Below are 126,554 nucleotides of genomic sequence, written 5' to 3'. Positions count from 1 at the left end.
GATCAAGTGAAAGTCAATTTGTCACTGGTTGTAAAGGTGAAGAAATACACTGACAATTAGAGAAGAGTCTTAATGAGCTGCACTTCTGATCACAGGAGCCTGCCCTCAGCTATGGCATGCCCAGGAAGATAACAGGAAGAGCGGAGAGAGGTCTAGATGGCTGTAAAGATTAGGTACCTGGGGAGGAACAACATTCAGCATTTGCCACCTCAATCTGCAGCAGATGCCCCTCACATTCCCCCATCTCCCACCTTCAATGCGAAATGAGCCGGGCAGTCTCATCCCAGCTATGAGGCTTAAGAAGCAGCCTGATTTCCGACCCTGCTACTCACGCTGTGACCCTCCTTGCACATCCAGTGGCTTTCCAGTGACAGTCATGCTGGCGAAAACTGTCAGCGGGTGTGAGGTGCAGGGGTGAGATTCTGAGCTGCGTGTGAGGACCATGTGGAGCCGGCACTTAGAGCCTCCACTCTGGGGCTGAGGACCCGGGATAATGGGACAGAGCTCAGATAGCGTGTCCTCAATTTGCGTGCACCCATGACCATCCAGAGCCCCGATGCCATCATTAATGAACAGGTCAGCAAAGGCAGTTGCAGCACATGTCCTATCCCAGCACATACAGAGCAACCGAGTTGTTAGTCCAGTCAAGAGAAGGAAGAGAAGTTAGTTCCTTCTCTTTAATGTGGAGTAAAATCCAGGACTTCTCTACCTGCCACAAGAGCCCTGTGACCCACAATTGGTTTACAGGGGTATATGCCCTAAAAACTCCATATATGCAATATCAAATCTTTGAAGCAATAAATTCTCCTGGATTCCTTCCCATGAACTGCTCTATCAAGGTTGCCCTTTACCTGGTTAATCTTAAATCATTGCAGTCCCTACAAGAGGTTTCTTATTGCTAGATTCAGCTCACTTGGTAAAAAACCCACAACCTGCCCCAGAGACAACCCCGTCCTCGAGTGTCATCCTTAGTCCCGATCATCACCTCTTCCATCACTGGAGCCTGGCATCACCACGAGACACGGGTTTTGCCACTCCTGGGCTGGGTTTTACCCTGCTGGGCTCCCTGGAGCCCACAGGCAATGTCCCACATCACAGGAGATGGCTGACCTGACAGCTTGTATCGGCCTTTAAGAAACAACTTCCTTACGTTGTTTTTGGACACAAGAGGTTTTTACTGTCCTCTTCTGTGCTCGGAAACTAGACTAAGGATGATTTCCTGGAGAGCAGTATCTCCAGCTGCAAGATCTTTTCACAATGTCCAAGCAAAGATCTGTGAAAGTGGTATTTTTAGGTCTCCTGGCCACTATGAAACGCATTCTTTTCATATTCCTTATATAACCTTCATCTGAAATAGCCAACAGGCTTTGGAGCCTTTTCCACAGCTTTCATATCTCAGCCGGGGGGAAAAAAAAAAAAGAATGGCAAATGAGTTTTATGGCCTGCATATCATCTCCGACAAAAGCAGCTATTGCTGCTATTAAACTTCCAAGTGCACACACACAGGCACAGATAGTCGTGAAAAACAAGAGGCAGCAGGGACAGCTCGGCAACGTGGCACTGCTGAGCCAGGCAATTCCCCGTGCCAGGCTGCCCAGCTCCCTCAAGGCTGAGTGCAAATGCCACCAACCAGTTTGGGAATTCAGGCCACGCATTGCACCGTCCCTTTCCAGCTGGAGAGGCCAGAGGAAGAAGTGTAAAGTGTGGGTATGTTTAAAATCCCTCTCCCCATTCCTAATTGAGGTGTGACATTGGTAATCATAAACACACCTAGCACCTGAAAAATTGCCAGCCAGGCCAATAAAAGTGGCAATATACTGTCAGCTTTGTTAGGTGTGGAGTGAGCAGGAGAGCTCAGCACAAACAAGACCACAGTCACGTCCTTCAGTTCAGTGTCCTGTGTCAGACAGAAGAGGCTGCTGGGGTCAACAGAGTGCTCCCAGTTCAAGCCCAGGAGGAGAAGAGCTCTGAGACTAAGCTGGGTCTTGGGAAGGAAGGTGCTTTGAGAACTGTATTTCCAAGGTTTACTCTGGCTTCGGACCTGGAGTGACACATGAACACCAGGGAGCCCTCCTGAGCCCAGGGGATCCCACAGCAGGTGAGTCTGCTCTAAGGGAGTTGTTATGACTCCCTGCATCCTCCTAGAAGCTGCCACAGGGGAAATAAGCAGTGCAAGAGCTGCCTGAGGTACACAGCTGGATAGACACCCACAGCAGAAAGCATCACGAGCCGGACAGGAATTCTTCAGTGCAGCTGCCAACTGAGGTGTTAGCGCTGGCTGGAACATGACCTGTTCCCCTCACTGACCGGGAAAATCATTACAATAAAGTAACTCAATAATACACTTCTCTGTTCCTCTCCAGGGCTCTCCAAAGCCTCACTGTGCCTCGAAAACACCCATTAATTAATCCTGTCCGTGGGTTGGTATTACCATTAACCACTGACATGGACGGAACTGGTTCATGCATATTCTGGGATCCACTCAGAGCTGATTGGTAGAGGGTACAAAGCCTTAAAGGTTCACTTAGAGAGATGCAGAGGTCCCCATGTCATGCAGCAGCTAAGATGGCAAGCAGCTTAGAAAAGAAACTTGAGGGCAGAAACAGCGAAGACAAACCTTAGTGCCAGAACCAGAATCCCTGACTCTGGACTACAGGTGCTTCTGGCACAGGTGAGGACAACCATCGGGATCCTCACTTTTGTGTGTTTTTTTAGCTATCTCTTAAAATTACCTCAGGGTGGGGGATTAGAGCGGCACCTTCTCACCTGGGAGAGCACACTGGAGACCTGCTGTGCTGCACGCCTGTGGAGGAGGCAGTGCAGACAGCTCCAGCATTACATTTCCATTGAAATCCTATTACTTCCTGCATGTGACTCCTCTCTTCTCCTCACAGCCCATCACACAGCTTCATTCCTTCACCCCGAGGCCGTGCAAGTGCCTGAGGGGTTACTCCAACACTCAACTCTGCTTCACACCTTCCCATGGATATAAGAGCTTGTGATGGGTTGAAAGCTCCAGGAGCAAAAGCTCCCAATCCAACCCAGGGAGCAGCAGCAGTTACCTCGTCCTGCCCTTGGAAAGGATCCCACACCACTTACCAACTGGGTTCCTGCAGGAGCAAAACCGAATGCTTCTGCTGCTCAGTTGTGCTGCAGCCGTGGCTGTAAAGGGGCTGGTGAGGAGCACAGGTCCCTGAGCAGCACCTTCACAGCCCCTGTGAGGACTAATCCTGCCAGGGACCCCTCCTGTCGTGAGACAGCTGCTTGCCTCCCAGCATGCAAGGGCACTGCAAAACACTGTGAAAGACTGGGAAACCACTGTTTCAGTTCAGAGTAAATTAAACTACATAAATCCCATCATATTTAAAACATTCAGAGGCCCTGCCAAGCATACTGCTCGCCAAGCTTTTGCAAAAACATTGCCAGTCTTAAAGCTAGTCAAGCCAAGGAGGGGAGGAAGTCTTCTCTCAAAGCCTTGGCTGGGCATGGCTGCGTGTCTTTGTCGCACCTCACACTTGGCTTCCTGGTGGTCTAACTGCACTTTAGCACAACTTTATATGCTCAGGTGAGGGGTGTCTGCCTGTGTACAGCTGCCTCGGTGGCAGATGCTACACATTTGTGTGCATTTGCGTATTAGTGCCTATTTCCATAGCTTTGCATGTGGCTCTGGTCAGGCACACGTGCACGGGGAGAACATATGTGGAGCAGGGGCAGTGCTCTGCCGCATGGCGTCTGCCTCCCCGCACTGAGGGCATCATCTGTGACACCCTCCTCTTCTATCACCACGGGCAGTGTGAGAGCAGGCATGGAAACCTGTCCTGGAGGATGTACACTTCCAGGCCTTGAAACATTAATATTTATGGTAATTTAGGGCATATTTTCTCTGTCGCTTCACCCTTTGAGCGCAGAGGAATAGCTGTTGGATTGTATCACAGCTAAGCATCCCACAGGCCAGGCACCACGTCTGGAGCAGGTTTACATGAGCCCAATGCGGCCCTGCCCGGGGCGATCCATAGGGGCTGCTGTTCCCCCACTGCCCGTTCTGTGCTGCTGCAGCAGAAGCAGCTCAGGCTCGAGATGCCACACGGCCCCACACGCAGCCAGACCTCACCCAGTGCCGTGGGACTCGTGTCTCTCTGTTCTGATGCTGAGCTGCCCAAAAGAATTGTGTAACTTGTGGGGCCCAGAAGTTCCGCCTGCACCCCAAGGACCAGAGCCTCTCTTGGCCTGAACGGTACATAGATTATCTTTATTACAGGACTGTTATGTTTGCACAGTTTAGTGATTTAATATCAGTTTAAAGCCTTCTCTGTGAGCAAAGCTGTTTGAAGTCATGCTCTCTTTTCAGTCTCAGCCTGCCAAGACTGTAAAATGTTTATTGCTAATGGTGGAAAAGCTTAAAAAAGCCAAGATAACTTTCCCAGGCTGGGTATTAAGACTGTTCGGATAAGTAAATGAGTGAAGACTATTACATGGACTTCATTAAATATCAACCAACACCAACAGCCACTCATTTATAACACAACGGCAGTGTGCAGGAGCACCCAGAAGAGCTGAGAAAAGCGTGTATCGCATGTGATATGAGAGATGAATGTGAGAAGGGCTGGATGTCCCATGGGGCTCCACGTGTGGCTCCCAAGGTCAGGCAACACAAGTTCTGACTGAAGCTCCTGAAAAATACTGTAGATTTGGAGCTGATGAGGTGCAGAGTTGGTGAGGTTCACCTCCTCCCGGCCGGGGGGTTGTGTGCGTGTGGTGCAGTGTGTCCTCCCTCCTGCAGCCGTGGGTAAGGACAAAACTCTCCAGCTAGGGAAGAACTGTCAGTGCTTGAATGTTTGTTTTCAGTTTTTAGATTTTACTTCCTTATAGACTCGTTCTGCCTTTACTGGTTTCTAGTCATAGGATGCCAACACCAGTTAAACTACAGAAATTCTTGCTATTGTTCCTGTGATTTCATACGCCAGCACTTTAAAACTCTCCCTACAACTTGGCTTGGTGCTTGAACCCCTCATTTCCATTCACCACCCACCACCCTCTTCAAGTTCAACATCCCCCACATAAGGAAAACTGAGGTAAGGTGGTTACTTCATTTGGAGACCATCCCCAAATTATATTTCACCTCCAGTCCTTCACTATGTAGTATTCTTACATCTGCTTTCCTTCTTTATTCTCTCTTACCTGCCTAAGGCTTTTGCTCTTATTTTAATATCCTTTTCCATATCTCAGTATGCTTGCTACTGATTCTCATTTGTTTCCTGCCTTTCTTCTTCCCCAAAGCAGAGCTTCCTTCACACATCACGCCTTTCAAACATCCCTGCTTACTCCCAACAGCCTGTTACAGCGGGTCCCAGCTTAAGGCACCAGCTTGCCAGGTTGCACCCAGCTCTGAGCTGGCTGGACCCAAAGCAGGGCTGGACTGGAATATCAGCATGGAGTTGAAGCAATGTAATTCCCCTTTGCTGGAATGTCTCTCTATAGGTAAAACACCTGTGGCACACCCAATTTGCTGCCACACTGGCATATCTCTTGTCAGGCACAGTGTCACTGAAATATCTCCCACTTTGGAGGGACAAAACCTTGGAAGAGCTGAATCTCAGGTGCTGCAGGACAGCCTTGTTCCCCACTGCAGGCTCCTGGGGTTCCCGTGCTTTGCGTAACTAACTTTGACTCCCTCTCCTGGCTGAAAACACAGGTTACAGCCAAGAGGAAAGAGCAGAGCCCACCATGGCCACAGGGACTGCCAGCCGGGGGACAGTCCCCAGCAGGATGCTCAGCCCGTTTTGCAATCTCACTCTGCCTCCGTTCATCAGTGGGGTTAAACATGTGTCATTTTCCCCCCTCCCTAGACCTCCCTGTTGAACCCCTTTCAATGCAGCGAGCCTGGGATGAACTCCTGTCCTCTCAAAAAACAAACCAAGCAAATTAAACCAAAACCAGCAAAAAAAAAAAAAAAAGAAAGAAACTTCCTTTATTAGCATTGCCCAGAGAGGTGGTGGATGCCCCATCCCTGGAGACACCCCAGGCCAGGCTGCACAGAGCTCTGAGCAACCTGAGGATGTCCATGCTCATGATCTGGGTTGCCAGAAAGCAGAAGCTGTATCTTGAGGGATATATGCAGCTCAGTTTGACAGCTATCAGCCCATTTTGTTCAGGTCTATTAAACTACATCTCTTCTGGAATTATTTTCTTCTAATTCCTCCCCCACTGGGGGTTAGCCTTGATGACCTTTGAAGGTCCTTTCCAACCCAAACTGTTCAGCGATTTAGTCCCTCTGTTGGCACTAAACCTGAATACAGCCAGCACATCTCCTGGGCCCCACTCCCACCCCATTGCAGGAGCCGCCTGCGCTTGCCTGGACTCTTACTTGGAGGCTCCCCCAGCTCTCACCGGGTAACTCTGCACCTGCTCTGGCTTTCGGCCCCCTGGGGAGCTCTGGCTGGCAGGGAGCAGCTCCGGGCGCGCAGCCGGTGCTGTGGGCCCGCTCCCGGCCGCCTTTCTTCCCCGTTCGAGTCGCTGCTGTGTCAGACACCGGCCTGGCCGCGGATCGGGGGGAAGGCCCAGGCCTGGCGGGGACACGGCAGGTACCGCCCGGGCACTCCTGCTTCCCGGGGCCAGCCCGGGGGAGCTTTATATACATATTACATAATTGTGCCTTTGTGGCTTATGGCTGGAGGTAACGAAACGCCGTTGGGCAAGTGACGAGTGCAATGAAAAGGACAGATGCGCCGCCCAAGACGCGGCACCGGGGCTCCCTCACGCCGCAATGCGCAGATACCGGGGGAAATCCCCCCAGGCCGAGGGCTCAGAAGCGTTTCGCCCAGCAGGGGAGTCACTGACCGGGGAGGGACCCGGCTAGACGGACCCTCAAAGACACCTCGGAGCTCCGGGCGGTCCGGCCGCCATTGCGCATGCGCGGAGGTGCGTCATTTCCGGGCGGTGCCGTAGTTCCGGGGCGCCGCTGCCTGGAGACGGCGCTGCTGCGCGGGAGCGTCCGGTGCGGCGGGGCCGGGCCCGGCGGGAGGTGCGGGCCGGGGGTCGAGGGGTGGCGGGGCTGGAGCTGTGGGGGTGTGTGAGGAGAGGAGGGGGACGGGCGGGCGGGCTGAGAGAGTGTGGGGATAACGTTGAAGCTGAGGGGTTGCGGGGGCGCGTGAGCGATGATGCTGCAGCTGAGGGGCTGTGGAGGCCGCCTCGCCCCCGTGCCTACCCCAGCCATGGCAGCAGGACGTAGGGGCTGCCCACAGGCAGACACGTCCGCCATCACGGCTGGGGCCAAGGATTTTCAGGCCCCAGCCCTGGGGAAGCCGGGGAGGGAGCTGGTGTTGGTGCCAGTTCCTCTGCAGGAGCCTGCCTGTACGTGTCCTGCACAGCCCACGCTGGGAGGAGGTGGTGGAGCGTGTCCCCGTGAGTGATCCTGGCGCCCTGGGACCTTCCCTGAGGGGCCTGGGGAAGGTGTGGTAGAAGTGAGCGGTTGAGCTGCAAGAGGGAAGCTGCGTTGCTGGGACAGGTATTATTCTGACAAGCGATTTCTGTGTGACACCCCAGAGTGACACAGTGTGCTGAGTGACCCTGAATAGGAGTAGCTCAGGAAAAAAAAGGTGCATTTTTCTCTTCCCCGTCCAAGTCAAGCTGCAGGAAGTATGCCAGACCTGTAATTTTATAATTTTTCAGTCGTCTCAGTCCACTTGCTAGTGGATTTGGAAATTCAGCAATATTGGCAGTACACTATAAACTAGCTCAAGCCTATCGTAATACCCATGCAGTGCTGGCATAAGTGTAACTTTCTTGCTTGCTCATCCAGTCTGTGAACTGCAGCCATTCCTTATATTCCAGAATGCAGCTTCTCCTGAATTGCTCAAAATGTTCATGTGGGCAGACATGCTGATCAATGCATGAATTTGGCAGAGAAGTTAATGAAAACTCCTGGCTGTCTGTGTTGAGCTAGGAAAATTTCTCAAAAGAGGGTGTAACTCAACCAAATGTGAGAATCCTGCCTAACTGGCATGTGTTTATCTTGCTTTAGTTTCCAATTGGACGTAGGAAATGAATGTTAAGCAAACTAAATTCTGTATTTTGTGATGAAGCTGTGTAATTCTGTTTTTTTTTAAAGTTGGTTATGTTTCATCCAAGGTTGGCAAGTTCTACCTGCTATATAGGATAAAGAGATCAGAGGAGCCTGCACTTTCTAATGTTAGGAAGAGAATTAAATTGTTTGAACTGTGCTCCTGGCTGTAGTGCCAGTTCTTGCAAGGGCTGTCTCGTCAGCAGGGAAGTGGAGGAATATGGGACATAATAAATATGTAAATAATAAATATGCTTGTTACTTTGTGAGGTTGTTTGTCACATGTAGCGCTTGGTTTTTGACAGATTCCTGCTACATTATGTCAGGAGACAGCGACTGCACCAGGACAAGTCCATCAGTGGGGTCTCCATCAGACAATGAGTTCGTGCCAGATCGACCAAAGTACGTTTGCTCGCTCTCTCCTGATCTCATTACCAAAGCCCGGGAAGAGCTCCAAGAGAAACCTGAATGGAGGCTCCGTGATGTGCAGGCACTCCGAGATATGGTGTGCAAAGACTATCCCTCCCTGGGCACCTGCCTGGACGATGCTTTTTTGCTAAGATTCCTCAGAGCCAGGAAATTCGATTACGATCGAGCGCTTCAGCTTCTGGTGAACTACCACACTTGCAGGAGGAGCTGGCCTGAGGTCTTTGATAACTTGAAGCCATCTGCAATAAAGCCCGTCCTAGAGTCTGGTTTTGTCACCGTGCTGCCTTGTCTGGACCCAGAGGGACGCCACATCGTCTGCATCCGTCCAGGTACTGATGTGCTTGAATGTCTTTGTTCTCCATCCTTGAGGTGTGCGTGGGCCAAAAATCTGTTTCCTGCTCTCCTGTCAACAGTGGTTACTTACACAGAGTTAACGTGGGTTCTCTTTGAAATTTGAAAAGCTAACTTGTGAAGGGACAGGCTTATCATTAGTCAACATTATACCAGTTCCTTTTCCTGTGTCAGCAATAACTGCAGTTATGTCCAAACGAAAATGCGGCAAGGTAGGTTGATGAAATATTAGGTGACTCAAGAAAAATTAATGTGTAATAACTCAAATTGTGAGAGGGCTGCTGGCCCTCGGTTAGAAGCTTGTAGTTTGCTTGGGCAATAAGTGGAGAGAGGAGCCTGTGGCTTTGACTCCCATGTAAACAATCAGCCTTCCCTGTGCTTTTGGTGCTGCCAGGCTTGCTGTAAGTTTATCTTCATTCATCCTCCTCTTTTCCATTTACCTGCTTTCTTTCTGAGCTGAAACTGCTTCTAATAAGCTGTGCTGGGTAGAGAACGGGGTTCTTAAAACCATTGGCTTTGCTCCTTGAAGTAAACATGAGTTGTCATTTATCTGTTGCTTAAGAAAGGCTGCTCTGAACTAGGATAGTAGCTATTAAAGACTAACTTTTGAGTAGCAAAAAACAGAAAATCAGTTTTTGGAATGTGTATTGTTAGCTTATATTTACTCTCCAACTTACCATCCATGTCTTGTAACCTCAGACAGATGGACACCCAGTAATTATCCGATTACTGAGAACATTCGTGCCATATACTTAACGTTAGAAAAACTCATTCAGTCCGAAGAGACCCAGGTGAATGGAATTGTAATCCTGGCAGACTACAAAGGAGTCAGCTTATCTAAGGCGTCTCATTTTGGTCCTTTTGTAGCCAAAAAAGTGATTGGAATTCTTCAGGTAAGACCTGAACTGGTGGGAAAATAAGCTTGTGCATTGTAAATGACTGCTTCTGTGTCTAGAGTTCTTGACTATGTCAGCAGAAACTTGAGCATTTTGGCTTTTACATGCAGAGTTAAAATGTGTCTCTGCCCATCCAGTTTCTCAGACCCTTGCCAACTTAACCTCGCTTGCCCTGTTTTAACTTTTGCATCCCTAACACTAATTTTGCATTAGAAATGCAAACTTTGAGTTGAAACAGAAAAGACTAGTTCTGCTAGCTAGTGACAAGGAAGAGAAGTAACAGTCAATTACAGTTTGATGGAAGACACTGTTTTGCCTGAATGCTGAGGAATAGCTCATTATTTAAATGGTTCCGGTCAGCCAAGATGGAGCCAACCACTGGGCAAGTGCAAGTTCAAGTACTGCTGCAAAAATTTCCCAGAGAGGACTTTTGAATGGGTGTGATTTGAGGAGGATTTCCATCCCCTCCTTGAAAGAAGAGAGGCTTCTTCAGCATAGGGGGCAGCAAAAGAGAGAGTAATAAAAAGGATCTCCAACCGGTTGTTTGGAAGTAAAATGATGGAGAGCAAGTTGGAGCAAGGGTGTCAGCACAAGTGGAATTGTACAAAATAGAATGGTGAAAGGAGTGAGGAGTAACCTGGCCGAAGTGGCGGGAAGGTCTGATGATTTTAGGTGATGTTCTACCATTCTCTCTGGAGGAGTGAGATAAGGAAGGCTGCTCTTGGCTGGGTTCATTCCCTTGTCACGTACATTCTGGCCTGAGCTGGTTACGTTGTTTGTTGTATCTGTATGGGGATAAGGAAGTATGGGGGAATCAGGGGTGTTTATGGAGGTGAGACTAGTGAGTTTATTAATGCCCTTATAAGAACTCACTCCTTTAAATTATGGTCTAAATATGTGTCACTTAACTGTCTAGACCTGTATTTAATTTGTACAAATAAAGTGATGGGTGCTTTCCTGCTATTAGTGGAAGCAATTCACGAAACAAAAGCTGAACTTGGTGAAGTACATAAAGGTATGAGTGGTATATAAATGTGTTGCATCAAACATGCTGCGCTGCATCTCCTCTACAGGTGAACAAATTCACTGACCCTCGTAAGGAGAGAAATACTCCCGCGGGGCACGTTGTCTGCTTTGCACTCCAAGCATTGACTGCTTTACATGTGTAGAGCTGGTCGTAAGGGAAAGAAACTTCACTGTGGCACATGAGACCTTAATTACTGATAATGAGCTTTTGCCTTGGAAAAATGTTTCTGCAAATAAATTTATCAAGCAGAAACCCCATAACCGTTGTTTTAAACCGTCTTGTACAGGAGACACTGAGTGTTCTATTGGTAGCAGAGCCTGTTTGTCTTTTACAGTTAGCATGACAGAGTAGTTGGAATGGCTGAAAAAAGTTATATTTTTCCCATGTATAAAATCACATTTTAGACTATCTCAGGCACCAAGTCTTGGAGTTGGAAACACCATTAGAACCAGCCTGCCCTGGCCCTGAGCATGGTGCACTCCTCAGAAGTAGAATCATTGTTTTGTGACTGTGTCCTTGTCAGGGTTGGGAATACCTGACAGACAGTGATTACCTAAGTGTCTTTTGTCAGGAGGGATGAAGAACAACATAAGAAATGAAGGTTTACTGACAGCAATGTGTTCCTCTATATTTTTATGCCCATGGATCTCATCCTAAGACTATTCCCTATCACAAAGTATGTTTCTGTTGCCATATTGATTTATATTGGTACCTCAGACGGAAGCTGGGAGCCAGTGGGTTGTACTGGAAGTCAGTCTCAGGAGATTTTAAAAAGAGGAAGATGTTTTTTAAACTGCATTATAAAAATCTTCTTTACCCTTCAGGATGGATTCCCCATTCGAATAAAAGCCGTTAACATAATAAATGAGCCTCGTATATTCAAAGGCATTTTTGCAATCATCAAGCCTTTTCTGAAGGAAAAGATAGCAAATCGGGTAAGAATTTGTGTTCTTTTAACATTCATGCTAATGTTCGTAAGTTCCTTACTTGGCCACTGCAAGTGAAAACTGTTGAAAAACCTCACAGTTAAAAAATGTTGGTGCCCGTTACTTGATCTAACTGGTCTTTTCTGCTTTAATTTTTAAAAACATGCATGTTCAGAAAACTCTTAATGAGAGAGAAGCTTTGAGGAACTGAATATTGGCATAACATTATGGATCTTTAGTATATATGATATATATTCAGGACATTAATTCCATTCCTGGGGTGAGATTATTTTGGCAAGGAACACTTTGTTTATGAGGTGGTGTCACCGGAGATCTGTGCTGCCCCTTTCTTGCTCTTCTCCCTTATGCATGTGTCCTGCAGGCTGTGAGTATTCTCGCCATCGGACTGCATGTAGTTGCAAGGGACGATGCTTTTTTCCACAAGGATAAGTACTTCTAGTCCCATAAATGAACTGGGGGACGAGCTGAATTTGGAACCTCAGCACAGACTAATGAATGTCAGGTGTCTTTTGCTGGGGATTTAAGCTTGGATTGTCTGAAAACCTCTCAGTAAAGGTTCGAACTCTACCTGCTCAATGTTGTACGCTGCCACTTGCCTGTACAGACATCACTTCTAAAATCTGCTCTTAAGCTTAGTAGCTATTTCAGTAACTTGCTGTAAAGTGTTTGATATGCACTATTAGAGCTACCTTTTGCTTTCTTCTTTAGGTTTTTCTTCATGGCTCTGATCTGAATTCCCTTCATCAAAACATTCCTCCAGTGATCCTTCCCGAAGAGTATGGTGGTACTTCGGGGAAGCTGGACATCTCTGCATGGAACGAGCGGCTGCTGGCTTCCGAAGAGGACTTTCTGCACGATTTCTCCCAACTGGTTTTCCCGTGTGACAGCTCTCCCCATGACATGCTAGTGAGTGGGGATGCTGAGGAAAAGCAATGTGATGATTCTCTGCGAGGCATGAAACCGCAGCTCTATTACTGTTATTAACAAAGCGGTAAAGGGAAGTTTCCCAGCACATTTACGTTCTGTTCTGATGGGTGATGTTGTGAACTCTGCCTTACTCCTAAACCTGCAGTTTAGGAACAGACCGCTGAGGCACTTTACACTGTAGAACCAAAGGAAGCTGAAGGGGCACAATGGGGGCAGGGCAGAGTTCGGAGGGGCTAAAGAGCACAAGTTGTGTACAATACTTGAGGCTCATCAACCTCAGAATGAGTGATGTAAACTGGCCTTTCTAATGATAAAGAAAAATATATTGCAGGATAGTAAGTTGACAGTTTCTTATCCTCTCCCTGCCCAGGTGAAAAGTGGCAGTGATGTTTTGCTAGATTTGTGACCATCCATTCCATTCCCCTTCTGAAAACACCAGTAACCAAGAAAAGAAAATTGCTCTTGAACCCTGAAAAATGTAGTTCTGTCAGTGAAGGTTGCTTAAAAATGTTAAAGTCTAACTTGGCAGTTGGTTCAGATTGTGAGTTGGCATTCCTGGAATATCTCAACAAATACTCATTTCAAATTAATACAGAGTAAAAGTTTCTTGTCCATGAATACCAGTGTGGAGATAATCTCTGAAACTTGCTCACAGTAGGAAGAACTGCTGGATTAACTACTACAACATCTGTGCCAATGCTTATTATAAACAGATGCAATCTTCATTTTCAGAAAACAGGAAGTTTTTCAGATCAAGTACTACAGCTGTTAATAAAACAGCTTCAAATAATGAGGTTCATGACCAAATAAGAAAAAGCTATGTCAACCACCTTCCCACATTGTCAGCTGTTCTTTTCTTCAGCTGGTTGTGATGAGGAATTGGGTAAGTAACTCATGCATAGAATTCGTAAGGAGGCTTTGTAGCAGTTGGCGTATGATGTATAGAAGGCAATACTTTATGTAAGACAGCAAGGTGCTGCTTCAGCTTGTTACTTTGGGCAGAATTTGCGTTTAAGTCTGTGAAGCCAAATGCAGACAGGCTATTTGAAAGCACATTCTTAAATTTCCTGGTATTGTAGCATTTTGTTCACTGTGCTTGTTGGCTCTTTTGTGAAATGTTACAATTTTAGTTTCAACTTTGTTGACCTCTTTTGTCTTTGGTTGTCATGTTCCTGTATGAAGTTAGTCTTTAACCATCTCTGTAATATTTACCCATAGCTTGTATGCCTGTGCTTCTAGGTCTTTGTCTAGAGACAGAACTAAGACTCCGATGTCGAATCAGGGTAAGATCCCTATGTCTAAATAAGCTGTTCCCACTCCCCAGGTTCCATCTGTTTAGTGGTCTTGAATTAGAACTTATCTCTCAGCACACTCTTTGCACATGTATTTCTGCACTGTAATACTGTGGAGATGGGAAACCTCACTTGGACCAGGAAAGCACACCCATTTCAAGGTGAAATATTTCACTCTGGTGAAAAGGGACATCCCTCTAATTGGAGACTTTTCTCTCAAGCACTTTCTCTGGATTAAATCTTTATTTAGTGCCAAGTACCAGTTACGTTTCCACGAATATAAAACTAAAGCGTCTTGAGGATTTCAGACATTCACTTTTCAAAGTGCCAAACTCTGTTTTGAATGTCTGTCTCCCTCTCAGTTCCCCCACAGCATGACTGCACTGCCAAAAAGAGACTCCTCTTCCACTGCGGTGGCTTCCTGAGCTGGCACAGACCTCACCCTGGAACAGGGGCTAGCAAATGCCGTACCCATCATCCAAGCATTATAAAAGGAGATTGGGTTTTGAAAAGGGGTAAACCACAAAGCTGCTTGTTTCTGGGTGGTAGTTCAGAATTTGTGGGAGCAAGGAACTCATCACTTGATCTGTTTTAAAGGTGGGAAGACATGAATTTTCGTCATTGAAGGCATCTGATTTTTCCTACCTTTATAAGTCAATTCTTACTCCTCTTTGACAGCTATGACCTTTAGTGCAGGAAAAAAAATAAAAACAACTGTTGTTTTCATTTACTTAAAATAAGGTAAAAGAGTGTTGCTTGCCACTTCTTCTTATTTCTGACCAGAATGTGCTGCATGTTTTGCAGAGATTAATTCAGTTCTTTGTGCCACCTGGCAAGACAGTAGCACACAGCACCAGGACTTAGAAAGGTAAGTGGCTGCTCACACTGTGTAACTGCCAGAACAGAGCAGGTGGCATTTATGTTGTTTTAGTGCCTCTTAATTCCAGCCACAATAGACAAATTAAAAAAAACACAGGATGGACCATTTTTCCTAGAGGTGAAGGAAAAACTGGTATTTGATACTCTTTCCTTAATTGTGCTGTGGGGTTTGAAGTGGTGGTACTTTGACAATTAACTTCTAAGAGCAGCTACTTTGATCCCCTTATATAAGTACTTACTAGAGAGGGAGGTCAAACATTCAAAATTCAGTTTAGTGTCCTTCAAAAAAACCCCCAAACTGAGTGGTGTTCAGCAGAAGGCTGAAGAATCTCTACAGAAACCAAACCCTTTTACAGGCTTTTATATTCTCTTGCATGCCTTAAATAGTATGCAGACTAGATCAGTTTTTTCCCCCCTTTTTTCTCCTCTGCTCACAGAGAACCTAAGAATAAACCATATGATTTAAACATAATAGATAAGGCTACATTATCAGTGCTGAAAATATACTGCCTTATGCCTCCAGAGCTTCTTTTTCTTAAAGCTGGCTGCTGGGCAGTTGATAGCAGGATACTTGGACTAAACCAGGTTTACCTTTGTCAAGCATCTGTTACCTCTAATTTGCTCTTTCTTGGCTTTAGCACTTGGACAGAGTTGCGACTTTATGGAGCTGTATCTCTAACTCTTTTTAGGTTTGTAACCAGTGCTTGGCTTGTCCTATAGAAAGCACAGTTCTTACCTGGGCCTGACTACTGAGCTGAGAATGCTCTTTGAGTTTTTAGCACTTACTAGCAAAGAAATCAGTTTGTTCCCAGTATTTCTCATGTCAGCATTTAGAAAATAAACATTTAAGTACAGAGTCTCCATATCTGCAAGTTAAGAGACAGAAAAAACTTACAGGGTTTGGTTTTTTCACAGCACTAAAACTGATCTGTGCTTTTCTCCACGTGATGTTAATTGTGTTTGCAGAGGTTCCATGCCTTGCCATCCCTGCCAAATCCAGCGCTTAATAAGGAAAGATATTTTTAACTGCATTGGGCTGCTATAGCTTTTGGCATTAAGTGGGACTAAAGGGTAGCCATGTACTGTACAAAAAAAGTACTTGAATTTATACTCTTGCAAATGGGTGTTACAAACCCTGAGGTATTTTCAGGAATTGGGTGATGTATTTTTCTTTCTGTTAAATCTCATTTTTGGCATGAGTTAATCATAGTGTTATTCAAACCAATCATTTTGCCTTCTGTTGTATGTGGGCCTAGAGGTGTTGGGTTGTTAAGTGTACATCTTATTTTGACAAAATTTATTTTTATATTGCATTTTATAAAATGGAGTGGTCAAAATGTGTAATTTTATGATGCATGACTGGGTGATTAAACACATTGTAACAGCTGCTAATTTGATATTTAAAATGTTTGTTTTGTGTCATCTTGGGGTGTTTTATTCTGAAAGGCAATAGTGACGTTCCTAATTCCACTCTAAGCACACAATAGCAACTGTGTAATCACCGCCATGTTAACATTAGAAAAAGGTGTTGAACAACTGTACCTGAGCAAATTCAAGGAATAAGATTTGACATCCAGAGAATCACAGGGAAGATGCTGTTTGTTTGAAAAGAAATACATTATGACTTACTATTTGCTGCGTGGAGGAAACATCCAATCACATCCAATGGGACACTGCAGCAGCTTATCAGCATTTTAATCATTGCATTTTGCACTGGAGAATAACTGCTGCTTAACACTTCTCAACAGAGCTCGGACAGTTTCAGTAGTTAATCTGCTTTATTCAAACAACTTTACAGTGCAAATGCCTTAGTGCCAATAGTAATCACTTCATGTACATTATTTTTGTAAGCATACTAGACAAGTGAAATCAATTAACTCTATTTTTCCACCATAATCATAGAGTTGTTTAAGCTAGTCATACACTTACCGCTCAATATTTGGCAAACACACTAAAAAAGAAGTTACCATAGAAGTTGCCTCTTAGAAGAGGCAAGAATGTTCTTAAAAGGAGTTAAGAGTTTATCACTTTTTATCACCTCAAAGTTCTGTTCTTTTGGTGAGGAATAACAGGGTTTTTGCCACAACATAGGAAGGTAAGTATAAATTTAAGTAAACTTTTGCTTTAATTAAACTTTTGCAGTGGAATGTAGAAATCAAGCAGCATGGCTTACACTCCCAGGAACTGAAGCATTAGCATACTAGTGCATTATGCTAAATATCATTGTTCTTTAAAATATATTACTTAATATTTAGCTAAATGTTACTTCTATTCAATAGAAAGGTTGTGGCTATTGGACAGAACAGATTTTTTCTCTTGTGCTTTGACAGCATGGCTGTAGTGAATTTTTGAAACACAGTAATAAGGTAACCATCACTGAAGGTTAAAATAGAAAGATAACTGATAACTTTGATCCTGCATCAAGCATTATGCAATACATAACTTTCTATCTCCCTGCATGTTAATATTAACATAAGAAACAGTAATGTAGAGTGTAACTACAGCAATACATGAACATTTTGGCTTTTAGCAAAAAGTTCCCCACTTTGTAAGCTCTGAGGGGCAGCACTTTAAGTGAAGTCCCTATTGGTAAGGACAAGAGGAGCCACTAAGGTCCAGAGATAGAGGAGGAGACAAACCCAGCTGGAGGTTATCTTCACCCACACGGCTGGCCACTTACTGGTCATGGTTTTAAAATCCGCATCAGGGCTAAAAAGTAAAGAAGTCAATTAATAGATGTAGAAGGCACCTTCTGCTATTCCTTGCTATCTCTCATATCAGTCTGAAGGCAAGACAATCATTTGGGACACTCCAACGACTTTGCAGGAGCACACTGAGACAATCAACCAGCAAATTCCTGGCTGGGTATGGTGATGTGCTACTGTTAAAGGAAACCTTCCGAAGAACTGTGCAATACTCTCCTCACAGTTGCTGCTCTGTATTTGCCCATTTATGCAATCTGGCAGCCCTGGGGAAAGCAGTTCAAAGCTGCAGCACCAGAAGATATGTCTCTGTTTAAGTGGTACATACAGCTGTCCCTGCACATCTTTCTCAGGGTGATGAGCCAGTAATGTTAGTCTGGCCTCTGACAAATGTCCCAAGAGGCCACCTTCAGCCAGTGTCATGTGTGTCCTTCCTGCTGATTGCCCATCTGAAGGGCAGTAAACACACTTTCTGCCCTTCCAGCTGTGAAGCAGCTCCCTAGGACTACAGCTGCCGATGTTCCCTTTTTACATCTTAATTCAGCCACACAAAATTGAGAAGGCACAACTCTAATGCAACTGGCAGGAGCAGCCCATAGGGCAGGAGCCTTTTGCCCACCTAGAAACACTGTCTGGTACATACAACTCATCGCTTTGTGTCTTGCTCTTACCTGTACCAGTTGGTCAGTGTCATCATGATGTAAAGAGAGGCAAGAAAGAGCATGAAGTGAAAGAAGGTGTAGCTGTACTGAACACCATCCTTCTCGTTATCCGTGACCCGGCGCACTTCTCCTTCCTCCGCAGCCCCGCTGCCCGTCCCCACAGTCTCCTCCAGAATGGCACTGTCACTCCCAGACAGCGTCAGCTTGTTCACCTGGCTGTTACTTGAAGAGCGGATGCTGCAGGGTAACCCAAAGATAGATGGGGTTAAAAACTCCCTTGTCAGTGAGTTATGTTTGCTAATAAAGCAAGTGACAGACCACAATAGATGTCTGGGACTAGCAAATAATGTTTTTTAAATCCATCTGGAAACACAAGGAAGCTTGTCAAAACAATCTGTTTTCATCTGAGCTTTTCTTAACCTAGTTAAACAGTGCCCCTTGCCCAGGTATTGTAACACATTTTGTTGTTTTATCTAATTGGGCTAATAAAGCCTGTCCTCATCCACACAACAATGCAGTTTTAGCACCGGTATTTGGCTTGGGCCTGAGGCTGCAGCTGGCTATGAATAAATGCAGATACATTTTACACTAGGCCCAGATTCAAACAAAAAAAAAGGCAGACAAATCCCGACTGATAGAAGTGCAGATCCTACCTGGAATACAAGAGGCAAAGGACGAAGATAACCAGTCCGACAATGCTCTGGGCATCCCACCATTGTAGGGACTTGGGCGGAGCTGGAGTGGCAGGTACAACAGTGGTATTTGCTGGAGCAAGCGTGGGTGTAGCTATCTGGGTAATGATATTCAGCAAACTTGGGTTACAGCTTCGTTCTGAAAGGGATTTCGAGGCAGACGAGAAATGAGCTTTGACAGAATTTAGCTAAGAAAAGATGACAGAAAAGCCTGCAGTTCATTCCCTTCAACTGCTGATCTTCCGATTCCCCAGAAACAGCAATGGCATGGAATATTTTTCCTTCCCATGAGCTAGGCAAGGGTATAATACATAAATAAGTAAAATCAGAATGCCTTGATACTGTTTTCTTTCCCCTCACAAATACCCCACTTTATTTCTGGAACGGGGAAATGTGATGGTTTCAGTAAAGTCGGCTTTCTTGCCTCACTGAATTTAATCTACACAGCTCAGAGACCTGTAATAACCAAGAGTCCCATCAGCCGCTTCTGCTTTCGCACCAAAAGATGTTACTCCAGACAGGCAGTTGCTTACCAGGCTCGTTGGACATGGCTGACCAGGTGAGGTACATGGTGTAAAGTGTGATCACAGAGGACTGGAGGAGACCGGAGCGACTCTGGTGTTCCTGTTCAAAGACGGAAAAGCAAGCCAACGTCAAAAGGGCAAGTTTTTCCTACAGCTGGGTAGTTTTACCCAACTGCCACACATTGAACAATTCTTAGCATGAAAAACTCTGTTTTTCAGAAATGCACTGGGCTTTGTTCTATGTTTAAAAACAAAACAAAACAGAAGAAACTCCTTAGAGCAATACAACGTATGCAGTGGGCAACTCAAACGTGGAGGGAATAAGCAAACCCAATCCAGTTTTTGTGTGCCCAAGACTAAGTTATGGGGTCTTACTGAGTTAATCCCAACTTGCTTACACAGTCTTGTAGAGATGAATCTAGCATGTGATTTATTTGGGCCTTACCGGTTCAGAATCAAGTAAAATGCAAGCTTTCTCTCATATTAAACACACATACCCATAATTTCAAAGCTCTGGTATTAAGCCAAAAAATTCCCAGCTTATTTTGTTTTGCCTTAATGTGTTTCTATTTCTGTCAGAACCTTCACCACTAAAACCATGCCAGCAGTGGCCTACATAGAAACAAAGTCCAAAACAATGCTAACATTGATTTCAGAGCAAGACTTTTTTGATGTTCCTAGCTAGCATAGCAACAATAGCCAAATCTTAAAGTTCCTATATCTTAGTGAATTGGTACTACATCATTCTTACTTCCCTGCTTTGTATGTCAGAAGACAATAGCAGATGAAAACAATACCTGAACTTTCGGAAGGACAGAAACAACGGAGACAGCAATGCACAGGAGCATATTAATGGTTATGAAGAACTTGTTCTCAGTGCAGCCATCAGGCTTCGTGTAGAAAACATAGAAGAGCACAACGAAAACCAGTGACAAGGAGTAGAACAAGCTTGTGCAGGACAGCAGAGCTGGAGGGAAAAAAAATAACTGTTACAATATGCAGACAGTTTAACAGCACATCTAAGGTGATTTAACGACCAGCTACCACTGTAAAGAGACAGTCTCTCCTCCTCACTTGGGAGTCTGGTTCAGAAAACTAGACTAGCAGAATGCAATTGTATTAGGTCTGGCTAAATTTCTGCTTTGGCTCATCCAGTAGTGTAGCTCAGAGGAAAGCCAACACTGCCACCAGGGGAACACGACCTGCCTTTCAGCGTCTGTTTAATTGCTGTCAGGCCAGAGTGTCAAAATACAATTGCTTTTTCCAAACTTCTCCTGGGCTATTTACAAGCCCCAAGTTCCTACTTCTATGCTAAAGGTCATGCATTTTCATTTCCATTCTGCTATGTTCTTTATAAGAAGCTACAAAATGCTGTTGTGGCATTCATAGCTATGAGCAAACAACCACAACAATTAGCACTCTGTAATTGAGCGGTCAGTGTGGGAGCACGCGCTGAGGAGCACTGTGTTGTCCTGCGGCCACTGTGAGCGACACAGCTGACTTGTGAGGACCTCAGAAGGGGAGGCTGGCAAAGCAGAGTTTGAGCTGAAGAGATCCAGGCTGCCAGCTCTGCACTTGCACTGCAAACTAGCCAAGCGCTGTTTATTATGACTGTCAGATCTGCTAATCACAAACTGAGAGTATTTTGCATTTTATTTAATGGGAAAAAGGCCACTCTGCAGCTATTAATTCCAAATGTTTACAGGAGTGACTCAAGCAGACTGTGGAGTGTAATTCTGGGCACGCTTGCAAACTAGTAAGTGATATTCTGCAGAACGCTGGCCAGCAGAAACAAATGCTTTAGAGGTTAAGATTCCTACCTGTGTACCAACATTTAGAATTTCCCTCCTCCATTCTGTCAACCCAGCTCTCATTCCAGGAGTGAGCAAAGTCCACAAGAAGCACCAACTGGATAAGAATGAAGCAGAAGGCTCCACAAACACCAATAGCAAACCAAGCTAGAAAAGGGAGCAAGAAAAACAGGGTTAGCTTTCAACATGTGCATGCTACCCCAGTTAAAAAAAAAAAACAAAACAAAACAAACAGCTCCTAATTATACTGCAGACAAATAATGAAAAAATTTGACACTATATTTATAAATCCAGATGCTGTTAATAATTTTGGCACCTCTCCTGCAGAAGCATGCGAGGAGTCCAGCTATTTCAAGGGTGCAGCCTATGCTAGTCGAGCTGAGCATGGGAACATATAGCCCAACATGTTTTCAGAACGAATGCAAGACCTAACACAAGACACCTTTGCATAGGTAAGTAGCATCACGCTACATTTCTCTGAGGATCAACAAACCCTACCAAGCTCCCTGTGATGTGGCCAGACAGTAAAGGCTTCTTGCATGGATTTTCAGAGACTCAAGAGAAGTATTCAGCACTTTTCAGTATTCTGAGCTGCCTCTAAACAGTGTCAGAAGACTCAGCCCAGTAGTGACCGTGTCACAAAGTGCTAGATTATTAATACACAACACTTCTGCACTTCTGGCTTATTGCCATAACTTCAGTTGGTCACCAAAATACTGAATGAACCACAATACTCTAAAGAAGCAGGACAGAATCTGTGTCTTCTACAAGATAACTTCCCGCATCAACTACAGCCTACTAAGTCTGTAAAAAGGTTTGAGTTTATTAAACAGAATTCCACGCTGACATATTAACTGTACCTCTTGTGAAAGGCCCTTCAGGAATGTAAAATGCTCCAACCATGATGGCCACAACAGCAGCTATTTTGAAGAACCAGAACCTTTAAAAGAAGAAATGGGTTGAAAATATTGGTCTTGCTCTGCACACACCAGTCATGTTTTACATCTGCAAGCAGCTCGCTGTACAGAGAGGAGTGTCTAACAGAAATTTAAAGAAAAAGGCAGTTGTATTCAGTGGGATTACAGATCAAGATGTTCACCAAATCGAGGGGAGAGGGTGAAGCAACAGTCAGTGCAACAGAGACATAGATTGACAGAAACCTCAAAGTTCAACAAAGGCAAGAGTGTTACACCTGGGCCAGAGAAAGCCCCTGCAGCGAGACAGACTGGGGCTGACTGCCTGGAAGGGTTTGCTGGAAGAGTTACTCCTGCTCCAGCTAAGGAACATGAGTCAGCAGCTGATCCTTGCAGGCAGGAAGGCTGACTCCAAGGGAAAGGGAGATCTCATTACTGTCTTCAGCTGCCTAAAGGAAAGATGTAAAGATGACAAGAAGAGACCTTTCTGGCAGGTGCACAGGGGAAGGACAAGAGGCAATATATGCAAGTTGCAGAAAGAGCAACTACAATTAGATGTTGCAAAAAATTGCACAGGTTGCCCATAGGGATCAAAGCATCCCCATCCTGTGGGACATTCAAAACTCAAATATACAAAACCCTAAATAACCTGCTCAACTTGGGTCCTGCTCTGACCAGGGGGCTGGACCAGGTGATCTCCAAAGGTCCCATTCCAATTAAATAACTCTATGATAATCCAGTCATGTAGCCCAGAACTAACCCAGTTAAATCAGTGAATCAGAAACCAGGTTCTGCTGGATTACCGAGTCAGACTGGCCTAGCACAAGACACAATGAGTGCCAGAGCCAGCACAAGGGACGGGATATAAACTACCTCAACTCTGGTGTCCCTGTGGGGTGCCCAGAGCATCACTCTTCTGGTTACCCAACCTCAGAGCACTGGCAGTGACATCTGGCTTCCCATTTCCACTACACTGATGTGTTAAATAGGAAGCTTTTTAGGAGACTAAAGTGTCATTCTGCGTTCAGTTCAAAATAAACTCTAAGCTGCCAATGTATGCATAAACAATTTGCCACTGTGTTCAGCAAAGAACCTTGAGAGGGGAAAGGAAACAAGCTGGAAGAGCAGACAGCTGGTTCACACACATACCCGTTGTGCACCGAGGCTCTTGGATCATTACTTGTTTTCACTTCTATCATGAGCAGAGAGAGGAGAAAGAAGAATACTGCCATGGCAAAGCTGATTCGATAGACAGCTCTGTATCCAACAAACACATCGCAGCTGACAAAGCCGTTCAGATGCGGTATATGGGTATGAAGCCCCTCATCACAAAATCCGGGTATCTGAGTAAAGACACATTTAGTTATTAATTTACTTCTGTATTTGCAATTACATTCTTAAGCACTCTAACAGTGAAGGCTCTCAGTCAGCCGCCTTCTGTGAGATCCGATAACAAAAAACCTTGTGCTCAGCCAGCCCGCACAGACCTTATTACCATCTTTCTTTCCCCATGTCATCACTAAAAGCATCCAGGAAGATTAGGATACCAAAGCAGCAGGCCTCTGATAATGACTGGCAATCTCCAGGTTTGTTCCAGTTTTGGAGATCAGGCATGTACTTAAAAACATGTATTTGGTGAATCTGCTATTTGAGCTGGAAGCTGCTCAGTACATGCAACCTCCTAACTCAGGGAACAAAGCACATCTGGGCATTCGTGTCTCTCATGTGATCCACCCCAGTACAGAGAATCAATAGTCACTGGCACAAGCAATGGTCTTGCAGACAGTCAGAAAGAGGTTTTTCCCCTCCGTACCTTTTTCAGCTGCTCTTCCATCCCCGGCGCCAGCATGATGCAGGCGAGAACGGTGCTGAGGAGGAGGAGGAAGGCGTAGATGAGACGGGTCACTGTTGAGTTCTTGCTGTTGGGGCAACATCGGCACAGCAAACACGAGGCACCGCTGCACAGACAGGGAATCTGAAGGACAAACAGACACGGTCAGGGCATTGCCCTCGGCACCGACAGAACCCGGACCCCGCTCCGCGACACTCCCGGCCGGACCACGGTTAAACCAACCGTTTAACCGGCATTTCCGACACGGCGTTTGAAAGCACCCGCAGATCATCTCTCCCATCGCCCTGGACTCTGTGCCCTTGGCCACCGCCCGGCCTGTTCGCGGCCCTTCCCCGTTCAGGGGGCAGGAGCACGATCGCCGCAGCCCGGCGCCCGCTCCGGCGGGGGTGAGGCCGCTGGCGGGGCCAGGCTGCCGCCCACAGCCCGCAGAGGGGAGACCGAAGGGAGACGGGCTCCAGGCGGGCCCCGGAGGGGGCACCGCTCCGGGCAGGGCCCGCTCCCCAGGGCCCGGGGGGGTCGGGGTGGCCGCCCCGCCCGCACTCACCCAGCTGGCCAGCGAGCAGACCCCCAGAGCCGCCCCCATGGCGCCGCCGAGCCTCTGCCGGACACTTCCGGCTTCCGCCCCACCCCGCGGTGTCAGGCGGCCGCCGGCCAGCGCCGGTGCCGCTCATTGGCTGTCCCTCGCCAGAGTGGCGCGCCCTGAGGCCGCTGTCCACCAATGAAAAGGCAGAATGAAGCCTCGCGCAGGCAGGCGGCTGGCAGGGCCGGCGAAGGGCGGGAGAGGGCGAACTGTTGTTTACGAACACTTCTTCCGCCCTCTGCGGCGCGAGGCCCTCCTAAGAGGGAACGCTGATTGGTCCGAAGAGTCAGTGAGTGGGCGGTTCCTCCAGCGGGACAGCCAATGATCGAGGCTGAAGTGCAGCCATTCAATACCTCCCTCCCCCTGAGGCCGCTGGGGGCGCTCGGCGGTGCGTTTGGCAAGCGGGGGTTGTCATGGCAGCAGTGCGGGCGGGGCTGTGACCGGGGCTGTGACCGGGGCTGTGACCGGGGCTGTGACCGGGTCACCACCGGGACACCCTCGGGACACCCTCGGGACACCCCCGGGCCGCCGCTGCCCCAGGCGGGATTTGGGGCCGATCGCATTGACCCTCCCCGCCCCTGAGCGCCCGCAGCCCGCACGCCGCCCTGTCGCGCCCTGTGCCCCGTCCGCACGGGCCCGACTGACCCCGCGGGTGCCCGAGGGGACGAGGCGTCACCGGGCGCGGTGACTCGCGTCACGTCCGTGCGAAGGTTGTGTTGAGGCTGTGTGAGCTACACCTGTGTCACCGCTGACCTCACCGGAGAGACAGCGACAACCGGGCTGCCTCTTGCCGTCTCATGTACGGCCCTGTGTGGGTCCCCAGGCTGGGGACAGTGCTGCCACCTCACAGTCACAGGCTGGCTGGAGTTGAAGGGACCTCTGGAGATCATCCAGTCCAACCTGCCTGCTGGAGCAGGGTCACCAGAGCAGATCACACAGGGTCGTGTCCAGGCGGGTTTGAATGTCTCCAGAGGAGGAGACTCCACAGCCTCTCTGGGCAGCCTGGGCCAGGCTCTGGCACCTCACCATAAAGAAGTTTCTCCTCCTGTGTGTCAGTCTGTGCCCGTTGCCCCTCGTCCTGTCGTTGGGCACCACTGAACAGTCTGGCCCATCCTCTGACACCCACCCTGGAGATATTTATCAACATAAATAAGACCCCCTGCCCGAGTCCGGGGTCTGCTCAGCATCTCAGAGCTGTTTGACTGGGGCAGAAAGTCTGTGGTTCATTCCCATTCTTGTCCCATCACAGTATAGACACAAGCGCTAGTGTCGCAGAATTCACGTCATGTTTCTGCCCCTTTTCGCCCACTTTGCTGAGCACCACACGGTGTCTGTGAGTCGTGGCCTGTGGAGCGTCCTAAGGGGGCTCTGGGTGGAAGGGGAGAGCGCAGGAGGTTCAGAGGTGGGGATTCTCAAGGAGACACTCGTGCATCAGTTCACACTTGACTCAGTATTTTGAAGGTGCATGGCTGTAAAAACTGGAGATGTGCTCCTGCAAAACGGAGGAAGAGGGAAATGAACCATGTGAAAAGAGACATTGTTCTGGTGCGGCCCAGAGCGCGGGGGCCTCTCCGGTTTTGGATTACCAGCCCACTGCGCGGCTCGCAGTTTGGAGGAGCTGGAAACAGCTGAGTGACTACACGCCTTGTCACTCAAGTCTGGGAGCAAATGAAATGGATGAGAGGTGGCTGTGAGGATGTAACAGTGAGATTGTGACAGAAGTTTACACAGAAGTTTAGGAAAGCAGTTTGAAACTATTTAACTACCATCAGCGTTGCAAAATATCAGAGGGCAGGGTTGGAACGGACCAGTTTGGGTTACAGGATATGTTCTGGCTATAGCAATTCCAGCTATTGCACATTGCTTCCCACTATGTCAGACCCTTCTTTCCTTCACACAGTCCCTTCCAAAAAAACCTGCTTCCATCACAGAAAGGGACAAATAATCAGAATGGCATCTTTATTGCCATCTGAAATTGCCAAGAAATGACAAAAAGCATCCAGTAAACCAGCCACTTATTTTCCACAGCAGATTTAACATTCAGAATGTGTGAACGTTCTGTTAACACTATCTCTTGTAATCAGCTTCATTCATGAAGACATACAGGCTTCTTTCAGAAAAAGACCACACCATAAATTATTAAAACTCTGCTTCCTTCATATAATATATGAGTCTTTGTTATTAACTTGTTTTTATTACCCTTTTTGGATCTGTAAGAAGGCTTTTGCCACATCCCTGCTGCTTTGCTGTTCACATGAATGTATGCAGAATAAAGACAATCCAAAATTCCGTGTTCCTTTCCCAGTAATCCGGGGTAAATCATTTCATAGGTATATTACTAATACAGTGATCTCAGCTAAATCCTGAGTCTGAGATGTTTTCCTCACAGGAAATTTATGAGACTGGTAGTTTTGTTAAGTACTGTGGGATCCTCCAAGACAAAGAATACAGATAAAAAGCTTTTTCCTTCCACTGTCCACATAACAAGTGATTTCCAAGTGCTCATTTGACTCCCCAACGTCAGCCCCCTCTGATTCTGCATAACATCACCTCAAACCACACGTGTTTAACAGGAGATAAGGATGAAGTCAGCGCAGTGACTGTCAGCTCTGGGAACGCGACAGGACATGGCAGGAGGTTATCCCAGTTTGTACAAAAATACCCTGCTCTGGTGTGGTAATCAGTTCTGACAGCAAAACGAGATGGTGCATCCCTGTGTATCTATACGTTACACCACATACATATCTATATCTTAGTCGCAACGCCTAGAATAAAAACCTTGCAATTACGTAATGTTTATAGGAAATGTGTCAGATATTGTCATTTGAAAGCAGTTCTCTCCAGTTCTTTGTGCAACTGAGCTCATTACAAAAATGTCACTCAAGCTCGTGTGTTAGTGCTATTCTTGTTAATCTCAAGAGCCTCCCTGTCGTGATAACAAAAATCCAGAACTTTTCCCAATGTTCCCTGGGGTATTTGAGGCTCCCTGCTCTGCACGGGCTGTATTTTTGCAGGTGAGACATCCCATATACAGGTTATAATCAAATAATCCTTTGACCATTCGGAATCTTTCAGTCAGGTGGAGGGAATTGCATGTTTGACTGGGTCAAACCAACTGTAAAAATTAAGCAATCATATACAGTCTGTGTTTCTGCGGTGGTGTCGCCTTGACCCTTATACAGGTCTAAACACCTTGCAGTGCTCTGGCCTGTATAAACTGCCAAACTTTGAGGTATTTGCATCAGCTTTCTAATATAAGTCTCCTAATGACTGGACTTGCATAAACTGTTTGGCTTTAAATAGTATTTATAACTGTGCTTTGATTAGATCTCCAGAGCATAAAGAATTACAGAGTTTTCTTTAGGGACAACTGCTTTTCCAGCTGTTTAGTTCAGGCTTTGGCTTGAGTTCTGTTCCACCACCCAGATTTTAAATTGTGCTTCGAGAACAGGCGTCAAAGTCCTCCATCTGTGAGGAAGTTGGTCATTCGATAATGGGCAAAATACTGGTGGCTGAAACCACCAGAGGGTTTAATTAGTCTTTAAATGGCCAGAGTTAATAGCGCCTACAAAACCATGATGTTCCAGAAGGGTAGAAAGTTCTCCCAAGTTTAAATATCGTCAAGTTTATGGAGACTTTCATCTGCTCGCGTGCTTTGGGTCGGTGACTCCTGGGCACTCACACCAGATGCCACCATGACCCGTCTGCTCCGTCCCCGGGGACGCGCGGCGACTGGTGCCAGCAGCGCAACTTTGCGCTCACAAGCCCCTGCAATCTGAGATCAAGAAAAATCAACCTCGTCCACACCTTTGAGTCTTCAAACCTGCGAAAGCTGCTTTTCTCCGCAGTCCTTTGCTGGCGATTTGATTGTTCTCCGCTCCCCTCGCCTGCGCTCGCACCTGCCTCTGCGCTGCTCGGGCTCTCCATTTTCCTATCATGTCATGGAGACGTGAGTCATCTTATTTGTGATCTGCTGAGCTGAGGGAGAGTCATAGCAGAGTTGTGCGCTTCAAGGCCATTAGTAACGCTGCTAAAACTTGCATAATAAATTCTTCTGTGTCTAAATCCCTAAGAGATTGAGTAACTGTTTTCTTTTTCGCCCCAAGTGACTGTGCAGCGGGGTGAGTCACTGCTGTTATGATAGAGGAATTGGAATCTTTGTGCCTTTCCAGTTTTGTTTGGCCTGAAATGTATTTTACAGGACACCTTTGTTCAATCTCCTCTAAGTCCTTATAAGTCACCAGGGACCTTTTCACTGGCTTCAGTTCACTTTAGATCGTGTGCTCTGGCCTGGAAACTGCCTTAGTTTAGGTTATTGGTAAAACAGATGGAGAGAAATGTTCACCTTTATCCAATACCCTGCAATATCACCGAGCTCTTTCATCTCATTGTTTATGGAAGCGTTACTGAAACTTAAACATATTGTAAAGTAAATAACAATAAATAAAACTTATTTTAAAAAGAAATAAATAAATGATTAAATAAATAAGTAAAAACACCACACAAACTACCAACAGAGCTGTACTGGAGGAAATATTTTGTACAAAAAATCTGCAGTGACATCTGTGAATGAACCACAGAAGGGATCAGCAACAGATGGCTGGTAAAAAAGGAGGAGGGAGTGAACGGTGGCCAGTTGTGACAGGCGAACAGGTGTCAATGCGGCAGGACGGATGCTCCCATGGGGCCCTGTGGGGAGCAGGATCTGACCCAGAGGTGCTGACCCTGCTGGACCTCGGCATCTTCCCTGCTTAGCACAGAACCGAGCACCAGCCCTGCCCAGCGATGCTGATCCGGGCTCGGATTTGATCCCAGGGCACCTCAGGCTGGACCGGGCATCACGGGTTCTCCTTTCAAGTAGCCACAAAGCAAGCCAATCTTCTACTTGAGCATTGTCCAAGCACCGTTACAAATGTTGTCGAGTTCAGTAGTTCAAATGTTTTAATGCTTTTTCCTTGCTTTATTTTTTCTTTTAATTAAGCCAGGGTTTATTTCGTCTGTGACCCCGTCTCTCCCATGAGAGCCTGCCCTGAAATCCCTCTGACCAGCCTTCTTGTACCAGCCATCACTGCAGCAGAGCAGCTTCTAGTGAAACAATACTGGGAGGAAAAGTCAGGAATTTCTGGATTTAATCCCGCCTGGAGCAGTGACGAGTTGTGTGGCTTTAGGTGAGCCGCAGGACTACGTGAGTCAATATGTAATGTGAGGAAACAAGCACATCCCATGGCAGGCTCCGTTTGTTCAGCTTTCCACACAGCTTCAAATCAGATGATTGCCTGACCCAATTTTTTCTCGTACTGAAAAGAGCAACACAGGGTCACACTGGCCGTGGTCTTTATTTTAGCTGGAGGTTTCTTTCCCCCTCTTTTTCCATTGTGCCCCACACGGGTGCTGCTGCTTTCCAAGATGCTTTGAAGCTAATGAAATAGTTTTTTCTCATAAATCTTTTAAATCATGTAAATCCTCCGGGCATACCAGCTGACATCTTAGACGTTGCATTTTTGCGTTTGTGCCAGTAAGCATTTAGCATGTTACAGTTGCTTATGTTGTTGTATTTTTTTTAAGAAGGGAAAACAGTTCCTTCCTTTTGTGTCTCCAGCAGAGAGACGTTTTCTCCTTGAGGGAGGAGCTCACATGATCATATAGATGCGTCAGATAAATCCCTTCCCACGTTTGATATTTGCTAAGTTGAATGACTGTTATTCCAGAGCCAATAGCTGGGATAGTTCTGCGATTTAACATCTCCAAAGCAATTTTTTCTTCAGTTCACAAGGTTTAAAGAAATTAATTCTAAAATATTAAATCCTTCAACTTAGAAAGACTCATTAACCAAACACTCTCAACCACGTTATCTTCACAAATATTTCTCCCCGTTTGTTTGTTTAAAGCTGGCCAAAAGTTCCAGAAATACTTTTAAGATAACAAAAATGGGCATCCAGATTGGAAAGGAACTCTGTGTTTAGAAACTCTGAAATACTGCTGGGGGGTGGCTGTGCCGTTAACTCTTCTCTGCTTGCTCTGAACCTCCGTGGTGTTGGAGGGTGAGTCACGGCATTCTTCCTTCTATAAATGGCTTTCCCAACCTAGATGACTTAGACAAAAAAAGTACCCGAAGGAAGTCTAATAATATAGCACCATCTCTAGTCCCACTGGTGAGTGCAATAGGGTTGTTGCTCGAAAGCAACTAAATGAAATTGTTTCCTGAGGACGACGTGGGGCCGGGGCTGACGAGCTCAATGTTCACTGTGTCCACATGCACGGAGCAGAAACAGCCACGGGCTGGAAAGCAGGGAAGGGGGAGAACAGAGAGCTGAGTGTTGGGTTATTGGGGGATCTTACAAAGCAGCAGAACACACTTGAGATCGCTGACCCTTTACTATAAATTCACACACACGGATTTTTAAAATGTACAGTGAGGTTGTCATGTTACTGCAAAGCTAAAAGTGTCCAGAGGAAAAAAAAGCAGGGCACCTTGCTAAGCTTGACCTCCACAAGTGTTTCAGCGGCAGTTGTGTCCCCCTAATTAGTTACTTCCCTTTAATATAAATAATAGTTCAGTTCTGAATTTGCTGTCTTTGTGGGATAATGAGGGAAGGGTTTTTTTCAGACTCTAAAGGCTGGCTTACAACTTTTAATTCAAATCTATATTAGTATAACTGTATTTGTTCCTGTGTTTTAGAGGCTTGTGCAGAACCCAATGCCTTGACAGGCCAGCAATGCAGCTCTTCCAGATATTTTCTTTTCAAAGCTGTTTTTTCCAAGCACGTATTTAATATTGTTACAGTCCCCAAACAATTTCATGCAAGACCCATCAAAGCAAAGCAGAAACAGACACACTGGCGCCCATGTGTATGTCAGAAAATTTCACCGCAGTGAAAAACAGTCCTGCAAGATCACAGAGCTTTAGGTGAGATACAGCACGATAAACAAGGTGCCTCTTTCCTTTCCCACTCGGATGGGTTTAATCTCGCTGCCTGGCAGCTGCCGACCAGGGAAGTCTCCAGCCCATGGTGCTTATCGAGCTGTCTCTCTAGCCAGCAAGATGCACGGACGCGATGAATTGCTCCCCGATATCTGATCTACCACCGCTCCCTCAGTCCTGGCCTCTATTTAGTGTCATGGGAACTTCGATGTCTTATTTTTAGATGAGGTTGGTGGTTTTAGAATGGAAGTCTGATTGTGGCTGGATACTAATTTCAGTGAAGAAAATAACATGCAAAACCTGACACGAGGAATGTGCTGGGCAGCGGTAATCTCAGCTCAACTATCTGTCTGCAGGGGTTGAAATTTAGTTAGTGCTTTATGGTTAAGCACCAGATAGTGCTAAGATGTTGCTTAACTGAAGAGCTATTATTTACCATTAATAAAACTGATACCATGACACATTCCTTACGGCGTAGATGTGCTATCATATCTTGGCAACGGTAGCAGGAGGAATTATTCTGCCTGGCTTGCAGTCTTGTCTTCATTGTAAAAAGAAAAAATAATGAGGCTGTAATTACCCAGCTTGGAACTAAATGAACCCAACTGAAGATGCTGAATGATGAAAGATGATTCCTAACAGCTTCCCAAACTCCGCTGGTTTGGGTACCAGCGCTGCTGGTGCCCGTGTGAGCTCCCGGCTCTCGCTGGGCTGGACCCATAGCCAGCAGGCACAGCTCAGTTGTTTGGCCGGTGCTGGTGTCCCGGTTTGAAGTACTGCTGAACAAATAGCAGTAAATATACCATAAGCCTTGCCAAAAATACCTGTTTACATGAGGAAATCAGCATGCAGCAGATTAGGATGAAATTCATAGCATGCAAGGCCCTTCATATTAATTCTTCGGGTAAAGAAACCTATAATGTAGTGGTTTACTCTGAATTAGTACTTACTTTGCAGGTGGGATCACACACTCGTCCCTTCAATATGCAATATTTCAATATCAAATCTATGACGTTTCTCTAATTTTGCATCTTACATTTCTCTAATAAGTGTGTAGATTCAATGATTTTTTTCCTTTCATGCAAATAAAGATGGAAAAAGAGGAGTCTGCTATTCCATTCATTCTAGTTCTCAGTTTTACCCAATTTCTTGTTAGCCAGCAATGCCAGGGAAGTGCAACCTTTCAAAAACTGGAGATGCTAGAATAACCACAAGGGAATAGTCGTGACACAAAAACTAGTAAGTAAAATACATCTCAAGAGCAGTGGGGAGTGAGATTGGCCGGGATAAGGTGAGGAAGGTCTGTGGCACAGACCCACAACAGCATCAGGTCGCCCCTCTGCGATGGTCGCGGAGGAGCTGCCAGTAGCAGCGTGGACAAGGTCAGTGATCAGGGCTGGGTGACAATCTGTCCCTGTAGCAGCCGTTTAGCCTTCTGTCCTCCCACCAGCCAACTGCCAAGAGGAGATGAAAATACCCCTTTTCTTTTATTTGTGTCTGTCTTGGCTATTTAAAGGATTAAGCTTTCTGAGGTTGGGACTATATCTACTACTACATAAGGGACGGAGTGTGGGATCTCGGTCTGAGGCACTGGTGTGACACCACTGGGATCGCTTGGGAACTGATGGCTCTGCCTCCTGGCACATCTCGCATTCCCGCCAGGAGCCAGCACAGTCCATAAGGAACAACAGGGTTTTGCAAGCCCCTGCGTCCACCCAGGGTGGCACAGCACTTCTCTGGGTCACCCAACACGCAGGGTGGCCCCGTCACCTTGGCTTACACCTCCCTGTGTCAGCTACCGTGCACCTGGGCAACACCTGAGACCCAGGGCAGGTCCCCAGTACGGTAGTGGGAGCAGAGTGCTGTATGTCAGTGCCTGAGTAAAATTCTCCCAGGTCATTAGGCAAACCCTGTTTTTATTTCACGTACACTGTCAGCATAAACAGAATATTCTGTTCCCTGACCAGAACATGGAGCTCTCCCCACGGAGCACCCTGAACTCCTGCTGCTCTCAGACCAAATCGCAGGGATGCTGCACCTCCCCAGTCTTAGTCTTTATGGCCTTGGGAATAGCTAGAATCGATAAATGACAGCGTGTCTGAGGACGTGGGATGGCACAGGACACAGAAACAGCCTTACTGAGCTTATCCTGGCTGTCACAGTGACCAGCCGCTTCACAAGACAGCATATGAGCCAACACAGAACACAGAGAATCATACCAGGAGGTTAGGCTGAACTTTTCCTGACCATAGGTAAAGAGTGAGCATATATTGTGAAGCCCCAACAAAGAGGATTAATAACCTGAGTTTATCCCTCACCATTCCAAAGCAGGAGCACTCTGCTCAGAGTCCATGGAGTAGAAGCCATGTGAAAGCCCATTTAACTGAGAGCACAAGTCAAGATCAAAATATTTACACAGCTTCTCCACATTTACAACAGGAATCCTTGTCTGGCTTCCAAATACCGAGGAAAAATTATAACTGTTGGCTGGGTGGCTCTGGGATATATTATAAAGCTGACAGAAACAACTATTTTCTTCTCATTTATTAGCATACTCTGCTCTCCAAAAGGGAGAAGCACAATTGCCAACCCAGCCTGCTACTTGTTTTCTTCCCACTGTCCCATCCAGCAGAAAGAGAGGGACAGAGGGCAGGAGAACCCATGTCGGACCCCGGAGCATCACCTGAGCGGTCGTGACTGCCTGAGCGATACCTCCCGCTGCACCTTCTCATCCTGACAATCCATTTTCGCTCTTCCTGTTTATCTGACCTTTCTTAGCAAGCAGAATTAACCTGTTTAATTAATACGTGCGTATTCCCACATACACAAATACATCTCTGAGCTGACAGAGACGTTGCTGTTCGCTTGTGCCCCAAACAAAATGTGTTTGCCCGTGAGTTGATTTCCTGGTGAAGCACGTGCTGATACGTGACCTTTGCGGGTTTACACTGAAGAAGCTTCTGGATTCCATTCAAACGAATCCCTTACCAAGCAGGATTTACACTCATTTTGTAGTATTTGTGCCACTAAACAGCTGCCACGTTTTCTCCTGTCAGCAGCAGGTAAAGTGCTTCTTATACGGAGTGTGTGAGGGAGTTTGTGATGGGCTTGGGGACCCTCTGGGGACAAGGTGGCACAGGCAGCGCTGTTACTGATTGGCGACTCTGCTTTGCCATGAGATTTGAGTTTGAGATCTGCTTGTATTTGTTGCAGCTGCAAAGAGGTAACAGTCAAGTGACTTGTTTTGCAAGAGGCTTTGGATAAAGGACTTCTGCAGAAAGGAAGGATTAGAGGGTGCATGTCCATGATGGGCTTTCAGTAAAGGCTTTGAACCAGGCTATTAAAAAAAAAAAAGTTAATTTCTTTTCCAAACTGAATAGATTCCCTAGGGAAAAAGGAAAAAAACGTTTGGGCTGAGCCTCCAGCCTATCTAGCTGGGACAAACCTTTCAGAGGTGCTTGGCTCAGCAGAGGAGATAAGGTCCCTGGGGAGCAGCGGCCGCGAAGGGACGAGCTCAGGGAGTGAAATTGCCCAGAAGCAAAGCGCAGCCACTCGCTTCGCAATGAAAAGCTTTATCACCTCTGCAGAGATTACTGGAGCTAAAAATAGTCCCAGCTCAAAGTAAACAGTGTTTTGAGCGCGCTCTGCCCTGCTGGCATGCCAGCCCCGCGCCAGCACGGCCCCGCGGTCCCAGCGCCAAGAGGGGCTCCCCGCCGCCGGGCTCCACTCTCTGACCCTGTGTGCTAATAGAGGTGACCCTGGAGGGGGTTTGCTAATGAGTTTAGCCTCATTACAAGCTTTTTTTTGTGTTTCACTTGTTGATGAACCTTTCTGGATGAGCAACTTTCATAAAAACAAAATGGGTCTGAGTGCTGAGTAATTCATTCAGACATCCTGACACCCACTCCCTTCCCTCATCAGCGGCAAACTGTGTCCTTTGACAGCAAAGAGTGACTTGTCACTAATGTTGCTTTTACCTGTCAGTTTGTCTTCTTCTCATGAACCTCTGAGTGCAAGCTATGTGATGGCTTAAGACATCCACGCTTTCCTTAGGGAGCCCAGCAGACTGTTGAAATAAGTTCTGGGGGCTTTTTTTGATCAAAAGTTTATTTAAAGTGTTTATTTTGGGGGAGGAAGCCTGGAAAGAAATCAGGTTGTCACATTTTTTCCATGCATATCTTGTACCATTCAACATTTCCTTGCAATCCCGATGACATCAAGCAATGCTGAGAGCTCAAGGCTTGGGAAAGGCAGTGGGAAGCTGCTCCTACGTGAGGAGGCTCCATAGGACAGAGGGATATCTGCAGAGCCGCTCGAACCCCGGCAGCACAGGCTTCAGAGGGAAATGAGGCTCAGGCTGCAAAAACACTCAGGTCAGAGGCAGGTCAGACCCTTCTGAAGTGACAGCTCGTCTCCCTGGGCTCTGGAGCGTCCTGGAAGGTCCTTTGTGCGGGTGGTTTTTCTTGCTGGAGCAGGCAGCGTGCAGCCCAGCGCTGCTGCGGGGGCAGAGGGGGCTCTTTTCGTTAGCACCCTTGGGGATACGCTCACCTCATTTTGACACTTGTGCTATAGGATTCCTCTGGCTTTGTCCCTCCTCCGGCTAAATGTTGACAGCCAACCCACAGAACAGCTTCTTGCTTTTCCTGAGCCATGCTCTCTTGTCCTGCGCTGCCCCAGAGCAGTGAAGGTGGCACCGGCAGCGTGGGCTGTAGGACCATCCCATCCTGGGGTGCTGCTCCCCACATCCCTCTCTGTGATGCAGAGCTAAAACATAAATCCCTGCAATTCTCTGCAGAGCAACTGCATGGTCACAGCAGCAACCAGCAGCACAGAGCCAAACCCCCTGGTGTCCAGAACAGCAATGCCGGTAACACCAGTCCCAGACCACACAGGATAGCACAGTGCAAAGCAGCTGGATGGCAGCAAAAATGTCACCGAAGACAAGTGTATCAGTCAAGTAGAAGCCACAGAAGAGTACAGGCAGCTGCTAAAGCTGATTGTGGCTGCAGCTGAGTCAGTTGGCTGAAGGCTGTGATACCATCCATCACAAAGAGTGTGCCACTCGAGGCATCTTCTTGTTATGGCAAAATAGGAACTGCATTTATTCATAGCCCACACCTCTTATGGTGCATGAAGCCATAGGACAAGAGATGGTAAACCTGAGAATTAGCTGGAAGTTCAGGTAGATTTCCAGAGAAAAACATCAACTTTCATTTTAAAATAAGATGACTGAATACATTGAAAGCTGTGCATTTTTATCCTACTGTCTTAAGGTCTCAGGCTAACTTTTGCCATATCAGGATTATTTTCTTCCCCTTGCGAAATCCCAAACTGCATTTTTCTACTTAAAGATAGTTTTGATGGAAAATGTTGGACCAGTCCTTGCAGGGGACAGCATTGGATGAGCAGGTCACTGTAAGGACATGTGATGTGTACAGAAAAGGACAAAATCTTTGACCGAGGCTTTGGGGGGCTTGTTCCCAGGACCAGACATACAGGACTAGAAGGTTTGAGTAAGACAAGACACCCCTCTTATTTTAAAAGTACACATACTGTGCTTCTGGCTTTCTGAAGTGTTTTGTTGTTGCCATTGCTGTATGTTGCCAGCATTGCCATGGTGCTGGCCACAGGCTGCCAAGAAAACGCCTGGGTTGCTAGTGCAGCATTTGCATCCTTAACAGATTTGGCCTTCAAACGCGGCAGCCCAAGTGTCAGAGTAAAGCTCATAGTCTTCTGGATCGCTTTCAAATATGAGCTGGAGTAAAGAGAAAACCACAGCCATGGTAGAGCCAGCGTAGCAGCCTCCGAGCTGCACTGGCCCTCAGCACCGTGAAGCAGAGCCTTCTCCTGCCGGTGCATCCCATGAGTTCAGACAGAGCCTTGTGGTGAACCCCTCACTGGTACTTCCAAGTAAGTAGTAACTTATGACTCAAAAGCACTGCAGAGAGATGACTTTCTGCCAAGTGATACATCTCAGGAAATCAGACTCGCTTCCCAGGGCCGGTTTTGAAATAGTACTGAATTGAATCACGAGGCCAGTTTGGGATGCACTGAGCATGGGTATGTTTTGCTCTATTGAGGTCCGTGTTCCCCTTCCTCCATATCTTGGTATTGTCACCAGGGTGTTTCCTGCACTGCCTGCTGCTTTTGTTGGTGTTTTTATCTCTTCCTGTGGGCGATAGCAGGGGTGTGGGTACCTGTCACCGTGAACAGTGTGGTTTTGGGCGCGCACACACATATTCTGGCTGGAGGTGGTGAGATCGTGGGAGATGGAGCAGGTCCGGCTGTGCAGCCGGTGCTGGAGCAAGAGGAGAGGCTGGTGCTCTGGGTCCATCTGTCGCAGACCTGCGGGGTGGCAGAGACACCTCTTCTCCACCTGCCTGGCACTCTGTGAGATGGCAGATTGGGAGAGCCAAGCCCTCCTGGCTTGCATTGCTCATTTTGCATGTAACCAGAAATTAAACCTCATCTGGCTCAAGCAGGGACTGGATCCAGTCCTTTGCAGGCATCTTTTGTGCCCTTCAGTTTAATTGTGCCACTTCTTCTCCCCCTAACAAGGCTGAGGACCAGAGTGTCCTTACAGCAGGGATCGAGTGAGTCTTTCACTCTATCAGCAAAGCAATTAGCACTAACGAGCTCTGTTGGAATCCAGGCATTCAGGCAGGAGCAAGCAGCAATATGTAGACCCTTGTGTGTTCACACACCTTCCCACCACACCAGTGGAACTGGGCAGGACCCTGGGCCAGGGGGACAACTGGAGACCTGGCACTGCAATCAGCTCATCCCTTTGGCTTCAGACACCCAGTGGTATCTCCAAGGCTGGTGTGACACAGGGAGCTGATACCATCCAGAGGGACATTCCTGGGGAGACAGGAACAGCCAAAACTTCCTCTGGTCCTGGAGTGGCCCAGAGCTGACTAAGAGCTCACAGGCTTCACAGCCAGGTGTATACGAAGGTATGTGCTTGAGATGCGGTACTGCCTTACCCTGAGCATCTTTCCCCTCTTAAATCTGGCTGCTGTCACCAGCTCTGCATTTCACCCCAAATGAGGCCGGTACCCAGCGGCAGCTGAACTGAGCAGGTTTGGATTTTAACCCGCGGTAGCCTGCAAAACAAAAAGCACTCTAAAAAAATCATGAAGATACTTCCCAGGTACTACGCGTGGTAAAATAGCTCAGGCTGCACAGGGTGTGATGGTGCCTTTGGCCAGGCCCTGATGGAGAAGTGGGATGCAGCTGGGATGTGCATCTGAGCAAAGAACTGGAGAAACTTGGGGGGGAGCAGCCGGAGGAAGCACCGGCAGCAACAGCCGCGGCACCGAAGGGAGGATGTTCGGGCACACGCAGCTGCCAGGAGATGGGGTTACAAGGCGAAGCTAAACAAAGATCTCTGTGAAAAGGAAACGGATCCCTCCTACCGACTGTAAGGTAGGAGCCGAGCGGTAGCTGCTTGACATCATCGGGATGAGCATTGGATTACAGCAGGCAGGGACTGAGTCGGAGGGGAGGAGAACACGCCCCTCGGCCCCAGAAGTGCAACTTCATTTAGCAGCTCCCAGCACAAGGAAACTGCAAGTCTGAAACTGTCTGGGACTCCCCGGGCCAGCTTGGCTGCTCACCACCACGGGCAGAGACGCCAGGAGGGTGTAATCCAGCTGCGATTTCTTCCTTGGTGGCGGGACCGCGGGACTCGGGAGTGGAAAGGCAACGGGAGCCGGGGTGGCCGTAAGTGGGGCTGAGCACGCTGCTGTGTGGGGTTGGTGACGGGCTGGGACAGCGGGTGGCCACGGGATCTGCTTCTAGCTGCCCCCGGCATGGGAACCGCACTACAAAGGGGTGATTTGTTTAGAGATGCAGTTAACTTTTACCTAAACAACTGTGAACAGCAAGATTTCTGCTGGCCACAAAACGTGGGCTGAAAAACTAAGCTGCATCCTGGTTTTTCTGCTGTTGGAAGGAGCTCTTTGTAGGCTGATGGCAGGGAGGCAGCTGCTGTTTCACTTGGAAAAATAACGCTGCTCGGTACTTGCTGCAAAGGGGTAGCATGGAGAGCAGACTCAGCGGTTAGAAATCACAAAGGACCGTGGATCAGTGACCCCCATGGGGATTTTTGGTCTCATTTCTGACGTGTATCCATTTATTCTGAGAAACTCACTGGAGGGAACCCCTTACAGCATCTGCCTGGGGCTCCTCTTTGAACCCAGATGAGGGCTTTGCAGAGTGTGGCAGTGGAAACAGGCTCGGAGGCTCCCTGGCATCCAGCTTTCCAAGCAAATGTTTTAAAAGGCAAAGGCTTGGAATAAAAAAAACCCAACTGCTGTGTGGTGGTATTCTCAGGAGGCTTTACAAATTCCTCCCCCTCGGAGCTGTGTGTCTTTTTCTCCTCTCGCTGGATTCTGCTGAGCAGCTGGTAGCAAGCCGCGGTGCTGAGCTTTCACGTGTGTGTAATGCCTTGGCCCCAAAGGGGTGTTTAGGAAACATTTCCCTTCGCTTGGAAGTGTTAAATGTGTCCACAGAACAAGAGCCAAGTGTGCTGTGAACCCAGAGGCAATGCCCTGGGTGGCTGGGCTGGTGGCACTAACTAGGAGGAGGACACGCTTGGGTCAAAGGAGCAAGAGGCAGCCGCAGCAGAGATGCTGCAGCAGCGCAAGAGCCAGAGGAGACTGCCAGGTGGCAGAGACCATCAGATGGTTGCAGCCTGAGGCTCTTGGCAGTTTGCTTGTGGCAAGGTTGGCGTGCCTGGCTTGGGTAGCTGTGGAGCACACCTTGGCTTCTGGGACTCTTGGCTGTAAAGAACCACCCTGCTAATGCACAGCCACCCAACTGAGAGATTATCACATTTTTACTCTCGTGCGGGATGGTGTTTAGGAAAGAAGGATGCATGAAGAGCTCATCAGCGGCTGGATTCATTCATAGCACAGATATAGGTTAAATGGCCATTTACAAACATGGACACACCAGTAGTGCTTTATCAACACAGAACAGGGAGCTGATACCATCAGACAGAGCTCCCCACGGTAAGTCCCCCTTGTCGTCATTTTCAGGGACAGTTTCCAGAGAATGCAGACTAAGTAGTGCCCTAAAGAACTAGAAATCGCTAGATATGGTACATAGGCTCTCAGTGTACGTAGCTTGGTCATGGAGAGCTGAAAACCCAAAGATGCTGATAGCCATGTGTTTTCCAGCCACCCTGTGCTCAGTGGCTGATTCTGAGGAGGGGTGCAGGCACAGAGTGAGCTAGGATGAAGAGTTTTGCCTTTTTCCCCTTATCCTCTTATTCCAAACAAAGGTACATCTCCTTTTGAGGCCACTCAGAGGAATAACCACAGGCATACAACCTGGCCCTCCAAAATAGCCATGGAAGACGTTTTCCAAGTTGCTAACATGTCCCGATCTCCCATGTTTCAGAGCCAGTTCATGCAACATGCTGCTGTGCATTAATCCCTCCATCCTGTCTGGGCAACCGAACACCAGCATTATTCCTATTTTACAGGGGCTACACACAAAGTAGATGATTTTCCTGGGCTCATACAAGGTCTGTGGCAGAATCAGGGATGAATCTATGAGTCCATAAGGAACAGCAGAAGCTTCAGCCCAGCTTTTCATTTGCCTTTCTATGCCAGCCCTGTTGTGGTCTCTCCCCACTTTCACATTCAAAGCGTGGATCCAAGAGTTCCTCCATGCAACTAGGAGTTTCCTTAGCAAAGCTGTATATGCGGACTGAGCCAGAAAACAAATTTTCCACCACAGTATCCATTTTAGAGAGGATGAGAGGGGAAGAAAAGCAAAAACCACCAACGATGCTTCTAGCTGTCTTTAGCCCACAACTAGAAAGAGCAAAGTCACAAGGGGAGCTGCTCCCGAGGCTTGCCAGCACCAGCCAGTGGGGAGGGAAGGTTCAGGTGTTGTGTGGACTTTGCCCTCACGACAGTTAGAGCAGTTAGAGGGGTCCAGACATCTCTCCAGGATTCAACTGACACCTGCAGCATGATCAGGAAGAACAGCACCTGGACTATGAACCACCTATTCCCTGTTTCAAAGCTTTCCCTCCTCTCCAGCCTGCAGGGATGGGTCCCTTACACCACCCACTGCTGATCTGCACATCAGGCTCCCAGACGCTCCCTCCCCAGCCCAGCCCCGCTGCTCTTTGCACGGCTCCTCCACGCTGGCCGGCCTGCAGACACGTTGTTCATCACAAGCTGCTGCCTTGGGAGCTCCCCGGCAAGCATCCAAATGCCAACATTTGTTGATATTTGCAATGATGTAATAAGCCAGACATATCCCCCACTGTAACGTCATCAGCTTTACTGGGATGACTGTTTCCACAAAGTGTAAATAACCTGTGGTGCTCATTGCCACAAGATATCACCGGAACAGAGAGCTCAGAAGGCGCTTCAATAGATACAGGTAGTTATCTCTGTGTAACAAAACAATGCTGGGTATGATTGGGAAGATATTGCATTTTAAGGATTATAAAACCTGGTTCACAGTCATTAGTAACTGATTAAAAATATTCCACTAGAATTAGTTTTCTTGTACCTCTGAGGCTGAGGGTGGCAGCTGCTGCTGGGGACAGGGCACTGAACGAGGTCTCAGCCCCGTGCACAGCCTGTTGTTTACCCAGGAGTGAAGAGACGCAAGAACAAGCTTCTCCCTGCTGCCATCACCTCTCTTGAAAACAGAAAGGATTTCCTCTCTGGATCAAAAGCAGCACCAGAACAGCTGTTGTGTAGAATAATGCTCAGTTCTGCTGAAAAGCATCCTGGGTTTGTTTGGAACATATATTCATTTTGAAGCAATGCTGAGAGCACAGAGTTGGTTTTGTGTTTGTTCCTTTTGGGTAACAGCTGATAAACACAGAATGTGAACCCCAAACATGCATCATGCCGATGCCCTTATAATTAATTCCTGATGGGGTATGCATGTCTAGCTGTCCAACAAACGTTTCCACAGGGGTCCCAAAGTAATCTGTGATACCTTGATGGGTTATGGGACTAGATGAGAAAACAAAGTGTCCTGTAACAAGTTACTTTAGCCCATCCTTAGTCACACTGCATGGACTGATCCGCTTCACCAGCCTTAAATCCCCAGGCTGCCAGGGTGGGGTATCCCATGACCTTTGCACAGAGGGGCTTTCAGCGCTCTGCCTGTCACAACATCTAGAGAAACATCTAGCCAGAGCCCTGGCTGCAGGACTGTAAAGCCAATACCAATTTCTAAAGAGTTTCTATGTCCAAAATCACCTGATTGTTTTTCTTGAAAGAAAACGTGGGTTTTCCCCCCACCGCCCATGGGGAACAGGGCTGCTCAGTGATAACTCCTACTTCAGAGCATCATTGCTCCAATTTGCTTTAAGTCTCTCTCGGCAGAGAGCCATGTATTTTGAGATACTTTGCAAAACATCTGATGTGCTGAAGGTTTAACTATTTGGGCTACGTAACACACGAGCCGGAGCAAGGCAGGAAGGCAAAGGAGGAAAATAAAGCGTCGTGGATTTCCAAAACTGGCTTGCTTGCTTCCTTCCTGCTTTTGTTTGCCTGCTTGATGCCCCAAAAGGGTGATGCATATTCACAGAGTAGTGGGAATCCTGTTTCTCTTCTGGTCCAGTGTTTCCAGTAAGCACTTCACTATAAATGGGGATAAACACTAACAAAAGCATATTGTTAAATCCCCAGCTCTTTGGTTGGCTACTGTCACGATCATAATTAGTATTTTCCACTTCTGTAAGCCTGTCATCTGCAGACCTGAAAGTACTTTACAAATATTTGAACCATCTAGCGAGGGGAGCTAGTATTAATAGCTCCATTTAACAGATGGGCAAACTGACACACAGCAGCAGCAAGTGCCCTGTCCTTGAAGCAGGGCCAGAGCCAGCAAGTGGTTGGCTCTAACAACGGGGCAGTTTTAAAAGTGGGTCAAAAAACAAAGAGAAAGGCTGTAGATTGATACCAGCTTGGAAGGTGATGGGGAATAGTTCCAGCCAGAATGGTACTCAACCCAAATGGGCCAGAGAGATGAACTGTTGGATGAACTACTGCTTATATGGTTAAATGGTTCATCTCTTGCTTTCTGTTCTGCTAATATTTGTCCCTGGGACAACGTGAAAAAAACAGTCCATGATGTTCCAAGAAGTCTGAAAGCTGAAACAGCTGCTAAAATAAGCAAGTGTCTTGTTGGCTGGGCTCTGCAGGTCAGGAGATTGCAATGCACCCACAGATGTTAAGGCCACAGAGGAAATGTCTTTGAGCTGGGGCTTAGGGACTGGGGAGAAGGGACAGCTGTGCAGAGAGCACAGAAACCAGAAGGAGCAGACACACCAAACGAGGCGGCTAAAAGTACCAGATCAAACTTCCCCTTTTGCCTCAGAGAAGCTGATATGGAAGTTTCACTTCTTTAAGGGGCACTGGAGCTGCAAACCAAGATTCATTTATACTCTTGGGCAGCCGTCAGGTCCCCCTGTGGTGCCGGTCGAGGGAAGCGAGTTGCTCAGGTTCTCCCCAGCGCACGCACAGGAGGGCAGCAAAAGGAGAAGCAAAACCAAAGAGAAGTTCTCTGTGAAGCCAGGACTGGACTTTCCTCACTCTTAGACACAACAAACCAAATCCCTGTTAGCACAAACCCGCCCGAGAAGGTGCCGTAGAAACTCTACCATCCCACAGCCCTTTGCTTGGTGTCTCCACGCTCGCCAAGCCTTCAGCTGAGCTCTGCCAGACCCCACGTCCCCTTTGCTGTCCTGGTCACGGAGGGTGGAGAAAAGCAGCTGAGCTTTGTGCTTCCCAACAAAAGCACAGAGAATGTTTTCTTATGTTTATTTTCTTTTCCTCCCGCAGAAGCTGTGCCTTGCTGCGCATGAAGCTTGTTTGAAGTCATGTCCAGAAGGAAAGTCAACTAAATCAGGTAGGGATTCACACTATGGACTGACACACTTTTCATTCACTGGGACATATTACATGAACAGGAATGGGGTTTTTTCCTTCCTATTTTATAGAACCATTTGGCCTCTCTCTATATTCTGAATGACTATATGCTAGAAAGGTGCTAAAAGGAAAAAAAATACCAATAATTCTGCTGTAATGACTTTCCTGCTGTATTTTCCATAATTCACAGCCACATACTTGTACCAAGGCACGTTCCAAAGCAGATTCTCGGGGCAGCCCCTAATGCTACATGGCCTTGTCTCTGCCAGTGATGGGGATGTTGTGAGCAAATCCAGCTCACAACCTGCACAGGAATGTTGTTTGCCCGTACATAACCACGTAAGCAAGTTCTGCTCTGCACGTACAGTCAGCCCAGCAAGATCCAGGGAACCCCCAAAGCTCAACCTTTTGTAGCACTTGCGTAAACGGCAGATCCGCCAGCTCACACAGTCCTTTCCGTGGTTTCTGCCCTCAGAAGTCTCCTCGGCCCTCAGATCATCTTGCTGCTTTCTCTTGTTCCTGCACTGAGCTTTCCTTTCCACAGAGCTGCCACGGTTGTGTTGCTTGCAGATCTGGCAATATAGGACCTCAGAACTATTTGGTGCATGTGGACATTCCTCCTGCAGGTCTCTCAGAGCAGTCATCTCTTATATCCAGCATCTTTCCCATGTATACTAGACACACTCTGTGTCCTTCTGCACCCAGGCTGCATTTTGGTGGGTCATGAAATAGTTGGCAATTCATTTCATTACAAGCTTTCCCTTTTCTGAGACTGTAACTTGTGATGATCACTAAGCATCCCCAGTGTAATGTCACAAACACATCTCGAGCACCGCTTAACTCGTGTCTAGATGTCACATCCCTGGTGACTTATGCAGAGAGATTTATCCTGCCTGCAGAAAGGATCAGGAGCTGCTATCACCTAACACAGACATACAAAAATTCCCTATCCATCACAGAAGTACTCAGAGGAGAGGCTGCGCAGGCCAGCATTGCTTTCTCTGCCCAGGTCCTTGCAAGGGAGCACAGCCAAAGGGACAGGGACAACTCAGTTCAGTGGGTAACAGAAGCCATGGAGCTATCTGAAAGGGCTTAGCTCAGCCACCACTCACTGCCAGCCTGTTTTTAACTCCTACACTTTCATTTCTATTGCATATAAAGGACCAATAGCACCATTCCAGCCACCTCATCCTTTTCACAGCTCCCAAAGACCGACCTTCCCCCTGCTCCTGTCTTCTCAGACAAGCGCTGCCCCTACCCTGGGCTGGCAGTCCTGCTGGGGCTCTCTGCTGCATGCTGGGGTGGATGGACAGGGCAGCCAGCTCCAGAGAGCAGAGCTAAGCCCAGTTTTAGCTAATCAGCCTCATTCCACACTGACATTCTCAAGAGTTGCCCTGGTTATTTTTAAGCACTGCTGGGAGCTGCCAGGGCTCTCACACCTCAGGAGGTTTCACAGCTTCTCGCTCAGCCCTGTACACCACCCTGAGCCAGAAGGACTCTTTGGATGCTGGATGGGACTTCCCAGGGGATTGTACAGCCTGAATGAGGAAGACTCAAGGCTGGTGGCTTCGAACTTCATGCCCCCTGTGCTAAGCAGAGCTTCCTCAACTAGCAGCAGCCAAAACTGCACAGCTACAGCCTGCACAACACCTCTTCCAAGCCAAGTCCTTCCCAGCCACACAAGCACTGCTTTCACACAGCAGCAGAACTCGGCTCCTCAGATGATAAAGAAAAACTGGACAAAATTGCTCTTTTTTTCCTTGCTAGGCATAAAAATAAAGACCCATCCTTGCTTACCTCTGTCCTGTAGAAAGGTCTCTCTCCACCCAAACAGATCTATCCCATCAAGGCTTGCTGTGGCTTCACCTTCCTTTTATAAGTAACAAGGGCAGCTGTGCTAGAAAATAGCCCCAGCTGCATCTCCTCTGCACCTATTTGACTTCTCCTTGCCCAGCAAAGCTTGCAAGGTGTTGGGGAAGGCGTGTGAGGTGTGCTGGGATCAACATCTCTGGGCAGGAATTCAAGTGGGTTTGAGTAGGTGATGCTCACTCAGAGGTCAATGCCCTGGTGTGATCAAAACACCTGTGGGACCACTGGAGAGTTTGAGGTGAAATCTAGCAGGGACTTTTCCTCCTGAATGATCTGGGGGAAGACAGGGAACATGAGTGTGAAGGGGATCCCCACTGCAAAACAGTCCACCCCATGGCCCAGGTGTGGTGGGGTGACTGCACATCACAAGCAGGGACAACATGAATCTCCCTGGAACAAGCCTGCAACAGCAGCTGTGGGGCTTTTGCAGCTGAAGGGTTTAAAGTGACTGGTCTGTGGTTCCTCTGCTTTGCACGCTCAAGCATTAGCAGATCTTCCACACAGTCACTGGTTTTGTTTATGTAAAAATAAGTTGACATACAAAGGCAGCTAAATAAGAAGTTAGGAGAAAATAATGGAGAAGGGACTTGTAGCCTCATCCTGCATACAGCTTCGAAAGGGTCTCTGCAGGGGACAGAGGGACCCATGGGTGCTGGCTGACAAGGCGGTGGGTGCTTGTGGCCGTGCTGGATGAACACAAAGGGTCTGGGTTGCTGCTCTCAGCTATGCAGGAGTCAGAATGTCACATCCACCCAGTGCGAGTCTGGCTTGAAGGGCTGAAAAACAGGGGAGAAGGTGCCATGTCCTAAGGTCTGCTGGGCCTGAGCCTTGTCCTGCTCTGCCACCCCATCCGTCAGAGGATGTGTGTTATTCAGAGTGCCCTGGTTTGTCAGCACCTTGAAGCCGTGGGATGTGAAAAACAAGCTTGACCTGGGAATAAAACAAAATACAGCTGCTGTCACGGCAACTGTCTCCAAATGCACGAAGAGGCCAATTATTTCCATTAATCAACTTAGAGAGAGGCTGCAGAAGAGGCTTAAACTGCAGCCGAGGTTGGGTGCTGAGGGAAGGGAGGAACAGAGAGCTCCATCAGACCTGGTTACCAAGGCAAACAGTGATTCCTCTCGCGGTGGAGGGGTTTGGGAGCAGCCACTCCGCACCCATGCCCCATGGGGACTGGCAGAGGGGTGCTGATGCCCCATGGGGACTGGCAGAGGGGTGCTGATGCCCCAGGTGTGGGGGTGCAGGCTGGCAGTGCCGAGTGGCCAGAGCTGGGCACCGGGCTGCCCTCCTGGCAGCCAGATGGACAGATAGACAGGCGGCTCCCTCCCGCCATCGCCCACACATCCTGACAATAATGAGATGCTGAGCAATCCCCTCCTGCCTCCCCCACTCCTGCCCAAGCCTCCCCTGGGGACCGCAGCAGCGCACATGAGGGCTCACCCTACGTGCCAAGGGGCAGCCAAGATTTTGAAATCTGGCTGGAGCATCTCTGACGTCAGCTGGGAGCCAGGCGGTGGCCCGGGGGACGTGGGGCAGCAGGACATGACTTGGTGCAGCAGACACCCCAGTGGGGGTCCCTGGGGATGTGCTGAAGGCCAAGAGGGAGGGGAGGGAGTTTGGGGAGCTTGGTAGAGCTAAATGCAAAGCTTGTGAAGTCACAGAGGAGTTAGTCTAAGCCTAATTTTAAATCTGTGGCTAAGCAATTAGTCACCCATTCTATGAGCATCAAGTGGTCTGTTCTGTCAAACAAGGGCAAAGCAAATGCCGGGATCTGTGTATGAGCACCAAGCCTCAGTCCCTCTGCTCTATCTGCTCTCCTCCTATATCAATTATAATTTTCCATTAAGTCCTAGAGAACCCTAAAAGCTCTGTTCCTGCAAAACTAGTGCAGTGGCTGGAGAAGCTGCAATGTCCACAGTGGCTGAATTCATTGTGTTTAGTGTTAAGAGCCAGAGGGTGTGGAGTTATTACAAGGCACGGCACAGCAAAAGCCTTATGAAAACACCCATGCGCCATGCCCAACCTTGACACCTCTTAACTGTCAACGTGTGGTGAGGCTTTTCTGCACTATTCTCACTGGGAAAGAAGTTGCTGAACACATGAGATGAACACCTGTGCCGTGGTAGGAGATCAGGCTGCTGCCCTGGTCCTGCCTGTTTTCGCACCCAGCCAGGAAGGTCAGGGCTCACCAGTTTGGAGCCCATCCGTTCTGGCCAGTAAGACCCACCACCACCACATTTTGGAGAACACAGACCCAGCAGGAAAGCAGGGGAGCCTTACCAACACTGTTAAATTTGTAGCTGCTACCAGACCAGGCTCCCAACGGGACATCTGCAGCTTTAGTTCGGCTTCTGACCGCAGATCTAAGCTCTAGTGCATGGGGGTCATGAGCTAGAGCAAGGCCTTGAAGGCACGAGCAGAGGTCTAAAAATACTCTCTAACCATGATAACACCGTTACAGAACCCTCCTTCTTTGATGTGCAACCCCTCATGCATGTTCCCAGACAAGAGCTAGTGGAAAATTTGCTGCAATTCCAGCTGGAAGTTGTCAGACAGTTGGTGGAAACCCCCTGACCTCAAGTACTGGCTTCAGCACTACAGGACTTTTTTTCCCTCTGTGCTGGATGTGACTCTCCCAGCAGGAAACCTCACGGCAGACCCACAGGGAGCACAGAAATCCCGGTGCTCCCAGCTCTGTGTTCTACCAGGCCCCCCTCTGCCATAAACCTTCTTACACTGTAAATATTTTAAAAGTGCTGCAGGGCGGTTGAGCATGTTTTGCTGTTGTTATGGATCCGGCCTCAGCAGGCGAGGTCTAATAATAGTCACTGTACCCTGGAATGGAAGGGCAAGGGGCACTGCACGATGGGGAGAGCTCGAAGGCGTCTGCACAGCTTCATGCCCTGGTCCATGCAGGGTCACAATGAAGGGATGCGAGGCATGGGCAGAAGGAGGGGTTGCATCCCTGTTCCCCAGCAGAACTTTGAAATTTCGCCCCAGAAACACAGCAAGGTTTAGCTTGGCTTCCTGGCTTTATGAATCGAGAAGTTACAGAGCATTAGATCCTCTAGTGTGACACCAAGAAGGCAGGAGAGCATGTCCCAGCCGGGCTGCAGGACTGGGGAGCCATCTCCAACCGGGACCCGCAGCTGTTGGTTCCAACTGCCGCTGGCAACGGAGTGGGGCCACAGCCGGGCAGCAGCAGCAGCACAGGACGTGAGTCTGTCGGGGCTCCTGCCCCTAGGGAGATGGGTGTCCCTGTCCCTGCCCTCAGGGGCTGACTCTGTGGCCACAGAGGTGGCTGAGGGACAGGGCTTTGCTCCTGGGGTGGCCCGGGGGACAGCACGGCAGGCCGAGCAACTGCTCCTGCCTGGCCCTGAGGAACGGGGAGGTGTCTGAAGAGAATGGTGAAGGGTCTGGGTAACAAGTCTGATGGGCAGTGACTGAGGGACCTGGGGGGTCAGCCTGGAGAAAACAAGGATGAGGGGAGACCTCACTTTCTACAGCTACCTGAAAGGAAGTTGTAGCATGGAGGGGTTTGGTCTTTTCTCCCAAGTAACAAGCTATAAGGATGAGATGGAATGGCCTCAACTTGCACCAGGGCAGGTTTAGATTGGATATTGGGAACAATTTCTTCCTGGAAAGGGCTGTTGGGCATTGGAACAGGCTGCCCAGGGCAGTGCAGGAGTCACCAGCCCTGGAGGGGTTTACAAGATGCCGTGATGTGCTGCCTGGGGACACAGTTTAGTGACAGACTTAGGTTATGCTTGGACTCGATCATCTTCAGGGGCTCTTCCAAACCATTCTATTCTATGAAAAGCAGGCTGGCATTCAGCCTTAGCTAAGCAGGCCTTCACCTTTGCTCTCTTTAACCTTGGAACCTCCTTCCTTACAGCAGCCCAGCTCTGCTCTGCTGGACACCCTTGGCCCCAAGGATGGCTAAGAAGGAGCCTGAGCTGCCTCATGCCCCAAAGTGCCGCAGCTGCCCTGCACAGATCAACAGGATGCAATCTGACCCACAGGCCCTTTGCTCTCACTGCAAAGACAGGTTAGGTGCAGAGGAAAATAGTAAGGAGGGCACGAGGTAAGCGAGGCAGAGCAGAAAGCAACAAAGCCAACTCAATTCAGCACAGCCCGCTGATAGCCAACATCAGTGCCAAGTCCAAAAATAGCCCTTCCTAGCCATAAAAACCTGACAGTTTAACCTACACAAGGGACAGATGCAATATCCTCTGAAGGGTTTCCTTGAAACTCGAGGCCAGGGCTGGGTGTGACTGTGACATCCATCCCATCCCTCGCAGTGACACCCTGGCTCACTCGCAGGGCTCGTGTTTGCTCTGCAGACAGGACTTTAACTCTGCGGCTGGAGTTTAACCCACCCCTGCCATTTCCACATCATTTCTCTGCCACTCTCATATCATTTGCAGTAACTGCTCACAGGCCCTGGGATCTGTGCTGTGGAGAAACAGGCAAGGGGGAAAATGGCAATTAACTGCTGGCTTGCCAGTGGGACTGAAAGGGACACTGAGCTGGCCCAAAAGAAATGCCACAGTTTCTTCTACCAAAGGCAGAAGAAACATTTAACCCTTTCATTTCTTAGCAACCACCTTCAAAAAGGGTACAATTCAGCCCTGCTGTGCGGAGCCACAGCTCCCCAGAGCAGAGCCAGCTGCTGGGTGACATCCCCAGAAAATGCCAGCGAGCCCAGCTGCGGTGCCACCGCAAAACGGCTCTGGGAGCCCAGTCCATGCCAGCAAAGCCAAGACTATGACAGCTCCAGATTTTTCAGTCCTTGCAAGACACTGGAAAAATAAGAGCGGGCCGAATGGCAGGTTTGGCAGAGTTTATTGCAGCCGGCAGGGGAGCAGAGGTGGCACAGGGGATGTGTCTGGTGTCTGTGGCAGCTTGCAAGGGGCTTCCTCACTTGTGGCCAGCTGCCCTGGGACAGGCAGCACCGTGTCCCCGTGGTGGAGAGGACACAGCCTCCCTCCAAGCAGCACAGAGAAGCTTTTCAGGAATGTGCAACGGGCAGCAGGTCCCAGCCCCCTGACTATGGCTTTTGTCACTGCGCCATGCATCCCCTGCCCCGTCCCCACGGGCTGGCACGCTGTCCCAAGGGTGCAGGGACCATTCCTGTTCCCCATCAGCAGCAAGGAGGGCAGGGAGGCAGCAAATGACCCTCTGGGGACAAGCTGAATCATCTCTTTGAAGCGCCTTGGAAACCCTTGCGCGATGTAGCATGTGCTGTGCTGCGGGCTTATTTCTGCAACGTCTGGCAAGAGCTGGCACATCAGCCCCTCCCACTGGCCCACAGGAATATGTAAAACCAAAGATGGGGAGCTGGTGGGTGATGAACCCTCCCTTGTCACCCCCTGCCACCGCTAAATGACTGTCCATGGTGACGCAGTTTCAGGTTGAACTACGTGGGCAAGAGGGAAGGTGATTCCTCTCTTGCCCCTGGCAGATGTTAAAATATGTTTCCGCTGACTAAAAAACCCCTGAACTGTTTTGCACCTGCCTGGAAAAGTGAAAATGCTCTTTAAAAGTCAGGTTTTTCTACCAAGAACTGAGGGGCCCCATGCCATCACGTCCTTGGTCCAACAGCTGCCCAGAGGCAGAGGCTGGAGTGTCTCTGCCAGCGGGGAGGGATCTGCCTGCAAGGCTTCTGAGAGCCGCCCACCTTCAAAAGCCTGAAGGAACTGCACAAATTTGAAAGCTTTGCTCATAAATCCGCCCCTCTCCAGCTCTTTCCATGGAGAGTTGAAGGCAGGAATCTTCCCAGCCGAGGAAAATAAATAAATCACACACGCCACCTCCCGGCCATCGAGCTGGGACCAAACCTGCCCTTTTCTGCACACTTGGCTCCTGCCCCTGTTTTAAATGCGGATCCCATCCTTTCCCCGTGCCATGGGGCATTCAGTCACTGGGCAGAGCGCTGCTGCAGCTGAGCACACCAAGGGACATCAAGGGAAAATGCTGCATCCCGGGGCTGGTCGGCTCTTGCTCCCTGGTTTGTGGAGACCATTCTGCAAACCAGCTCCTGGTGCAAGGGCAGGAGGACTCCTGATCATATCAGATCTGGACTGGCCTCACATTACAGCTTGTGGAGATGGACCCCGGTCCTTAGGGAAGCCTCCCAAGTCCGTGTGACATCTCTCTGGCAGCTACAGGTCAGCAGGAGCCTCTAAGCTGCGAGGAGGACCTGTCGAGGAATGATGGATGCTCAGTGGGACATTAACCTCGAGTGAATAACAAGCAGTGGGATTTTTGTTTTTACATTAGACACCAGCATTTCTAATCAGAACCTCCTTCAAGTATTGACAACACCAGCAGGGCTAGAGGCATTTTTTACAGCAGGCAAAACCGCAGATAAGACAACTATTAATCTCTAATTTCTGCACAGAAAAACAAACTGAGTGCCAAACTGAGTAAACAGGAGCAGAACCCAAGGGCACCAGGTTTCCAGTGCAGAGGCAGCTTGTGCTCGCCAGCTCTGTGCCCAGGAGCCAAGACACCTGTGATACATCCCCTGAGCTGCTGAGGTCTCTGGACTCAATGCTGTCAATTTAAACCATCAGTTAAAATGAAAAACCAACAGCTGGAGGACTCACCAGGCTGACCTAAGAGCTGGCTCACAGCGGGTGAGAGTGGCCATTCTGAGCTTTTCTTTGTGCTCTGTGCTCGGCACAGAAACAAACCTGGAGTGAAGGGATCCAAACATCTCAGAAAAGGGCGGATTTTCACGTGTTAAACGTGCTTATCTCAAAGCCATCCAGCGCAACCCTCGTTCAGTGACATCCAACAGCCAGTGGAGGCCAGTACTGATCCAAAGACCTGTAACACACTCCCCTGCTCCCTGCGTTCTCCAGTGTGTATCCATGGGGGCCTGATCGTTTCCCATTACAAATTCAGGTTGGATCAGCACCCCATCCCCCGTGCAGCGAGGCAAACTTGGCCTCTGTTCAAAGCTTTTGTGGCATTTTGAGGAGAAAGGAGGGCTTTTTCTGTAAGCGCTTTTCTTTTGTAGGAAGCAGCTGCTACAAGCGACCTTGCAGCTCCTAAAGAACGCCAGAAACTCAAAAGGAGAGATGAATGCCTTGCTTTGCAATGGGGTGGCAGAGCAAGGGCTGGTGAGGCAGCTGGGATGGATCCTTCCTGCTTACCTGCCCTCAGCTGGCACGGTGGGTCACCCAAAACAGTGGGTCATCCAACACAGTGGGTCACCCGACACATTCGGTCACCTGGCATGGGGGGTCACCCTACATGATGGGTCACCCACTCGCCCCACGTGACGGGGTTGATATCTGAGATTTCAGCAGCTCCTGTTAGAGGAACCGGAGCAGAGTTACAGGGACTATTTTTTCATGCTGTAATTTAACTCCACGGAGTTACCTAACCTGGAGGGGGCCATGACTCGAGCCTTGCTGAGCAGCCTTGACCTCACAGCTGTGTTTTCTCCACAGCATTTCACAGACATATAGAGATGCAATGGAGGTAGAGTCCAGCACCTACACTGACTTTATTTCCTCTGATCGGGCTGGCCGGAGGAACGCTGTCTACGACATCCAGCAAGAGGCAACCACCATCAGCATGCGTAAGCTGACTGGGGACATAGGTAACCTCTCTGTGGAAGGACCAGGTGAGCTGCTGCACACACCAGTAAGCCCAGTTCCTGGTGCTGGAAGGGCAAGGCACGAAATGGCAGCGCAGCTGACTGGTGCGTCCCTGGGAGCATCACAGGTGCTCAGGAGGAACGTCCCGTTCCTCGCTGCAGTCAGCGCCTTCGTGCTTGGTGGGTGCTCAGCGAGTGGGAGACTCCCCGGGCTGAGGGGCTGTTGCAACAAATAGGATGGTCCTGGGGTTCACTGCACAATCCAGTCGAGGCCTTTTGCGTGGTGGGTTTGTAGAGGCATGAGTGTTCAAACAAGACATGGACCGACCAAGAGTGAATTACAAATCAGTCACATCTTAGGCTTTATAGAAAACCCAAATTTGGGGCAGGTTACAGTTAGCTTTTTCTTTGTTGGCTGGTTTGAGGATTTCTAAAGACAAATCAGCCTTCAAATAGTTCCACAGTGTTTAAAATAACAACAGAAATAACTTTAAACACCACTAGCCATCTCTGAATCTTCTCCCATAGCCCAAACACGGCAGCAGTATCACCATGCTCAATTCACGCTGACCAGCTGACTACAACCAGCATAAATCCGCCATCCAGAGCCCGAGCAAACCAGCCAGACTGATTTCACTAATAAGCCACAAAACATACAGCACCACTGCAGGGGATAAGCTCATTTTTTGCCCTTTCTCTTTTACTCCTCCAAACTACAATCTGTAACTACAAAAAATACTTTAAAACACATTACCCCAATGTGTCCATACTAGCATATGCCCATCCACCTGTCCATAGAAAGCATAAATCAGAGATAAAAGTAGCTGCCAGATAGCTGCCAGGCTGTTGGGCAGACATTCCTGGAGCACTTGCAAGATGCTGTTAAGGAGAGCACATCCCTGCCCCAAGGCTCCCTCCCAGCATCACCAGGTGTCAAGAAGCCTTTGTACTGCAGGAATGTGAAGGGAGGGAACTCAATACTCTTAAGCAAAATACATGGCTGCAGGAAGGTAGTGATAGGTCCTCAGATGGCAATCTGAGTGCAATCAGCTGTAGCAGTTACTGGTCACTTGTGTTCTCAGCAGTGTAACCAACTGTGCTTTCTTCCCAATCCTCCCTCAGCAGAAACCCAAGGAGATGCCTCTTCTTCTGAGAACAACCCTGGAGCAAGTCCAAATGAGCAAGAAGGCAGTCCCTCCCCGTGACAGCGTGCAGGGGATGGGATGGGAGGAGGGCCTTGCTGTGAGCCTGGAACAAGAATTTGCTATTGAATCTGCAGATAAAAGCCAATGTGGGACAGCAAGTTGTCTGTCAAATGCCTCTGCTGCAACCATTTTTGTTTAGAGAGCCACGAGATGCTGTGCAAGGACTGGCACCTCCGAAAGACTTCTGCTCCCATCCCTAACGATTTAGAGCAACACTGCCATGGTTGCAGTGAGATGAGCCATTCTCAAGATGCCTTAGCTGCAATTTTCCCCTCGGGAAAAAGCCAATTTCAGTAATAATAGACACATCAGACTTTCCTGTCCAAGGTACCTTCCTCCTTCACAAATTTAGACTATTATTTATTCTGTTTCCATAGATTAGAAATTTAGATTATTGGTTTTTCTAAGCCTCACCCTCATCCACATCTTAGACCTGACTTGGCCTCTGGACCATCCATGTGGCCTCTTGTCAGGGTGGGCAGCGGGGAGGGGACCCGGCCAGTCCCGCTGCCTTCATGTCACCTGTGCTGCTGCCGCTTGGCATCAGGAAAGGACCAAAGCACAGCTCCGTGTGGGCGAGCTCCACCTACAGACCCAGCAGCACCAGCCACAGGCATCTTTTTCTTTGGGTTTTAGGATTTTAAGATCTTGTTAAGGGGAGGGGAGAAACATTTTGCTGGTTTGACTGTTGAAATTCAGGCTTAACTTTGCAAGCTGTTAGCCCAGATGATCTCTGGTAGGATCTCACACTGTTCTCTCTTTTAGGAGACATGTTTTGTGTTAAAGATGGTTTGATAAAACTATATAAGCTGTTGGAATAAATAACACAGCCTTCAAGTACTGAAGGTGTTGTTTTCTGCCTGCATGTTTCTTCTTCCTCTGTTTTGCCTTGTAGCAGGCTGAGCTGCAGGGCTCAGCTTACCCTGACAGAGCTGTGTTACAGGAGAGTCCCTTCCATTTGGGTCTGTTTTGCAGCACCCAGGTGGAAGCAGATGTAGTCAGCCACAGAAAACGTTAGAAGTCTGCCCCAGCTTTCTCAAGTTTGCTGCCGAGCAGCACTTTCCCCAGACGTGTTTCACCTGCTGTGGGAGCTCAAGGCTGGCTTGGGACTTGGTGGAGCAGCCCAGACATCAGCAGATGTCTTCACTCTGCAGCACAGAGCCACAAGGACATCACCATGACAGCCTAGGGAAGAACTGAATGTTGCGGGTTTGAGATTTATTGGTGAAAACTAGGCCATAAGTAAGCAGAGAAGCAGCTGCCAGAGCGGGAATTGTCTGTGGGCCTCCAAAAAGCAACGGCCACAGGGCCGGCAGAGAGATGTCCATGGCTCCAGCCCCCATGGGAAACAAGGACTTGGCAGTGAGGTAGCAGCTGCATCTGCTGCTTTGGCAGCTGCAAACCCGCTCGGTCCTGGAGCTGCCTGGATACCATTGCAGCTCCGTGCCCAGACAGCAGCCAAGAGCCTGCTCCCATTTCCCTGTGCTGGGGGGCAAAACAGCAGGGAGCTCCTGGGTTTGGCTGACCACACACTTGGGTGTTTAAGCCCTATTTCCAGCTCTCCTCACTGCCACTGAACAGTATTTTTGGCTTGCGCTGACACACACAGAGAAAGCCAAAGGGCAGCATAGAGGGACTATGCAGCAAGCAAGACCTCCAGCAGTCAAGCACGGGCTAATCTTAGGTCTCCCTGGTCAGAAAATAGCTGTTCCAGAATTATATTTAGGCAGATGATTAGGGACCCATTGGCCAGCCAACCTCAGAGACCAGGCAAGAGGCATCAGGTTCCCCCCTGCAAGCGAAAGAGCTGGGTCAGCTGCCAGCACCGATTGTGCTGAAAGACCAAGGGCACTGGCTTAATCCAGCCACATCCTGACTTACAAAGCTGTTAAACACAGGGATGCTCCTGGCCCTTCACTTCTGTTGAACACAGGGGCACGCTGGACGTCCCAAAACTCTGAGCACTAAATAGTCAGCAAGTCTTTCAGCAAACACTGACAGCACAGTCCAGCCCAGCCCAGCCCAGGCTGCACCACTTTGGCTTTTGGCATCAACCTCCTCTGCAAAACTCAGGAGATGCAGAAACAACCTCTTGTAAACTATTTTGGATACATGCTCGAAAAAGTGAGAGTACATAGTGCTGGTGCTGCTGTTCCAGCAGTGAGATACATCCCTTTAATTAACAAAGGGAAAAGGACACGTGAGGTTGGAACAACCTGCGTCCATAAAGCCAACTTGCCCGTTGAGCAAGGGAGCAGGCACCTTTCGGCTGGCTGTCCGAGTGCTCTGACCTGGCCGCAGGAGATGGTAGGAATTGGGCTGGCAAAGCTCCCATCACACCTGCTCATTAACCCTCCTGCTTTAGCAGGGCTACGATGGCTCACGGTGTGGATTGCGATTCTCTGAACCTTGTTTCCCTTGAACAGAAAGGCAAGAGGATTTCTCTTTTGATAGAAATCAGTTATTTTATTAAACAGGATTAACAATCCACCGTCCAGAATCCAAACAAGCAACTCTCCTTCTGAAATCATTTTTGCAGAAAAATTACCCAAAAAAGCCTGGTTCTTACTGCAGTCATCTTCTTAAAAGTAACAGTTTATCATTTGCTTTATAAAAGGAAGAAATTCACTCTCATATCCATCTAGCTAGCTCTCTCTCTATAGGTGTATATGTGCACCACATACCTTCAGAGATCAATCTTTTACTCAGAAGACAAATAGGGAAGCCCAGAAAGAATGGAAATACTCCCAGCACATGGTCGCTGCTGGCTGAGACTGGACCAGTCTCACACACTGTCCACGGTCATGGTGACCAGGGCCCCTTGTCAAAGGCAACTTTTTGGTACAGTATCTTTGGAGGTAGCACCTTGGCAGACCCCCGGGACGCTAAAGCACACCACACACGCACGTAAGAAAATGATGGTCTCCTCTCTGCATGCAGAAGTGAAAATACTAGAGCGCACCAAAATCACTTAGGTCTGACTTCTAGCCAGTGTTGTGGTTGAGTGGGAGAAGCAATTGAGATGGGTCCTGAGTCAGCACATCACAGTGGGCGCTGGCTTATTAATGTGCTTATTCAGTTTTAATAGTGCCTAAAGATTAAATATTCAGATTTAGATGTGCCTCAAGTTGGGAAGAGGGCAGAATGGTTAAAACAGGCAATCGATCATGGTGTTTCCAAGCCTTAAAGATAGACAAAGAGGAAACTGCAGTTCACAGGAATTCTTCAGGATGAGTATAAAATTGGGAAAAGTCCAAGAAAGCAGATTTTGGCCCAAAATGGTAAAAATATGTTCCAGCTTCCTATACATGCGGGAGCATGGTCATGGCCAGCTGTGAGTATTTTCTTTTTCAAATGCCCTTTGGACCTGTGCATGGGTAAGAGCACCAGCTTCCAGTTTGTTCGTGTTCCAGTCTTGTTAGTACAAGACTAACCCTTTGTAAATACAGCTGTGGCCAAACCCTCCTACCCACACGGATGGGAGTAAAGCCCGTTTCTTAAGTGCTGACTCCCTGTCAGCACCAAAACACCTTTTTTGCTATGAAGGTTTAGGTTAACCCAGGCCACAGTCACAGTTAAAGGTGGTTATTTCTGCACTGCAGGCAAGGGCTGGGCAGGTCAGATGAAGCAGGGGAAAAGAGGGGGGTGGATCGGGGGAAAGGGAACACGAAAGGAAGCTGGATATTAATTCAGGAGAGAGTCTGTGGGGTGATAGGTGGGTGTATGTGATAGCCCAATTATGCTGAGTACTGTAAGGGTAAACACAGGGCTGCCAGTAACAGAGACCGGCTCTGGGCACCTTCTCCTGGTGCTCCCACCAGCACAGAGGAGTCGAGCACACATGGAGAAGGGCCACAGCTCCAGGCTGGCTGCAGGGACAGGTCACGACGCGCTGGGGTCCATCCCATAGGCTGCGTACAGGGTGTTGAGCAGCTCCTGCTTTTCCTTCTCAGGTAAGAAGCTGGACTGAGCTGCGTTGATGTTCTGGGGAGGCAAAGGGGAACATAAGGGAGACATTAAGACCCATCAGACACTAATGTGTGGTTGGGCACATCCCAATTTCTGTCTCTGAGCAGCAGCAGGCAATGGGGAGTGCAAAGTTTCCACTCCCAGATTCATTTCCATAGCCTCATTTTACAGGGCAACTGCTCTGGCCCTTCACTAGCCACAGTCCCAAGGCAGAGACAAAGCAAAGGTCTTAAAATACTTTGAAGTTTTTAGACCCACTCCTACACTCCCAGCCCTGCTTTGGACAAGAGCCTCTCCAGCACGGCGGTGGTGGCAGCCGGATGGGACACAGCGGGGCTGTGCAACATAACCTGCTTGTCTGGCTTGTGCAGAGGCTTTTCTTAATTACACAGCAACAACCTGGCTCCTGCAATAGCAGGAGGGGACAGCTGGCAGCAGAGCAGCTGTGGATCCAGGAGCCCAGAGCTCTCCTTGTTCCTCCTTCCAGACCCAGGGAGCAATGTCTGCAGGAGAAAGGGACTTATTCCTCCAGCCAGAGCTCCGAGCAGGACCGACAACCTCTTGTAAAGTGCATCCTGCACTTCCCAATCCAAGCAAGTATTTTGGGAGACATGCAGGCAGAAGTGCTGAGCACAGCTCTCACTGCAAACCAGGAAAGCTTCCCCTGCTAACCAGGGAAGTCCAACTCCCAACAGTTACCCTGTCTTTCTGTTTTGGGTGAGAAATTAGAAAAATCAAGACACCCATATGACTGCATGTGCCAAAACCAACAGTCACTTTGTTTCCAGCTCAGTTGTTGTATGCTCGTGTTACACATACAAAAACTGCAAGCACTTTCGTAGCTGCTGAACTGTGCTAATTTCTGGGCCAAGCCTTGAAATATTCTACCTACGATTCCAGAAAAAAAGCAACAGGCACCTTCCTTCCCTCCTTCCTGCTAAGAGCTGCTGTGAGGACATCAGAAGACAATTTCCACTCTGACCTGTCACCCACTGAGCCCACTCAGCCCAAGCGATGCAAGCCCTGCAGAGCCCCCAACGCACAAAGCGGCCCTGGGATCCTCCTGCTCCCCCAGCACCCTTCCAGCCAGCTCAGCAGCCCTCCTCGCCCTCCTGCTTACAGGGACAATAAAGGATTTCCTGATTTCCATTGAAATGTCTTCAAAGAAAGCAAGCAGGTTGTTCTGGGCTGCCCCAGGATGTCAGCAGAGCATCCAGCCAAGGCTGACTTACCACTCTCTTGAAGTCCTCCTCAGTGAAGCCCATGTAGTCCTTCACTATGCCGTAATCCTTGTCGATATTGGAGTTAAAGATGAGGGGGTCATCCGTGTTTATGGAATAGTTAGCTCGATCCTTCTTAAATCTGTAAGGAAATCGGGTTGAACCAGTGGGTAAAACACTGGATGTGGCACCAGTCGTGCATTTCTCAGGGTAAAACACAGTAAAAGCAAAGACCCCACCGCGCTCCCTGCAGCTTGCGCTGCTGGACACAAACACGGGGCTTGGCTTGTCTCAGCACCGTGCTGCACTGATCTGTGTCTCCAGTACAGCGAGGAGCAGAGGATCTCCTACCTCGAGGCTCCACAGCCTCAGCTCTCACCCACAAACCAGGCCCAGTGGCTGGTGTGCAGCACCCCGTGCCCCACAGCTGGGGCAGGGGGCACAGGACAGCCTCCCGGAGGGACCCCCGTGCCCTCCCAGCTGCATCAGACCCCTCTGTGCCAAAGGACAAGGATGTGCCACATTTTCCTAAGCGGTTAGACCTGTGTTACCTTTGTAAAGCAATAAAGCACCTATAACCCACCCAAATACAGATCATTTAAGATTGCACGTAATTGAGAAGTCTTACTGTGTTAGTGGGTGTTTCCCAAAGTCTGGATGACATGCTCCAGTGAGATAACTGGACCAAGGGCAGACCTGTTTCGGGGAGTTAAACATGAAAACCACAATAAACCATGCAGATTTGAACCCCAGCTGTTTATGCAAATAGCTAAGCATGCTGGTAAAGCCAGATACAGGTTTAGAGCTTTGTTCACAGCCATCCCTCAGCACTATACGTCCCAGGACACAAACGCAAAGAGCCCACAGCCTGTGTGACAGCAGCAGGAGTCGGTGGGATATTTCCCATGGCCAGTCAGCCAAGAGCCATGCTTCGACCACAGTTAAGAAAGCACTGCCATTAAATATATACATATATATTCTATATATTAGTTGGATACACCCACTCTAGGGAAAAGTCAAGGAAACCTGACCATGCACAGTAACTCCCAGGCGCCTCCACCTTCCAACCAGATAAACTTCTGATTTGTGGAAGGAGGAACCTACAGGCTTGAGGTATATAAATTAGTGAATAAGCCCTCCAAAATTTATCCTCAGCCAGAGCAGGATCCATTTCTCTGTGCTACACACCTCCTGCAAGCTGCTGTGCGCACCAGCGCTCCCTGCAGCAAAGGTCCCAGCACACAGGCAGGTGTCCCCACCATTTTTGCTGTGGAGCTTTGGGCATGTGGGTTCAACAGCAATGTCACCACACACATGGCCAGCACTCAGGTGTCAGGTTGTGTCCCTGGCTGTAGCACAGCCCAAGCGAGAGCTGGTTTTCCACCCAGACAGCAGCTACCTGGCTGTCACCCTCCTGCCACACATGCCTACCTCAAAATGCATCTTTGCCCTCAACAGCTCCTTGTAGAGCTCAGGGTCCTCCAGGACATGGTATCCATGGCCAATGCGCTCGGCCTTCAGGTGATAAACTGCCTAGAGAATGTAAGAAAACTACGTACAGCCTGAGAGCACCTGCTCAGAGACCCCTGCCCCACCACGTGCACAGCCCACGCCACCAACCCAGCTCCGGGAGGTCCTTCCCTGTGCCCTTGAGGCCAGATCTGCAACGTTTGCTCTGCTATGAAGTCCTTCTCATGAAGGACCTGGGCTCCTCTGTGCCTGGTGCAGGGGCTGCAGGGGCACTCCCCATCCTGTCCCAGTCCCTCCCAGTCCCTGCCCTGGGCTGGGTGCTCCTCATACCTCCTTGATCATGGCAGGCGGGCCAGCCTCCCCAGCATGGACAGTGCGATGAATCCCGCATCTTTCAGCTTCCTGCAAAGCAAAGGAGGACACACTCCTGTCCCATCGCCTGCAGCAAGGTCAGACAGCCCCTGGATCAGCACCGCTCTTGGGGGCACACAGCAAGCAACGGGGCTCCATGCAAAGAGCCCCCAAACCGTGAGCCCTGCACCCCGAGAGCTGTGTGCTCACTGCTGTTGCACAGGCTGCGAGAAAAGGGCTCAGCAATGCCAGAAGAACCTTAGAAAGCCTGGTAACCTTCTCCTGTACCCCAGCCAAACTCCTCCAAGGCCTTTTAATACTGGGTGAGCTCACCCCTGTCTCCTCTCCAGACACTTGCCCTTCTGCATGAACATCGCAGCAATTCCTGTCTTTGAAGCCTTTATGTTTTGGGCCAGCTGCAGCTGAGTGGGAGAACTCAAAAGCCCGCAGGGCAGACATGAAGCAATGCTCACACACCCAGCACCTCCCTCCTGCAAGGGGCTGGGGATGGAGCCATCCCAGCTGGGAGCACCCACAGGCGCAGCTTTGGGAACATTTCGAGATGTTCTCCATGGCCACCCTGAAAAACCCTTTGCCAGGGTGACCACAGATCACGCGAGTATTGGGAAGCAGCACGGCCTCGAGGGGAGTCCAGCTCCCGCCTTGCTGGAAAGGGTCACCCAGCCGGCAGCGGTGCGCAGGCTGCAGGCCGTGTCTGGCAGCCGACGCTCTTCCCAGGCAACCCCTTCAGGGCTTTTCAATCATGATTTTTTTCCAGCTGCTTAACTTTCAGCTCCTCACGTGCTACAGGTCCAGCAAAGGTCAGGCCAGGTTCTGTTTGGGATGTCTACAGAAGAGCCCTGTGTGCATCAACCTGAAAGGCAGCCTATGCTCCTTACATTTGAGTGTTGACTTTTCCCAAACAACTAATATTTTACACTTTCTAAAATAACCACATCCCTCTGGCCAAAGTACTAGACTGAGAAGAGAGAAAGATTCACACCAGCACTGAGATTTTCCACTTGTTTCTACTGGGTATGAAGACAAACCAGAAACTCTTGTTCCCCCTTTCCCAAGACAGGCATCCCTGACTATCCCAAGAGCTGGGGACACAAGCAGAGAGGTCAGGCACTCCACATGCAGCAGGACTTCCCCACTAACCCTCCTGGCCACTGAAGCCTGACCTCCCCATCTACTGCATCCAGGAAGAAGCTTGTGTCCAACATCCATCCATGGGCACATCTTCCCTGCAATGGCTTAATCTCTTTTTCAACCCATTGGTCTGATGACACATGGTGTCTCCCTTGGCTTCTCTTCCACGACTCGCTGCCTCCTTGGACATGGTGGTCCCAGGATCCTTGGCTGTATGTTTCTGCCCCGGTTCTCCTCCGCAGCCAGCAGCCACAGTCGAGCTTTCACCGTTATTTACTTTCCTCTCCAGAAGCCCCCAGAGCTCCCAGGCAGAACATGCCTGCCCGAGTGACACCACAAGTCTCTCCAAGTTCCCTGGGTGCATTCCGTACCCCACGGAACAAAGCGGCAGCATTTATGGGCATGCTCTTCCCTGCCCTGCAGGCCAAGGGGGGCAGTGGTCAGCAGCGTGGTTTGCTTCAGCATCTGGGAGCCTGGGCGAGTCCCAGGCACAGAGACAGATGGAGGAGTCTGGACCTAGGGCAGGATGAGACATGCCTGCCCATCAGTCAATAAAACCCCATGCCCCAGTTTATAACCACTCAGTTCATCCAGCACAGACAGATCTTGTATCAGCTCCTGCTGATGGGGGCAAAGACCCCGAGAAAGCCCCATGTCATTTCAGACCTGAGCGCTGCTTGCAAACCATCCTTTTTGGCAGCGATCGTTCACAACCTCCTCTCCCGCTGATGCAGGGACCGACGACCCCAAACTGCCCCCAGCACGGAGGAGAGAGGCGCGAAGCTTCCCCTGCGAGCTGCTGCAAAGCTCCAGGTCTGGCGAGAGTCTCAGATCCGGCTCCTGAAGCCATTCCAGCATCTGCACTTGAGATGATCGGATAAAAGCACTTTCAAGTGCCAGCTTCTTCTCTGCTCCTCGGGTGATTTCTGCCAGACTGGACTGGCCAGTCTCTTCCACCCTAGGCCGTGGTTTTGCTGAGCCCCAAGAGCAGAACCCAGTGGGAGCTGCTTTGGGGACACAGGCTCCATGTCACTTGTGTCACACTCACTGCTACAGGGTAGCGTGCCAAGCTCCAGTTCTACAGCCATGTTTAAGCAATGACGCCTGCCATTAATCATGTAGGAAATATAAACAAATAGTTTTGCTATTTAAAATAACATTTTTAGTAGCTGCAACGAATTTTTAAGCTGTCCCAGCTGTTTGCAGTCTGAATAACAAACTGTGTATTCCCTCATGCACATCTCCTCAATATATGTTTTTCTCATAATTTCTTTTAAGAAACTTATTAAACAAACCTCGTAAGCCTTCTTATGCTCGGAGGCATTATCCACCTTCGCATTCTCATCCCCAGCCAGGTCGATGGCCACCACGGAGTTGTTTCGATACTTCTTGCAGAGCTCCACCACCTCAGGAGACCAGCCTGGAAGAGACAGCGCCAGCGTTCAGGAGAAAGCATTGGTTCTTCAGCATTTTTCTAAACAAATCCTGGTCATATAAGTAGAAGGCTAGAGCTGTTTTCTTTGGTCTTTCCTAAAATTTGATGCTCAGAAAGAAAGCTAACCTACTCCTAGAAAGGTCTGCCATCTTCAGGCAAATAAAAGCTGCCAACTGATTAGTCTATCGTCAAAGGGAAATCAAATGTATTTACCAGCTATAAAGCTGCTCTCATCAAAAAAAAAGGAAAACAATTTGCTCCTGAGCTTCCACCCCATCCCCAGGCTGGCCAAGGAGGGGAAAAGGAAGAACTGGCCCGTCAGACTTGTTGTGTCGTGGAGGAGTTTGGGGTCCCTGTGGGACACTCAGCCCTGCCTTGCCACAGAGCATCCTCAGCTCCCCAGACAAGAACCTGGATGCTGCTGCTGGTGGGAAGGAGCTGGTCAGAAATCCTGGAAGGCTGGCCTTGAACAATCACCATTTTATCTTCATGGTATCAGTGAGAAAGAGATTAACAAGTGGCCAACAACCACTTCAGAGCTATCTCTGATCAAGAGAGAGGACAACCTCAGAGAAAGGACATGCATCTGCCAGCTCATATAGCAACCACCCTTCGCAAAAAGGCCAAGAAACAGAGAGAAACGGTAGTGTCAATAATTAACAGGCCCCTGCTGTGTACATACAATCCCAAAATCACTCAAACACACAAGAAAATGTGTGCAATTTCAGCTTCTTTTGATCAGCTTCCAACTCACCAGGTTAGAGCTATTATTTTATTAGCAAGTTTAATATGAGCTAGTTCTGGCTGGCATCTCTGCCTTTCTCTCAACAGTTCATAAATTACAGGGTGGCTTCTCACAGTGCAGCACATCCCAAATGCAGCGCTCAAGACTCCTGTTTAGTGTGCATCGCTGGCTCTGAGTAAGAGTTGGTGCCCTGGGGCACAGGGACAAGAACATCAACTCGGTTGTTTGCAGGAGTGGTCCCTCCTGCTGTGCAAGCACATGTTCCCTGCTATAAATTTAAGGTTCAAGTTTTCAAACTACTGTTGGGGGTTGATTGTGCAGGCAGGAAAAAAACCCAGTCTCAAATCTCCCAGTTTCTAAGAATATTGTTTTTCACATTTCTAGACACAAATGAACCCTGTACTCCTTAGCAAAAATCTTTCCACCATCTACATTACTAAGCCTACATAAAACTGTTGTGAGATATGACGATATTAACAACAAAGTCTTCACATAGAACAGCTACTGTCACACAACTTCGCTCCAACTGCATGTTTCCCTAGAGGAAGACGCTCACAGAACTCAGCAGCCCAATGGAACACTGGAAATTGGGTTTTCTCCCTATTCTGGGTCACAGCACCTGTTAGCGACAAAGTTCAGAGCTGCTGATTTTATAAAAAAACCATTTTGCATATGTGACTTAAGTATATTTTACTTGTGTCTTCAGCTTGAACCAGCAGAGACTGCAGCCGGCGTCCCAGGGTCCAGGCTAACGAAGGAGGATGCTGCTGTAGCAGCGTCATCATGAGCAGGGGCAGCGTGAGATCTCATGCCTGGTCCTCCTCCTGTGACCAGCTGGCCCAAGAAGAGTCAGAAAGGCCTATTCAATCTGTCTATCAAGACCATTCAGACACTTGTACCCACAGATCTCTCATCCACTGAGCGCTTTCCCCATAGTTAAGGGAAAAGAGGAAAAAACTACTAATTCTCAGCACTGTCTGCTCCCATGTCAAACCCAGGGCCATGGGACTGGGGCTTTCCCCACATTTTTGCAGAGATCTGAACCCAGGGACCGTCACCCCCCGCCACGCGTCAGGGAAGGGGAGCAGAGCAGCAGGGGAGCTGCAATACATTACTTGGCATATGGCGCATGCAGCATAGAATAGACCTGGCTTTGATGCGGAAATCCCTTTCTCCATCTTGTAGTCCCTGGTTTACGAGGTTAACGACTTCATCTGGAGTGAGGTCTCCCCTGCAGGGAAGAAAAGCCGTCAGCAAGAGGCCGGACACCCGCCAGGGAAGCAGGCAGAAGCTGCGGGTCCAGCCCAGCATCTCCATGGGACACCCCACGCAAAATGTGGGGTCCCACTTGCCTTAACATCCAGAGAAGCCTGATGAAACCACCCAGAGCTGCAGAGCACCTTTTATACCCTTGCTGTGCCCAGATTTACCAGATATCAGACACAAAAGCATGACAGTCAGATTTAGAAAAGCCTCAGGGAACTGGATGCCAATCCTGCCCAAGCAGAAGAACCCGCTCTTTGCCAGAGCATCTCATTAGGGCACATAACTCCCTGCAGCCAGGCAGGGGCAAGCACGGGAGCTCAACACCCATCACAGAACATTTTGCAAGGAGCCACAGAGCCCAGCACTGATTTAGTCAGAGGGATGACAGGCAAAGAAGGGACTGGATGGTCAGCCCCCTCCAACTCTGCCCATTGTCTCTGTCAGTTCAAATCACATTTTGTGTGCAGGCAATCCACATCCAAACGCTGCTTTCCCTCACACAGACGGTGGCTCCAGCCATAAGTTTAAGCGCAGATGCTCTGCACATACAGAACTGACGTCCAAAGCAAGGGACATTAAAACACAGCAGCATGCAGAAATATTGTAAGAGGAAAAATCCCACCAATAGGGAAGAGAGGTGCTCACTGCATTGGAGGGGAGAGAAGGTTTGGTTACACCAGACTCTGAACATGTGCTGGCTGACCAGCGTGGGCCATACCTTCTCCATGCCCAACTGGTTGCCCCCCAGCTCCCTGGCACGGCAGGACCACTCACTCGGTTTGGCCCCAGGGGATGGGATCCACGTGGCAGTTGGCCAGGAGGTGAGGGCTGTACCGGATCTCCACGTAGATGACGCCTTCTTTTGCCTTTGTTTCCACAAGCTCATACGCGATCCTCCTCACTGCCTCACGGTCACCCCTGCAGGGATGGCAGCAGGACCCGTCACCCAGGCAGGGGCGAGGTGACCACCAAGGCTGAGCAATGTTAGCCAAGGGCTCCTGCCAAGGGTTGAGGGGGGAGAAGCAAAAAGCAGGGGTACTTACGCAATGGCAGGCATGTAGTGATTAAACTTCTCCAGAAATTTGGTAAGTGTCAGTGGTGTTTTGTAGCTGACATGCTTCAGGAGGTCATCAACAGTGCTGCCGGGGAGCGGAACCCCTCTTTTCCTGGAAATGGAGCCACGTATTACTGATGGGGAAGGCTATCGCATTCTTAATCAGCCCATTTCATACAGCAATCACATCTCAAGCTGGCAGCACTAAACGCCATTTCCTCACAAAAAAGATATGGCACATGTTGTCCTTCCAAAACCTCCTCGCAGACACAGTCCTGAAGCTCAGCGGGGAGAAAGGCAATCCAAAACACAAACAAATCGAAATCCAAGCCCAGACTGACCGGGCAGGAACACAGCCAGAGCACATTTTAAGCTTAAGAAAGAGTTCATCTAAAGAGAGTCTGGATTATTTCTTGGCGCCTCCTAGTCCTAACAGCAGAATTGCCAAAATTCTTTAGAAAAGTTAAATTTCCACTTATGTAGGTTCAAAGGCTGGAAAAAAACACAGAGATGCTCCCAGACCCAGGATCACACATATAGGAGCGTTGTGGCTCATGGGTTTAATGCCGCAGCTCTTGTAACTGAGCTGGTTCCCCAGCCCAACATCAAGGTGGCATCTCCTCTGCTGGGGACACCTCCCACACAGGAGCAAATGGCAGTCCCAACAATCGCTCTCACCAACAGGATGGAGATGGTAAAGCCCACCTAAACTCTTCTAGGAGGGAAGAGGCCATTTTTCGCCAGAGCATCTAGAGTCCCGGGTGGGTGGAGGTGTCCCCAGTGGGGTGACAGCCGGACTGGAGTGGGCTGTGAGTCGAGGATGCTACAGGCTTCACCACCCCCACTCCATGGGTTGTCACTCTGTGAAAGCCAACCTAAATTAGGAATAATAACCAGATATTTGTTTTCAATCCTCTTTTCTGCCACAATTAATTACATCCGATGGATGGAACTCTCTGCTAATAGAGACAAAACACCACAGACGGCTTTAACATCCTGATGCCAGCAGCCATCCTGATGAGCAATCTGCAGGGAAACAGCACAAATGACCCCACTCCTGGGCCCAGCAAATGTTGCTCATTCCCAGCTCGGGCAGGGAGGACACCGGCCCCACGCTCAGCCTGCACACACCACCTGCACGGATGAACCTGCTGGCACTCGACAGGGGACATCCACCTCTGCAAACGCATCAGTTTTCCTCCCTGCCTTGCCCTTTCCACGGCACCAACACATAAGTCTCTGCTCCAGCAACCAGCCCGTGTCTTCCTCTACCAGCCCAAGGAAAATTCCCTACAGCAAACCACCTCCCTGCCCTCTTTCTGTGCTTTCTGAAGGATCGGCTCCGCACAGCCAGCAGCAGCAGCACTTCGGGATGATCCGCAGCGCTGCCATGCTGGAGTTGGGTCTCTGGTTGAGGGGGTCTGGTGGATCTCCCCAGCGTGGCTTTGGGAGCTGCTGCTGCCCCATCCAAACCGCCTGGCAGCTGAGAGCCTTCCCACAGTAGAACTGCCCCAGGGGAACGTGTTCATCCCACCCCGGCACCTCCACATCCTGCCCAGAGCTGCCTCCAGCCACGTCCCACCGCAGACAGGGCACCTCTCCTGGGGACACCCAGTCCCAGGAAGGGTTTGCCATGGCTCAGAAGCCTTTGGCTGGGTAGGGGGGCTGCAAAGCCTGACCCAGACCTGACAGAATTGGAGTCAAAGTTTCAAAAAAACAGCTGCATTCAGCCACTGCCCAAGGGGGCTTGTGCATCCCAGCAGCTACTTCTACATGGTCAGCCACCACCTGGCAAATTTATTTCTAGCTCTTTACCTTTAAAAATAGACCACAAGCAGCTTTCTGTGTCCAGGGCGAGGTTATTAAGGCAGTCCCCTACTGTGTCCTGCACTGCCCTGTTGCTTTCACATTTGTGTGCACGCTCGTTTTAGAGCCCGTGAATAGCACAGCTCTGCTCCAGCCCCGCAAAGGGCAGCGCCCAGGGCTGGCAGCCCCAGGGGATGCCAGGGCTGGTTAAAAATAAGAGGGGACTTGGCACATGCTCAGGCAATGAAGGTTTCTGTCCTGAGCAAGAAAGAGGCACGAGACATTCAGATGGCTGGTGTCTCCTGGGCTGCAGGGCTCCTACAACCATTGCAGGGAACTATGGTGGCATTTTTCCTTCGCTGGCAGCAGGGACCCAGCAGAGCCCCAGGGAGGAAGCACTGACTCTTCTGTCCATTGGGACTTGTATTCCAGCCCTGCAGCCCACCAGTGGCGTGGGCAGAGCCAGCTCCCCGTGCCAACGACCTGCTGCGAATGAGACGGACATCTCTGATCCACCCTCTTTACTCCAGCTACACTGAAAAATATATGGCCACTCCAGCAGAAAAAGCTACTTCGGAAAGAATATTTCCCCCTAGGATGGCACTGCCTTGGAGTCTGCTGTGCTCACAGGACACCCAAACTGCTTTCCATCCTCCTCAGAACTGATTTCCTCCTTAAAGTACCAGAGTTGCCCCTAAGAGCTGTTCATTGAAATCTTTAAGCTCGCTGCTTTCTCTATCCAAGGGTATCTGCTAGTCTGCATCGGCTTTTTAAATAGTGACAGCTGGAAGTTATTTTCCTTACAACCGTGAAGCCAGGTCCTCACCCCAGTTAATCATTCACCCCAGTGCTTCCTACACAAGCTATGCTGAAGCAAGGAGATGCACGTGGGCTCTGTCAAGGACACAACCTCTCTTTAAGTCACTGCAAAGTGCCTCCCCAGGTCACCCTCACACGAGCACGGCTCCTCGGGTGCCGGCAGCAGGCAGACACCTGCGGTTCAGCGGCGCAGGGCAGGGAGCAGCACCCAAGCTGGTTTTTCCTCCCAAGGCTGCGGTACGGCACCACCACCAAGACGACGCTCCCAGCCTGCTTTCATTGCACTTGTGTTTGCAATTAGGAACGTGGAAAAAGATGAGAATACACTGACTCTGCCCATTCCTGGGTACACCTCAAAGGCAGGTACCTTATGAGACATCTTCTCTACTTTTCTCACAGAGGCTCCTCTCACCTTGCCCAGCTCCCAGGACCAAAGCCACCTCCCCCTTGCTTGGCATCCGCGCACCGGCAGCCGGAGAACCGGTCCATGCAGAGGTGAGACCAGCACCAGCCAGGTCTGCTGCCTGCACAAAAGCTCTTCTGTCAGAGAACTGGACAAGAAGAAGGGACGATCCTTTTGGACTGCAGCTCCCAGAGCTTGTTTTCACCCCCGCGACTCACCTGCCAAAGTATAAGATGGTTTCTGGCCTAATGGCTCCATCCAGGTGGAGATGAAGTTCAACCTGCAATAAGATGAAGAGAAATCAGTGAGGCACTCAGAGCTGCAGCAAAAGTTGAGAGAGAAGCAGCAGGTGCTGACACAGGTATATATGCAGGAAATACAAAGTCATGACAAGAAAATACAAAAACATTTATAAGATACCATCATCATGAAGCTTATCCTTCAATATCTAACTATTGCCTACGTATTTTCTTATTGCTGCTGCAGCTCACGAATTTAATGGATCTTTAGAAATTTAATGTGTTTCCAGTACCTTTCAGGAACTACCCTATCCATATTTAGTTTGCATGGTTTGGAGTTTGGGATAAGTGAAAAAAACCAAACTCCAAACACCTTCAGTTTCCAGCTTGCTCCCTCTTCAATTCACAGGCACCCAAGCATCAATTAATTTGCTAAGAGTCATTACACAAAAACTTCGACTTCACTTTCAAGAATCAGCTCCTGATATATTAATTACTTGGTATTATCAGAGCTCACAGGCTTTCTAATCCTACATGTGGCATCCATCCCGTGGTACAAGGTGATGTGAAAAACAGAAACGAGCCGTCCTGTAGACCCAACAAGCTGGTATCAAAACAAAACACTTACATTTTGACTCATTAAAAATGGGATAGTAACTCAGATCTCTTCAGTCTGAAATCTGGTTTCCCCGATTACTGCTGAAACAATGGATCTTGGAGAAATAGCCCCAGAAGAGCAAAAGCAAGCTTTTTTCCATTAGGCAGCTGGGGCTTTTGGAGGAACATGACAAATGTCATTTGGAAGTTGAACTGGGAAGGAAAATATTAGCTGTGAAACATTTCAGCTAGATTTTCATATTTCCAGAACTCTTTTAAGCAACGGAATAGCTTACAAAATACATAAATTAATTTTTTTAATGAAACTGTAGAGCAGTAATTTAATACATGAGTTATATCATTGTGCAAATTTTCCCATGCAGATGATTCCTGCAGGATGCTGAGGGCAAGAACTGAGCAGGAGGCAGAGGAGGATTGGATATTTGCATGGATAACTAAACCACCCAGGGTTACTAATTAAAACCCTGTGTCAGGTTATGTATCAAACAACAACTATGAGGAGCTGGAAGAAAAACAAGGAAGCAGTCCCTACAAGCAGGACAATGTGTAGTTGTCCATCTCTAGAGCCTTTTGCTCTCCTCTGAAGCATCCCCCAGCAGCTGATGTGAGCTCCATCGCTGGCCTGGCCGCCTTAAACAGCGGAAACACCCATCTTTCTGCCACAGTCAGGGTCTTCATTGACCACTCCCGCTGCAAAAGGCCACCATAGGGTGGCCATGAAGCCACCACTGAAATGCTGCACTGGTGGGATGCAAAATGCAGGTGTCCAGCTCAGGGCAGCTCGAGCTGCTGAGGCTGCACTGTTGCCATCAGCTGGCCCAGCGGTCATGGATACCCCCACTGACACCCCTGCTAGCAGGTTGTAAAAAGATATCCACGTCACTTCTCCTACCCTCCAGACACGATCTGAATCTACACGGATGAAGATTTTTAAAGGGCAAGAGCTGATCTTTCCCCTCACCTCAAGTTATGCAATCCTGCTCACGAGGACTAAATGTCCTGAGAAGCAGCAGATAAAATAACAGACTATGGACATGATCTGCATCGCCAGATGTGGACGCCTGGCATGTTTTCCACTCTTGAGCTCCAATTCCTATTTCAAAACCATGCAAGCTCCATTCCTTGAGGTTTTCAACACCCCTTGTGACCTTCTGATGGAGTTACAGGCTTGAAACATGCTCAGGCTGACTATAGAAACCAAGCAACCCAAACCTCGGGGGCTCTTTTCCCTCTAAACATTTTCTGCAAGAACATCCCAACGTGACACTCCTGTTGATGTGAAAGCAAATCCAGTGGTGTCCTTCACCCATGCGAGCCACCTCCTGCTGCTGCTGCAGGCGCGATGCTTGCAAAGCAGCAAGGTTCTTCTCCAACACCAGCAACAGGCTCTCCCTCCACTGCCATGCATTTGTTTGGGTCTGGAGTGACCTAAATGCTAGGAAACCCTTTTGCAATGCTTCTCAAGCCAAAACTTTGTGAGGTTCCTCAACATCAGCACTTGTGGGAGTTGCTTTCTGCAGCTGGGAAGTAATCTAGGCAACTCGGGTGACCCAGGGACACCCAAGGGCAGAAGCAAAAGTGTGCCCGCAGGGTCTCCACCACAAGCCAGCCCCAGATAAGGATGCAAGTCATCAGCAGCACAACCAGCAGCCCAGCTCCTGCAGGCTCCTTGTTTGCAAACCCCGCTGGTTTGCAGGTTGGCGGGAGGCTGCTTGCTGCTGATCACACTGCAGCTCTCCTCCTGCCTGTTTGTTCTGGGCAAACAAAGCACAAGGCTTTTCCAGATACAAGTGGGTGACGTGACCTTGCTTTAAGTCAAGAAAAGTACCCAGATAAAGATGAAAGGGTTTTCTCTGAACCACGGCTCCAGGAGATGACGCCTGAGCAAGCAGAAATAAAGTGAAAGCAGGAGCCCAGCGCCTCTTCCAGGGCTCTACTCCTCCGCACAGAGGTCCGTGCACGTGTGGTCTCCCACCCCAAGCCCTCTGGTTTACTTGGAGAAGCAGCCTGTGCACATGGATTAAATGGGGATCTCAACACCTGGTCCAGGATCCCAACAGCACGACTTGCTGCACCAGCACTGGAGCCTTCAGCCCTGCTGGGACCAGCCATGCTCTCCTTTCTTCCAGCAAACCTGGACTCGGGAACGCTGCTTCTGATGAAAAACGAGAAAGGAGCAGAGCTCTCCCACGCTTTCCTGGGGCAGCAGCTCTGCTCTTCCCCCTGCTGCAGCCAGCACCCTGGGGGCCACCTCTGTGCAGCCACCATCAGCCCTTCCGCGCCCCCGCAGCACAGAGCGAGTTCACCGACCCCACCAAAAAACATAGTGCAATTCAATAAAATCTCCAAGCAGTCAAAAGCCAGAGGAGTTAGCTCAAAAGACATAAATGGCCATAAATTATGCGTCCTCAGCACAAACAACCCTCATCAAGGCTGTCAGAGCAACCCAAGCGCCTTCCATTTTCAGGCAAAGGAAGTTTTAGCTCAACCACAGCACGTGACTTGTTAGTGCAGATATCAGCAAGTTGGTTCAGATTATAAAAAAGAAGTTTTAAGGGCTCTGGCTTGACTTTCCTCTTCTGAAAATATTGCAATGTTTTCCTTGAAACTTAATAAGCTTCAAAACTAAATTCAAAACCAAAATGAGGTACTTCAAACAAGCATGTTCTGTCCAAAGATGAAGTCTGATTATTTTCAATTTAGTGAGATTAAGAGGAAAACGTTAACCACACATTAAAAGTATTTTCAGCTACAGTTAACCCAACAGAATTTGTCTATTGCTCCACAGTTTGCTCGGCAGACCATAGCAAAGCAGTTAATTGCTCAGTTCACCTATTATGGGGCATAAAAAGCACCATCCAAGCTAAAGCACTTAAGAGAATTTCTGTAGTAGGTGGGTTTAGGTTTTTGTTTGGTTGGGTTTTGGTTTTGTGTTGGTGTTTTGTTTTTTGTGGGGTTTTTTGTGTTTTGTTTTAATTTATACTATGAACAAAGTCACCTCAACACCACGGTAAAAGTAACACCAACCTCACCTTTTATTTTGATGTTTTCCAGCTCACATTAATAGATAATCCAGGCAGCCATTGAAGTTGCATCATTGTAAAACCCTTGGCAGAGACTTGGCCCAGGATTCTTTATCAGCACATTAAAAGCTGATACATTGATTTCTGCAACTGGAAACTGGAGTAATTACAGCTACTTATCAATTTTTAGATATACATGGCAAGAAAACATTAATAGAGATAAAAATCAAACAAGAGATAGAACTAATGCCAACCACTGCAAAAAGCATGAAGTGTGTTTCCCAATCACCGGTGTTATGAAAGCACGCTGTCAGCAGGAAGGTTAATCCTCACCATAAACTGCCACAATGCTCATTCAGAAGCACCAGGTGGGGGCGGGTCAAGAGGGACACAAAGCAGAAGAGGCACAGTGTTACCCTCAAACCTGACGACACCCACAAATGTGTTTTGGAGATGGATCGGCCACATGCTTTAAGGTTGGAGCCTTTAAAAGAGAAACATGGGAGACTACGAGACCCACTCACTGCTCCACTGCAATAAATATTCCTGTTTCGTGGAGAAGCATTCATATGATCCATGGCTTTGTTGACTGAGGAGGAGGAAGATGCTCCTGTGCTGAGTAGCCTAAAGTACCATCCTTCCCAGCACCAACCACCCAGTCTCCACCGGCCTCGCTACGAGGCTCTTGGTGCTGTATTAGGTGATGGTGATTGTGTCACCTCCTGCAGGGACACATCCCTGCCTGAGCCACCACAGACCTCACACCCCCACGGGGCTGGAATGAGGCAATGCTCTGGAGCCATGAACCGTGCTTGCACTCTGAGCAGCACCATGTCGGGTGCAAGGAGTGGATGAGCCAAAAAAACCCATCATCCTGGGTGCACCCTTGTGCACTGGCACTCCCCACAATAAGAACCACCTTTTTAAATTACTGTTTGTGGTTTAAGTTTTGCACCCAAGGCAAACACCTGCACCATGAGCTCAGCACAGATGGGCAGCTGGGAATCTGGGTCTGACCCAGAAGGCCCTGTTCCCATCCTGCTCCCTGGCTCAAGGCACACAGGGGCCACAGGAGAAAGAGCCACGTGTCCCAAAGCCCCTGAGCTGGGGCTGCCCATGGGGAGAGCAGCCAGCAGTGAGCCAGGACATCATTCCTGCCCTGGCTGTGGAGCAGAGAGAGAGGAGGCCAATGGTCGGCATCCAAAGAACAGCAGTCTTTCCTGCTCTTTTATGGCCTGCAATAAGCACGGTTCAAAGTCGCCCTCCAGCAGCCCCAGCAGCTCCCAGTTCATCCCCCCCAGTTGCTGGGAGTCAGCAAGTTCCTGAAAAACACAAAGGCAGCCCTGGCCCCACATTCCACCAGGGCTCGAAGCTGCTCCAGTTACCAGAAACGTCCCTATAACACAAAACTGATCATTCCCAATGGCAGAGGGTCCAGGGGAATGAATAGCGCTCATTAACTGACTTCAGACCCATTTTTTTTTCCCCAAGCCTGACTTAGCAGGTTCACAGGACTGAAAAGAACTGCCTGACTCAGGCAAACCAGTCTCGTAATTGCCAGTTCCCAGACAACAGAAGCCGGATCTTAGTGGTCAAACCCTGCATGGTTTTTCCTAGGTGTCTCTCTTCAGCATCCCACTCTCCCACACACTGGAAAAGTAGGAAGAAGCACATGTGAAAGAAGAACTTCACTTGCTTCCCTAAGTCAAAAGTTTAAAACCACTGGGGTGAACCACCAGCTTTGTTCCTTAGTGGAGCTGATGAAACACCAACATCTCCCAAAATTGAAGTAGCCTTGAAAAGGCTTTAACCATTAGCAGATGCCAGCGCACCCTGGATTTTGGTATCAAGGTTTGTCTGCTATTGCATGGGTCACTCTCCCCATGATAGAAACCTCACACAGCAACAGAACAAAGCACAAATCGACCCATGCACACAGGCTTTTCCAAGCACACTAGACATTTCTGGTGCAAGCTCAAACTGAGAGATAGATGGCTCAGAAGTTATAGGAGATGCAAACAGTAACAAAACAAACAACTTTTGGATTTTCAGAGGCAATCTTCTATTCTGGGAGAGCCACACACAGTCACCACCACTCAGCTTCCCCCAGAGCAGGACCACTGTGACTCTTACATTATACCTCTTCTGCCCTGATTCCTCACCACCCACCAAAAGCCCAACCCCACCTGGTGGCACCAGAGCCCAAAGGCAGCTGGGCAGAGAGAACCTGCTCCCCTACACCAGCTTACCCGGACACCAACCTGCGCGCTGAGCTGCCCTGCAGCACAGCAGCGCTCTGCCAGCTGTACGGGGTTATCGCTAACCACGGCTGTCTCATCTTCTTCCTTCTCTACATTTTTTAAAATCTGATAAATAAACGCATTACTGTATGATCCTACTTGAGATGTATTTATACAGTGCATGCTGAGAATGAAAGACTGGAGTACTATCTGAGAGCGGTTACCAAGATGTTATCTTGAGTATCTGAGGAATAACTGAACTAAACGTTTAAAAGAAAAAAAAATACAAACAACAACAAAACAAACAAACAAACCACAAAAAAACCTAAACAAACCCACCAACGAAAAAGCAAAACCAAACCCCAAAACAAAAACACAAGAGAAAACATTTGTTCGAGTCAACCAAGGCAACAGTTGCAGTGCTCGCCTTTTCCCCAGCCAGGCTGCCAGCGCATCTCCCGACCAAGGCGCAGAGCGACCCTGGCCGGTGCTGGGATGTCCCCGCAGCGGGGAGCCGGGACCAGCACCGCTCCGGCGCTGGGACACCCGGAATGTCCCAGACACTCGGGGCAGCTCCTGCGCGTCCCTGCGGGGCGCACCGGGCAGCAGCAGCACAGACCCCGGCGGGCACCGCCGAGTGACACCTGAGGCCACACTCCCACTGCTCAGCCGCCGTGCCCCGGGCATGCCCCCGCTCCCACCCCGCTGCACGCCGCCTCCGCGCCGGGTCGTGCCCCAGCTCCCCCCCCAGGTGCATGTGCGGCGGCTCGGCTCCGGTGCATGGCCCCGGTGTATGGCCCAGTTCTCGCGCCCAGTGCACGACCCAGCTCCCACCCCCGGTACATGCCCCCTTCTCAGCCCCGGTGCACAGCACTTGGGCCCCAGTGCACGTCCCGTTCCCTGTCCCGGTGCACAGCACTTGAGCCCCGGTGTACGTCCCGTTCCCTGTCCCGGTGCACAGCACTTGGGCCCCAGTGCATGTCCCGTTCCCTGTCCCGGTGCGCAACACCTCGGCCCCGGTGCGTGCCCCGTTCCCAGCCCAGCGCCTCCGGCAGCACTTCCACTTCACCTTGGGGTCCCCGAAGACGCGCACCCCCCGCTCCATGCTGCTGCTCTGGCTCCTGCTCTGTTCTGCCCGCTCCGCTCCCGCCACCCGCTCCCCCGGCCACGCTCGCCCGCCCCCTGCCGGCCCCGCCCCTCCGTGCCCCGATCCCGCGCCACCGGCTGCCTCCTGCCGTGCCGAGCCCCCGAAATCCCGCCCGGTAACGTCCCCTCCCCTTCCCGCCCGAGCGCCGGGCGGGGTCCCTCCTGCGATAACATCGAAGGAAAATCTAACACGACAAAACAGTTCGGCCCGTAGAACTCGAATGCGGTCTCCAGCTTTGACTGCAGCCTTAAGCCCATGCAATAATATTTTTTAACCCAAAAAGGACTTAGTTGTTCAGTCTAGGAGCAATCATTCCTCACCCCCTTTCCTGCTCACAAAGTTGCTGCTCATTTGTTTTGTCCAATGACTTTTCAGACTTGTTTAGTCCATCATACATCTGCTTTCAGCTCCCACAAACTCACACTCAGAGTTTCATTTCTCTTTTTCTAGTGACCTGGCCACATTTTATGCTCTCGTCTGCCTCCTGCCTTCCTCTCCCATTGACAATGCACACAGCTGCCCACATCGCTGAGGGACAGTGGGGCAGAAAGACCTGCTCATGCCCACCAGGCGTGGTGTCTTTGCTACTGGAGAAAGCAGAGTTTTCAGCCACTCCAGTCTCAGAGCACCCACAAAGTCACTTGCACATACTTCGCTAAAGGCAAATCTGCAAAGTGGAACCACTCCCCAGGGTGAGCTTTGAGGAGCATCCATGCAGCCCTGGGTGAGAGGAGATCCAAACTGCCCAGAAAGCACCGAGCAGGCAGATGATGTTTCCAAAATCATCACAGAGCCAAGGACCACAATTCTGTTCTACATGACTGGAGCTCACCTGCCCAGGTGAGGCCATCCCCAGACAACAAGCCAGGTCTGCAAGAAGCCATGGAGATTAAAATCACTATATCAATGCAAAATAAAATTAATACTTGCTCTGGCATGTAAGCAGAGAAAAGAACTTGGGGCTGTAGATGTGAACAGTACCACAAACAGAAAATAAAGTTTCCTCTTCTTCCCCAGCTGCATTTACACTAGAGGGACACTGTGGAAGGTGGCAGCAGGGGATTAGCCATGCTAGAGTCCTGCCATGCTGCCACCCCAGCACAGGGACATGGAACAGCCCAGGGGAGTGAGCAGCAAGTTGCTGCTAGCCCTGCTTAGTAAATGCAGAACATGCTACACACTCATTGCTCCAAAGGGAAATGTCACCAGGGTCCCTTGCCACTCCTCCCCAGCTTTGCCAGGAGAGCAGTGATGGAATTTCTGCCCCAAAGCCAAGTAGGCATTGAGAAAACAGCAGTTCTTCGGCTCGAATCCCAAGGTCATTTGGCTGTACACAGCGCAGCCTGTGGGAAAGGACAGGGCTTGACTGGGGAGCAGAGTTCATCAATGTGTTCTTTTTTATTAAGTACCACCTTTCAGAGATGCCCTGACTGCATCTATACTATAGAGATGAAAACACGTTAGCCACAGTTAACTGGCAAAAAATATTCTTTACAGAACAGTGACTGGCAGGGTGCAGTAAGCAGTAGTGCCAAGTCAGGTGCCAGCACCACTCAGGCCTTCCAGAGCCAACTGGATGGGGCAGTGCTGAGCCAGGCTCATGGGAAACCAGGGGCAATAAGCAGCAGGTATTTTCTGCACTAAAACTTGTGATTTCTGGAGTCACCAAAGGTGTCGTTGTTCCAGGCTGCCAAACCTTCACAAGTGCTGAATCTGTGTAAACTGCCCAGGTGTGCACAGAGCAAAAATAAAGTGTATGAGCACACAAATTAGCAACTGGCTGTAAAAAATATCCCAGATCTGGCTCACACGGACCATTTCACCTCCACATAACAGGCTTTTTCAGCAGCCACTTGAAAACATCTGTTTTGCCTGGAGAATGTCCCCCAGCATCACATGTTTGAGGTCTGACTCCTGGTTCAAAGCCGCTATAGCATAAATGCTCCCAGTGTGAACACATGGTGCTTTCTAATGGTCTCCCGTGGGCACAGCCTGGCTCAATGCACCATCTACCCTGGGAAGACAGAGGTCACCTAGAGCCTTTCAGATTAAAGGAAATTACAAGGTAAAAACAGCATGTGGGTAATTTTCTGCTGGGAGAATTGTTGTTAGCAAAGGTCAGAAAGAGGCAAATGGAGCCAAACTGGCCCCATCAACTGGGAAAGGTGCAGTAAGTGCAGTTTATTATTTTGTCTGCTTAGCAAGTACACGCGTGCTGTGGACTCAGCTCTTTCCAGGAGTGTCAACACCAGGATCACATAGTGCATTCATTGCATGCAACTGTATTATCTGGCTTTATGTGTTGTGGATTTTTTTTAAATCTATACAATGGACAAAGTCACCTCAACACCACAGTAAAAGTAACACCAACCTCACCTTTTATTTTTATGTTTTCCAGCTCACATTAATAGATAATCCAGGCAGCCATTGAAGTTGCATCATTGTAAAACCCTTGGCAGAGACTTGGCCCAGGATTCTTTATCAGCACATTAAAGTTCACTCTATTTCAGCAACTGAAAACTGGAGTAATTACAGCTACTTATCAATTTTTAGATATACGTGGCAAGGAAACAGTGAGATAAAAAATTCAGCAAGAAATAAGACAAATGCCAACCACTGCAAAAAGCATGAAGTGTGTTTCCCAAACACCGGTGTTATGAAAGCACGCTGTCAGCAGGAAGGTTAATCCTCACCATAAACTGCCACAACGCTCATTCAGAAGCACCAGGTGGGGGCGGGTCAAGAGGGACACAAAGCAGAAGAGGCACAGTGTTACCCTCAAACCTGACGACACCCACAAATGTGTTTTGGAGATGGATCGGCCACATGCTTTAAGGTTTGAGCCTTTAAAAGAGAAACATGGGAGACTACGAGACACACTCACTGCTCCACTGCAATAAATATTCCTGCTTCATGGAGAAGCGTTCATATGATCCATGCAGAGCCTTCAGAGTAAGGCTTGGGCTGATTTTAATTGCCCTGACCCTGATCCACTTTATCCATCTTTATCAGTGGCTTAATCAGGCAGCTGCAACAACTGCTGTACTGTTGTTATCAAATTAGTGCTTTCTTATGGTGAAAACCACACCTCCCTGCAGCCAGAAGGCTCAAGGGAAAACAAGAGTATTTTATTTAATGGTTGATGGTGACTTCCCACCTGGGAAGCCAGAGGGGCACAGGCAGGGACCTCTGTTCTGACCAAGCCTTTGCCTGGCTGTTTTTGTCAGCCCAACTCTTTAGACCTTATTTGCTTTCCTTTCAGTCTTGGCCAACCCTTGAGTCACTTGTAAAGACAAAGCTCTGTGCTGGGTTCAGCTTCAAGGAATGGTGATTGTTGCTGAGAGAAGACCATACCCCTCTGTCCCTTCAGCACGACACATGGTCCCCAGAGCCTCACTGTTCGGGACAGAACACAAATCACAGCCTGGGGGGGAAATACTGTTGTGAAGGGCCCCAGTGTGATTTTGCTCACTCTGTTCACACAGCTGTCCCGAGTTCAGACCCCCTCCTGACATGTGCAAACAGAAGGAGGCAGCCCCAGCCAGGAGGATGCACATCTGGACAGCTGCAGGAGCACCAGCCCTGCTGCTTCCCCAGGTGCCACACACTCACAGGGCTGGGAGGTGCCAGGGGCACCTCAGGCTGCATCTCACACATGAAAGCCACCAAAGGCCAGCAGGGAGGGTAAGAGGGACAGGGACACATCACATGCTTGGGGTGGTCTGGCCAAGCACAAGGCACCACAGGGGCCATCCCTGCTGGAACTGACTGCTCATCCACACAACTTGCCCACAGCTCTGCTCTCTGCTGTTGATCATTTATCTTTGGTATTTGTAGGACAATCCCCTGCAGCAAAGCAGGGGTAAAACTGCTCTTGGAAGATATTCCAATGCTTATTTCCCAGGGGCTGTATTGAAACCTGCTCCCTTTCTCTTGCCCGCACAAGACCAACTGTGTGTCAGGGTTGCTGACACCCACAAACAACTTTCCAAAAATACTAAAAAGTGCACTTGAGCCAGGCTTAGTTTTTTTTATGGGAAAAAAGCACTTCCATGTTTTTGGTTTTTTTTTTTTTTGTTGGTTGGTTGGGTTTTTTTCCACCAGATACCAAAGAGCCCATTGTAAGTGGCTAAGAGCAGAAAAAGTGTTTAGATTCATTCTACCAGTAAGGGATTATAAATGCTGATGTCCTATACAAACACAGCATACTGCTATTCTGGTCACTTTTGCAAGAATAGACACTCTCAGCCCAAACATTCATGGCTTCTGCAAAATTTTTGTTTTTGAGACAAAGCCCTAACTTATCTCAGCATTTCCTATTTAACTTCTGCAGCTTCCCAGCCAGGCAGGGAAAACCTTTGCCCCAGGGTGAGCCAGCACCAGTCCCCACGCTGGAGTCACTGGTGGGAACTCAGCTGTGTCCTGCTTGGTTCCTGCTGAGTATCACAGGACCCTGCAGTCAGTGGGAAAGGCAGAAACCCAGCTGAGCGGCCACCCTGCTCCCCACAGGGACCTCATGCCCTCTCTGCTCTCAAAGGAGCTGGAAGCAGACCCAGCACTAGCATCCAAAAGTAGAAGCAGGTCCTGCATCACATCAGTCCCAGGCAACCTTCACCCAGCTCTCTGCTGGCAGGTAGCAGGTGACAGGCTTCTGCTAAGGATATTCATGCAACTGCAGCCCCAGTAGCATTAGGACAACCACAAGGTGCCACTGAGCAGCTCTTCAGAGGGCTCATGGCTGCCTGGGTACACGTGAGAGCTGCCACTGGGCAGACCTCACATGGAGATTCTGCCTGGTGCTGCTCTTGGAGAAACCACAACCTTGCACCACTAGATGCACCTAGCCTGAAAACAGGAAAACCTATTAACCCCCAAACTGGAACCACCCCACCCCTAAGATGTACCCCAGGGTACAGATGAGGCTACCCTGTTTACAGGTTGCATTTCCCCATTTCAGAGCATTTCTGAACAGGGCAGAAATGCACACCCAGCTGATGACAATGTCCCCAGCACAGACACCAGGACACATGGGCACATCAAGATGCAGCCGCCAGCAGAGCCACGTGGACCACTGCACGCCTGCCGCGCTGATCCCCTAACTGGATTAAGACTGTAACATGGAGGGCCAGTTCACACTGAGCTAATGTGTTTCAGCCTGTTCTGAACATCTCCTGGACCAGAAAAGCTGCCTGAATTGAGCTATGGGGACATTAGGCTGCTCCAGGGCCCACGTGACATTGGCACAGAATGGTTTTAGAGCAGAGAAGAGGCAGAGAAACAGTGTTAGCGCTCTCAGCTGTGGAGAAGAGCAGCAGTCTGGATCTGGCAGTGTTTCAGACCTGCAAATGCCCCTAAAGCCCACCCTGGAACTGCAGGCAGCTTCACTCTCACCCAGCTCCTGAGACCATGGGGTGCAGATGGACCTGGTGCCCGCATGGGGCAGTTTCACAACCCTTCCCTCTGCACTACCCGCTTTGTCAGCTTGTTCCACAGCATTAAAGTCAAGTGTGCAAGTTCAAGACCAAGGGGAATATCACCACAAATGGAAACAAGGTTCACCACACCATGGAGGTGAGGTGCAGACAGCTTGTCTCCTCCTGGGCCCCCTTGGGCTCAAGATGCCCTTCGATTTCTCCTGTTGGTAAATAAGAGGAGCCAACTCCATCCTGTGGGAAGATGTGGCCCTTTGCTGTCGAGAGAAGGAGCTGAGAATAATCCTGTACCAGCCTCAGCAACTAAGACAAAAGCCTCACTGGGATGTGACCTCTTCTCAAGTTAAGGCCAACATTGTTATCATCCCAATAAGGCCAAGAGATAAGGGGATGGGCAGGTACAAAGGTTCCAGAAAAAACCCACCACCTTCACCACAAGAGATGATGCCTCAGGCAATGGAGGAAAGCTTTGCTGCCAGGGAATTACTAAACCTGATGCTACTTGCAGGACTGGAGCCACCTTTTCACCAGCAGCTGGTTGGGATGACAAAAGGTGCTCTCCCTGGGTCAGACACTTCCACCGCTTGGGACAGGAGAGCCTCCCAGTGTCTGTGCCCTGGGGGCACCCAGCCCAGGCACACAGTCTCTCCCTGCCCTGGCTCCTGTTTTCACAAAGGGAAACCCAGGGCAGAGGGGGATGCGAGCCAGGCATGCTCCAGCGTGTCCCTACAGCGTGCTGGGGCAGGTCCCAGTGCAACTCGGTCCAATTCCCAGCAATAAAGGGGTGGGTACATTGCCAGGGCACATTCCTCTGTTGTGTTGTTCCTTAAATAAACACATCCCCCATTCAATGCACTGGATCTAACAGAGATGGGGGAGACATCGCAGCTCTGCCACCCTGAGTAAAACCTTCTAGGAGCACTCAGAGGACCAAGGGCTGGGGCAGGGCTGAGCCATCCTCATCATCTTGCAGGAAGAAGAACCATCCTACAACAATGGAGAGGATTTGGCTTTTCTCACTCTGCTGAGGTTGCTGCACTTCTTGTAGACATGAGACACCAAAAGAGACCAAGATTTGCACCCAGATTCAGCCCAGCTTGGCACAATGCTCTTCTCCTGAGGGTTTTTAGCACTATATGAAAAGGCACAGCTCACCCACAGATCAAAACCTCTGCAGGAGCAGAGACAGTATCCAGATTGAGGCTGGAACATGATCACCATGTCCCACTCAGACTCGTCTGATCTCTCCTGCAGAGCTGGACTAGCCCTTCTGGGCCTGGCTTAGAGCACCCTGAGCCAGCAGTACAGCTTATCACAGCGGGACCTGCCAGGGAGGAGCAGCGGGAAGTGTGCCAAGCCCCGTCTGGAACAATCCCCCAGGCACCCCATCCTGCACCACGTTCCTCAGAGAAGTTCGGTACAGGGCAGGCTGCCCTGCTCTAGCAAGGGGGTCACTGGGCAGAGCAATGCAGACACAGCTCCCCAGGCTGAGCATGAGTCCAGCTGTGTCCTGTTAACACATGACTCTATTCAAATCCACTTTTTGAATGAGGACCAGGAGACACATGGGCTGACACCTCTGATTTTACCTCTGCAAGGCAGTGCCCGGGGAGACAAGGTTTGTGCAGTTTTACACATATGCAAAACTCCTCAGACCCAAACCCATGTTGCTTCCCCAGCTCTTTTTCATTACCCAGGGCTGTATTGGGAGCGTATTTCCAGACCCACTCCAGCCACCAAGGAGCTAGATCAGGTTTCACACCCCATTCTGTGGCCAAATGCTGTCTAAAAGTTGCAGAGTCACTGCACTGGGGCAAAGCAACAAGGATCCCAAATAAAACCCCTGGTGATACATGCACCCGGCAGCTGTGACTAGCAAGAACAAGCTTCTCCAGCCCCACAGAAGACTGCATGGGTTTAGCTGCACATGTTGCCCGGGGGGGCCTGAGCTGCCCTCCAGCCCCCAGCATAAGCTGGGTAATTAGATTACAAGCACTCGGCCGGACACAGCCACACAGGCCACTGAAGGACAGAGAGGAACTGAGGACAGCATTTCGCAGCAGGGCTGTGATGCTACAAGTCAGCACCACACACCCCATCTTCACTGCATCATGAAGAAAAAACAATATACGAGAAAGAGAAAGAAGCGGAAAATGCTTTTGCCAACTCCCACCTTCTTAAAGATACTTCGGCTGGGACTGAGGAGCAGAAAAGCTGCATAACATTGCCCCCCTCAGACTCTTTCCAGTATCACAGCCTCAGCTCATGAGCAGGATGCTGTCACAGCAGGAACACCTCAACCTCTCCATCCCACAGCACAGCCCCTGCCCAGGGCAGAGGGGACTTGGGAGCTCGCAGCTCCGGCTGAACCCGATGCCACATCTCACCTCTCTGCGAAGTGCCGCCTTCTAGAGACTTTTTTCTTCTTCCATGGTGATCCACAAGATCAGCTTTGTGCTTATTAAGGAGTTTTGACTGACCTCGCAGCTCTTCCTTGCAGAGTCATTCAGAACACAACTGTGCTAGAACCCTTAGAATACTAATTGGCCTGAGGCCTTGGGCTGAGCTTAAATAGAGCTCCGGGGCCCACGGGTGTGGGGCCAGGTGAGGAGGGTCAGGGTCATTTAGGCTCATTAGTGTTCTCAGTGCTCTGACACTTGCAGTGTCACATCCTGCAAACCGAAGCTGAGGGATTTGCTTCATTCCTCTGCCACCCTGATTCAGGGCACAGTGGGACCCTGTGGAACCATCAAACCTAACACACAGCAGGGTTTAGTCCTGGCACTGGTCTGTTGCTGCTACAGCTCTGTACGTAGTTTTGTGTGATACAGGAGCTAATTTCATGCCTAGAGAACACTAACTTCAATTGCTCTCCCTGGTCCCAGCTCCAGGTTGCATCCCAGGATGCCCAGATCACACACTTTGCAGTGCCAGCTAGGGTCTGGCAGATCCCAAACTGAAGTGTCACAGCACTCACATGTGGATTCCTGGTCTCAGGAGATGTTCATTCCTCAAACTGGGCTTACAGACCACCAGCAGAAATATCAACACTAGGGTCTCTTGCATCACATGCTATTAAAAGCAAAATTAGCAGGAAGGGAGAGAAAGGCATGTGAAGGTGAGAAGAAGCAAAGGAAGAAGGGGAGCAGCCACCTACTCCTGCCCATCTCCCCAGTGTGGCTCCCAGCAGGGATGGTGCTGTTGGTGTCGGGGGGGGGGGCTGCCTGGCTGCTGTCCCAGTGAAAGGTGACTGCAAACCCCAGGGCAGACAGGGCACGGCCTCCTGCTCGAGCAAAAAAATGTTTGAAGAGAAACTGATCCTTGCTGCTTCGAGCCGGAAATTTCTGGAGACACTTTAATTCGTCTAATCCAGGGCTCTGACCCAATTAATATTCTATAGAATCTCCTGGAGCTCTTTTTTTGTTCTCTTCTTGGCTTCAAGGGCTGCAGAAGAAATTGAAAACAGATTATTGGGAAGAAAACAATTTCAACTTTTAGACAGCTGTCTCTAGTGAAGTTGGCTTCACTTCCACTCATTCCCCAGGCTTGATGCAAGTCTGGCTATAAAAAGTTTTTCCCGAGTGGCAGCAGAAATGCTTTGCTTAAAAGCAAAAGGTAAATATCCGGAAATGGTGCTGAGCAAAGGATGAACAGGCTCTGCCTCGCTTACAGCTCCAGCGCTCGCCGGCACAGTGTTACCATCAGCTGGTGTGGGCACCCAGCGAAGGGGCACGGGGACGCACGGCGGGGTGGGGGGGCCGGAGGAGGATGGGGTGCCGGGGGGCAGTGGGGAGCCCAGGGCAGGGATGCTAGAGGGAGGTGCGGGGCCAGGGGTGCAGCCCCAAACCTGCGCCCGGCGCAGCCCGAGCGGAGCGGCCACGAGAGGGAGGCAGAGCCCGTGCGCTGCGGCGGGGCCGGGGCTGCGGGGCCGGGGGCTGCGGGAGCGGGGGCTGCACCGTCCCCGCAGGGGAGCACACACACCACGGGCAGGCCAGCTGCTTGCGGTGGTCGCTGAGTGATATCGCTGCCCACCACCCCGGGGACCTTCAGTTCATCTGCTAGGCCTGGCTGGGGAAAGGATGAACACTTATATACAGAAGTTATGGCTAAAGTGCTTTCAAAGGGCTTTTCTCTCTTCCAGTGTCAGCCCAGATGCCAAGGCTGCAACCCATTCCCTGTTCACGCCCAAGACACTGGTTGTGGATAGGAAACCTCGCAGGTCAGCAGCAGGACCAGGCAGAACAGAAAACCTGGGAAGTCCCTGTAGTTCAGCTCCCAGGTAAATCAGGGGTAGTCACCCCACTGTGCCTTACAGAGGGACTGTGCAGGTACAATGCATTAAGCAGGGATGGGCTGTCAGTCCCCACAGCTGTATATCCATCCTCTGTCAGTGGTTCCAGTTCAGCCCCAGTTAACACCATGACAGGCTGCTGACCAGCACCAGGTGCAGGTAGAATCCCATTCCCACCACAGGTTCGAAGCCCAGATGGACCCCAAAAACACAGAGAGCCCCCGAGGAAACCTCATCGGCAAAGGGATGTCCTGTTAGCGGCTGGGCATAATCCGGCAGCCTGGGGCATGGTCACACTCTGCAAATCAGTGGCCTCTTTGGGTACTGCTGACGCGCTTCTGCTGAAAGACCCGATATTCACTGACAGAAAGAGACCTAATGGGACTGAACACACCTAGCAGGGAAGAGGCACTGAAAAGCTGCAGAAGAGGTGTGTGGGTTACCAGGGCCAGGGCCAGGAGAGCAGCTAGAAGGGGGAAGAAAACTCAGGAAAGCTTCTTGTGAAGGTGTTCTTAAAATCGTGTCATGTTCAAGTGTGAACTTTCCAGTGACACACATGAGAACTGGCTCTGTCATACAGGAGCTGCGGACACAGTGACTCATTACAGTCCAGTGACATTTTAAACACCTAATTTCCAACTAACTGAAGACTTTTGAAGGAACAACCTAAGGTGAGCCTGGCAAGTTGTCACCGTATGGAAAATGATTCCTTGTGAAAATCAGCCTTTTGGGGGGATGCCGCACAGAGGGTGGAACCTGGGGCACAGCAGAGCTGGTCCCCTGGCAATCCCGGCTCGCTCCCCATGCTCTGCCAGGCCAGGGCCAGAGATGCTCCCAGCCAGCGCTTGTCTGCCGCGTGGCTTTCCAAGACAGACTGAGAGCCCAGGGCTGCCCGCCCGCCCCGTTCACCGACAGCAGAAAGGAATGGGGAGGGCAGAGGAATGCAAACCAGGCCGGGGGACTCATTCATCCTTCCCGCTCCCAGCTTCGGCGCATTCCAGGCAGTCTTACTACAATGCAGCATTTTGTGCGCTGTAATCCGTCCGTACACACACTCACCTCTCATCCTCTGCCAGGACTTACTCTCCGGAGGCACCTAGAGCTGAGTCTGTAATAAATCAGACGGCAGCCTCCATCCAAGACACGCACACCCTGGTTTGCTCTGCTGAAAAATGAGTGCTTAGCTTTTCATGTGAACACCTGCAGCAGGCAGGCAGCCGCGCTGACCAAGGGTGCGGTATCACCTCCTGCATGAAAGGCTTGTTGCTGTTCAGACACTGTCTCCCTGGCTGGTTTTCTGGGCGCCAGCATTTTTCTTTTCCCCACGCAGGATGGGACAGGGAGCTGGTTCCCACATCCTGATCCCCCGGGCTCTGGGTGCTCAGTGCTGCCAACATGGGTTTGAATTCATCAGCCTCTTTGAATTCAGTGATGCAGGTGTTGAGAGTGGCCATTGCTTTCTAACGAGCTGGTGAGAGACTGGCAGCAAAATCCTCCCAGTGCACCAATGGGAGCTGTGGAGACCCCTGGGAACCAGCACGTGCAGGGCATGGTGGGGGAATGAGACCCTTGGGAAAGTCAGGAGAGTGACCAGAGCCAGGACATGGGGTGCAGGAGGGCACCCACACTCCCGGAGACACCCAGCGAGTGGCCAGGTCCCCACAGCTGGGTCAGCACATGGTCCCACCATAGCAGGAGCCCTGACGGACAGATGCCCGAGGAGGGGAGCTCACAGCCTCAAGCTCCCTGCGCTCCACAGTGGGACATGGCCCCACTTGGGGAAGCTGGAGACGAGGCCAAACCCATCTGGCTTTGCTTTGCACACTGCTGAGATCTGTTTGGTTGGGTTTATTTTCACGCATATGCCCAGAACTCAGAGATGGGCAGGGAAGCGAGAGCTGAAACCAAACAGGAAAAAGGCAGGTTCCCTCCACTTCTATTTTTAACACTGCAAACAGCATTAGTGTCATTATATTTAGAAAAAAAAATTCGGAGCGTTTCCTGCATTCCCTTTCAATACCTTCAGCTATTTCCTTGCAGATGTTGCCAGGGGCTGGGACTCAGAGGCAGGAGGAGAGAAACTGGGCTCTCACCCCACAGACCGGCCCAGGGAGGGGACAGTCCTGGGAGACGAAAGCAGGTGCCTGTGGCCCCGTGTGGGGACAGGGAGGACAACCAGGCTGTGGAGGACATGGCCATGTCCAAGCAGAAGCTGTGTGCCACTGCAGAGCCACCAAGCTGCCTCTCTGTGAGCTGTAGCATCTTTGGTGACATCAAAGGTGGCAGAAGGATGAGTGCAATGCAGGGGAATGCACAGCAGCACCATCGTGGGTTTAGGGAGAGAGGCTGAGCCTGGGCTGAGCAGATCATGTCTGGCCCAAGCTCCTAGACAAAGCCAGGCTTGGACAAAGAGGGTGGCTGATGTTCCTTGCAGCCACAGCTGCTGCACTTGTTGCTTCTCCTCTTGCATGTACCAGGCTGGCTCAGCTTCACTTCGCAGCTTGGAGGATCTTCCCCTTTGCTTTGACAGCTCTCGGCTCATTGCCTCACACTCAAGGACTGCGGTTTGCTAAGTGTTTGTGTTTAATTCTCACACAGGCAATCCAGGGCATGTTTTCTGGATGGCAGGCCAGCCGAGTGGCTTCGCCTGCGCAGGCGGGAGGCCACAGCTCAGCAGGACCGGGGGATGTAAGGAAAACTGGGATTTGACTGCGGTCAGCTTCTGGTGCTGGAGAGCACAGCCAACCGCTGGGGAAACAGCTCTCCTAACCCCAAACACGCTGTGCTAGATGTGGTTTCCAGCAAAATCACAGCATGGGGAGACCAGATTTCTCCATGTGGCCTGGGGAGCTCCCTGTCCCAAGAAGGAGATGGAGATAATGTGGGAAATGTGGCATGGGCAGCATGCACAGCAGCCAGAAGCACCTCAAAACATCTCCTCCAGGCCAGGCTCTTAGCGAGGGCTGAAGAGCAGCTGGGCTGCGCCATGCACATGCTGGTCCCCACGCTCTAAGCTACTGCCTTGGTGGTACCTGTAAGAGATGTCATCCAGATGCCAGAGCAGGGAGAGCAGATGTCTGTGTTGGTCCACGAGAGGAGGTGCCTTGGGAGATGCTCCTCTGAGGCTCTGGCTGGCTCCAAATCCCAGTGCAGCTTTGCAGGGAGCAGCTCCTGGGACCAGCCAAGCCATGGTCCGGCTGCCATCGCCAGCCCTGGGCAACCAGGTGCAGGCAGTCCCATGGGTCAAACACTCCTTTTCTGGATTTCCCTCCCCAAAGCCCTGCAGCAGGTGGAAACCCAACCCCAATGGGTCTTGATTTGAAGAATACATGAAGGATGCCCTGCAAATCCCAGTACAGCCTAGGCCATCCCAGCACCAAGCATGGAAGAAGATGTTCCCAGTGGTGCAGCCAGAGCCAGGAAGGTGCCAGTCTCTGCCAGAAACAGAACAGGCCCAGTTAAGCAGAAGGAAAAGGCGAAGGGGACCAGTCCAGAGTGAGCAGACGCTAATTCGGAACCTGACACATCCCAGTGAGTCACAAATGGGCTTTTTTTTTCTATTTTAGTCAGAAAAGGAAAATCTTCCAGAACAGTCTCCCTCCCCATGACCACAAGGGCTATGGGTGCAGAGATCCTGCACAGGCAGGGCTTGCACAGCTGAAAGCCAACAGAGTCCCAATAAATAAGAATTGAGAAGTTTTCCTGCAACTACTAATCAAGTGTAGTAATCACTGCACTGCGACTACCAGTCAAGTGTAGTAACCACTAATCAATCAGCCCACTGACACCTCCCCACATTGTGGGGGCCAGCATAAGCCAGCCTGGCTGTGAAAGGCCAGTCTTGCTTTGAGGTCAGAGCACAAAAGAAGCCCAGGCAGGCAGAAATTGCTTTTAGTTAGACCCAGCAGCCACCTCCCTGTTCCTTCATGGGGGGATTCTCGTTTAGGGACCACCAGTTTGCAATTAGCACGTTTCTGCTCTCCCACCTCCCAGGGCACAGGTCACCCTGCCCTGCGGGCAGCCCGGCAGCCAGGCAAGAGCATCCCCAGCCAAACACCTTGTACAAATCATTGTGCATAGTTTGCATTCTCGGCCGGTTTATGAGCATTTCAGCTCCTCATATTGATCAGAGCTGGAGCCGAAGTAATTACATTCATCAGAAATAATTTCCCCCTCATTTTGAGTCATATTTGAGCTGGTGCCCACCTCCTCCGCACGCCCCTCGACACAGGCAGCTCTTTGCTTGCTGGTACATACTTTCCAGGCGACATCGTTGCTTTCATAACCGTAGTGAGACCCAGAGGTTTGTTTTTCTCTACTGGATCCCACACACGCACTTAAGGTTTCAGTCGTGTCTTTATTGACTTGGCTGGCGATGTGGACAAGAGGAGGTGGTTTATGTGATGTCTCTATATGTCTCTGGCATTGGGAGGGCATGTAGGGGAGGTCTGGAGGCCTGGGACCACTCTGCATCACTGGCCTCAGCTTTTCCAGTCTTGCTCAGGAGATGGAGGGCAAGTCCAGCCCTGGCTTTATTCCCCGGAGTGGAGGTAGGATGTGGGACTCACCCCCAAAGCCTTTAGTGTGAGCCCTGGGGAGCAGCAGCACGTCCCCTTGCTGGCTGTTTTTGGGTGGTGACCACTCATTTGAGTATTTTAAGTACTGGGTGTGAATGAAGCCCTGGTGCAAGAGAGGTGAACTGACAGCTCTTCAGCCTCCCCAGACCAGCCCACCGTGCTGAGCCCTGCTCGTGTGCCCAGTGTCTAAACTGGAGCCCCTTCCCTGCATGGGCCAGGCTCCAGGGCCAGCCCTGGGGATCTGAAGGACTGTGACATTTGGGAACAGACAAAACCTGTGTCACCCAAACCTCTTCCAGCACCACCTGCTCCCCAGGTGCAGCACTTGCATCCTCAAAGGTCTTCGCAGAGTCACAGAAAACAGGGCTGGAAGGAAACACAGACGTCACCTAAGCTGTCCTGCTCTAAAGCAGAGCCGGGTGCAATTAAAAGGTGAGTTTGGCAAGACCTAGAAGCATCACTGGCTGTACCTTAGTGCGTGACTCAATTTGCAGCATATTTGATGCTGCAAGAAACATGGCAGCTGCTTGAGAACACATAGCACACCCGAGCAAGACAGGAACTGAAGGAAAAACACTATTTTAGCCTGAAACCACAAGAGAAACAGAGATAGTGAAAAAGTATGAGCAATTTGATCAGGAAACATGAGTTAGCCATGCAGCTCCATGGAAAATACCAAGGGCTTCTCAGTAACCACGCAAGGTCAGGATCTGGGGTTTATATCTTGTCTGAAAGAAAAAACTTCTAGTGAGATTTTTTAAAAGAAGTTTATGTTTGATGATGTTTGATACCAAAAATAAACTCTCAGAGGATCATAATGTTTGATACATTACGATTTCTGACACTGTTTTGCAAATAATAATGGAAAGACTCATCTGGCTGAAGTTTCCGAGCTTTGTTTTAAAAAAGTCTTGTTCTTTGGGTTATCTGAATGTTTAACTTAGGGGGACAATTATGAATCGCTCTTGTCTGGACTGCAGGAAAAATAAATCACACAGAATTGCTGCCCGGGGTTTGATGTGTCTATTAAGAAAAAGTGTTTTCCTTTGACAACAGCTGATACAAGGCTGGGCTGTACAAGTGAGAAGCCCCTCAGTCTGGCTGATGAGAATTCACTGTAGTTTTGGCTAAGGAAGCCCTTTCTTGGTTGTGACAGTCTGTTTGCTCCTGTGTAATCACTCCACTCTTTCCTCTTGGCAATGTCAGACTGTGAGACCAGAACCAGCACTGAGTCCCATTTATCAGTGATCCTTTCTAAAGAAACCTACTTAAAAATGCCTGGAAAATGGTGAAGGATTGAGTGTCCCCACCACCACGCGTCACTCCCCATCCAAAAGACCCTTTCTCCTTGGGACAGGGCTGTTGCCGGCTGCTCGCTGGCCTCGCGGTGGGAGCTTGGAGGGGTCAGTCGGTCCCAGCTGAAGCCGAGGTTTTTGTGATGCAGTCGCCTGACCATCAGAAAGCTGGACGGCAGCCCTGAATTCTTTTCTCGCAAGTCACTTGGACAGGACCCAGATGGTAAATACTTTCAGTCTCTGCTAGCCCGGCTCTGGGCTGGAAGCAGTGACCTCAAGGTAAAAGATTGCCTGGCCCGTCCCTCGGGGTGGCCAGTCCTCCCAGCCTGGCTCCGCTCTCCGGTGAAGGTGAGAGAACCAGAGGGAATAAAAAAGGCCAGACAGGGCTGGAAATGGCCATCACCACCTCCCTCAGCTCCTGCTGTTTGAAACTGGAGCCGGATTGATTCTGGGTAGGAAACAACTTTCCTGTCCTGCCAAAAATGAAGGTATTTCGAAGTTTCCCAAAGCTGGGGTGTTTCCAGAAGTCTCATGAAAAACAGCCAGCAGCCACCCCCAAAGTCTCCAACAGCTGAGGGAGACCTGAGATGTCTCCTTTTCATCTCGGAGCTCTCAGCTTTGCCAAGCTGGGTGCCTGTCCGACTTTCCCACCCATGCCGCCCACCCCCATGTTCAACCCTACTCCCCCACAGCAGGGATTTGAGCCAGGAGTGCCCAGAAGCAAAGGGAACATCCTCCCCACCAAGGTATGGAGCTGGTGTCACCCTAGACCCATTATTTCACTGTTGATACAAAGAGGAATAGACCCCGTAAGGACACAAGACAGCCCAGGTTCTCCCCAGCAGAGATGAACATCCAGACCCTGGTCTGACTTCAGCCAGCTCTAGGGTGTAAAGAAAGGAGAGTCTTGAGTAAAGGAAAGGGAAGGGAAGGGGAGAGAATGTGGTCTGTATCCCTCACAGATGGATGCAATTTCAGCAGAGCAAGGGGCACAAATGAGAGCTTTGTAGTGTTATTCATGATGGCACATTGAATGGCACAGATGTTTAAAAAAACCCAACAAAAACAACAGGTGTCTAAAATGTAAATTCATGGGGTCAGTTCCTTCATTTCTATAGAAACAACAGAGCTTGCCAGTGGCCGACTCAAAGGACATGTGTTCAGACCCCTGTATCAAATATTTTCTTGCACAAGCGATCACAAAAAAGAAAAAAATTACACCCCCACCAACCTGACAATACCACCATGGAAACCGTGGAGCATGACATATGGACTTAATTACTAGCTATAAAATCACACGTATGGTACAGAACACATATGGGCTACATGCTCCAGAGAGGAAGGGTTATAACTGAGTATTTATAAAATGAGCTGTTAATGTGCTGCTGTCGTGTGGCTTTGCAAATCTAAACCTGTGCCAGGGCTGCATCGCTTTGCTGGGCTCTGCCTGCAGCCCATGTCCCCTGACCCAGTGACCTCGGTGGGCTCGTGGGACCCCACAAGCCGGCAGAGGGAAGCTCAAGCACAAGTCACCCACAAAAAATCCTCCTTGGGGAGGCAGAGTCATGGTGGACTTTGTGGGACCCCCTCCAGCCACATCCTCTGGGCACCCCCAAAATGCAGAGGCACCGCTGGGCATGGACAATGCCATCTGACGGATGGGCAGCTGGTGGGGTGCAGGGTGGTGGGTTTGCCTCCTGTCTGGCTGCGTGACTCGGTGGTGCAGGTCTCTGTTGCTGCCTGAGCTCTGCTGGCTTCCTGGTGATATCATACCATCACCATGATGTCACACCATCACCATGACGTCACCTTAGGGCAGCAAAATCTCAGTGATACCAGGTTGCTGGAGAGCAATGTCCCCTCTTGTCCCAAGCTGTGGGAGAAGGTACGCAAGGGGTCCCCACCCCGAAGAACCAAAGCTGTACCTGGGAGAGAGCAGGCAGTGGGGTCCCCAGGCACCCTGAGCCCCAGCCTGCCCCGGGTACTGATAGAGGCACTGCAGCCACCTCCGGGATGTCTGGCTGAGCCGCGACATCAGGAGCACAGCATCCGGCGGGAGGGCATCAGCTCTGGGAACGGAGGAACAAAAGGCAGCATGAGATGTGCCTCCAGTTTTGGCATCAAACCTTCTGGCTTGTGAGCACCTGTCGGTAGGGCCTGAACCCCCCTGTCAGTGAGGATGGAGCAACGTGTGGTCCTCACAACCTCCCCTGCGATGGGTGGGGCTTGGGTGATGCAGGGAGCTGGGGCTGCAAGACGAGGAGCGGGGACTCCGGCACTGGGATAAGTGACAGCAGCCCTTGGAAGGTGGCCTGATGTTTCCACAAGCTGCCACGACCTCATTAACAGACTGATTGCAACTAATGAAGCAAAACCAAAGCAGAGAATCAGATGGTGATGGGAGAGCTCTGGCTGTACACTCCTCCCTGCCCCATGCCGTGGCAAATGGCAGAGCTGAGGTTGCGATTGCTGTTCAGGTGACTCAGGACCTATCACCTGCCTCTGAAAAAGCAAAAGGAGTGGAAAAAACGATGGAAAGAAGCATGGAGCATCACTCCTAGTTACATAGTTTCAGTACTCTGCTTCTATGGTACCCAGACTCTCCTGCCTGTTTGCCAACATATATATGATATGTAGCAGCAGTTCTCATCATGCCTGCAAGGCTGGGACAGTGTGTGCGCAGTCACCAGGATCCGTCTCTTGGAGCAGGGCAGGAGCAGCGCTCCCAGCCCCCAGACCTCATCCCGCAGGCAAGGGGTGCAGGAGAGGAGCCAGGGAGCTGCAGGGCACCCCGCATTCTCACATAAGCTGACTTTTCCTTTGAGCTCCAGACTCACAAATTGTCCTTCTTGCATCTTGTGATAAGATCTGGGGGATGGGAATGTGGAGAAGGGGCTTGGTTTCCTGAGATGTTTTGGTTTTTTCTTTCCTAAAAGCCAGCCTCAAGTTCCCAGACACAGCAGCCCCAAGGAAATCTTGCACAGGAGAGGCTGAAAAGCAGTAAAGCCATTGGGAGGCAACTGCTGAGCACTCGCTGCTCTTCCCTGAAATTTAATTTCAAATTGTCATGGTTGCTTAAGCCAGTTGTAATTCTTCAGGAGCTGAACTGGGGTTTACAAGGCTTGAAATCAGCAACACTTCTGCAAGGGCCAGCCCTCTCTGCATCCTGTCCCCAGGGCAATGAGCGGGATGTGCATCCAACCTCCCCCCCAGCCCCTGCATCCCCCCCGGGCAGCCACAGCCCCACTCAGGACAGGGGATGCTATGGCAGCATCCCCACCACAGCAAATCCCTTTCCAGCTCTTGCTATGCCAGAGAAATGGAGAGGGACGCGCATCACTGCTGCCTGGAGAGTTACCTGGCAAACCGCTGCTACCGCAGGTGCTGGCAACCAAATCCAAGTCACACACGCTGTCAACAGAGAGAGAGGGACAGGTCCCGCCTGGGACTCCAGGGCTCTGTGCAGCATGGACAGCTCACCCCTCTCCACAGCCTGCCACGCACGGCACTCAGCTTGAAATACAGGGATGGGTCCCCTGCTCAGTCATGGCAATGTCCCGGAACGATGGTGGCAGGGACAGCCCCCCAAACCCTGAAAAACCCCAAAGACACGGGCTGTGTCTGGGCAGATGTTGGTCTGTAGGAAGAGGCACAGACCTTCTTTCCTGGTTGTGGCTGGCAGCAAGGAGCCGGTTCACCCCAGCAGCCTGGCTGCCAGACCCTCTCCTGTTCTCCCCCAGTACAGCATCCCTTCCCTTCATTTGCTGTCTCAGTGAACAGCACATTCTCACCTTGAGAGTGGTGGAAATGGCAGCTGGAATGTGGACTGGAAAAAAAAATGAAAAAAGAAAGAAGAAAAAAAAAAAAATCTTGAGGCTTGTCCAAACCTACTCATGTTTATATTGGAGCCTGTGAGTGACATCAGAGCAGGGAGAGTATAAACACCAGCAGGACCTACTCAGGGCTTTAAAACCTGCGAACACGCCGCTGCCTCCAAACTGCCTGGGGGGTGATGTGCTGAAGTGGTGGAGGGGAGAGCAGCATGAGGCTCCAGCTGGAGAAGCGGCTCCTCTTCCTCTCGCTCCTCTGCATCCTCTCCAAGGTAAGGGAGATGGGGCTCTGGGGCAGCTTCAGCCTTACTTGAGGAAGCACCTGGTTCTTGCAAAATAAGAAGCAGGGAGTACTGGGCTGTCACAAGGAGCCCGGTGCTAGTGCAGGCTAGCCAGGCTGTATTGATGCAGTCCCGCGGGGGCATAGCTATGAACGGGAGAGACATTTGCAATGAAGCAGTGGGGTCTCATGTTCATGGGCCAAAGGCATCTGTTGTGCAAGTTCACGGAGCACAGAGGAATGACAGCAATGCGCTCTGTTTGCTCGCCCTGCAGCTCCCCGGGGCTGTGGTATGTGTCCCTGCAGCGAGCAGCAGCCTGGCAGTAGCGGCTCCTGCAGCCTCCTTGGTCCCTGCCCAGGCTGCGGGGCCAAGCAGCGAGCACCAGCCACAGCATTACTCAGCCCTCCCTCCCTCCCTGGGATGCTCATGCAGAGCCAATGCCTCCGACAGAGTTGGGGTTGTTGTAGTAATTTCATTTTTTTTTTCTCTTGGACTACGTGTGAAAATAGTTGCCTGTGCAGAGAACAGGAGAGTTGAGATGCCTGGGCTATCTCAGCTCCAAGTCCTTCTAATTACTGCTTGAATCCCAAGGCAGATCTTCTGCAAGCGAGGGCATCACAGCAGTGCTGTGCCTATTTGAGTTCTTTCCCAGACAGTTAAGATCTCTGATAGGAACCACATTGTCAGCTAAAGACAAGTTAATTACAAGGAGCAAAGGGAAATGGATTAATGGAGTTGGCTTGGCTAATCTTTCTAAAACATTGATCTGTAATAGCAACCTTCTGAAAGATGAAAAATGCCCTTGGCTGCCTGGGTAAGCTGTGATGGAGCAATGGCTCCTGGCCCAGGTGCTCAGGAGTGTCTGGAGAATCACCAAGGGCCCTGGTGCCTCCAGCCCAAACCTGGCCACCACAGGCCAGTCCTTCGGTCCCTGCTGGCAGTCTGTCTCTCATTTCTGCCACACTACTAATGCTGCTCACTGATGAAACTAGAACAAGACTCAGATTGTCCAGCCCAGTTTGGATATATTTTATCTCCAGTTCCTGGCAGTGACATTTCTACAGCTCCATAAAAAACCATCTGAACTGCTGCAAACAGGGAACAGACAGCACCCCAGCACCCACCTTCCCTAGCTGGTTGTGTCAGACCTGATGCTACTGGGAGATGCTAGAAGAGAAAGAACAACGGTATCTAAAATCCACATAGTCCAGCTGAATCTATTGATCTCTTGGCAGTCTCAGCAGAGACACTAGTGTCTGGACCAGCAACAGGGCTGAATCTTTTGGTTGCCCATTTACCAAAATGCTGTCTGTGTTGCACGTGGTGGCCGTGCAGCAAGCAGAGCGGCCAGGCTGTCAGAGAGCGGCTCAGAGCTGCTGCGTGGGGCTCACACACGTGCACGTGCTGTAAGGCCAGTGCTGGCAAAGAACTCGCTTCCAAACTGCAGAGCTAAATCCCTTGGCTTCAGGCCCCGAATGCAGCAGCCCTGTCAGATGCGACATGACGGGAGCACGAGCGCTGCCTGCAGAAGCTCTTTGTGCCAGGGTAATTGTGCGAGCAGAATGAGCCGTGGATGTACCACCGACCTGCCGGCTGAACTGCTGCGGGCACGGCCCTGGCAAACAACCATCTGAGCAAACGGCTGCCGCACACAGCCCTGCCGAAGCAATTGCTCAGTCTAGCTGGGAGGGGAAATGTAGCTCTCAGTCCTTGAAAACGTGCTTATCTGCCAGGCCAGGCAGAGGATGCTGCAGCCAGGGACGGGCAGAGGAGGCAGCGGGACCGGGAGGGAAAGCTGTGAGGTTTGCCTGGCTTCAGATCCCCCACTGCTGATGCAACACCCCGTTTCTTGGCATGAATGACAGCTGTTAAGACTGTTCAGAATGAGGTGCTGGGCCACCACCATGTGCACGCAGCCCCTGCAAAGCCACATCTCCAGCTGGGCACGACCCACGGCCTTGGTGGCAAGCATGGGGGCATGCTGCTTCCCCCCCATCCCCAGGCTGCTTAGGGAAGCACGCGACCGCCTCCAGGGCTGCCAGCCCTGTGAAATGCCCACCACTACCTGGAATGTTCACTTTGCAGCTCCATCTTCCTCCACTGCTACCTGGCTTGTCCACTTTGCAGCTCCGTCCTCCTCCTGTGCATTCAGAGCAGTGATGTGTTCCCATCCTGCAGAGTGCTGAGCATCCCTAATTCTCTTAGGTGCTCATCATGCTGTGCCTTTAGAGGACAATAGCTTTCCAAGCTGCTTCACCCTACTCCCATGGATTTTCAGAGCTTCCCTCCGCTGAAAATCTAATGATTAAGAGGGGGTTACCTGGCTGCCCCAGTAAAATAGCAGCCATTAGCCAGAAGAACACCTGTACTGAATCAGCAATGGCTTTGCCTCTGCAGGTGTGTGCCCAGCTGTGCCGGCGACCATGCTACTGCCCCTGGGTGCCACCCCACTGTCCCCGTGGGTCCCCCCTGGTCCTGGATGGCTGTGGCTGCTGTAAGATCTGTGCCCGGCGCCTGGGAGAGCCCTGCGACTACCTCCACGTCTGTGACCAGAGCCAGGGCCTCGTCTGCGACTACAGCACAGCACCCACAGGGACAGGAGCCACCTGCAACTGTGAGCACAGGGCTGCCCGCTCCCCACAAGGATGTCTCGAAGCCCCCAGCCCAGAACAAGCCCCAGCTCAATCCAGGGCACCAGCCAGTGCCAGGCACCCCACAGCGGTTTCAGAGAAGGAATTAAGGCTCCGAAAATAGCTTTATTGAGGCTGATGCAGTAGCTTGGCTGTGGGGCTGTGCAGCAGCTCCAGTCAGCTCTTGTGCCATTTACTGACTGGGGTCTTGGGGTGGTTTGAGCAGGGATGGACACAGGGGTCCTGGGGATACTGCAGTCACCTTGCTGGGTCTGGAGCCTGGAGGTCCAGCAGAGAAATTTCAGAGGAGCGTTTTCTAGCCTGAAAATTCTGAAAGGCAGGGTCAGAACCAAAGGGCAGGGGGGTTCTTACCAGCTGCTGAGCTGCTGCTTTGAAAAAACAGCAGAGATCAGCAGAGGAGGTAGGGAAGCTGCTGCAAACCTCTATCTGCCCCACACACCTCAGTCAGGCCCCCCAGTTCAGCCCCTTCATACCAGCACCATTGTTTCCCTCAGCAGTCCCCTCTAACCATCCACATCTCTGTCATTTTGTCCCTAATGGGCTCCCTGTCACTTGCAGTTGAAGACAGCGAGGAGGGCTGCGAGGTGAACGGCCGGCTCTATCGAGACGGGGAGGTTTTCCAGCCCAGCTGCAAACTCCAGTGCCGCTGCCTGGACGGGGGCTTCACCTGCGTCCCGCTCTGCCAGGAGGACGTCCGGCTGCCCACCCCGGACTGCCCCTTCCCACGGCGTGTGGAAATCCCGGGGAAGTGCTGTCCTGAGTGGATCTGTGAAGCGCGGGACCAGCACCTCCTCCGGGATGCTGGGGCAGGTAAGATGCAGGAGGCGTCAGTGAGAGGATGCCCACACAGGTTTCTGGGGATGGTCCCTTCACCCTTGACCATGAACATCACCAGGAGACACCTCATTTCTCCACCACACAGGACTATGCCTGCAGCACCTGCTGCACAGTGCCTGGCTCCAAACAGCCCTTTCCCTTCATCTCTTTCCATCCAGCCCCTGGGGCAGTGTCCCCGTTGCTGCCGTACCCCTGCCAGGAGTGGGGCACAGAGTGGAGCGCCTGCTCAGTCACCTGTGGCGTGGGCTTCTCGACCCGCGTCTCCAACCAGAACCGCTACTGCAGGCTGGAGACTCAGCGGCGGCTCTGCATGGCCAGACCCTGCCCGGCTCTGCCGGCAGCATCCCCAGTGGTAAGTGCCTCAGTGAAGATGGTGCCTCTGGGCAATAGTTTTCACTAAGAAAGGGAAATGCCAGGCAGCATGAGCCGTGGCACCTCATCACACCTTCCCCGCCATGAGCTGGCTGTCTCAGGGACAGACAACCTATGTCCTGAAACGGCGCTTTGAAAATAGCTGATGGCAAATGCAGACCTGAATTTGGGGGTCTCTGGATGTCTGAATCCAAGAGCACCATGGATCCCACATAACTCTGAGCTCTGCAGGTGAGCTTGCCCTGCCCCTGTGGCCGGAGCACCTGCAGCTCCTCCCTGGGGACACCCGAGAGGCAGGGCTCTGCCGGCCCCTCAATTAGCCTGGCACAGCCCCAGTGTGGGCACAGTGCAAAACTGCCTTGCTCGCATGCAGGCAGCACTTTCCATGGCCAGGCACCTGCACTGCCACATGCCCCTGATTCCTAGACGTGGGGGACATGCCACCACCCTGCTCCACCACCCTATCACTCTCTGCCTTTCCAGAGGGGAAGAAGAAGTCATCTGTAGCTGTGCCCACACTGATTGCATCCCAGACCCAACGCCTCATCCTGGGAAAGAGTCTGGCACAAACCCACGGCACTGTGGTTTTGGTGGAGATGTAGGGCATGTCCTTCGGAAAAATGGGGAAGAACTGCTGGACTTTGGCTGCAAAAGAGGGTGGAAACAGAGAGCAAGATCCCCATGTCACGCAGCACCTGCCCCCTTTGTGCATCCCCACTGCCCTTGGCATGATTACTGGGCAGCATCGCTGAGTTTCTTAGGCTGAATGAAATGGGGAAACCCTGCCATGAGCACGGACACACCTGAGAAACTGGGAATTGGTCTTTTCCTGGATCAGTGGGGCTTTTGAGAGGTGATGCTGCTCCTTTGCCACATCGCGCATGCAGCTCTGCAAGAGAGACCATCTCCAGCACCTGGAAATCCAAATCCCTGGGGGGAACTCTCATACCCTGACCCCCCTGGGATGGAGCAGGTGCACTGGGCTGCACACCACAGCAGCTCAACTGTGCACAAGCTCAGCCATCCCACCATATCCACCTAGCAGCAGCATTCCGGGGCACGGGCAGAGGCATCCCTCCTGATGGCAGCTCTAATTCACCTTCCATGCATCTCTCCAGAATAACCACGAACCTTCCCGCTCTGCCTGGCCTCCTCCTCTCCAAAGCGCTGGCGGTTTGGCAGGGCTTCGGTGAGCAAGGAGCTCAGACAAAGGAGACACGGCTCCACAGCACCAGACATATCGCCTGCCATCCAAGCACATACCCCGCCAGCCCAAGCCAAAAGAAAAGCAGGAAAAAAGAGAAAACAAATTGCAAAGATGAATCGGGGCCACCTCCTGATGGGCTGGAGCTGCTCCAGCTGTGCAAGAGTCTCGAAAGCTCTGCAGCTCTGCCTTTGTTTTCTCACAGCGAAATCCTTCTGGGTGATTCAAAAATGAAACCCAAATGCCCTCTAACGGTGTTGCACAAGCTTGCAGAGGGAACGACTGTCCCATGGCTGGTGAGAATGGCAACTGGAAAGGAGCGGTGGTTTATGCGACACATCCAGCTGAGATCTGGGCAGTTTAGATGTGTATTCGTGGAACTGAAAATAAAGATGTGCTCATCTAGGTTAGAGCTTGTTTAGGCCTGTCTGTGTGAGGTGAGCCTGGCTCTGGTGAGCCCTGCTGCTCCCAACCAGCTTGGCTGCTGCAGGAGAGACTTGACCCAGGATGAGGGAGTTTGGAGGCACTTAATTCAGGCTGCTTAGAATAAGGAAATAAAACAGAAAAAAAAAAGTGAATCAAAGCACTGAAAACATTATTACAGTATATCACATCCTGGATTAAATTCTGCTCCTTTGCTTTTTCCCAGCCATAAGCCCCATCAGCTCTGCTGACAGGACCGATCCTGGCCATAGCAGTGCCAGGCCTTGCTCGCTGCTGGGATGAGTGGGAGAGCACAGCACAGCCCCAGCTGCATTGCTGCAGGCACAGACCAACCGTGCCTCTTCCCAGCCTCCCAAAAACCAATGGAAACCCTTTTCCCCAAATCACATCTGACCGCCTGGTAGTCAGTAGTGCAGTGACCCAGGAGGGGCGGGTTGCAACTGCCACCCAAGGCAGCCACTTGCCTGCTCCCCTGACACCTGCAAAGTGCTGAAAATAAAATCAATGTCAAGGCTGTTTTTCAGTAACCTCTTGGGGAGAAGGGAAGGAAAGAAGGGGGAAAAAAAATAAAAAAGTCTCACTGCTCATGCAGTAAAATGTTGCTTACAAAGAGAATTATTTACTGTGATCATCTGGTGCTCTACTCATATGCAAATCATTAATTCAGTTTGATATGGGGATGTGGTGAACCTCTGGCAGGAAGCAAATTGCAGAATGAACGTGGCCTGGTGTGCAACTTTCACTGGCTTTTTTACTTCTGCAATGGCCATACCAAAAAAGCGGTGACATGAGGCTCTTGTGGACCTTGAAACCACAATGTTCCTCGACTGACATGAGTAATACATGCTCTGTGCACTGAAAATCCTGGGGTTTAAGCCAGTTCTTGTTTCAGCGCGCAGTGACAGCACCAGCGAGGCCGGCAGGGAGTGCTGCCAGTGCACTCACCTCCTCCCGAACCCTGCCCAGCCGCCTCTGGATGACGGAAAAAAATCAAAAGGTCACTTTTTAAGCAGCAACCTGTAATTCTCATCTCCAACAGTAATGACTCAACACACCTCTGCTATAATTTTCTTTTTTTTTTTCCCCTTTTCCTGCAAAATGTCATTTCTCCCTGATTCACGAAGCAGAAAACATCTAAATAATAAATTAATAAATCCAAATAAATCAGAGTTATTTTTCCCTAAGAATACAGGCAAATCAACTCTTGCAATTTGATTGCCAGTCTCACAATATTTGCTATTTGAGCTAAAGCCTTGCTACCCTGGAAACATGTGGCTATTTGAGGATCACTTTTATTGCAGCCTCTGACACAGCGGGTCCTGGGCTTTGCCTGCTGGTGCGGGGCAGCAGATGAATACTCTGCCATCCACGTATTATTATGGTCACCTGTAAAGATAATAATAATAATTAATAATAACAGCCAGAAGAGAAGTCACCCCTGTCCTCAAGGCACACTGCCACATCTGCACACATCAATGGCATGTGATTTGACAGCCATATTCCTGAACCAGCGGTGAGCAACAGATCACAGCTCATTTCAGTGCAAGCACACACAGCAGCTGAAGGAAAAACTGTGTGCTGCTGCTGGAGTAAACAACCCGCATCAGAATTTGTTTTTCCAAGCCATTCTCATGACTGATGATGTTTAAACGCATGGAGTTGGCTGAGAAAGGGCTGGACAAGCCCCTCATTAAAGCTAAACGTTTTCAGATAGCAGGACTGCAGTGCTCAGTAAGCTCAGAGCAGCTCATGATCCTTCCCATGATCTCTGCCTCAGTTTCCCTAATGATCAATGCTCTGGGACAAAGAGGACTGCTCCCAGCTTGTTCCTCTTATCTCACTGCATGTCTGCAGCTGTACGAAGTTGTTCTGCAAATGCCCTGCCAACCCCAGGCTGCAGGAGCAGCTGAGATGCACAGAGGCAAAGGGGGCAGGAGCAGGGCAGGACGGAACACTGCTTTCCCAAGGGGGGAGCCCCCACAGAACCTCTCCTGCTGCTACTCTGGGAGCACAGACCCAGCACAGCTTCTGTGAACCTCAGAAAACCCATATCCTCACCCCACGGAAACAGCTTTTCAGCCTCACCTCTCGGGGCACGCCTGCAGTGGCCAGATGTTATCTCACGAGCAGGAAATAACAAACAGCCTTTCCCATCGTGTATCTGCTCCAGCAAACACTTTTTGGAGTCAACACACCAATATCCACTGTTTGTCCGTCTCAACCACGACATAAGCAGCTATCACCACCCCACGTCTTGGGCTTCCCCAACCTGCCATGCCCGAGTAGGGTCCAGCAGAGATGTCTGGCTGCTCCTGAGGGACAGGCAGTCAGGACGGCTCAGCAGGACTCACCCGTCTCCTTCCCTGACAAGATATCAGCCTCTTCCCACCCCTTGCCCTGGATTAAGTTCCCAGAAAGCAGGTGGCCAAGCTGTTCCTCGGCCCAGCCCTCCACCTGATGATGTTTTGCCAAGGTCATTTCCCTATGCCTTGCCAGGGTGAATCTTCTCCCTTCTGATTGCCTGTTTACTCCTGTGCCTGGAGATGAAGTTATTTCTGGCTTTATTTATGCGGCAGCAACTGCTCAGCAATGCGAACAGGGGCTGGCTTGCCTTGGGGGTCCTCTTTGGGGCCACGGGTTTTAGCTCTCACCCCAACCTCACAATATCTGGGCGTCTTCTGCATGACATCCCTTGTGACAGGGAGGGCAGGGGAGGAACGTCACTGCCTGTCTCACATTTCTTCCCTGCATGGGTCAAATCTGCTCAAAGGAAGGCAGGAGGTAGAGGATTTTTGTGTTTGGAGAGGGATACAGAAGGACAGACAGTGTGGTCTGAGCAGCAGGATCAGGAGAAAGGCAGTGAGGGGCTCATGGGGTGCAGGCATGCAGCCCCCGGTCTGGAGGGACAGGGGGTTTGTCCTCACCCAAGTGGGACAGAACAGGCTGAAAGCTTTGGCCCTCACCATCAGACGTCTCCCACCCTCTCGGAGGCAGAGCCACTCCCGCCTCCCTGCTCCCTTCCTCCAGGCACGCACGGCATCCAAAATAGCCAGAGCCCCGTGCGTCCCTGGCGCCCGGCTCAAAATATCTCAAGTGGGCTGGCGGCAGGCGCCGAGAGCTGCGGAAGCACTGGATACTGAGGCTCTCGGCTGAGGCGGCCCTCGCCATGTCCTCCCCGGGCTCCAGGAGTGAGCCACGCATACCAAACCCCTGGGGAGCAGGGAGGTGAGGGCAGCCGGGAGCACCACGCTGGCTCTGGGCACGGCACCACCGGTGCCACTCCACCTTTGGCAAGAGGCTCCACTTCACCAGGCACTGGTGCCACCAGCACCACCCCCGGAGCAGGGCTGCCGATGGCCAGGGAGGCTCTCACCCCATGGCCTGGCAATGGCAGTGGGTCCCTGTGCCCCGTGGACGCTGCCTTCGCCCAGCGCTTCTTGCCCGCTGTCTACCTGGTGGTGATCCCGCTGGGGCTGGCGGGGAACGGGCTGGGGCTGTGGCACCTCTGCAGCGGGCCCCGGCGGGGCATCCGCCATCCGCTGGGGTTGCTGGTGGGCAACCTGGGGCTGGCCGACCTGCTGTACGTCAGCACACTGCCCTTCCTCGTCAGCTACTACCTGCGGGGCAGAGCCTGGCTCTTCGGGCAGGGCTGGTGCCGGGTCACCCGCGGGCTCTTCCACCTCAACCTCTACGCCAGCATCGGCTTCCTCACCTGCATCAGCGTGCACCGCTACCTGGGCATCGTGCACCCGCTGAAGGCACGGGGCAGGTGGCAGGGAGCAACCTCTTCGGCGTGGCTCAGCGCGATGGTCTGGGGGTGGGTCATCGTGCAGGTAGCTCCTGATTTCGCCTTCAGCAAGATGGATGACACAGGGACACAGTGCCATGACACGACAGGGCACGAGAACCTGGGTGTTTACTTGCCATACACCGTGACCATCACCGTGACTGGGTTCATCATCCCATTCCTCATCATCATTGGATGCTACTGCCATGTGGTGGTGGTGCTCTGCAGGAACGACACCATGGACCTCAGCCTCAGGAGAAGAAGCATCCGACTGGCGATTCTCGTGATGGTTCTCTTCTCCATCTGCTTCCTCCCCTACCACATGTTCAGAAACCTCAACTTGTTGTCTCGAGGCTGGCAGCTGCAAGGGTCCTGCACACAGGCTTTAAAGAACATCTACATTTCCTACCAGGTGACCCGGGGCCTGGCCAGCTTCAACAGCGCCCTCAACCCCCTGCTCTACGTGATGACCAGCGAAGACTGCATGTCACGTATGAGAACCATCCGCCAAAGTGCCAGCCAGTCCCTGACGTCCGCCTTCAGGAGGAACAACTCCTGCCAGGCAGATGAGAAGAAGGCGAACATCATTCTTTGTGAGGAGGAGGCTTCTGATGAGCTCTGAGGCACCCAACACCTCCTCCAAAGGGTGCACCGCTTCAGTATGCGCTTGACCTCTTCTTGGGAGCAGCCCCCCACCTCGATGCCTGTGTTGCAGAGATGGTGACTGCAGCATCACTGGCTCCAGTCTCACACAAGGGACAAACAGGACTGCTAGTGTCAGAGAGCAGACTGGGGACAGGTTTTAGGAGGAAACTGCTCAACCCAACCATTTTTCCTATAGAACACCTGGAGATGGAAAGACAAACATCGCGTTTACTCCAGTCCTGAAGTATTTCTCAGTCCAGCCTCCAGTGCAGCGCTCATGGCTGGTTAACATCGCCCTGGATCCCTGGTCACTCATCGAGCTCCTCAGTGAGTGTGGGATGGGGTGAACAATGCTTTGTCCCACCTCTGCATCCCCTCTGTCCCAGCTCTGCATCCCCTCTGTCCCACTGGACATGGGTTTTAGACAGGATTCTCTCCTTCATGCAAGGAAAAGGCACCAGTAATTAACTCTCTGCATCACAGGACAGTTGAGAGGGGGAATTGCTTTGGAAATATTCATAAAAATATCAGGTTTTAAATACATGACTAAGCTGTGCCAGTTCCTGGGTTAGTTGTTCCTGGGTGACTGAGCTGCTTCAAGATCTGCCCACCTCCTTCATAGAAGAAAGTAAGTATTTTAGCATTACTCACTCTTTTTTGGAAGAGCATATAGCAGACAACAAATTGACATTTTAAAGTTTCTGGAGGCTGTTGGTTGGGTTTGGATGTTTTGCAAGGCGACCGGCTGCAGTGTCCTGAACTGCTGCTTTCAGCAGGTGAATCCTGGAGCGGTTTGAAATCTTCAGGTGGGTGGCTGCATCTCACTCTTGCATCCAGCCTTGAGAGGGGAGATTAGATGTGTCTATTAAAAATCAGACATGCAAAGAAAAGAGAGACGATGCTGGTTTGAAGGCTTGTGGAGGCAAGATTCAATAGCACGCACAGTCCATGTGTTGTTGCTGGGCGGGGGCGCAAGGATCTTTTCCTGACCAGCGTTTTGGTTTTTGCTCTTCCTGCTCCCCACCACGAACAACTTGAACGTTTTAGTCCTTGTGAGAAAAGTAACATGATTTGAAACAGCAGAACTCGCAGCTGAGCTCAAAGAAGCAGATTGTGAGTTAAAACCAGCCCACGCTGGGGAAGCGCCGACCCACGGGCGCTGTGCTCTTTGGACCAAAGCCCGATGTCTATCACAGTCAGCTGCTCCTCGCTCGGACCCACCTTTGCTGCTGCACAAAGGGAGCTGCAGCTGGGTTTCTGATGGAGTCGATATGTCCAAAGTGCAAATAAACACCTAATGCTTTCAGTCGCAAGTCGTCTGGCTTCTTTTAAAGCTTCACAAGAACACAGGAGCCAGCTGGTCAGCAGGCTGGAGTAGGGGTGACGAGTTTCCCAGGGCTCTGCAGCCGGGAACAGTCCCTGCCTGCGCGGTGAGCCGGCAGGCAGCTGGGGATCAGCAGAGCCGGGCCAGATGCACTGAAGCAGGTCCCAGAGTCTGCTCAGCACCTGGCGGGGCTCCAGCAGAACTTTCAGTTCCCACCTCAACCAGAAGAAACCCAAAAACAAAGCTTAAATTCCCAAATGAGATGTTCTTCTGTCTCCACAGCCCTGGGGACATTAGGACCGTGCCTGGTCTCTGCTCCTTGCACACACACCCCAGATCTGAGCTTCTCTAGAGCTCTGAACTCGAGTCCTCCTTTCCTGAAAAAATACCCACACTTCTGAAACCTGTCCAGCTTTTCCATCTTCACACGCAGATCCCATCTAAGATACTCCAGCCTCCCGCAGAACCACCCGTGGCTGCCCGCAGCCCATGGGAGCTGCAGCACCCTGACATTGCACCCACCTTGTGCATGGCTGATTAGAACAAAGCATCGCTGTACCCTGGGGAAGGAGCACATCATAGGAAGCACCAGCAAACTCTGCTCTCACCTCCTGCATCACTGTGTCCAACTCTGTCTTCTTCAGTGCCTCCTCATGTCACTGTTAATGATGATTTAAAGATCTGCATCCTGAGAAGCATCTCTGAGCCCCAGGGACAGTCACAGCCATAAATCTGCTCATTTTTCCTGTGCCTTGCATCCCTCAAATCAGCACAAGCCATGAAGAATCTGTGTGTTTGGATGACGGCCCCAAGATATGGGAGTTTTTTGGTATCTCATACCTTGCATTCCCCTTGATTTTCAGACAATATCACTTCCCTTTGTGAACTGAAAAGACGAGCTCCTTCCCTTTATTAGCTGTATGCATAATTAAGGGGCAACCACTGGCACATGAGCCTGCCTGGCTGGCTTTCACAGCTGGTGATGGGGCAGCAAAGCAGCTCTTCTCCCTCCAACCCCCACCATCCAGGGAGGCTCCTTTCGTCACAAAGAGCAGCCACTGCTCTCAGTGGGACACTGCAGGACATTGTCACTGCTGGGGACCTGCCCAAAATGCGTGGGCACCACTGACCCCTCCAAGCCCTCCCAGTGCTCTCTATCCCCTGGGAGCAAAGCAGTGGGATTGTCCCTGTAGCCGTGTTCAGGCTTTGGGAGAGGTCCTTTCCCTCTGCCGCAGAGACCTTCCAGCGCTGGCAGGTTTCCTTACACGAGCTGCACATTCTCATGGGGATCTGCAGGAAGAAATTAATTTATTTCACCTCTTTTAGGCTCCTGGCTTGAGATGATCTGAATGTTCCTCTTTCCCTCCCTTGGCCTGAAGATGCCTAAAATCAGGCGAGAGGAGTCCCACCTGTCCCATCTGCTTTTCCCACAGACTCTGGCACCGTGCGGTGGAGCAATCAACTTGTCTGCAAAGGCAGATTTTTAACTCCCTCACCCCGATTAGACCAAACCAAACATGGTGGGAACTCTCCTGCTGACATTAACGGGATTGGGATCAAGCCTGGAAACCTGGCAGCGTTTCTGGCCTTATTAAATAAACCCCTCTTGGCTGAGGTTTTGTTGCAAACACAGTCAAGATTTGTTACGTTAAAGAGAACTTTTGAGCTGACAGCCCTGGGAAGCTCTTCAGGCAGAATTAACAGGCACATGTACAGTCGCAGAGATGTACAACCACCTTCGTTCCCTAAAATGCAAAACTGTTTATCTTGGCATACAAAACACTCTATGAGAAGAAAATATTGCTATCAGCAGCAGCTAAATGCGTAGAACTCGACTCTTGTTTAATTCTCTATTTCACTTTTTCACAGATTTCTAAAAAGAGACTGAACATGTCATGGTTCCAGGGTTTTTGTGTTTCCAGAGGCAGCCAGTGAAGCGAGGGGCTGAGAGGCTCTGGTGGGGAGCGGGAGCGAGCGGTGGGTGCTGTGGGAGCGAGCCGTGGGTGCTGTGGGAGCGAGCCGTGGGTGCTGCAGGAGTGAGCCATGGGTGCTGTGGGAGCGAGCGGTGGGTGCTGTGGGAGCGAGCGGTGGGTGCTGTGGGAGCGAGCCGTGGGTGCTGTGGGAGCGAGCGGTGGGTGCTGTGGGAGCAAGCCGTGGGTGCTGTGGGAGCGAGCAGTGGGTGCTGCAGGAGTGAGCCATGGGTGCTGCAGGAGTGAGCAGTGGGTGCTGCAGGAGGCTCCCGCGGGTCTCAGCTCCCCATTAAGGCACTGGGATTTTGCGGTGCATTTTTACGGCGTGGTTGGAGGCGGCAGTGTGTGCACTGAAAGGGATGAGTCACTCAGGTCACTAATGAAAGGTCACAGCATCCTCAGAGTCAGCGAGGGGCATTTATTTCTTCAGCTAAACAATTTCATTGCTAAAGTACCTTTGGCTCTTCTAGCCAACAACAGACCTGACGAGTTATGTTATTTACCAAGGATATCGACCGGACTGGGGAAGGAATAGTGGATGCAATTACGCCAGGTGACCTGGGAAAAAAATGGTAAATATAGCTATGGCTTGGTGCTGTTGGTGAAGAGTTTAATAAAAGAGAAAAACCCGAGTCTTTGTCTATGCTGCGCACAGTGTTTGGGGATCTGAGAGACAAACAGCTTGCGAAGAAGAGCGAATCGCATAAATAGAACAACATTTAGCATGGCTGCATGAGGCCACCAGTCTAATATTACTCCTGCAGCACATGCAGTTATAAATAGGTGATGCCGTGTAGCGTGGGACCTGGGGAGGGCGAGAGCTGAGGAATGCACTCGCGGCTCGGCGCAGCGGCACTAACGCGCATTTGTATGTGCGTGACAGAGCGACTGCGGCTGCACCCGCAGGCAGGGGTTGTCCTGGAGGACTTGGCGAGCCCAGGTTTCACACAGATGTGCCGTTTTCCACACCATCCCTCTAAATATCCCCCAGCAGCAAGCCCTCTGCGCCCCTTGCCACGGGTGCTGCTCGTTGCTCAGGGCAGGGGCCGGCACAGAGAGCCGGGCAGCGAGAAAGCCCTGCGAGCTGCTCTGTGCATCGCCACACAACCTGGGAGCAGAATATAGTTTGAATTTCTCCCAGCACCTCCACTCTGCCCTGACCAGGATATGCTCAGATTGGACCCTGCTCCCTGAAGAGCCCTTCGTGCCAGGGCACAGCCCAGCCAGCATGAAATTCTTCTGTTTGTTTGGGCTCATGGGCAAAAAGTTTACCCCGAGGAGCATCAGAGAGCTCCCAGGCTTCTCAGCAACTCCTCAGAGAGGCTGATCCATGCTGTGCAGAGGACATCCAAGGACAGGAGACAGATTAACTCCATCCTGGATGCCTTTGCTTTGATGTGGAGGTGCCGCTCAGCAGAGGTGGGCGAGAACTGCACACTACAGATCCCAGTCAGCCCTTCCCACCCTGGACCCCCTGCAGCACTGGTCAAGGATGTTTAGGGTGGGAAGGTCCCATGGCAATGGGAAGCTGCTGGCACAGAGGAGAGCTCTGGGGTAGATTTGTTGGTGGTGATGTCAAGAGCCAGGCACCTTCACTGAATGAAGCATTAGTTGGTTGTAGAAGCAAAAATCCCCTATATAAGACTGTGCAATGCTGGGATGGCAATGCAGTGCCATGCTGGAAGCCCAGAGGGGCCAGGGATGCATAGAGCCCTTGGGCTGCAGCTCATCTGGATGCCTGGGGCTCTCCGAGTCCCCAGCAGGTCTGCAACACCCAGCAGGAGATGCTGCAGCCTCCCCAGGGTTGCTGGGGGAAGCATCTTTCTGCGTGCGAAGCAGAAACAACAGTCCCAGCACCACCGCCACTGAGCCAGGAGGAGGGGAAGGGCTCTGGTGCATTTGCACCAGAGCCAGCTGCAGAACAGGGACATCGATGGCACGAAGTGCCCAGTGAAGCAGAGGGCACCCACGAGCTGAAATATGAGGGACAAGTCTCTGTTTTAACCCATCTATCCATAGGGATGAGCATGAGCCACCTCCCTGTGGCTGGGTTTTGTGGGTACAGCTGGTGGTGGAGGAACCAAACCTCTGGGTGGGTCAGTGCCTCCTCCTCCTCCTTGCCAGGTCCCCATTTCATAACTCCTCATCCTCAGATTTACTGCCAGTAGCTCTGGTTAACCCCAAGAGAAGCAAACCCAGCAGCACAGAAGGCAAGAGGAGGGTTTATTTTTTCCTTTCCAGTGCCGCATGGGTGAGGAGCAGAGGATGAACCCCAGACTCAGCCTGAGAGGACTGGGCAGCGTCCCCTCCCAAAAGCACAGCACAGGAATGAGCCATTGACCTGTCACATCGGCATCTGCAAACGCCAGGCTGGGGGACAGCTCGCAGCTCCCAATCCTCCTATATAAAGAAGACCATTAAAATGCGGTTCCCAGCCAGAAACCCAAAAATGACCATGCTCGGAGTCTGCCGCCTGGCTCCAGAGGTGCCCTGGGGGATCACCCAGAAGAGCATCGTCCCCTGTCACCGCTTTGCCTCTGCTCCCACCCCAAGAGACACTCAAACAAGAAGCCTAAAAGTTAGCTAAATATTTCAAAACCCAGAGAAGCCCCTGGTTTATTTTCCCATGGAGCTCACGTGGTTTGCCCGTCTCCAGGAAAGCCTAGCATTAATTTGATTGCCCATAACCGATTCACAGCAGAGCTGGCGCCCTGATGCCCAGAACAGCTGGGATTGCTGTGCCGCCACTTGCTCTGCCCCAGGGACACCGCACAGCCCCTGAGTGTGGCTGGAACAAAAGGGCCAGGGCTGGAGCAGGGGACAAACAGCTGAGCCAGGCGCACACAGGAACCTCTTTGCGTTTGCAATTCAGAGAGGATGCGTCTCATCTCCCCAATTAATCCTTCCAGAGAAAAGCCTGGAGAGAAGCAGCTGGAAAAATCTCTGCATACAAACAAGATGTAGTAAAATCTGTAATTTTGAGGTGGAGGAAGAAACGTGGCCCCAAAACAGTGCTCTCACCGCAAGAGAAAACAAATATTTTCATTTTGTTGTATTCATTCCCTACCGGGAACCTGCTGTGCTCTCAGCCATGGCACAGCTGGGAGCATTTTTGCAGAGCAATTCACAGCTTGCTGGGATGGGAAATTGCTCGTGGCCCCAAAGCTGGAGCTGCTTTAGGCTGGTGGATGCTGGCGGATGGGACCAGCCCAGGGAGCATCACAAGCAGGGAAAGAAAAATGCATCTTGGTGGAATCAAACAGCCCATCGAAGTAAGCTGATGCTTGTACGGGAGGTGCAATCAGCATCTCAGCACCAGCTCCCTGAGCTTCAGAGGCAGAACAGGAAAGATGTTTTGAGTTTTACAAATAAACGCACTTTTTCTCAGTTGAAGTGCTTGGGGCCTAATTTGTTTCCTAATGGGTTATTTTTAGCATTGAAAGGACCCGTTTGCTGTGAACTGTCTGCCTGGGAAGCGAAGGCCCAGGGTGGCAGATGGGGCTGCCGCAGTTCCTGCACCATGAGGTCACCGTCCCAGCTGCCGACAGTGCCAAATCTCACCCGGAGCATGGCTCAGCTCACCGGTGGGACAGGAGCCACTGCTGTTCTTCCCTCGAGCACAGCCAGGCAGGCACGCACTGGAGCCGGGAGCCACTGCCCTGCGTGTCCCCCGTGGGAAGAAGGGTACTAGGGGACGTGGGTGATGGACCAGCCATGCAGGCAGACACCTTTGGCACTGCAGCCACCCATGGGGCTCCTGACCGGGGCTGCAGTGCTCATTGAGTGCCAGGTGGGCTATGATGGGGCACACCGAGTACCAGAGTCCATCACTGGCCTGGGGATGTCCCACAGGAACCCTACAGTGGCTCAGGACCTTTCCCATCTCCACAGTGCAATGTCGCTGTGGCAGGGGCAGGCCTTGCAGGACAGGGACAAAGCTGTCACCAGAGCACCCTCTGAAAGAGCCTCACATATTTGCAATTCATTCCCAGACTCTTTCCCCCCGCTGTCCTTGACCTTCCTGGCAGCCCTGCGGGCTGTGATGCAGGAAAGTCATTTATAGCATCGCTGCGCTGCCATGGGGGGAGCAGAGGGGTGCTCAGGATCAGGCCCTGCTTTCCATTTCACCAAGGGCTAGACGTGCCCATGTTTCTATGGTGAGTCTGTGGTCACAGCCACGGGAGCTCATCTCCAAATGAACCTTCCCAGGGAGTGAGACCTTTCTCCAGACGTGTTCCCAAAGCCTCTCTCCTTTGTCACTGCGCCCGGCAGCTCCCACCCCAGCACCACCAGCAGCACCACAGGGCCTCCCATCCCCAAGCCTCAATCCAAACCAGTTGCTAGCTCCGATTTAACAAGCTCTCAGCAAATATTTCTACAAATTATTAAGCAGGGGCATTAAAATTTTATCTTATTTGTTTTATTATTAAAGCCGAGATTCTCAAAACAAATAAATGAACCAACTAAAGCGGCTGAGATCAAGAACTTGCTAAAGCAGAGCAGCACCTTTCCCGTTTGGTTGTGGTCCAGGCAGTTTATGGCAGGTACATTGTGCCTGGCTGATGTTCAACTGACAGCTTTCCAAGCGTATAAAAAACTTATTAGGCTGAAAATAGAGTCTGTGACCATAAACAGTCAAGCGCACTGTCAGCATTTCCAACCCAGGTCTGCTTCATGTACAAGCACCGGTAGTTCAGGCCGCCGGGGGAATAGGGGTGGGGAGGATGGGGCTGTGCAGCAGGACCTGGTTTGGGTAGGAAGGGTAATTAGGGAAGGCTCATGAATAGGTTGCGGGGCATCAGGAGGAAGCACAACCGAGGTTTAGCATGGCTGATAACCAGGCAAGGTGGTTGAAGACAGTCATACGTGGAGCTGTGTCCACTTGCCCTGGGGTTTGAAACCTGTGAGCACATCCATGGTGACCACGTGGAGCCAATCTGCGTTTGCAACCCGTTTATATCCAACGCTTCATTAATCCCCTCGCTGAGCTCCCAGGTGACAACACAGAGCAGCGCGCCTGCAGCCGTCCAGGCTACAAAGAGTCGGGGAGGCAGCGGGGAAATCCCAGAGCCGAGAGAAAGCCCTGAGGTTCCTGAGCCTCCGGTGACCCTGAGCACAGGCTGTAGGACAGACATGGAAAGTTTACGGGGACATAGGGCTGAAGCACAGACTGCTGTGTTCAGCCCGGATCTCATCAGGGACTCTGTGTCTGCAGAAGAGGGCATGGCCGTGTCCCTTGGTGAGAGGAGGGATCGGTCCCGGTGTCACCTGGCCTGGGACATCCAGGCTTGGAGTCCCACCCTCCCCTGGGCAGCTGCAGCTGGGTGTTATTCACATCCCGGTCTCTAATCCTTTTTGGAAATGAACTAACCCATTGCTTTAAAAATATCCTGCAGTGTTGCGGGGCTACAATATCAGTATTAAATGGCATTAAAATGAGAATAGCTGATGCTTTTACTAAGGCAAAAGAAAAACACCTATTTGTTCTCTAAAAATAACTGAAGAAAGAGCACGCCAGGAGGGTACCCGGTACCACAGGTCCCACTAACTTTGCTGGGGGAGCAGGAGCTGTCAGCCCAGGCCCATGCGGACAGAGGCAGCATTGGTGCTCAAAGCGGCTCCAGCAAAGCTGGCGCGATGCTCCCACCTCTCCCCATGCACCTCGTGCTGTGGGAGCAACTCAAACAGCCCCATGCTGCTGACGCCTGTTTAGCCTCTTTTGTCTGATACCGTTAAGCAGCTTTGCTTATTGCAATCCATTAAAACTAGAAAAGCTTTTTAATCAATTCCCCACCAGCCAGAAATTAGTAGATGTGGGCAAATTAGACACGTTAATTAGGCACTGGTTTAAACACACAGATGAGGTTTGACTTTGTTTACCGACCTCGTAAGGAAGCAGCTTCTCAAAGTTCACCTCCGAGGCACTGAACAAACAAGGTACGTTCGTTCCCGGTCACAAGCACCTTACAACAGAAACACATCACTTCGACTTCTATTTTATTTTCAGAGCTCTTACTTTCTCTCTGCCTCCCCATGCAATAAAAATGAGACATTTAATCTCATAATGCAACTTCTCACTGGAAATCGATGATAAAGTACATTATCTTGCCCCGCTTGATCCTGCAGCTCCCACCTGACCTTTCTCAAGCACAGCGAAGTCAGGGGAAAGACGAAGGTTGAACTGAAGGAGCTTCCCAGTGGGAAAGCGTGAAACTTTCCTGTGCCCTGCACAACAGTGATCTGACACAGTTGGGTCTCGCTTATGCCCCCGTGCTCGCTGCGTGCAGGAAAACGCAATGCGTGAGCAGTGAGGCATCAGAGCAGGCTGATTGCAGCACCATCGCAAAGCCTGCAGCCCCATTCAGAGCACGGGGCTCTGTATGTTGCTGCCCACACGGTCCTGTTTTGATCAGCACTGATTTTGTTACTGGGGGGGGTTTCTTCTCAGGAGCTGGATCCTGCTACCTTTGTTCCTGCTGAGCAGCATTTATTCTGCAGGAGCTTGTGACCTGCATGAGGTCAAAGCAAATGCCAAAAGGAGAAACCAGTAATGAGACCCTCTTCCAAGTCCACTCCATCTCCCGTGGCTGGAGAGCATCTCTCAGGGTTTTGAACCTGCACTGACATGTTGGTCCGATGCCTGCACGGAGCAGCTGGCTTTGAACAACATGCTACAGCATCTGCTTAAGGCTCCAAATAACACCTGGGGACCCCAGAATTTGGCCTGCAAGGCACTGAAGGCCCCAGAACCCCTCCTAAAAGATATCTGGCAGGCACACAATGATATGATCAGCATGAGATCTCCTGTAACAGAATCAAGAGGAGCTCAATTAGCAGCACCGTGCCCTGTTCTCAAGGTGTGCTGTCATTGTTGACCAGTGGAAAACATCAGCAGCAGCTGGACAGCAGCAGGTGAAGTGTTTCTTCTCCAGCAGGCGGACCCCACATGGGTCTGGAGGTTTGACAGCACCCCAGGCTCTGTCTGCAGGGCTGCAAACATCCCCACGGAGAACATAAACCAGACACGTTCCTCCAGCAGAGGCTTTGCCCTGTGATTTAGGAGGCTGCAAGCACTACGATGTCAAACAGCAACCCACCGAGAGCTTGTGCTGCTGGTGATGGATGCTGGAGCCTGTATTTTTTCTTCAGTAACAACTTTCACTAATGGTCCTGGCACAGAGGCTCAGCAAGGAGGAGGGAAATGGCAAGTGTCCAGGGTGAAAAAGAGTTCACGACTACAGGGGGAAAAGACACCTCGTGCTGGCCATGAGGACGGGGCTAGAAGGGGCCCCAGGAGGGCAGCAAGTTGTCCTCTGCTCCAGGAGAGCATCAGCTGTACCCAGAGTACTTTTAGCAGACATCCAGACATCTGCTTATCTTATTTTTAAACTCATTCAGTGACAAGGCTGCCACAATCTCCCCAAGCAATCTGTTCTGGTGTTTTACTGTCTTTATAGTTAAAAAAATTTTCTTATGTCCAATTCAAACCTCCTTTGCTGCAACTAAAGCCCCAAGAATCTTGTCCTCTCCATAAAGAGAAGTGAGAGGGATGAAGATATAAGCCTGCTTGTTGTTTTGTTTGCCTTGTTTGTTTTACTCCCAGTCAAAAGAAGGGGAGTTTATTTCTTGAAGGCAATAACTGTCTCCTGCAACATCCAACTTGGAGAAGCGCCTTTCTATTTTTAAAAGTGAAACATAAGGGTTATGTAAAAGCTCAGGAAACCAGTAATGAGAAACAGGGGCTTCACTTTGTGGGCTCTGCCTCCTCCCATAGCCAATATCCCTGCACCTCAAAACCGACCCAGGCTGTCCACAGTACATTGGCATGGGGAAGCTCTGCTTGCTGCCCCCCATGCCAGCACAGGGCTGGCGGACCCTGTGTCCCCCCGCGTCTGCGGCATCTGATCAACACGCCAGAGAAATCAGCAGAAACACTGTACTTGGTTATTCTGTTCCTTTCTGCTGTCTTAAAACAGCACTGGACACAGCAGGCCAGAGCATCTGCTCTGCTAAATGGTTGGAAAAAACAAAGATAACATGCACCACAGCAGTTTTCTCATTGCTGGGGTGTGAAGTGGCATCTCCCACCTCTAGGGCCAAGGGCTGCCCGCAGGGGATGGCAGCGCAGGGGATGGCAGCGCAGGGGATGGCAGCGCAGGGGATGGCAGCGCAGGGGATGGCAGCGCAGGGGATGGCAGCGCAGGGGATGGCAGCGCAGGCTGCGGGAGCAGAGGCAGCTCACACAGCCCCAGGTCACTGCCTTCAGCCAGGATGCTGGCGCGAGCAACTCTTCCAGCTTGGGCGCACGCAGCCAGGTGTAACTCTGGGGAAAGGGACTGTTATTCATGTCACCCACATTGGATGAAGTGTGGCCTTGTTCACGCTCACCTCCAGCCTGGGGCTGCCAGGCACGGTGGGCTCGGGGCATGCAGGAGCCGGGCTCGCTGCAAGCAGGAACCGGTACCTGCGGGAGCTGGTGCCCAGCGCCCGTAGGAGCCGGTGCGCGGAGCAGGCGGTGCGCGGTGCATGCAGCAGGCGGTGCGCGGGGGCGGTGCGCGGGCGCGCAGGGGGCGGTGCGCGGGCGCGGGGCCGGGCCGGGCGGGCGCGGGGGATGCGCGGCGGGGCCCGCGGGGGGCGGCGGGCGCGGAGCCATGCGGAGCCCGGGCTGAGGCGCCGCGGCCGCCCCTCGCCATGAAGCGGCAGAACCTGCGCACGGCCGCGCTCATCCTCTGCATCTTCTCCTACCTGCTGGTGGGCGCCGCCGTCTTCGATGCGCTGGAGTCGGAGGCGGAGAGCGGCCGCAAGCGGCTGCTGGAGCAGAAGCGCGGGGAGCTGCGGAGGAAGTACCGCTTCTCCGCCGACGACTACCGGGAGCTGGAGCGGCTGGTGCTGCAGGCCGAGCCGCACCGCGCCGGGCGGCAGTGGAAGTTCGCCGGCTCCTTCTACTTCGCCATCACGGTCATCACCACCATCGGTGAGTGCTGGAATCCCGGTCTGTGTCCTGTGCCCCTCTGTCCTCACATCCCTGCACTCCTGCATCCCCACATCCCTGCACCCCATGTCCTCCCATCCCCACACCTCTGCACGTCCACAGCCTCCAGCACCTCCAACACCTCTGGGTACCCCAAGATGAGTTGCCTGCGTGGGAGAGGCACGTCTCACCCTCACAAGGCTGGGACATCTCTTCAGGCCATCCCTGCGAGCTGACCCTGTGGGACCTCAGTGCGCTGTGGAGGGGGAGATAATTCAGGCAGGCTGGGAACACCCTGTTCTGGGGGATGTTGTGGTGCTGCAATGGCTGGAACCAGAAAATGTGACCTGCACGTTGTCCCAGGGAGGCGGCAGCACGCGGAGCTTCTGCAGGCACCTTTGTGGCAGGCAGCTGCAGAAGTTGTCAGGGTGTAGGAGGGCAGAGGCGGGAGCCACATCCATCCTCCGTGCAGTGTTGTAGCCAGCAAGCCTGGCTGAAGAGCTGGGCAAGAACTGTTGGCTCGTTTGCCAGCTCAAAACTCGGGATGTTTGGCTGTATGACACCTGCTTCAGGGAGCCAAGACAGCCACCAGCCGCTGAACCTCGCTCTGCCTGAACAGAACCTGCAGAGAGATGGGTGTGAATTAGCTCGGAGGTGAATCAATCACGTTAAGCCCCTGTGTAGACACACACATACTAGAGCCCAGCCTTGGTTTGCCCACTTCTGTTTTGCCAGAGAATGAACCTAAATTGAATGAGGATTGCCTTAATTCTAGGTGAGATTAGCCACATGGGAGTTTAGCATCGTTTAATTAATCTACTTCTATTAATCCATGCACCCTGAGCATCCCATGGGGTATACAGGCATGGGATCCTGTGCTAATGTCATTGCTCCTGCTGGGATTTCCATCAGCAGACATGGTTTGGAGGCAGGAGCCCTGAGGCCGAATCCTGCCCTTCCACAGCCAGCAGCCCCCTCCTTGTATGCAGGATGGGGCTCAGCCTTACCGAGGGGTTTGGGACGGGTGAAATACGTCTGGCAGCTGAAAGCATCATCCCCCAGGACAAGGGCTGGTGGGATCAACTGTGCTGGGTTACCAGAGGACAAGAGGTGGCGGAGGGGCAGGTACCCTGCAGGCCCTGTCCTGGGGGGCTCCGTGTGCCCCCACGAGCTCTGCTCTGGGGTTGGTGCAGCTGGAAACACACGTGGCCAGCGAACAGCAGGAGGTTCAGGGCACAGTTAGTGTCAGGCCCCAGCAGGAGGGGAGGATGAATGGCTTCAGGAAGATCTCCATCATCTTGTGACAGGTTATAGCTTCATTTACATTATTTGTCTGTTGACTGTGACAAACAATAGCTACACTTATCACACACCCCGTGCGATAAATAATTTCAGGCCAGGTGCCATATTTCTAAAAGGCTGACATGTCTGATCTCTTTAGGTTGGGCTGTGCTCCAAATCTCAGTGTTAACGTTAATGTAGCTGTGTTTACTCTTTCTAATTCCCTTTGTCATTTTGAAAGCATCAGTCAAATGCTCTTTCAGCAGTCTCTCAGGGTACAACAACTGTTTTTCCACTTACTGCTCTTCTGGATCATTACATCTACCTCCTCATTGCTGTCATTGTATTATCTTGTAGCCTAAGACCTGATAATTGCACTCTGTTATTAAGCTTGGAACTGACTGGTTTGGTTTTTTTGCCAGTGCAGTCTCATGTCTGCTCTGTATTCTGTGAAATGTGGCATGCAGGCATTAAGTTGGTAATTTTTAATTGCATGAGTTTATGAACAGACAGAGCAATTAGAAACTGGTCCCTTCCTGCCTGCTTGCAGTTTGGAGCACATCACTGTTGAGGATAACGCTGTCCTCAGTCTCCCAGCCCTGTCCCATCTTCTGGTCCTCCCATCACCACCTGCTCACAGCTTCCCTTCCACTGGCAGCGGAGACAGAGGTGACACCAGGTCACAGCTTTGAACAAGACCGAGAAATAAAAAAAGGATGGTTTCCTCCCATATTTTGATGCAAAAGTCATGTGGTTACCTGGAACAAGTGAAAGTATAAATAGCTGTTTGCAACAGGCCGTGCACCGGCGCGGGAAGGAGCCGGCGCTGCTCTGCGGGTGCCTTCAGAAGGAAGTTTCCAGCCCTGGCAGTTTCTCATATGAACTCAAAGGAAAGGCTTGGTGCCCTTGGATGCTGTTACCCCCTGTGCTCCATGACTCCCTTGCACCGAGTTACTCACTCATCTGCTTAGGTCAGAGGCCACAGATTTGTGTAAAGCCTCTATAATTAAGTGAGGTGGGTGCAGAATCACTCAAGTCTGGAAGATCGCGGTGAATACCTCATTACGACTCATGGCGTAATTGTGTGTGTCCTTGAGCCACAGCTCTGAAACTTGGAGCAAGGTGGGGAAATTAAATCTCAGAGGGTGTTCAAGGAGAACCTTGTCCTGCCTGAGCTCCTTGTCCCTGGGACAAGGTCTGACAGGGCTGTGGTGACATAAATCCTTCCCTGCGTTTAAAACAGCACAGCCCCTCCTCCCCAGCGATCCAGCAGTGGTTTAGGTCTGAGTCTTAGTGACACTGGAGTACATCTGAAGTTGCTCTGCAGGAGTCCTCCCAGACTTAGCTGCTCCCGTGGGGACCAGCCCTATAGCACAGGCACCCTATAGTTCCTGTCCAACAGGCCATGCAGTAAATGATCATATAGCTGAAAGTCAAAGATGCATGTGACACTGGAGGGCTCAGAGGGTAGGAATGGGTGCCAGGGGAATGTGGTGATGGCCCTGCAAGGGTGGTTGCGGACACAACTGGCTGAGCAGAGTGACCTGGCACTGTTGGTGTCAGTGCCGTGCAGAGCCCTCATCCTCCCACTCTAGGGATCCAGGTTTCCCTGCAGATGTGGCACCAGCACAGCATCCAGGCGTCTGAACTGCTTGTGAGCTGCAGAAGCTTTGCAGACCCCAGTCCAGCTCTAGGGCTCCTCTTGGCCTTCACAACCTCATACAAGCCCAGGGGCTGTCAGGAGGGCACCTTTTATCTTTGCAGGCCGAATGAGGTGCTGCCCACATGATAAAGCAATGTGCGGTCGGCCTAAAGGATGTGGCATCCCATGGCCCCATTAGAATTGCCTGTGGATCTCTTAGTGTTTAATTTTCCATTTTCTCCCCCATTCCCCTACTGCTCCGCTTGTTCCCAGGGCAGCCTTGCTGTAAACCCCAGCGGGGGCTTGATGCCTGCCTTTCCTCTTTCATTCGCAGGCTATGGACACGCTGCCCCGGGCACAGATGCTGGCAAAGTTTTCTGCATGTTCTACGCCATCCTGGGCATCCCCCTGACACTGGTCATGTTCCAGAGCCTGGGCGAGCGCATGAACACCGTCGTGCGGCTGCTGCTCAAGAAGATCAAGAAGTGTCTGGGCATGAGGACAACCAATGTCTCCATGGAGAACATGGTCCTCGTCGGCTTTCTGTCCTGCATGGGGACCCTGTGCATCGGCGCAGCAGCCTTCTCTTACTTCGAGGGATGGACTTTCTTTCATGCCTATTACTACTGCTTCATAACCTTGACCACTATCGGCTTTGGAGACTTTGTGGCTCTGCAGAAGAACGAGGCTTTGCAAAAGAAGCCCCCGTACGTGGCTTTCAGCTTCATGTACATCCTGGTGGGCCTGACTGTCATCGGCGCCTTCCTCAACCTGGTGGTGCTGCGGTTCCTGACCATGAACTCGGAGGACGAGCGGCGGGACGCCGAGGAGCGCGCCTCGCTGAGGAGAGCCCGCAACAACATCCACCTCAAGCCGAAAGAGGACAGCCGGAGCGGCAATGCCATTTTTCTGCCCGCGGAGGACAGGACGAGCCAGATGAACCTCATCCCGCTGGTCCAGGAGGGCGCGGGGAGACAGCGGCGCCAGTCGGCCAACTCGGCGGCCGCCGTCCCCTCCTTCTGCACGTGCCTGTGCTACAGACCTCAGCTGTGCGGCAGCCCCGTGCCCTCCCACCCCGAGACCCTGAGCTGCCACACCAACCCTGTGTATTACAACTCCATTTCCTACAAAATTGACGAGGTGTCCCTGAGCACGCGGGGTCAGACCGGCTCCTCCCCAGGGAGCACTTTATCATCCAGCAGCCCTCGCTGCCGGCAACGCTCCCGGCTGCGGAGGAAATCCATCTAGGAGCATGTGCCGAGCTGTACTCAGTGCTCGAGTCTTACTATGATGATAAATTAAGAACAGAGATGTCAGGTCCCTCTTACTGCTCTCATTTCTTCTCCTCCCCTCCCCATTCAGCTGGCAGCCAGCCCCACGCAGGGTCCAGCAGGAACCTTTAAACCCCATCGAGACATAATAATTTCTCTTTGCAGGCACTGAATGACATTGTGTTTCTCTTTGCTTTTCCCAAGTAGGTTCAAGCATTTGGGTCTGGCAAGAGCCCCCCCCGATTGTGAAGTCCAGCAAGCTGTAGGTTTGCTTTCCCACCTCCAAGCTCCCCCAAAAAGATGTTGCTGCCCTCCTGCCCTGCCTAACCCTGGCCATGGCCACTGCCAGCCTGTGCCTCTTGCTGCATGGGCTGGACTGCACTTATTGAGAGCGTATCAAAAGCAAAGCCCATGTTAGCCAGCCCTGCAGGGCTGCAGATCTTTCAGCTGTCCCCTGGCAGCGGGTGCAGGTAAGTCAGTGCCATGCAGCAGGTTTGCAGCTGGTGGGTGGGCAGGAGAGGACAGTCCTGGCACTTGGCACATGGGGACAGCTTCATGGCACTGCATCTCCCACACCAGCCCTCTGGGTCTGAGCTCAGGCTTGTGGCTGGCTCTGTATTTTTGGAAGCTGGAGGTTCACATACCCAGCAGCACACCTTACCTCATGCTGGCAGGTCCTCCAGGCTGGGCTGGCTGGTGGGACATCAAGTCCCATTCACAGGGAAGCTGAACCCCTCCAGCCCAGCCACAGTCCTCTGCAATAAGCCCAGACTGTACTAAGAACACAGCCCCAGGAACAGCCTCGCTCAACCACAAAGGCTTTGCCACCTGCAAAGGGTTTGGCCCTGATGAGATCGTTAGCTAAAATCACCCTTTCCTGCACTGCCTTTCCTCCAGCTGGCAGCCCAGCAAACGTGTCTGCTCTTCATCTTCCCCAGTCCCCAGGACCCCCTGGGTTTGTGCTGGTTGCTGCTGGGGTTGTGAGGGATGGGGTGAGCCCATCTCGGTGTGAGCCCCCAGGTGGGATGCGGGACCCGCACAGCCCTCCCTGCCTGTTCCCAGCTGGTCCCCCCCACCGTGGCCTGTGTCCATCTTGCCTTGTCTGCAAGGAAGCAGGACTGGGCTCGGAGGGCAGTAGCAGCTCTGTTTCACTTCTTTTTTCCTCCATAAACAGACATTTTCACTCTTAGTTCTATTTAAATAACCTCTGAGATGTTTTCCTGGAGGAAAACCCTCTTTTCCTGGTGGGAAGGCATGCAGAGCACCAGCACTGGGGAGGCCTCAGGGGAGGCTTTGCTCTCTCCCTTTTTTTGTTCTGGGCAGTTTAATAAAAGGTGAATCCAGCTGGTGACGGTTGGTTATTTGTCACAAGGGGGAGCAGAGGGGTATGTCTGAGCCCCAGCCCTGCCTGGGGATGAGTGCACCAGGGCTGGCTCCCCTGCCACAGGGGTGTGGGCAGTGTTTGTATCCAGGGTCGTTATCCCTGTGGATAGTCACTGGGATGTCTGGGCATCAGAGGGAGGAGGGGATCAGAAGGGCTGTCCCAGAGCTGGGAAGCAGCTGGGTCTCGTTGTCCATCATGGGATGGTGTCTTTGCCCCCAACACAGGGGTGCCCTCGGCTCCTCCACCCTCCCTGGTTGGTGACCCTTGTGTTTCTGACCTTCCCTGTGCTTGAGCTTCCCTGGAGGCTGCTTTGGGCTTTGATGTCACCCCAAATCTGTGCAGGCTTGTTACAATTAGGACTGTCTTGTTCCAGTCTCTAAAATGGTAGGGATTTGGGCTTCAAAAGAAGCGATGCCTGAGTGGGCAAGAGGCAGAAGCTCTGATTGCCAGGGCTGCTGGCAGGAGAGCAGAGCGGTGCTGGCAGGATGGGGCTGCCTGTGTGGGCGAGGGGGCATCCCCACCCCTGCCTTTACCTGGGGGATGGTCCCTGCTGGGCTCTCCGCTCCGCTGGAGGCAGAGGAAGGACTTTACACCCACTCTCAAGGTGCAGTGTGGCTGTGGTGGATCCATCCTTCCTGCCCTGGGCAGCAGCACTCCTGTGGGACACTCAGCACTTCCTCACCTCACCCTGTCCCCTCGTCCCATGCGCAGGCAGGGAATGGACAGGGACGGAGCTGGGAGCTCAGCCCCAAGCTGTGAAGAGCCTCCCAGCACCAAAAAGCCCTGGCTGTGGTTCCCCCAGGTGCTCAGCAGCTGCATCGCTTTGCACCAGCAGCCCCAAATTTGGGCCAGCTGTGTGAGCCTTGGGTTAAATAAGGAGGAGGAGTGTGGGGAGAAAGCAAGCTGTGAGCGTATGCAACAGACTTAAAAATGAGACCTTCATTGGCTTCTTAGCTCCTCAGTGATGTTTTTCCATGTTGATCCCACCAGCTCAGCCCGTGTTACCATGTCCCATCTACCCTCACCAAGCCTGGGG

General features: G+C 50.8%; 7 protein-coding genes across 11 annotated transcripts; 5 read left to right on the top strand and 2 right to left on the bottom strand.

The window, feature by feature from the left end:
• The first annotated feature begins 6,937 nt into the window (after positions 1–6,937).
• TTPAL (alpha tocopherol transfer protein like) lies at positions 6,938–16,199 on the top strand. 3 transcript variants are annotated; one of them, XM_065850131.2, is made up of 5 exons: positions 6,938–6,994; positions 8,365–8,817; positions 9,539–9,732; positions 11,587–11,697; positions 12,418–16,199. In XM_065850131.2, exons 2-5 carry the CDS (start codon positions 8,379–8,381, stop codon positions 12,691–12,693), a joined length of 1,020 nt encoding a protein of 339 aa, XP_065706203.1. In that variant the 5' UTR covers positions 6,938–6,994; positions 8,365–8,378; the 3' UTR covers positions 12,694–16,199. The 3 variants fall into 3 exon arrangements, with proteins under 3 accessions (XP_065706203.1, XP_065706202.1, XP_065706205.1); XM_065850130.2 differs by having other exon boundaries at positions 6,938–7,021; XM_065850133.2 differs by lacking the exon at positions 6,938–6,994 and adding an exon at positions 7,152–7,504.
• Positions 16,200–16,566: 367 nt separating this feature from the next.
• SERINC3 (serine incorporator 3) lies at positions 16,567–24,661 on the bottom strand. Its single transcript, XM_065850012.2, has 10 exons — positions 24,509–24,661; positions 23,926–24,087; positions 23,262–23,455; positions 22,059–22,138; positions 21,208–21,345; positions 20,185–20,354; positions 19,397–19,487; positions 18,825–19,002; positions 18,181–18,408; positions 16,567–17,516 (listed from the first exon to the last, which is right to left on the bottom strand). The coding sequence occupies exons 1-10, from the start codon at positions 24,545–24,547 to the stop codon at positions 17,378–17,380; spliced, it is 1,419 nt and encodes a 472-aa protein (XP_065706084.1). The 5' UTR covers positions 24,548–24,661; the 3' UTR covers positions 16,567–17,377.
• A 14,176-nt stretch (positions 24,662–38,837) lies between these two features.
• PKIG (cAMP-dependent protein kinase inhibitor gamma) lies at positions 38,838–55,917 on the top strand. Of its 2 annotated transcripts, none has more exons than XM_065849762.2 (4): positions 38,838–39,191; positions 44,297–44,363; positions 53,719–53,894; positions 54,993–55,917. In XM_065849762.2, exons 3-4 carry the CDS (start codon positions 53,744–53,746, stop codon positions 55,070–55,072), a joined length of 231 nt encoding a protein of 76 aa, XP_065705834.1. In that variant the 5' UTR covers positions 38,838–39,191; positions 44,297–44,363; positions 53,719–53,743; the 3' UTR covers positions 55,073–55,917. The 2 variants fall into 2 exon arrangements, with proteins under 2 accessions (XP_065705834.1, XP_065705833.1); XM_065849761.2 differs by having other exon boundaries at positions 38,839–39,191; positions 54,990–55,917.
• A 1,600-nt stretch (positions 55,918–57,517) lies between these two features.
• Positions 57,518–78,065, bottom strand: ADA (adenosine deaminase). 2 transcript variants are annotated; one of them, XM_065849854.2, is made up of 11 exons: positions 77,952–78,065; positions 70,981–71,042; positions 67,724–67,846; positions 67,455–67,598; positions 66,530–66,645; positions 64,530–64,654; positions 62,062–62,133; positions 61,693–61,794; positions 60,890–60,957; positions 60,274–60,403; positions 57,518–59,056 (listed from the first exon to the last, which is right to left on the bottom strand). In XM_065849854.2, the coding sequence occupies exons 1-11, from the start codon at positions 77,985–77,987 to the stop codon at positions 58,955–58,957; spliced, it is 1,080 nt and encodes a 359-aa protein (XP_065705926.1). In that variant the 5' UTR covers positions 77,988–78,065; the 3' UTR covers positions 57,518–58,954. The 2 variants fall into 2 exon arrangements, with proteins under 2 accessions (XP_065705926.1, XP_065705927.1); XM_065849855.2 differs by lacking the exon at positions 77,952–78,065 and adding an exon at positions 74,652–77,541.
• A 19,507-nt stretch (positions 78,066–97,572) lies between these two features.
• Positions 97,573–104,359, top strand: CCN5 (cellular communication network factor 5). Its single transcript, XM_065849960.2, has 5 exons — positions 97,573–97,726; positions 100,133–100,349; positions 100,945–101,196; positions 101,382–101,575; positions 102,079–104,359. The coding sequence occupies exons 1-5, from the start codon at positions 97,667–97,669 to the stop codon at positions 102,100–102,102; spliced, it is 747 nt and encodes a 248-aa protein (XP_065706032.1). The 5' UTR covers positions 97,573–97,666; the 3' UTR covers positions 102,103–104,359.
• Positions 104,360–104,527: 168 nt separating this feature from the next.
• On the top strand, positions 104,528–110,893 carry LOC136108296 (P2Y purinoceptor 1-like). The gene has a single exon (XM_071815512.1). The coding sequence runs from the start codon at positions 106,597–106,599 to the stop codon at positions 107,650–107,652; it is 1,056 nt and encodes a 351-aa protein (XP_071671613.1). The 5' UTR covers positions 104,528–106,596; the 3' UTR covers positions 107,653–110,893.
• Positions 110,894–119,587: 8,694 nt separating this feature from the next.
• On the top strand, positions 119,588–124,307 carry KCNK15 (potassium two pore domain channel subfamily K member 15). Its single transcript, XM_065850229.2, has 2 exons — positions 119,588–119,943; positions 123,198–124,307. The coding sequence occupies exons 1-2, from the start codon at positions 119,661–119,663 to the stop codon at positions 124,109–124,111; spliced, it is 1,197 nt and encodes a 398-aa protein (XP_065706301.1). The 5' UTR covers positions 119,588–119,660; the 3' UTR covers positions 124,112–124,307.
• Positions 124,308–126,554: the final 2,247 nt, after the last annotated feature.

This window comes from Patagioenas fasciata, chromosome 16 (genome assembly GCF_037038585.1).
Source record: "Patagioenas fasciata isolate bPatFas1 chromosome 16, bPatFas1.hap1, whole genome shotgun sequence".
Classification (NCBI taxonomy): domain Eukaryota; kingdom Metazoa; phylum Chordata; class Aves; order Columbiformes; family Columbidae; genus Patagioenas; species Patagioenas fasciata.
This window is presented reverse-complemented; position numbering and strand designations above follow the sequence as displayed.

Excerpts from the sequence above, each read along its gene's own strand:
- KCNK15 (XM_065850229.2), top strand. The coding sequence starts at position 119,661 with ATGAAGCGGCAGAACCTGCGCACGGCCGCGCTCATCCTCTGCATCTTC. Across the intron at positions 119,944-123,197 it reads CACGGTCATCACCACCATCG|GCTATGGACACGCTGCCCCG; the intron begins GTGAGTGCTGGA and ends TTTCATTCGCAG.
- LOC136108296 (XM_071815512.1), top strand. The coding sequence starts at position 106,597 with ATGGCCAGGGAGGCTCTCACCCCATGGCCTGGCAATGGCAGTGGGTCC.
- SERINC3 (XM_065850012.2), bottom strand. The coding sequence starts at position 24,547 with ATGGGGGCGGCTCTGGGGGTCTGCTCGCTGGCCAGCTGG. Across the intron at positions 20,355-21,207 it reads TTCTAAATGTTGGTACACAG|CTCTGCTGTCCTGCACAAGC; the intron begins GTAGGAATCTTA and ends TTTTCCCTCCAG. Across the intron at positions 17,517-18,180 it reads ACACTGACCAACTGGTACAG|CCCTGATGCGGATTTTAAAA; the intron begins GTAAGAGCAAGA and ends TTTACTTTTTAG.
- CCN5 (XM_065849960.2), top strand. The coding sequence starts at position 97,667 with ATGAGGCTCCAGCTGGAGAAGCGGCTCCTCTTCCTCTCGCTCCTCTGC. Across the intron at positions 97,727-100,132 it reads TCCTCTGCATCCTCTCCAAG|GTGTGTGCCCAGCTGTGCCG; the intron begins GTAAGGGAGATG and ends TTGCCTCTGCAG. Across the intron at positions 101,576-102,078 it reads TGCCGGCAGCATCCCCAGTG|AGGGGAAGAAGAAGTCATCT; the intron begins GTAAGTGCCTCA and ends CTGCCTTTCCAG.
- TTPAL (XM_065850131.2), top strand. The coding sequence starts at position 8,379 with ATGTCAGGAGACAGCGACTGCACCAGGACAAGTCCATCAGTGGGGTCT. Across the intron at positions 9,733-11,586 it reads AAGTGATTGGAATTCTTCAG|GATGGATTCCCCATTCGAAT; the intron begins GTAAGACCTGAA and ends TTTACCCTTCAG. Across the intron at positions 11,698-12,417 it reads AGGAAAAGATAGCAAATCGG|GTTTTTCTTCATGGCTCTGA; the intron begins GTAAGAATTTGT and ends TTTCTTCTTTAG.
- PKIG (XM_065849761.2), top strand. The coding sequence starts at position 53,744 with ATGGAGGTAGAGTCCAGCACCTACACTGACTTTATTTCCTCTGATCGG. Across the intron at positions 53,895-54,989 it reads CCTCTCTGTGGAAGGACCAG|CAGAAACCCAAGGAGATGCC; the intron begins GTGAGCTGCTGC and ends ATCCTCCCTCAG.
- ADA (XM_065849854.2), bottom strand. The coding sequence starts at position 77,987 with ATGGAGCGGGGGGTGCGCGTCTTCGGGGACCCCAAG. Across the intron at positions 67,847-70,980 it reads ACCATCTTATACTTTGGCAG|GAAAAGAGGGGTTCCGCTCC; the intron begins GTGAGTCGCGGG and ends CTCCATTTCCAG. Across the intron at positions 62,134-64,529 it reads AGCATAAGAAGGCTTACGAG|GAAGCTGAAAGATGCGGGAT; the intron begins GTTTGTTTAATA and ends TTTGCTTTGCAG.